Genomic DNA, 144,179 nt, shown 5'->3' on the forward strand with positions numbered 1-144,179 from the left:
ATTGCTTGGTCTGGTTTCTCAGATCCTGAAGACACGCTGCAGCTGTTGGGATTTGAAGAATCCTCACTTGTGCCCTAAGCCCTGGTGCTGTGGTCAGGCACAGGCAGCCTGGCCTCCCCCTCCTCTTCCTCCTCTTCCTGCAGCTCCCTGGGCACACTGACACTCTTCTGGATTGAGACCAGACCTGGTTTTTGGTGGAATGACCCTGCTGTAGACACAGCACGCAGTCAGTGTGTGCTTCCTCCTCCCAGCCCTCACCTCTTTGGGCAGCACCAGAGCAGGTGTGGGTGTTCCCATCCTGGAGACCAGATCTGGGCGCTCCCACCCTGGTTTTGAGATGCTCATTAAGGTGTTGGGGGATGCTGATGCCTCCAGCCCCATTTCAGTTCCTCACCCACACCTCTGGGGCTGCCTGCTGACCGTTCTCACCCATCCTTGCTTCTGACACCCAGGCACGGAGCAATTCCTGCAGCATCCCTCTTGCTGTGTAGGACACACCCAGGGGTCTGCACTGCTCTGACACCCCTGAGGGGTTTCAGCACCAAAACTGGAAGAAAGAATGAAGTTAATTAAATTTTCAGCCTGTTTGCCAAGTAAGACTGATTAGGACAGGGTGAGGGACAATGAAATAACCCAGGTCAGCTCTGTGCCTGGCTGGGGAGGTTACACTCTCTGGGATGAAGATGCCCTGATGTGAATTAGTCACAGCCCTACCCCAAAGCACGGATCAGTAAACACTGAAACAGAAACACACGGAGAAGGAGAGCAAAATTATGGGAGAAAAAAAAATAAATGACCCCCACAGTCAAATGACAATCTCATGGATGCATCCTGCATAGCTAATTCTGATAATTATCTCAGAGCAGCCAACACATTTGGGACTCTCCTGTAGCCCCTCTGCCATCAAAAGCTCGGGTTCCTACTGGCATCCAGCATCAGTTTTGAGGACTGCACCCCTGGGATGTGTCTGCCAGGGAGCACAGCAGGTCTCAAAGACAAAAAAGAGTATTAATGGGTGGATAATTGCCCACCTTGTAATAATTTACTGGGAACCTGATACTTTTATCATTTGTCACAAACAACTCCATGGTGTAATAGTATAGGAAGTATCATTGGTGCTATAAAAAAAGTGATGGTGCAAAATTACACTTCTCTTTCTGCTGAATGGTGCTAAATAGCAGGGAGTTCCCATTCTTCTATTGTCAGGATTTCGATAATTGTAGATGTGCATTTGCAGGGATCAATTGATAATTTGGATCACATGCCATCAATATTTCATTTTCTCTATATTTTTAAATGAAAGGAAGAAGCCCAATTTCACAGTGGTAAGATTAAAAAAAGAATCTCATTTTGTTTTCCTGTCTGCTGTTAAGGAAGAAAGCTCATTTCTTGCAGCATAAAGGGATATTAATGAATGCAAAGAGCATTTTCCATATTGCGGAATAAAATTTACTGTTCTAACCAAAGATATTTTATATAAATTAAGAGTTTGTTTAAAAAAAATCGAAAATGGGAACTCAATTCTAGACAACACTTAATTTAAACTAAGTGTTAAAATAAAAGCAATAACACTGAGAATAAATTAATGAACTACAATTAACTATATTTACAATGAGTGGTTTGGTTGGAAACACCTATTCCCTGCACTGATAAAATAAAACCTGCATCCTGCAAAAGCTGAAATAAGTTAAATGAAGATGCTTTTAACAAGGTTATTACTTAAGCAGTGACAGGTTTACAGATTTTAGCACCATTGGGTTTGGGAGCTGCAGCAAGTGCTAAAATAACACACACCTTCAGGTTCATTAAATTCACCACTGTGATGAAATAACTGATATTTTTCTATATTACCATAGTGCCTCAAAGAACTGACTATAAATAAGATACACTAATAACAACTGTTTGCAGTGCTAAAACAATAAAATAATTCTTCCAGGCTTATATGCAAAGGAAGAAATAAGTGTAAAGGCAGACTGTTAGCAGAGTTATATCTGGTGGCTTTAATTCTACTGGTGCCATGCCTTCAGCCATTTACTTATCATAGAAATGCCCTATAAAATGTTTTATCACTCATTGTGGCAGGAAGAAATTTGTTTAAAGGCTACATAAAGAGGGGGCTCCCGTCCCGAAATGCTCTCTAATCTGGTGTTTATTGGAGCATTTCTGGAGCCCAGCTTTGGCGAGGAACTGATTTTTTAAAAAGAGCATTTCAGATGGTGGTAAATCCCCACATTATGCCCTGTTTGGGAAAGAAGCAGTGCAGGGGGAAAAGAAGCAGATTTCTAATAAATCAATGGAGTGTGGCCTTTGGAGACCTGGGAGGCATATGGACAGTAATGGAGTATCCCAGGTTGTTCCGTGAGCGATTCCATCTGGATGAGCCTCCTTCTCCCCTAGAACACCTCCAGTCCCCCCCCAGCCCCTCTCTCAAATGTCAGACCACCTGGGATCTGCAGCTGTCGGGCTGAAAGTGGAGCTGTGACGCCTTGGGAAGGCTGGCCTGGAGCAGAGACTGGACAGGGATGGAGAATAAAGCAGGGATTTATTGAAAGGCCTTTAGGATACACCTTGGGTAAGACAGGACCTGGCCAGGGCTGCACCCAGGGTGGACCCAAAATGGTCACAAAATGGACAAATGGTCACAAAATGGCTGGCTGGTCACGAGGTCTCACACTTTTATAAATTTTGGTCCATTTGCACATTGGGGTTTAATTGTCCAATTCCAGCTCCAGGTTGTGAGGTCCCATCCCTCTTTTTCCTCCCTTCAGCCACCCCTGTTTGTGCTGTTGGGCTGAAAGTTGTCCTTGGTGTGCAGCAGGAAAAGGATTTGTTTTGTGTCCCTGCTCTGTGAAGAGACCTGACTGGCACCCGATATGAGGCTCAGAACTACACCTGAGCAGCACAGAGTCTGAAATACATGAAAGCTAAAGCTTAAGGCATCAGCTGCCATCACAGGGAAACCAGGGCACTTGGGGCTGGGGGCTTGCACTGGGTGTGGTATTGAACATTGTGCTCTGTTTTATCTGAAAAATACAGGTTTGATGTGTTTTATATAGAATGTCCTATTGCCAGTAGGACAAAGAGGAATGGTTTCAGGATGGAGGCCAGGTTTAGGTTAGAGATTAGGAAGAAATTTGTTGCTGGGAGGGTGGGGAGGCCCTGGCACAGGTTGCCCAGAGAAGCTGAGGCTGCCCCATCCCTGGAAGTGTTCCAGGCCAGATTGGACAGGGCTTGGAGAAACTTGGTCTGGTGGAAGTTGTCCCTGCCCATAGCAGAAAGTTGGAATTAGATGAGTTTTAATGTCCCTTCCACCCCAACCTGTTCTGTGATTCCATGATTCTGTATATCTGTGTGTGCATGTGTGTAAATATATAAATAAACACACGTGTTTAAACATACCTTTGCACACCTAAGCAGCTGGAATAACTGTTTCCAGCCCCTCGTTTTGGTCTCCATGTGGGTAATGTTCCCTCCATGCTGATGGAGAGGTAAAGCAGGACTCTGTTGCAGTCAGAGGGTCTAAAATGAGAAAATGGGGTTAATCAACCCCACAATGTCACAGGCTTGCTTCAGTTTTGCAATGCTGTATCTTTCCTCTGAGGGATTTGAAATTTTGTTCTCTGGTAGAATCACAGAATCACAGACTGGTTTGGGTTGGAAGGCACCTTAAACCCATCTCATTCCACTCCCTGCCATGGGCAGGGACACCTTCCACTATCCCAGGTTGCTCCAAGCCCTGTCCAGCCCAGCCTTGAGCACAAACTCTGTAATGTGACCGTAGGGGGACACGCTTTGGGGTGGGTTTGGCAGGGCTATGTTAGCACTTGGTGATTTTAGAGGGCTTTTCCAGCCCTGACCATCCTGTGATCTGTGAGCTGCTGTTTTACTCACCCTTAGGGAAGAGTGTGCAGCCCACCGTGCTCCAGAGGCACTGCTGAGTGAAGGAACTGTGGGATGAACATCCCAAGTAAGCAAGACATGGAGAGAACATTGCACCTGGGCAAAAACCTTTTTATTTCTCCACTTTCTTTATAACCTCCTTGTAGCATCTCTCTGAGAAGAGCAATAGGACCATTTTATTGGTGAATATGCAGAGGCACAGCAACATTAAATTATTCTGAGGCCTTCAACACAAAAGAGCTGTTACTGGCCCAAACATCAAAAAGATGTTCTTCATTACAAGTCCTTTATCTCAGGAGTTTCCCTCCCACCTGGAATTTACCCAGCTCCCACTCACTGATCTTTTGGAGTTATCAATCCATTTAGATTTTTAGTAAACTGTGTGAAACTTTGGGAGGGAGTCAGGTTTGAGTGCCTGGCATCATCAATAATTTATGCTTCGTGCGAAAAGAAAATTGATCCGAAGCGTCCTGGAGAGGCCAATCCATGCTGCCTCTGTGATCAGCTGAGACACAAATTAAATGTGAGGAGTGAATGGAAATATATTGTGGAGAAAAGCTGCACAGACCCAATCCAAGGCAGGAGGTGCAGAGCTGCTGAGGGCTGTCTAAGGGAAGAGCACGGCATCCTTTGAAGCCCGGTCATGGAGACAAGGATGTGGGAAAAGGTCCTGCAGCAAAAAGTGGTCAAAGGTTCTTCAGAGGAGGACGAGAGCAGCTCTGTTTCCTGAAGGCAGCACTCCAGATCAAGCAGCTCTTTGTGGAAATGTTCAAAAACAATCCAAACCACCTCATCCTGGGTTAAAGATGAGCTCCAGTACCTGGGGCTGGATGGGAGGTCAAAGGAGGAGCACTGGGGGGCATCAGTAGATGCTGGGGCTGTGCTGGAGCTGTGAGATAGACCTGTTGTGTCAAAGGTAAGAGTTTATATTTTCTCCTAAGAAAGAAAAATGTTCAGAAAATAGTCCCTCATGGAATTTTGAAGCATTTGCTGAGCTTTACTTTCATCCTGGATACACTGATACATCCTTTGTTTCTCTTTGCTGTTCTCGTGTTTAAAGTAACTTCTACTAGAAGTCACATGTATCTGACCCAGAAACACAAGAATTTCACAGCCTCTGAGGAAATGTGCTGAAGGGAGGTTTTCTGGAGCTGTCCAGCTGGGAATGAAGCCTCCTGCCCACTTGTTTGCCCCAGAGGGAGCCCAGGAGGACAAAGGGCTGGAGTGGAGAGGTCACTGCAGGCACCTGCTGTTTCTGGAAGTTTCTGTTTTGAAACTGCTGCCTTTGGACAGGTAAGCTACCATGGACTGGTAGAACTTTTTATCAGATATTTTTCCTATTTGTTTTAATTGCTACACCTGAATAAGCAGGTAAATGAATGCTGGAGGTACTTCTTGTCTTTGTAAGTGTGAACTGTACAGATAAATGCACCTACATATTTATGTGTCCTTATCAGTCTTGATACCTTACTTGTTAATGTGATAGTGTCATCTAATTTCTGTCATACTTGGTTCAGGACAGATTCATTAACTGTTCCTTCTGCCCTGGTAAATGAGCACCTACTTCAGTGAGGTAAATCCAGAATAAATCTCTTGATCAGGGGAATCAGGTTCTTTTGCCATTCATGCTTAAAAATGCTGGGAAATGTTTATGCTCAAAGAAAAATGAGGTCTCTGACACTGAAAAATGCAGCAAATTAATATAGTTGGGCAGAATAATTGAATTATATGTTTGTACAAACTATTTTCAGAGTTCTAAGATCCTGGAATCATAGAATGGTTTGGGTTCAAGGCACCTCAAAGATCTTCTTGTTCTATCACCTGCCATGAGCAAGGAAACCTCCCATCATCCCAGGGTGCTCCAAGCCCCATCCAACCTGGCCTTGGGCACTTCCAGGGATCCAGGGACAGCCACAGCTGCTCTGGGCACCCTGAGCCAGGGTCTCCCCACCCTCACAGGGAAGGATTTCTTCCTAATTTCTAATCTAACCGTGCTCTCCCTCAGTGATGTATTTCTCCTTCACAACAGCAGTGTACTCTCTGCTGGAGTTTTTAGGCACATCTAAATTGTGCATAATTGAATCCTTGAAAAACATGCAGAGATCTTCTCCATTTCCAGTTTTATTGTTTTCATGAAGGTTTATCATATCTCCATATATCCAGCGTTCAAATCTCCTTCAGGAAGTGAGTGCTGGACCCTGGGTGAGAGTCTGGAGGTCTCTGCAGTGGTTTTGAAATAGTTGTCTAGAAAAAGGACAAAATCTCCTGGTTGAGAATTTGTGGCATGAAGGTCTGAGCAAGAGGGACTGTACTTTCCATTGCATCACTGATGTTTCAGCCCAGAGCTTTCCCACATCTCATAAGCTGCTTTGAGCCCGTGCAGTTCGTGGAGTGGAAAAAAAAAAAAAGGAATTGAAGAAGCAAAAATAAATATTAAAGCACGCAAGAATTAAATATCACCTATTCAAATAGCAATTATGCCGTTGAAAACAAGATCACCACACCTGTACAAGAAAAGACAACCAAGCCTAAAACATCTGTTTGGATCCACCTGCCAAGCACCTGTTCCTCTGTTTCAATGCCATTTGATTGCTGGAGATGTAGAGGCTCTTGTGAGGTAATGAGTGATTTTACATTATGCATGATTGAAAACAGGTGTTCTAATGCTGTACAATTCTATGCATGAATAATTCAGTTTGTTTAGAGCAAGATCTTTAAAAGAAATATGGTCTTTATTTTTTTTTTATAAATATTAAGGTTATTCTCTGTAATGTATGGTGGCTGGTCTTTTCAGCAGGCTCACTGATGACCATTTTTATATAATTTTATGGGTAGGAAATAACACCGTGAAAGGTAAAAAAAATAATTATACCTAAAGCACATAAGCAATGAAAATTGAAAGCTTTCTTTAGCAAGGAGGGGGGAAAAAAACCTGTCAGTGTTCTAAGGGAGAAAGCCAGATGACTTTTGGCAAAGACTGCTTCTCACCACTAACAAAACAGCCCAAGAGCTTAATTATAGAGAGGGGTGAATGTGCCTCAGGGATAAGTAAGTAGCTAGTCCATCTCTTGGTCCGAATTCCAGCTGAGTCTGAATATGTTTAAGAATTTGGGTTGTTTTTTTCTCTCTCTCTCTTTTCCCTCATGATTATGAAAAGGTTTCTTGCACAGTTGTGTGCTTTGTGCTGGTGGAAGATGCTGCAGACTCAGGTCTTTATCCGCAGACCAGTTTTCGTGCTGGGGACTGCAGGATAAACCAGCCCATGCTCCTCATCATGGAGAGTTCAGCAGCTGCTTGGGATCATCTCCCAAAGATGCAGGAGATGTGGAAATCAAACTGAGAGGTTCAGCTAAGCCTGCAGCACCCTCTCTGCCTCTTCCCAAGGTAAGCAGTGCAGCTGGAATGGCTTCAGCCACGAGAGTGTTGAGCTGGGATGAGATGAACTGGAGCAGCCAAAGGTTTTCCTGCCACACTGTGTGTCTGCTCTCTCCTTGTTCCCTCAGCCAGGGGTGTAATTTAGTTCAGCAATTTCTGTTCAGCAATTTCAGTTCAGCAGCAAGGCTGGTGTCTGTTGTGGTGTTAGTTTTGATTGTGGGAGTCTTCTGTGGTGGGCAATGAGGAGTCTGGGTGAGGGTGAAGGGAGTGGAGAAACTGAGAGTGGACAGAGGATTTCAGACCTCCCAGACCTTCCTGCTGCTGATGTGACAATGAAGTGGGAAAAGAGTAAAAGAGAAGAATGAAAATGAGATTATTGATTGGAAAGAAGGAATGAAGGAGGGTCTCCCTCAGCTGGTGGATGCCTCATCCCTGGAAACATCCAAGGCCAGTTTGGACAAGGCTCTGAGCAACCTGATCAAGTGGAAAATGTCCTGTTGAATACAGGGGGTAGCCTTTGGGTGGCCTTTGAAGGTCCCTTCTAACCCAAACCATTCCATGATTCTAGGGAAGAGGCTGAAAGCCATAATTAAAGGCTGCTGTAGTTCCCTGTGTTAACTAAAAAATGCACCGTGGTGCAAGAACACCAATTTTTCTGGTTGCTCATGTGTAACCTGAACAGTGGTTTGCATCCAGTGGCTGTAGAGGTTTCTGTAACAAACTTCAACGTATTCTGTGAGCTCGGGAGATATAAGGAGAGAAATTCAAGAATCAAAAACTTCCAGGTGTGACCCAGGACCTCACTGGGGAAACAGGGGCAGCTCAAACTGCTCAAACTGTGGCCCCACTGCTCAGGGGACATCAGTTCAGGGTTCCTTCAGGCTCTAAAAGCAAAGGTTCTGTGGCCAAACCTGGCTAAGCTGCAGACATTTTGGGGTTTAGCTGAAGTGGATCTGTAATCTTTTGGTATTTTATATACAGTAAGTTACAGGAGACTGTAAATTAGGGTTTATAATACCCTATCCATTCAGCTACTGACAAAGTATCTAAGGTAATCTGACCTGCTTCACAGACCATGAGAAAAATCCTCATGTAAAGTGAAAAAGATGAATTACAGAGAGGTAGAGGAATTTGTCTCAACTCAGATATTGGGTTAATTCCCACATCAGGCAAAAGGATGTTTCACCAGGCTTTACTTGAATAAAGTTGGGGAGGTTTAATAGATGCAGCCCTAGAGGGCAGGGGATAAACTCTGCTCCCCTGGAGCCAGTGACCACGCCACCAAAAACAAGGGTGGGAATCAAAGTGAAGGGAATGAGGGAAGAAATCTCTGAGAGAAGAAAAACAGCAAGGACAAAATATTGTAGGGGGAAAAAGGGTGGGGTTTTTTTGTTTTTTGGTTTTTTGTGTGTGTTTTTTTGTTTGTTTGTTTGTTGGGTTTTTTAGTGTTTTTTTTTTTTCTGAAATGATAAGAAAGAGGAACACATCCTGGTGCTCTGAGTTCCTGCAATAGGGAAAGCTTTTTCTTTTCACTGGGAGTTGTTCTCCCCTTTAATAACAAGAAAATAACTTAAATTTAATCTTTGTAACATGTTGGATGAGGGAGGAAATGAGAAGGGGTGATGTTGCATCTGTTGGGGTTGCCTGGACTCCTGAGGGTTTATCTGTACTGGTGCAGATGATGGAAACTCACAGGTCCCACTGGGCAGCTGTGAGAAAGGCAGGACATTCCTGCTCCTTCCTGACTCCTTCCCACTAGAGTTTGCAATCATGAGAGATACTGAAGGCTTCCTTCAGCCTGCTGGAGGAATTTCCTGTGGATCTGCAGCTCTTTCTCTGCCCCGTCTCCCCTTTCCCAGTTTTATAGAACACCTTTTCTGATTGTTTTAAAATTATTGTTAGGGGGGGTTTGCTGTTTTCTGCTTTAAATGCAGCACACTTCTCTCCCAGAAACACATCCTTCTCTTACCCCTGCCACATCTTCTCTGTAGCAGTAAGAGAAGGCTCCAGTAGCTCCTCTACCACTTTCTTTTCTATTTCCGTTCCCTTTCTGGGTACTGAAGTGACCCACTTGTCCTTGCAGTCGAATCCTGAAAGGGCAAAGCGTGTCTTGGTCATGTTCTGTGGGCCAGGAAAGAAAGTTTGGCTTTCTGCCTTCATTCCTGTACTCCATGGTGTCAGAAGGAAACAGTTTTCCAGGAACACAACCCCAAGACAACCATCAGAGTTTCTCTCTTGCAAGGATACCTGTGGGATCGAGGGCTGTTAGGAGGTTTCCAGATGAGGCACTGAAAGATGAATGTGGAGCTCCCTGGAATCTGTGTTGGATATGGAAACATTTGGTTTCTGAAACCTTTTGGTGGACTCAGATGGAAGCTGTTCCATAAATCAAAAGTATGTATTTACCTTTTCTATATACACCTCCTGTGATTTGTTAGGTAGCTGTTTCTTGTCACCATTACTCTCCAAATTATTTGACTTTGGTTTCCTTTTGAGAATTAACCAGGCTGTGATGAATCATGGAACCACAGAATGGTTTGAGTTAGAGAGGACCTTAAAGCTCATCTTATCCCTGCCATGTCCTGCAGGGACACCTTCCACTGTCCCAGGTTACTCCAAGCCCCATCTAAACTGGTCTTGGACACTTCCAGGGACTCAGGGGCAGCCACAGCTTCTCTGGGCACCTGTGCCAGTGCCTCAACACCACCACTGGGAAGAATTTCTTCCTAATCTCTAACCTAGATCTTCCTTTCTTCAATTTAAAACCAGTTCCCCTGGTCTCATCACTACAGGCTCCTGTAAGAAGTCACTCTCCAACCTTTTGTGTGTTTCCTTTGTGTGTCGGAATGCTGCTGTGAATATACAGGAGCTTTTCCATTGCTTACCGTGAGATCTATTCCCCTGAAATCTCTGTTGCCACAGCAGAGGTGACAGAACAAGGTCCTTTCTCTAGGTACCAGGAGCCCCATTTCCTAAACCAGTAGTCCACTCCTCCTCACCCACAGTTAAAATCTTGTTGAAGCTGTCAAGAGCTGTTTCCACCTCTTTAATTCCGTTCTCAAACGAAACCCTTCACTCCTTTGTATGCAGAGGGTGCTGCGGCCTGGATCTCATCTTGTTTTCTAGTAACATCTTCCAGATTTGTTTTAAAGTGATTAGGCACTGCTGAAGAATCAGCTTCTCTCCCCCGGCCCGTGCAAAGCCAAGTGTTGACAGAGCTGGCTGGTGGCCACCGGCACCGCGGTGACGCAGCACCGCATCTTTTGACAGCCTCCATTTCATTGGGGGCACCCTGAGACACTCACACACCCTGGAGAATTAAAATAAAATAAATTACAGAGAGAAAGGGGACTGCAGTTAGAGAAAAAAAGAAGCATCGGCCTGACCAGAGAGCTGCTTTAATTAAAGGATTTATTCTATATACTGGAGCGAGGAGTCGGAAAGTTATTTCTGCTGTGCTAGTGTGGCTGCAATTCCCCTCTGAATTTCAGTTTTGAGAAACAGCTTATCCTTTTTATTGGGCTATGGAGAGAAATTATGGGGAATGAGCTGAGTGATTTTAAAATTTTCTCTGTAGGACTAGGAGAGGAGGGAAACACTTGTCCTTCCTTAACTAAATAGCTTCCAGTAGAGTTTAGAAACAGGGACACTAATTTCTGGGTCCCTTCTCAACACGGGGATGTATTTAAGTCACTGGGATCACATCTATTTCTACCATCTAGATCCTTCTCTGGATGGAAATCGTCCTGCCTTTGAGTATGAGGAGGAAATACAGAAGGTCACAGTAACAAATACTGTTTCTGGGATTCATTTTTCCCTAAAGGTTAATAAAGCTCATCAAGAAATACATTGAAATGAAGCAAAGTTATCTCTAGCATGAGAGTCTTCCCATCACAGTGTCCTAAGAGATGTCCTGTGGTTTGACACATAATTAATATGTTTATTTATCTTAGCTTGCCTTTTTAACATCCATCACCATAATAGCCAAATATAAACATTTTATCCTGCTTTGTGAAGAGCCTATGGTCCATTTTATTGCAACAGTCCCTTTCCCAGCTCCCACCAGTGACACGGAGGAGATGCCTGAAAAAAACCCCACCAAACCCCTGAAATTTTCTCACCACTTTTGCTGGAAGCTGCTATGTTTACAAACTTGTGGAAAATGTGCCTCTTTTGCCTCCTTGGAGTGTCATGGGAACACAAACTGAGGTCTGCTCCAGTAGCACTGCTCGGGGCTGCCTGGAGCTTCTCGGGGGTCTCATAATCCACCCACGAGGTTGGTCCAGAGTCCAGCTTAAAGTTACACTCTGTTTGCCAGCATCCAAGATCTCAAAAAATTTTACAGTTAACCTGGCTTGAGTATTAGAATCTGACAATTTTTTGGACAAAGAGAGCTAATATTTTTATTTTTTTCATCCTAAAGCACGGCAGTGTCCTCATTACTCTCATTTTAATTTATGGGATGCCCAAGGAATGTTTGTTAGAATTATTGGCTTTAGTTTATGCTGTTTGTAACTCACTTTTTATAGACTTGACTGGTCAGGTAATTGCCACAGTATTGTTTTTGGCTCCTTAACTAGGTCCCATCCAAATTTGCAAAGTGCTTCTATAGAGATAATGGAGCACATTCCAGCATCCTGTGACGTGTCAGCTGAAAATCCAGTGTGAGATGTGTGGGGGTAACCTGGGTAGAGTTACCAGATGCTGGAATTTCTTGCTTGGGAGTACCAAACACTCTGAAGTGACCAAGGCAATTCTGCCAACAGAAGGAAAGGAAATGTAAAGGAGAAAATAAGGAGAATGAGGAAGGAAAAGTCTCCAAACACTGCAGTTTGATGCTTAAAATGTGAGGTTTACCTCTATTTCCTTACAGGAAAATAAATGCAGCACTAATGTTGTATATCAAAGAATGGTAAGGTCGATGATGTGAGTAACAAACTCCCCTTGTGAAAATTATTAATTTTTTTTGAGGAAATCCATAATTCCAATATAAAGAAAAGAAAAAGAATACAAACGTAGCTCTTATTTGAGTCTAATCAGCTGAGAAAAGCACAATGATAAAAAAAGAAACACAAATTAAAATTGAAAATGGCAAATAACAGGTTCTGAAAAATAGTTTTATTATATAATATATTTATACTATGCATGGATACTTTTTAAAAAGGGACCCACTGGGATAAGCAGGTCTCAGAAGTGTTTGATTTGGGCTATATAACCTTCTTGGAGGTTGGACTAGAAGATCTCCACAGGTCCCTTCCAACCCTAACTATTCTCTTTTGAGGATATTTGAGAAAGTTATTCCTGAATGTTCAGAGATCTCCCTGCTTTTCATTATCTTTTTTTTAATTTTTTTTTTCTTTTTCCTAACGAGGGCCAGAACCGTGTGCATGATTTTCTGTGATAGATTCACACGGGAGGTATTCTGGAACTGGCCAAGGACACAGCGTTTACAAGAAAGTCCTGACAAGCATCCAAAAGTCTTTGTGAAGCTTCCATCTTAGATGACCCCACGGAATGTGAGAGAGCTTTCTTTTAGGGGAATGGCATCTTCTGGCCAGAGTCACATCCAGAAATTCTGCTGTGCTTAACCCGTTCTTGAAATGCCCAGCGCAGAGAATTTAAGGGTGGAGGTAAGAATAACACACTCGTGTTTTCTCAAGAAAGGTGCCAGGAGAGCCCTCAAGCTCTTATTCTGATTTTTTTTTTCTACTCACAGAACCACTTCTCTGGTAAATAGGGTTTCTGGGAAGATCAGTTGGATATTTGAGCCCTTCATCCTAGAAAAATCAGAAGAATTTGGGCTATCTTCCTTGCTGACATAAAAATAGTTCCAGTTAATGGCATTTGGAAAGCCTAGAGTTTTGAATACAGTCTTCCACTTGAGAAGGGGGCAAAGTTTATAATTTTGGGTGGAAATCATGTGAAAGTTAGCTGGTTCATCAGGCCTTTGTTTTGCCTTTTTTTGGATTTGCTCAAAATCAAAAGTCAAAGTGAAACTCGGGGGATGTGAACCCGCTTGAATCCAAACCAAGAGAGCGATGTGCCAGATCTCCCATGAACCAGAAACCACTGGGTTCTCACAGTCCTCGTCCAAACAGGAATGCACAAATATAAATCAAATATCCTCTTGTGCTCCTCACAGCTTTCACGGAAACAAGACAGAATATTAAAAAGATCTGCTCAGTTTTTGCAGCAGCAGCTACCAGAATATCCTGTGATCATTCGATAGCCGGCAGTTAATATCCTGATCTTTTCTCTTTCCTCGGTAATCCGGCCCTTTCCAGCTAACACTCGAGGCTGGCATGCACAGCAGAACCCCTCAGCATCTTCCTCTGCTGTACAATTTCACAGGGAAGACTCTGCACAATTCACAGTCCTTTACATCCCTGCTCGAGGAGCCGAGGAGGGAGACGGATTTGCAATTATATGAGAACCGCAAGCAGCCTGATCAGTACAAAGGCAGGGCGCTTAACCAGTCTGTGGCAAGCTGGAGTGCTGAGAAAACATTTAATGACATTTTTCCCTGTGGTTCACCTTGTTTGAGAACAAACCCCGGCTCCTAAATGAGAGAAGAAAAATAATAAATAATAAAAATCAATGTTTTTCAGTGCCGTCACTCATCGTGCACCGAGCAGTTTCTGGAGACATAAAAAAAAAAAAAAGAAAAGTGCTGGTCATGGAAGAACAGCAAAGGTTTCCTCTGTAACTAAGACACACTTGTTTGCAATAACATGTGTGCTTTTAAATGTTGCCAAGCTGCTGAGGCTGTCTCCCCTAAATGCAATCTTTAAATATGTAAGTGTTAAAAAAAACAAGGTAATGTTCAAGAAATGTTAAAGTAAAAAAAATAAAAAAGTTTGATCAGATGGTTAAAATCCAGTCAAACCAAAGACAACCTGTTTATGACCTTTCTATACTAAAAGCTAAAAATGTCATTTTTTTTCCCTACAAGATTAATTGCCATCACTTTGGGAGTAGTGAGCTGGACATTATTATATGATGTCAATTAATGATTAAAAAAAAGGTGGTTTTGCAAATGTAGCGCCACAGTCCCTGGTGCATTACATCACTTCTGAAAGATCTTAACACGTGATAAGCAAAGAACTCTTTAACCTAAAAGTCTGAATGTTACAACCTCATTTTTGTTGTAGCACCCTGTGCACAACCTTTTGGGCAGTTGCAATAAAACCAAGAAGTCAAAAGGAAAAGGAAAAATAACCTCTTAGGAGGAGAAGATACCCTCCTGTCCTGCTGCCTGAGTGTAAACGCCACGGAATGAGTCACCTTGGGAAATCTGGTGTTGATGTGAGGCTGTGCACTGCTCTGAGCAGGTTCTGTCATCCAGACCTGGTCGCAGGGTTGCTGTGATCCAGGTGTCATTCCCTGGATAATGCAGGTATCTCTGCCAGAGCCTTGGGAATGTCACCTACAGAACAAAATCTCTCCTGCCCAGGCTCTGCTGCCCCTCACGGGGTAACCACGAGCACTCATGGGCCTTATCCAATTCACGGGATTATTTCAGAGGGGTTTTACCTTTATTTCACGTCTCCTCCCATCACAACCTTTCCTTGCAGCAAGTTGGATTTCTGTCAGTGCCACACACAGCCCGACCCATTTTCCCAAGAACTCTTCTCCACTTTTAGCATCCTAAAGCTGCCGAGGCTCCTCTGCAAACGGACGGCACGCATTTAAAATACCTTTGTAATAATAAATACCACATGAACATATGTATCAAGCAAAGGATTTCAATTTTGATGACACTTGCTTCTCAAGAACAGACATTCTGGAAGGAAAAAAACGCTGCCAGCCCCAAATTGATTGACATTTGTTTACTTAACTCTCTCTTCTTGAAAGTCTGCACACCTATTTCAACCTTGAACAGTTTCCAACTGTGGTATACTGGAACATTTTTTCATTTATTAAGTTCAGTGTTGCCAACCCAAACAAAGAGTAATCAGTGATGATCCAAGCAGACCAAGCTGTCTAGCACCATACAATGTATCTGCATGCTAATTTTCAAATTCCCTCACATTTCCAGAGAACTAATGGGATCATTTTCATTCTGTTACAGCAACTCAACAGTTACTGAATCACCATCTGTGTTTTCGTTAACCTGAATCAGATATAAATTCTGTTATTGCAAGGTAGAGCAGCTTGTTTAATGATTCTTAATCTTTTCTTTAATTAAATCATGCAGCCAACCTGAAAAATCTATCTTAATGCAAATTAGGAGCTTTTTTGGCATTCGCTTACAGTAATGCACTAATAAGGTTAATTTATGAAGGTTCTCTTCCAGTCTGTACAGATGATATTTGTTCGCTGCATATTTTTAGCATATTGTCCCTTTTTGTAATATTTAAAAAAAATAATAATAAAAAAATGCTTATTTTCCCCCGCACAAAAGAGGGAGGCTGCGATCTACTTATTGTTTATTAGAAAGTTAGAGCACAGAAAATGAAAATCAGCCTCTCCCTTGTGCGAGTATCAGGCTATGAGGATGCAAAGGCACAATTCAGGAGCCGATTGAATTAAAGGGCTTTGGCCCAGCACTTTCCTGCCTTTGGCTGCTGGACATCAGGCCCCTGCTCTGATAATCATCTTGAAGATATCAGGGGGAAAAGTTTGTCTAAAACCTCTCTTTTTTTTTTTTTTTTTTTTTTTTTTTTTTTTTTTTTTTTAATTTTTTTTTTCTTGTAGGTGTGAATGAATAGTTTAAAGAGTAAATAGTTCTTGTGAAATAAGTCTGAATACATTTCTCAGTTGCACAATTGCTTCAGCTCTGGGCTCTGATGATCTCAGTCAAGAAAATCTCTGTCTTTGTGAGCATTCCTCCCAACTACAAAATGACTTGAAATCTGTTCAAGTTGCTGAGTAAAGAGCAAGCTTTTTTTTTTTAATACTTTTTTTTTTAGTTGGTTTTTTTTTCAACACCTCCTAGTAAATGGGGACAAAGACTGAATTTGGAAACACTGTCTTTGCTATTTAATTAAAATCACAAAGGCTGGCTGGACACTTTTCAGCAAAGACATTTTTTGCATTGTGAGGCTGCAAACTCCTGAAATCAAACATTCATTTCATAGAAATGTTCCTGTTTGGACTAGGAATGATTTATTTTCTTTTACTATATTTCTCAGTTCTAGGAAAGGACTCCTCACCTCAGCTGGAAGATGTAGAATTTCATTTCTCCTTGGCAAGAGGATTGATTGTCCAAGCTCAGCAGGGCAGGCTGGTGGGAAGGGGAGATCCATCTCAGCCCCTTCTTTTACCCCCACTCAGCCTTGTCCCACCTCCTTTTCCCTTTTTCCCTTTCCCTCTTCCCAGCTGGACTCACTCCATGCCTGACTCTTTGAACTCTTTACACAAAACCTGAGGGTTTTGCCCAAGGATGAAGGAATTTAGGGAAGATGTGAAACTCTGTGTTTAATCACAGCACCATGGAACAGCTTTGGGATGGATGATTGAGGGGAACCTTCCTACAGCTTCCCTGGAAAAAATGTGTCACGCTATCCATGGAATGATTCCTGGCTTTTTAAGGACTCTAGCATGCCTGTTCTGCTCTGAATTTAGGATTTTCTTTTGCTTTGCCCATGCTCACATGGGGTTTTTGCACCCATGGAATTTAAGAATGGGAGGTTTACATCTTTCTTTCCCCTCTTCACTTTGGAAAACTGTCTTCCAGACGTTGGTAGTTTTTCTCTGTAATATTAGCACAGCAAGAATGACAAGTAATTGTTTTCCTCCCCATTTAATTGTACCTATGTGTTCTTAAGTCTATTACATGCTTCGCTTCATGCTTCACCCACTTTTAAAACATGCACATAAATGAGTATCAGCAGAAGAGTGTTTTAATACAAGCCCAGGATCTTGTACAACATCTTCTGTAAAGGCTGCCTATATAAAAATTAAATTTTAAAACAGACAAAAACCCCAAAAGAACAAAAACATAAAAGAAAATTACTGATTCCAAATTCTGGACTATTTTATGGGGAAAAATATAGACAGGTCTTTTTTCTCTCTTTTTTCAGCAACACTTAAAACTATCTGCCACTTTTCTTGGTTCCTTTAACAGAGAGAGAAAATGAATATTTTGCAATTTCATCCTAAAATTGAATATTATTGATATTAGGTCAATCTACAGTGCCTTTTCTCATCTATTTTCTCTTAATTTTATTGTTTTCTCTGCATTTGAATCATTTTCCTGCACTTCTCAGAAAGGTGACCAATCTCAAGGGGACAGAAAAATGGTTGACAGTGACAAATCAAATTGCAGCATATTCTCAGGTATTAGAGAAACACTGCCCAAATAACTGAATTATTAAACTGCCTCCTAATGAAAGTTCTCCATAAGAAACCCCAAAAATCAGAAATTGAGCTATTGAATCATGAAGATTTTTGCTCTAACACTATCATGAGAAAAACAGGGATGAAGACTGCACTGGAGATTTGTCCACCACTAAGGGGGAGAGGGAAAGAACATGATCCTGTTTGACACTAAAAATCTTGGTGGGTTAATTACCACCTCCCCAAGGAGAGAAATTAAGGCGGGGAGGGCATTCTCGTGATGACAACCTCTACCCAACAGCAAGCTTTGCATTTTCCCAAGGCTGAGGACAATTTTGCCCTGACAAATCCAATCAGTGATGCTCAGGCGTACCCTCCAGAGCAGAGCTCAAATTTTTGAGGATGCACAGGGCAAAAAGATGGACTGCAGTAGGTCATTATCAAAAAAATTACAATATGTTTTGGCCAGTGCTGAAATGGCACAGTTGGCCTGAAGTCACATCAAGGTCTTCTGGCATTTGAGTCTTTCCCCAATGGCTTTGTGCAGTAAAGTGTTAATTCCCCCTGAGCATTTTATGTACTTAAGGCAGTAACTTTAAAATAAAAAATTGCAACCTTAGAGCAAAGCTGCTATTTTGAGAATTTTAAGTCATTATTGACTCCTGTCAGATCAGTTTCTAGACTTATTGACTCTAGAAGTAAATATAGACTGAGAGAAAGCGAGGTCAAGTCAATATTTATCTTGCAGATCAATACATTTTGATACTAACCAAAAATTAAGCTCAATACATGCATACTTTATATGCAACAAGGTTAGGAGAGATCCATTCAGAAAATTTGTCAATTTGAAATTTCCCCACGGAACCCAACCTTTCGTGTTCAATTTCCATTAGAAAGTCTGTCCCTTTAAGGGTGGTTAAGTGACAGGAATCACAACTCCACATCATCCCATCAGGTGAGTGACAGCAAAAGGAAAAAAGGGGAAAAAAACGAAGTGAAAAGATGAGAGTTTAGTTAAGGTGTTGGGAAGTTGGAATTGGTTAAGGCAGGTGAGTTATGGAGGCATATGGGGACTAAATATGGAACTTGATTTATGTAAATTGTACCTGCAAGGCCACTTTGGATGGGCCTTGGGACAGCCTGGGCTGGTGGAAGGTGTCCCAGCCCCTGGCAAAGCTGTGGAATGAGGTGATCATTGAGGTCCCTTCCAACCCAAACTGTTCCATGATCCTCTGTTTCTATATATGAAGAAAAAGATGAAAAAATGTGGAGGTGGACTTGCAGCAAGATGTGGCACCAGCTCCTAAAAGGAGAGGTCAGGAGTTCCTGGGCTGCAGCAGGGGGGATGCAGAGGTGGTGGAAGTTGGGGAGCTCTCTGTGAGGACTGAGCTGATGTTTCCTGGTGAAGGGAGAAGAATTTGTAAACTATGTAAAAATTTGAAAAGCCTAAAAAGCAGAAACCAATAATTTAGTGTTTAATGTTCCCACTTTACAATAAGACAAGAAAAAGGCAACTTTATAATTCACAGTCTGGCATAACATGGGTAGAAATTGTGTCTTCCCTTCCCTTCCCTTCCCTTCCCTTCCCTTCCCTTCCCTTCCCTTCCCTTCCCTTCCCTTCCCTTCCCTTCCCTTCCCTTCCCTTCCCTTCCCTTCCCTTCCCTTCCCTTCCCTTCCCTTCCCTTCCCTTCCCTTCCCTTCCCTTCCCTTCCCTTCCCTTCCCTTCCCTTCCCTTCCCTTCCCTTCCCTTCCCTTCCCTTCCCTTCCCTTCCCTTCCCTTCCCTTCCCTTCCCTTCCCTTCCCTTCCCTTCCCTTCCCTTCCCTTCCCTTCCCTTCCCTTCCCTTCCCTTCCCCTCCTTTCCCATTTTTTCATTCTTTTTTACACTGTTTTTCCCTTCTTTTATCCCCTCTCCCCCCTTATTTCTTTCCTTTTTATTTTTCCTCCTTCTTTTAATTTTTCTTCTTACTCTTTTTCCCCTCTTTTTTTTTGTTGTTTTGTTTTGGTTGATTTTTTCTTTATTCTTTTTTTTTTTCTCCCCCCTCAAAGCTTCTATCACAGCCCAGGATGCATTTTCACCCCAGATAAGGGCAGTGACCTCACATTTACACAGCACCTCTCACCCCAAAGGATCTCCAAACGCTCTGCAAATTTAACACAGGCTGCTCTCCACGCTTGGAAATCCCTTCACCTTCTGCTGGAGCCCAGGCAGCTCCTGCTGAGAGCAGCAGCACTCACAGCACTCCCCAAAAACTCAGGGGAGAGGGGGGATCCCTTCTCCAGATAAAATAAAATAAAATATAAAATAAAATAAAATAAAATAAAATAAAATAAAATAAAATAAAATAAAATAATAAAATAAAATAATAAAATAAAATAAAACAAAATAAAAAAATCCAGCAAGACTTTAGACAGGCTTAGAGTAATTCCACAAATCTGGAATCTGGCCAGAGCACTGCAGGTACAGTGGATACTTTCCCTGGAAAAGTTGGATGTGCACAACCAGGAGGAAAAGGCATAAAAGTGAGTGAATGTTCCTTGCCTTTTCAAACCACTGCTCTTTTCATCTGGAAAAAATATGTTATAAAAATAAAACCTGTGTGGCTGTACAAAACCCTTCCTTTGAGATAATTTCAAAGAGAGTGAAGATGGTAGAATTATATATTAATTGGTAAAACATGATTTCATTCAAAGTAAAGTGGTGAATCTCACCAAATTTAGTTCTGCAAATGCAGCAAAGAATATTCCTCATCCAGCATAAAAAGGTGGCATTTGTTTGATTTCGGTTTGATGAATTATTAATTTTATCACAGCTAAGATGACAGCTAATATTAGGACATTGAATTATTAATTTTCAAATGTGGCAATAAAAAAGCAGAACAAACACAAATTGAGACACATTTTAGGTGTGAGGTGACTTGCTTACATAATGTGTGTGAGAAAACAAAACTGCAGAGACAGAGATTTAAACCTTGCCAAGCAACTCTTTTGCCTTGAAACCTCAGGTAGGATTTTTAGCCTTCAGAAACAGAATTCCTTGACTACACTAATGTGCCCATTGAATATCACACTCCTCCTGTATTTTCCAGCCAAAAAAGGTCTCCAGGTAATTTTTCTGGCTGTGGATACAGTTTTGGGGGGCAAGGAATAATAACGGGATGTGTAACCTCTGTAGAATGTTCATTTTTCTTTTTTTTTTTTTTTTGAGGATGAGCGGGTTGAAAAGTACAAGAGAATATTATTTTAGTTTATTCTTTTGCTCCTCTTTCCTGCTGTTTTTTTCACCACTGCTTGTCATGTGGCACAGGGTAAATAAGCACTTCAGGGCTTGTTTCCTTAAAACTGTTTCTGTGAGGTTCCAGCCTTAAGAGCCAGCACAGGATTTATCTGGCTCCACTTCTGCCCTACAGGCTAATACTGATTTTCCTGTCAAATGTCTCCTTTGCAAATATTCTTCCTTCCCAACTCTCCAAATGAAGATGGGAGCTTTGAAGTCTTTCTTATTCCATGGCAAAATAGTCAACAAAACATTTCCAAATGTCATACCTTTTTTTTATTTTATTTTTTTTTTGAGAAGCAGACACTGGTGCAATGCTGCCCCTGAACGTAGGGTGAAACAAGGATCTGAAAATGAGCACAACTCGTGTCCATCAGGGATGCTGACATGTATAGGTGGGTTTTTGAGGGCAGCATTCCCAGGCCAAAGAAGAGAAACAGCTGTCTGTCCCCAAGCCTCACTGGGAATTAATCCAGCTCAAAGCTGGATTAACTTCTATTTAAAAAAAAAGGAAAATAAAAAGGCCACAAACTTGTATCCCACTGCCACATATGGCGATTATTTAGACTACAAATATTAGGCTGGGCTAGCTGGTTGGGTACTGAAGAGAGGCTGATTTAAATCACTTATTTTTATCCTGCTGACAAAACGGGGTGGGGGAGAAAAAGCATCTGTCACCCATCTGAGAGGGGAGAGAGGCCACGGTGGAAGGGGAGTGCAGGGGGTGGAGAGGACCCGGTGTGAGAGCCCAGGAGGGTCTGCCCAGCCCCTCTGCTCAGGCAGGAGCTCACCTGGCTGCTGGGACAGGGGTGGAAGGTGGGCAGAGGTGGGAAGGGAAGGGATGCTGAGCACTGGGGGAGCTGATTTGTCCTCTGATCTCTGTGCTGATCCCAGGGGATTGCTGCTGTGCTCAGAGCTGGAGCAAATTTAGGCTTTAAAGTGCAGCCTAAATTTGTGCTCATTCCCACTGAGTGAACCTGCTAATTGCTCAGATGAACTTTGGCTTGCTGTGTGCTCACCTGAGAATTTCAGCAGGGACAAAAGTGTTTGAAGTGTTCAGTTTTTCAGGTGTGACCACGACCTGCAGTGCAGGTGTGGTGGGAGCTGAAGGTAACATCTGCTGCAGGTGTGTGAACACTCACAGCAAAATCCCAAACACGGGCTGAAGCTTTAAATCCAGGCTTGGGTCAAGAGGAGAAGGAAGTTCTTGGTGCTGTCCCAAGGATTGGGGTTTATTTCCCAATGTCCCTCTTGTAGGGAGGTGGTAGAGATAAAGATCCCTCCTTAGATCCATTTTATCATGGACTTCTGCTTCATTCTGTTAACTTTGAAAAGAAACCTCATTTTTCTTCTTTTTTTTTTCATTATTTGAGTTTTGTTTGTTTGTTTTCCATTTCAGTGGGGCATTCCATGGTCACACATCTGCCATGGCAAGAGAAGTGATTCATGGGTGTGCTTCATTCATCCTGGGTTTACATGTTCATGCAGAACATAACCTTTTTTCCTCTCCTCATACAAAATCAGTAGAGTTTATAATAAGTACAAAACCCAGTTGGTCACATCAGAGTGAGTTTCAAGATCAGCCTGACTTTGCTCAACCAAAACCTGAGGTATCTCTGCTCTGGGTGGGCATGACATAACCCAAAATTCCAACATCTGCCACCAAGCAACTGTTTTCCTAGTGGATCCCAAAATCTTTTTGAAGGTTCTCCTCCCTCTGAGAGGAAGAGCCACAAAGAACTAAAGGATAACCCAGTCTCGCCACCTTTCAAAGGTGATTCTGAGTGTGTGGGTTTGAATTTCTCTGGTTTCACACATTGCTGGTTATGCTGCCTATTATAAAGGATTCAGTAAGACACACTTTCTCCCAGTGGTATTTTATTTTGACACATCTCAAATGAAAATACAGCTCATTATTTTATACAGGATTCAAATGTGTTGTCACCTGGTTTTCATGCATTAAAATGTGATTCATTTTTTGCTGTAGGTACATGAAAAAGCAGAATGAGTCTGTAAAGAGCCTGTTTAGTAATTTATTTATCTATTTATTGGTCATCCAAAAATGGGGCAAATGTCAGGCTTTTTCTTCTTTTAAAACGTGTCTGTGTTGAGAATGCCAGTGCTCTCTTGTCTGGCCCTGTTGCATTCTTATCTTCATGGTTTGGCTCTCAAGAGGCATATTTAAATTGTCATAAATGTAGTAAAACTTTTCAGGAGAAAACACTCAGAGACCTTGTTTATTTAAGTTTTAAAAATATTATTTATCATGCCCTGTAAAATATCATGTATCAATCCCCCAGGGACAGGGCAGCCTTTTCAAACCAGTGATAAGCTGAAACTTTGTAGAGGATGCAAATTAGGAGCTTGATTAAATGAAAACTGGTGTTAAGTCTGTGCCTGGTGAAGTTTCTGTAGGCACAGCAGCAATTAATGTGGGGCCAGCTAAGCAAATCTGTTGTGAACACGTTTCATTTTATGCAATATATATACACAGAAAGCAGGAAATTTTGGCCCAGGTGGATGTGCCAGTCTGTTGAGATTACCTGATCCAGGAGGTGTTTAAAATTATGGAAACCACAAGAGATCAATACTTCTCCAAACGTCTCTGGCACATGGAATAGGGATTTTTTTTTTTTTTTTCAAAAGAATGTATTTCTTCTGCAAGCTTCCAACAATACCCAATCCCCCTCTGAAAAAGGAGCCCATTTAAACTTGTGACAAACCAGAACCAGCACTGGGGAGGTGGCCTCTGATCCCCACGCTTGAATTTCAGTCTTGGAACAGGGTGCAGGGTCTGGATTTAGTCTGAATTTTGTTTCATTTGCAGTAGAACAGCGGAGCTGGCAAGCTCAGGCACTACCAGTGCTTTGTGGAAGCCGACATATGAATTTGTTCTACAAATGTGCCAGGGACACACTGATCCAACAGTCAGATCACTTCCAGAAGACACAGAGTTGGATCTCTGAGCTGACTTCAAATTCTTTATTATTACTATCCAGTAAAATTAAAAATTCTGCATCAAGAAACCAAGTGATGAATGCAGCACTCAGTGATATCCCCTGAAAACGTCCTCAAATGCATAAAATGAAATAAATAAATAAGCTAAAATATCCCAATCTTTCAAACAAAGAGGGTCACACATGGCCTTTGGGACTTGAAGTTGCAGACAGGTTTTGGGGGTTTGTGCTGGATTTTGGTGGGACAAAGTAACTGAAGTGAGTTTTGGTTGCAGGAAACAGAAGAAATGTGTGTGGGAAGGATGAAAAGGCCAACAGGAGGAAAGAGACAATAGGTAAGACAGAAAATCTCTTCAGCATTGTGGTGGGGTAAATCCTGCAGGTTTATTACATGGAAGAACATTTTTAGGTCTTTTTGTCTTTTTTAATATTTTTTAAAAAGTCTTAATCTTCCTGTATCATGACACAAAGTTCCTTTTCTGTGCTTCTATTAAAGGCCACTAACTTTAGGTTCTGATGTCTTAATTTTATATTTCTGAATCTAACCTGCTGATAGCTGAACATGTTGTTGGAAAAGGAGATCCTGAGGGAAAACCCCATAAAAACAAAATATATCAATAAGGAAATACAGTAACTGTGATGTGATATTATTTGTGCTTTATTTTTGAGTGGATCAGAGGAAGCTTGCCTGTCACTGCAAAAGGGAAAGGATATGAGAATGAACTCTGTCAGAAAATACTGCTTTAAAAAGCTCCTCCTTCTCTAGGATGAAAATACGTTCCTGCAAAAAAAATATAATAATTACGTGTTGATTTTTATTACTGTGTGAGAATGAAGAAAATATGAGCTGCAGGGACAAGGAGGAGTGGTCTGGTGTGTTCAGGCTGGGATGGTGTTTTACACACCAGCAGTCAGAGAGGAGAGTGCAGGGTAAAAAATGGGGAGCTGCTGGATCCTGAGTCACTAACGTTGGCCATGTGGTGAGCTTTTCCACAGTGCCACTCATTTACTGTCCTGAGAGGAAATGAATGATTTTTTTTTTCCTGGTAACTCTTCTCCAGTTCCTTTTCTATTTGAAGGTAATGGAAAAATAAGAGAAAACCCCCACTGACCTGCTGGATCCTAGCTCAAGGACTTCTAAATACATTTTAAAATTAAATAAACCCACAAAATTTTAGACACTTATTATTCATCCAAACTATGCATACAGTTCAAGGGAAGGCATTATTTCACTTATCATGGGTTTGTCCTCACAGTGACATTGAAAACTGTGAACATCCTTTTCCATAAGTGCCAATACTTAAAAGAAAATCTGAATTTTTTAGTTTTTATAGACTCACAGGATGGTTTGGGTTGGAAGAGAACTCAAAGCTCATCCTGTTCCACCCCTGCCATGGGCAGGGACATCTCCCACTGTCCCAGGCTGCTCCAAGCCCCATCAAACCTGGCCTTGGACATTCCAGGGATGCAGGGGCAGCCACAGCTGCTCTGGGCACCCTGTGCCAGGGCCTCCCCACTAAGATTTTCTTCCTAATGTACCATCTAACCCTGCCCTCTGCCAGTTTGACTCTATTCCCCCTCGTCCTGTCACTGCAGGGCCTTGTCCAAAGTCCTTCAAGCAGGCAGGGACAAGGAATGGCTGGAAGCTCCACTGCTGGGAGCTCAGGGATGAGATAACCATCTCTGCAGACAGCAAAAACCAACAGAAGTGGCAGAGATGCTGAACAATTTTTCCTTTCAGGTAATTTGTTTTCATGTAAATTTATAATTTATTCCCTTTTCTTCTTTTTTTTAATTTTTTTTTTAAATTTCCTTTTTTACTTTCTTTTGCAATTGCAAATGTTTTGAGAATCCATCATCCTCCCAGGTTGATGGTAAGGCCCTCGTGACCCAGCTGTGAGTCACCATTCCCAGCTGGGTGGCTCTGAAGAGAGAGAAGAAGCTCAGATGTGTCCCTGATTCCCCACCAGCACGGGCCAGGAACATCTGTCTGCTCCTTCCCTTCCCTCAGACGGTCCCAAGGAGGGGGCAGACAGGCAAGCAGGAATATGAAAGGGAAAGGATCAACTGGCCAGGTTATATTAGCCAACTTAAATAATTCCTCTTGGCTGTGGAAACTATCTTCCCATCCAAAACTGATTTTTCTTCTTTTTTTTTTTCCCTTTCCTTTATATTTTTTTCCCCAAACAGGAACAATTTATTTCCACTTTTGGGCAGGTTTCTTGGCCAAGGGCGAGCTCTCCCCGGTGCCCCCCAGGTGACCTCAGAAAGTGCCTCAGGGACCCAACTTTGGTGAATAGCAAAATCAAAATATGCAAATCGAGCTTGGATTATCACATATATAATCATGCAAACATTTTTTCCCTGCACTGCTGCGTGTGCCCAGCTTCCTGCCCTAGTGCTCTGAGTGCCTCAGCTCTGTCTATAGCTGTTGAGCTGAAGCACCCGGGGATGGCTCCTGAAGCAGGAAGAGAGTTCAATCTGCAGGATGGTTTTTCCACACACTTTCTTTCCCGCTCCCCACAAGACAGTTGCTGTTCCTCCGGATTTCGCTGCTGCAATTTGGATGCGTCTGCTTCAGAGAGGGGATGAATGCCTCGCTCAGCCTCTTCAGTCCACTCTAGTTCTATTTTAGTTTGAGGAGCCTGTGCTACTTGGAGAGGGGGAGAAATTCCTGCCAATAACTCGATCTTTCTCTAAAGTTCGGCATCTCACACTGGGAAAGAAAAAAACAAAAAAAAAAGTGAAAAGTAAAATTACAGCATGCAGGGCAGGGAGCTGAGTGCTGGAGTCGGGTTTAGGTGACAAAAAGGGAGAATCCTGAATCCCAGAATGGGTTGGAAGGGACCTTAAAGATCATCATGTCCCAACCCCTGCCATGGCAGGGACACCTTCCACCATTCCAGGCTGCTTCAAGCCCCATCCAGCCTGGCCTTGGGCACTGCCAGGGATGCAGGGGCAGCCACAGCTGCTCTGGGCACCCTGTGCCAGGGCCTGCCCACCCTCCCAGGGAAGAATTCCTTCAAGGTACAAGTGATGAAGTTCACCTGGGAATTTTATATCTATATTTGTAATGCTCTATGCAGTATTTTGAGTATTAACAAAGGCCCAAACTCTATTTATTAAAAAAAAATCCGTAAAAAATTTACATTTTAAATTAGTAAGGAAAAAAAACTAAATTTTTTTGCAAGTAATTAATTTTTACGATATTATTTGTATATTTTGCCTCAAATTTTTAATACAGTCTCAAGGAATGATTTATTTTCACAGCAAGCCTTCTGTCTAAGCCCATAGGGAAGCATTCCCTGTGCTACCCCAGGGTGTGAGATGGGAGCATCCTGTGGGCTGAGGGGCAAGAGGAGAGGAAGTGTCATCCACAATATCTGAACAATGAACAGAGCACCTTCCCACAAAGTCAATTATCCTTTCAAAACAACCACCACACACCAGGTGAATGTGGAGGAGGAGCCAGATGTTGGCATTGTGAAATTGTGATATTAATCTAAAGGGAGGGTGGAATTTATTTTATTTTTAAATGTTGCCTTTTTGAGGATTAAGTTGGATATTTTCAACATAGTTGATAGAAGAGAGTTATGTCCCCCAAAGCCTGAGTTTGTTTCAAACTCAGTAATTTTTTTTTCTGGACAAAGCATGAAATGAAGAACCCACTGTGAGTCTCAGAATACGTGATTTGAGGTAAAGTGCCACGTCAGCTGATGCTTTCTAAAAAATATACATGCATCAAAAATTACACATCCACCAGTGTGTACTAGGCTTGGAATAGCCTGGTTTAGTGGAAGGTTTATCTGCTCTAGGGATAGGAATCATGGAATGGGTTGAGTTGGAAGGGACCTTAAACCCCATCCCATCCCATCCCATCCCATCCCATCCCATCCCATCCCATCCCATCCCATCCCATCCCATCCCATCCCATCCCATCCCACCCCATCCCATCCCATCCCATCCCATCCCATCCCACTCCTGCCATGGGCAGGGACACCTCCCACTCTTCCAGGTTGCTCCAGACCCCATCCAGCCTGGCCTTGGACACTTCCAGGTGTTTTAACTTTATGTTTTATATCTCTCAGCCCCTGTGCTCATTCAGGGACCTTTCTTATTTATCCAGTTGGACAACCTAAATTACTTTTATTGTAACGCTGGAGAAATAATTGTCTTACCTCTCTTAGGACATGCTGGAGGGTTTGCTCTCCCCTTGCTATCTAGGTAGTTATCAATCCTTCTGCAATGAGAACAGAATAGACTTTATATGCCTAGAAATTTCTTATGATTTCCAAGCTATTATCCCCAAATCCTAATTAACCATTATTAAAAAGAATGTGTCCTTTTTAGAACGTGAGATACAGCAGCACGATAAGATACGCTGTGAAAATCCCAAATATCACATAGTATCATTTTGCTGCTTTACTTTCCTTCTTTTATTAGAGATTTCCAACATACTGCTGCATTTCCATTCCAAGTGGCAAGACTCAATAGTATATATTCTGCAAACTGCCAAAACAGAGCCATTGGATTTAGTTTTCTAATAATCAAACAACCGTATAACGTGCCTGTACATGTCAGGGACTGAAGAAAGCAAATTTATACACAACACCGTGTATTTTGTGGATAGCGATAACCCACCCAAATCTAATTTAATCAAATATTTAAAGAGGTAATAATTAATTTTTAAAGAATTGAAGTGAACCGTAACTGGGAAGAAATGTTATTGTTTATTTTTAATGCCAGAACAGTATTCCTGATGCATTTTTAATATTTCATTAAGGCAGTAACTTTCATACCGTATTTTTTCAAGTTTTTGTATCTCAGTGATACTTTTCTTCCTTGAACAAAGGTGAAATATTGCAGGCAAACTTAAGGCTTGAACTGATACATTCTTTGAGGATCTTTTGTCATAACTAATTAAACACAGCCAGAAGTATTTTTAAACAAGCTAAGACACAACACCTGGTCGGGAGCCAGGCGAGGGCTTGTTTTTTTTAGCTTGTGACTGTGTCCTTCCCACCAGATATAACTTTCTATCCTCTCTTTCGAGCTATTATTCATAATTCTTACTTTTTAGGAGGTATTTGCAAGCAGGGTTCTGAACCCCACCACTCCCAGTGCCCTCCAGAGCTCCAAACTGCTCCGTCCTGGCCTTTTGTTTTTTTGATGAAGTGTCTCTCACATTCGGAGCCTTTTATACTCCGAGCTGTGGAAGGCTGTTTATTGCACTCTGGCTCCAGCCCTAGTTAAAGGTGTGAACTACCAAAGTGGAAGGGGGCACACGCACATTAACACTGCTGTGGGAAACATCGCCTGACAGATGGGCGCATGTTAAATGGATGTTGGGAGGAAGGTGTTTGCAATAAAAAATCTTGAGTGTGGCATCAGAGGAGGACCACACACAATTTTCCAGCTTTGTGTCTGTGGTCTGTAAGGGTCAAGCTTGTTGAGGTCCTCATGTTTTTTTTGCTGTCACAGACTTTGCTCTGCTGCTCTCAACAGCTTTGACAAGAAGGTGAAGTATCGGGTCCAAATGCCACGTATAAGTTGTTCTGTTTGGATTCATATGTACACAGATGAGTTTCTATTTGATACTTCACAGCAGTACCTCCAAAGAGGGGCAGGGGAGCTGGGGAAGGCTCTGGAGCTCCAGAAGTGCCCGAGGAGAAGAAAAAGGGGCTCAGGGGGGACCTTCTGGCTCTGCACAACTCCTGACAGGAGGCTTTGTGCCTCTTCCTCCGAATCAAGCAATAGGACAAGAGGAATGACCCCAGGCTGCATCAAGGGAGGTTTGGATTGGGTATCAGGGACAGTTTCTTCATTGGAAGGGCTGTCCAGCCCTGGCACAGCTGCCCAGGGCAATGGTGCAGTCCCCATTCCCAGAGGAATTTAAAATATGTGTGGATGTGACAGCGAGGGACATGGTCTAATGGCAGGCCTGATGATCCTAAAGATCTTCGTGACCTAAGTGATTCAATGAAACATTAATAATTTTGCTTTTATTTTAAATGCATGGCTATTTCCAGGAGTCTACTCAGGAGCCAGAGGATCTGAGGAGCTGTGGTGTAAATTGTCAGTTCATTTAGTGAGAAGAAGCAAAATGGTCTAAGGGTAAGATGGGTTTCTCCAGTTTCACTTACCAGTTCTTGATCTGTGGAGGATGAAGGAGATGTTCTTAACATCACCCAAACACAGAACTGGGAATTTGACATGCAGCTCTTCCCTTGTTTGTGAAAATATGTCTCTGAAGAGCCCTGAGAGCTGAAGTGTTGAAATCCTGGCTGAGAATTTATATCCAGGATTAGGTACTGTGAACTTCAGTGGGAATAGTCATCTGGGATTTCTTAGACATTCCTCTGGTTGGAAACTTGGTTATAAAAATTCTTCCTTTTTTTGTCCCCAAAGTATTGTTGTCAGATGCTTTGTACCTGAAGATTTTTCTTTCCCATTATTGAACTTTTCCTAACCCAGTGTGCAAGGACCTTGACTGGGAGCATGGTGGGGAAGAGGAGCTCTAGGCAAGAAGATCTCTTCTTATCTGACATTAAGTTGATGGATCCCTTAGCTGTTCTCTGGACAGAAAATAAGACTTTCAAAGCAGAGAATTGTATTGTCTATATTTTTGCTCTTTTCCCAAAATATTTTTTGGCTAAACCGTCTCCTTCCTACACAAGGAAATTTTGCACCCTCTACCTTAGATGAACTGGTTTTTTCTTTACATATGGAGCTCTTTTTTAAACTGAGTTCATAACTCCTGTTTCTATTTGTTTCTTTACATTTTCAGATATCTAGTCCAAGAATCCTTTCACCTGAGATTACCAAGGGAAAAAAAAAAAAGTCAGTAACAGCCACGTACAGTTTACAACTTGTAGATTTGAATCTGTTCACATAAATTTGCAAATCTGGAAGGATCTGTGAGAGGACTGTGGGAACACAAGTCTCAGGTGAGCTCTGAGTTTGCTCAGCTTTCTGGAGACCTTATGAGGGGTCCTCGTGCTATGACAGTGGATGGTTCACAGGGTCTTAAAACATCCAGGTTTGATGGTAAAAAGGGCAAATTCCTCCTTCAAAGCTTTTGAACTGGAGAGGAGCATTTGAAGCCACACAAGTGGAATGTGAGCATTCACACCCACTGTACCAAGGGTTCAAAAATTCTGTCTCCTCCCTCAGACCCAGGTCCAGCAAACCCTTACACACGTGCCTAACTTTACATGTCAGTTAAATGGGATTATTCCCACGTGTGCATTGCACACACGTTAGTGTCTGCAGGATTGGGGTCTGTTTCCCTCACAGTGATTTGAAACCCTTGGTAGAAAATGCTGTGTGCAAGGTTGGCGTTGCTTAATGGCCAAACATCAAAACTGGATTTTTCTGCTGAAATGAGAGGGGCTGTGCCAGCTCGTCTTGTCCTTTTCTGTGTACAGTTTGAAGTCTCTAAATGCAACACATCTGTGACTATCACAGCACAAAAAGGGGATTGGAATTAGGAGCAAAAATATCAAGAGTGGAAATTCTCCATGTCTAGAGGTTGCTCTATTTGAAATCTCGATTTAAAATTTGAATTTCATTTAGAAAATGTTCAGATCTGTACGAAATGTCCTCTATAATGAAATAACCTGTAACTGTTTCAGCTCTGAAGAAAAGGTTTACCTTTCAAATGTTTAAATATTGAAGTCTATATACATGCAAATTTATAGGAGAAAAGTATCTCCAGGGAAAAATGTATACAAATCTGGATGCTCACATGCAGGCAAACTTGTGTTTAGAGGGTGAGCACTAAAAAAAATAAAATAAAATTTAAAAAAAAATCCAAACCCCAACTTTTTAAAAAATAACCAAACTTACCCTTTTCTCCGACTTAGGGAGTTTACTTTTAATTTGAAATTCTGCAGCCAAGATATTATTTAAAAATTTAAGGCAAGTAACCATCTGCCATAAATGATAGAAATGGAATATAAATAAAATAGTGCTTGTAGTATTCCAGTGAAAATCACATACCAATCGCTTCCACAGCCCAGGCAGCAGCAACACTTTCAGATGTCAGGAACAAAGGCAGAGAAAGGAGTTTCTTTGGCCAGGACATGTTTTGCTGTGCGTGGTGTATCTTCTTGGCTCTCCTGAAAGACAACATTATTAAGCAATTTGGGCTGGAGCACCATTATGCCCCATGAAGAATTTAAGGAAGATCTTGACTTGAGCGTGCTGCAAGAGGAGTCCTGCTGTGCCATGTGGTACAAAGGGATAATCAGTCTTATGCCACTGGCACACTGGAACACCTAATGGGACATGGCAGGCATCGATGTTCAAGGTTTTATATAAGGTAACAGCTGCCTTGGTCAGGCAGTTAATTAAATGTGTTAATTTTCCATACAAGCAGCAGTAGTGACAGCAGATCCGAGCGGGATTTTATGACATTTCGGGGTTCCCTCATGTGATCACAGCAATGGATTGCACCCACATCATCTTTCACATCCCTGCCATCCCCCTTTAGACACGGGGAAATTTGGAAATTCACTCTCTGACTCCATGAATATTAGAGCAATGGTAATGCTCTGGTACCACATATTGCCAGTTGTCCCAACTCCAGTCCTGAAAAGCTGTTTGGGCTTTTTCCCACACTGATATTGGTTTAGTCAGAGATGCAGCAATTCATTTACAAGGACAAAAGTGATTTTTATTTTCTCCCTCTATCTTACATTCCTTATTAGAAATGTTTAATGAGCAGATATGTAGCCTGGAAATAAAGCAGTGTGATGTTTTTGAATAGATAGTGTGCTCTTCAGACGCAGAATTACAGAAAATTATCTCCTTGTTCTTGATAGTTTGGCTTGTACATCGTTGCAGGATGACAAATTCAACCTTTTCTGTACATTATTACTTTCATAACATGGTAATAACTCAAATGCATCAAGAAAGAGAAGGTAAATGGGGACAATTCGTGAAAAGGACTAGGAGAACATATTTAGAAGTAATGGTCTGACAAATATGCAGACTGAATAATATAAATGAACTGAACATGTTTCCTCCCCACCAACTGGATAATACAGTGTGAAGGAAAGTGGAAGAAATGCAAAATGCCAAGTTAAGCATGTGAGGACTGACCAAAAATGAGTCACACTCCCACGCTTTTGGCTCACAACTCGAAATATTTGTTTTTAGTTGATTGGGTAGCCACTAAGAGTATGTGGCGAGCTTTGTTTGAATTTGAGCTGTCACTTTTTTTTTGATGGGTGACAATGATTTTGTGACATGTGTCACGCCGTGTCACATCACTCACAACGCATCAAGTCAGGCTCTGTCCCATCATTTCTGAAGGCAACGCCGCCACTCACGGCGACGCGACGCGACGGGACGTAACGCAGCTCGGCGCTGAGGAAACAACAGGAAACTTCTGGGGGTGTGACAGGGACCCCCAAAATCACACTGGGGAAGATCCCAGGAGCTGAGCTTGCAAATTGGGGCAGCTGAGTGACTTCTGTTAAGGTGAAGGTGGGCTCTGAGTTACTAATTACAGTGAGTAATCTCTCTGTTCGTGGTGGGAGTCTGTCGTTAGGCTCGGTGATAAAAGTGAGTTCTTCAAGAAGAAGCTTGCTGGAAAGATGAGCCTTATGCCTGAAGTGTGACAAGACTGGAACTGTCTCTGACCTGAAAGGCTGCATGTCTCTAAGTGTTTTAGAGCTTTCGAAATTTCTGAAACCTCAGGGGATGTCCTGAGCATAAACATTACTTTAAGCCAGGATTTATCTGGATGTGGTCTTCTAACATATTTCAAACAAAGATGGCTGCAATCTTTACGAGTTCTGCCCTAGCTTTCTAATAATCATCTCCTTTCCTGTGTTATCTCCTTTCAAGTGTTTGTATATGGTGTCTTATCTGTTCTTACTGACTGCAGCAAACTATGTCCATGTGCACACAAAAAGGACCTTCAGCTACATCAACAGCAGGATATTTACATGTAAATGCACCACTTAAGCACAAAATGTTAAGTTCCCTCAATTTTTGAAGATTGCACTGGAAGAGCCTGAATTCTTTATCTGACAGGATTGCACCAGAGATGTTTTTCAGGTAAGTGAAATTTCTTTAGTCATGTGCATAACCAAAGATCAGGTTCTTGCCAATCCAGAGCTACACATGGCTGTTTAGTCCTGTTACTCCTCAGGTTTCTTGCACTGTTTGGTGAGTGGAGCCTTTGAACTCAGTTTATCTGCATTCTGTGAAATCAGGGATGGAAGCCACATCCCTGGAAGTGCCCAAGGCCAGGTTGGACAGGGCTTGGAGCAACCTGAGATGGTAGAAGGTGTCCCAGCCCATGGAAGGGGGTTGGAATGAAATAGTCTCACTCTTGGGTTGGTGAGTACTGACAGGATGTCCAGAAGAGTGCTTGTGGCTCTGGAGACAAACAGAAACATGGACTTAGCTTTCTGAACTTCTCACCACCCTCTTTTTCTTGATTTTGTGTTAATGAGATTCTTGTATTTCCTTTACCGTTCTTCAGGTCTGATTTTCCCCATTAATTATCTTGGAAATCATCCTTGATATCTGGAGTTTTAATTATTCTCTAGGGCAGATGAGAACTGAGCTGAGTAACACCCACCCCCCTTCCCTTGGTGACATTTTCCCATCAGAAAAAAAGAAAAAAAAAGGAACAACTCCTGCAGCTCCTTTTCAAAACGCTGCTAAGTAATTTACAGACTGAATAACTTGAGATTGTTCCACCTTTCCTGCACACACCGACGAGGAACTCGTGTAAATTCTCACTTTATTACCACACCTGTTAGAAATCACTGCTGCAGCTTAGGTGTGAAAAAAACGTGGCTGTCCTGTACCTAGTCAGGAATCCATCCCAGGCTGGGCGTGAGCGCATCACCACTGCTATAAAACAGACACAACCACTTTGGTGACATTCCCTGTTACTGTACGTTGACAAGTTCCCATTTAATTTACTACATATGGTTCCACGTCTCCATAGCTACTCTCGTGAATTCATTATTCATTAAATAAGTGATGAATTTACTTAAATATTGCGGCCACATGGCCGACACAAATGCATTCTAATATTATTAACACGTTGCCAACTTGCAACTCTTCGAAGTCTGAGTAAATGTTTTGACAAGAAGAGGCAGCAAGAACAAATAAGTAGTAGCAGCCTAGATGAAGTTCAGCCATAGTTCTAACAGCTTTAAAGTCTTAACAGTGTTTTCACTGGGGCAGTACCAGATAAATTGCTCTTATGTGTGCATACAAGAGACTAAAATTCCTTTGAAAGTTTATAATTTCTCATGGGAAAACACAACATAAAAGTTACTTTTACTCATAGAAAAACAACACCATATTTTCCTGTCAACCTTTGCTGTTGGGAATTTCAAACTTTTTGCATTTTTTCCCTGTGATTCTTTGTCGACCCAAGGGACAGGCATTTACAACATAATTTACTTTCAGCGTGTCTCTGTAAATCATTGTAATACTATCTATGGCTAGTGGGAAAAAAAAAAAAAAAAAAAGCAGCACTCTCCAGTTGGACTGACAAACCACTTTTACAAGACTTCAACAGCAAAGCAAAACCCCCCATTTCAGCAGTGCAGCACTGACATGTGAAATACACAAAAGAAATGTATTTTATGAGGGCTTTCATATGAATTTTGGTATTTAGAGGCTGTTATATTTACTGGGAAATACCTATTGAACTGTGTTTTCTTGCAACAAAATATTCAGAATGTATGGAGTGTAAAACATATCTTGGTGGGAGAATTCTGGTGCAAAAAGAAAACTGCTAATATTTCTTTTTGGGAAATGTCTGTTTATTTTTTCCTACTGTTCTTAAGGCCTGTTATCACTGTTGTTGTACAGGCTTGACAGTGTTGTCAGAGGTGAGGTGCTTCAAGCACAGGCTGCCATAAAAAATCTGGAAACCTGTAGAGCCTTTCAGCCTCACTTTTTGAGACTGCTGCTAATATCAAGGCTCATTCAGTTTTACATTAGAACTTGATGACTTGCACATTGGTTGAACCTTCACCTTTTACAACCTTAATGGGGATTTATTAGCTATTTCACAGTGTGTAAATTTGAATCTAGGTCAGATGAGGAAGAAAAATAGGGCAAATCTGGGCCTTAAGTATAACCTGCATATAATATATCAGGATAAAAAAAAAGGTGCAAAATTAAACAGATGATTAAAAGTGTCTAGAGCAGGCAGAGTTTGAAAAAAGAGCTTGATAAATTAGGGGTGTATGCAGGATTTTTTTTTTTTTTTCGAGTTCAAACTCAGGTGACTGGTGAAAGTCTGGTTTGCACACAAATTCAGCAGATTAAGGAGTTAAAATAGCTTGTTAACCTGTTTCTGCTAACTGCTGGCAAGAGGAAATGTAACACAGGTGTGTTTGATATTCACAAGATTAAAGCTTTTGTCTACCATCAAATGCTCACCACATTAAAGTCGTTTTAATGAGGTATTGGGAGATAATGAATGTGAGCCTCTAACTCGGTGCAGCAGAGACAGCCTGCCCCTGCCCTGACCCCGCTGCAGCCAGGTACCCAAACCAACAGATTAGTCACACTTTTACACCAAAAGATGTGTGCAGGGTGGAGCAGCCACTACCTGCTGCTGTCCTGCCCTGCTGAAAATGCATCTGGTTCAGATGCCTGGAATTATCCAAAGCCTGACATCAGATATTCCCCATGTGATGGTACTCAACCCTCACCAGCTCCTTCAGGAAGATTGTCAGGAGGGAAAAAACGCAGCTGGTGTGAGGTGGAAGGATTTTAATAGTGTGTGTGCATGAGGCAGGCAAAAATGGGTACAAATAATTGCTATTTATGTCATTAATGTTATCATTCGTTCTGGTACTTAGTGATGTTCAGAAAGTCAATAGCTGGAGTGAGCAAAGGTTGGAAAGGTCTCTGTGGCTCATCCAGCTCTGTACTCACCGCTCCATGCATCCACCTCCCCCTGCTAAGCCAAGGTACGCTGCCTGTCTGCTCATTCTTAATAGAATAAGCTCCAAATAAAAATAAAATTAAGATCCTGAAAGGTTCTCCAAACCAGATTTATTTTGGCATGCATATGCAGGAAACTATGTACTGTAGCAAGTTTTAAATACTGTATTTGGACACTAATTCTCGACTGCCGTCATCAGTTTGCTGACAGCCATCTGCTTGGACCCTGCTCCTTCCTCCCGTTCAGCACCGTTAAAGTAAAATATTGACAGAAACAACTTCTGCAGCAAAAGTGGAAAAGTTAATAACACAACTGAAGTCACACAGGAATTTTTTTTTTTTCTTCTCTCTAATGTTCTGGAGTTCTCCTACAATTTCGTTTTACTCACGCCTTAATTTAGAAGTGTCCCACCCCGGCTTAAAAATAGCCTGTTGTGTAGCCAGCTATGTATAGATGGCACAGGTTCCTGAGGAGAGAGCTGTAGCTGCAAGTGCCTCCTGTGCAGTTCATGTGACTTCGTGTCATGAGTAATCCACATGCTCCTGCAGGAGCTGACACATGTTGTCAGTCAGGGCTGGCAAAAGAAGCCGTCACCGCAAGGTTGTCACCGTGGCTGCCAAAATCTGCCACAGCACGAGCAGCAGATTGATAGAATTCAGGTTTACCTGCAGAAACTCTTTGAGCAGTGATGTAGGGAACCTGTGGAATCCTTTAGATGGTTGCACACTGCTGGCTCAGAGCTCTTGGGGGTACCTGGACACTTCCAGAATGATCCTCAGACTCCTTGGGCTGAGATTTTGTTTTGTTCTGTGTTTGCCTTGGGATGATCCCCACGTTAATGAGTCTGAGATGCTCCAGTTCAGCACAGAGCAAGCTCTACCTTCAGCTCTTTGTGTGAAATGTCATTAAAGCTCTTGCACAGGTCAGAGGGCAATGCACAATAAAAGACTTTGCCACTAATTATTTCAAAAAGGAAAGTGAACGTGAGCTCATGTACACACACACACACAGATATACATTCACATAAATAATTTATTTGTCATACCTATTTATAATACATGAATCTTTTATGTTTTATGGTGATACCATTGCAGTTTGCAGATTTACATCTCTTATTAAATTCCCCACACAACAAAACACAGCACTATGGAAATATATAGCCCTACAAACTGATTCAAGATTTCTAATCCAAGTGGTCTCACTGTCTGCAATATTCCTTTCTAAATTGGGCCATTACATCCCACAAATCGACTTGCAATGAAAGGTAATTTCTTTTTATTCTCTTACAGCCTTGTGGGAGAAGGGAAGGAAGAATCTATCCCCTAAAGAACAGCACAACAGTTCCCAGGCTGAACTCCCCAGCATTCACAGCCTCCTCTGTGCTTCTGCAGACACAGACCCACCAGCCCTGTGAGAGGATGAGTGTGTTTACCATGTCAGAGAGATCAGCAGTAGATTTAGTGGAGAGAGTAAAGCTTTTGGGCAGATGAGAAAAATTCTAAAAAATCCAGTTTCCAAGCAGGAAATTTGACGAGTGACACAGAGATCGTGGCAGAAGCTGAAAACTGTGTGCAAAGATAATGCCTCAGCGTCAAACTCAATACACGAAAAGAGGAACAATAAACATTTTTGAGAAATGTTTTATATGTTTGACCTGGATTGTAGGGTTGTTTTTTTTTTTCTCTTTTCCCTGTAGAGAAAAATGAATCAATTTGTTCACCACCCTGAGAGAGTGCCCTGACTCCCACTTCTTGCCTGGTGCACGGCCCTCAGGTCAGTGTGTGGGTGAGGAAGGTGAGCCCCGAGCACTCTCCATGCTGGGCAGAGTGCTGAGAGGCTTCTTCTGCTCTCCTGTTCACCTCTGTCATCCCTCTTCATTTTCCTCCCTCCCTTTGGGATAACCTCCTCACAATCTGTTTCAAAGTCCTTTACCACAGTCCTCCAAGTGGTCACCAACTCCAAATCCCTTCACAGACCATGCAGCTCCCTCTGTCCCCACACCTCACTTGAAACAAACAGCCAGCAGTCCCCACCCTGCACTGCTTGAAGCCCCAAAGAAATTTTCTTCTTTAAGAAGTTCTCCAGGCTGAAAGGTGAGGGCTCACTGTGGAAATAGGCATTATTTTAAACAGCCTGTCAGACATGTGGTGAGGATGGCTCACCAGCCTCACCAGGCTACCTTGAAGCTTCTCTTTTATGGTCTGAAACTGCAGATGCTGATGCATCCTCAGAAAGCCACAGGCAGAAACCACACAAAGAGATAAAAGATGCGATAGGGAGAGGCAGGAGGAAATGCTCCTGCTCGTTTTGTTGTGTGTGTTCTTCTGAAGGTAAAGCCAGCAGGAGCTCCTGCACAGGTCCATGAGTTTCCACAACAACTTTTGGACATTTCTGTCTGGTTTTTTTCCAAAGAAAAAAACCACCAGCAAACCCAAAGCATGGAAAAACACTCAGCAGAATTAAGCACTACAGGAAAACTTCACAAAGACATTGCTGTTGCTTTACTCAACCCTTTTCTCCTGCTCTCCATCCACAGGGGAGAAGTAAAAGAGACCCAACACAGCTTTGCTACCTCTGTGCACAGTGGAGCAAGGCTGTAATATTTTCTCAATTAAAACCCCTGGAAGATGTGCTAACATTTAGCTCCACGTGTTGGAGAAGGTGCTTTCTACTCTGTTCTCACCAGCTCTGCCTGCTTCCATGCTGTGCAGCTCCTTGTGACTTTTTCCCAAGTTCAGCCATTTAGGACACTTAGACATTTTAGAGACATTTAGAACACTAAATATATATTTTAGAAGTCACAGCAATTTCTGAGATGTTTTGGATCGAAGATGGCATTTGTTGGTTTGAGTGGAACTATTTATTTTAATTTGCAAAGAAATGTAGAACCAGGACTCCAGTGATCAAAATCCATCCATGATGAGTGACATGTGGCAAATTATTTTGCTTTTGTAGCATCTTTAATGCAAATGACTGTAAGGTTCCTGAGTATTTGACATGAGGATGTATTTATTAAAGTGTTAATAGCACAAACGAGCATGGTTATAGCAGGCAGACACACTAATAAAGAGTTTATAGCAAACAAACAAGCTTTCAAAATTGGATTAGAAATCTGATTTAGCTGCAGGTAAACAAAACAATGAAGATATAAAATATCAAGTGAATATCAAATACAAGTGCTCAAGGCCAGGTTCGATGGGGCTTGGAGCAACCTGATCTAGCAGAAGGTGTTGGAACAAAAATGTTTTTTAAGGTCCATCTGAGACCAAACAATTCTCAGGTTTTATGATTTTATCATACATTCGGGATAATGAAAGGAAGAAAAAAAATCTTTGACATCTTATAAAAAAGTCAGAATATGAATAATCTTGTTGTCTGCTGTGATGTGGAGACATCAGAGAGATTTGGACTCTCCTGTGTCCATCAGAGCTGCTCCAGGGGGGCAGAAGGCATCAGTCAATGTCTACCTGTAGCCAAGGATTGCTGAGGGGATTCCTGGCTGTGGAACACTGGCCACGAGTGCGATCCAAAAGCTGCAAAAGAGGAGGAAAATCGCTGCAGGTCTTTTCTATATATACACCCCAGGCTAGAGGAGCACCGTAACACCAACTGCTGCCTGCTCTGGTGTCCCTGCTGCCAGCACTGGTGCCAGCTGAGCCTTCCAAGCTGGCAGCTGACGTCACCAGAGAACCTACGAGGTTCCCACCAGAAAAGAGGCACGGAAGAGAACATTTTCTCTTTAAATTTTAGTCTATTTTTCCAGCAAACCCGGTCCCTCTCCCTGACTGGCATATGTGAGAAATGTTCTGCGGAGACTCCTCTCATTGTGAGGTCACACCTCCCTCTAATGAGTTTCCTAAAAGTTTACAGCAAGTTCCCTTAGTGGTACAGGTAGGGTTTTATTGATCTCCAGCCAGGGCTGTCGTTATCAGAGGATGGGGTTTCAATTTCTGATTAATGAAAATTATAATTGTGTCCAGATAATGGGCAGGGAGAGGGAGAGAGTGATGTTTCCATGTTACTTTAAACAAAGAAGAGTTAAGGCCTTATCTTAACTATGCATTGGCACTGCAATGCGAAATGGTCATGCAAAATTAATTTTTAATGTGTTCAATTTATATTAAAAATTTCTGCAAGTGTGTGATTTTTTTTTTCTAAGGCTGGAGTGCTACTTCATTTACAATATTCCCTGAAGGTGTTTTTTTTTTTAAAGAGACTCTTAAACTGAAGCCATTTTAAGGGTTTTATGAGACATTATGTGAGCTTTCATATGCAAGTTAGTCGTTAAGTACCAGATATTATATTCTGTAATATGCTTAAGTGATATTAGAGGCTGTATATAGCCTGCAGTAATGGCTATTGCTGCTTTTTTAATTTATCAAGAAAATGTTGCTTAAATAAGGAGCAAATCAGTGCTTGGGTGTTAGAAAATATAAATGTAAAGGAAGTAACAATATTGTTGTGACATATTTTGTGCTCTCAGCTTCAATGGGGAACAAAACCAGGGGCTGCTGTCTCCTCCTCCTGCTGACACACATGGCAAGTCCCATATATAACATGCTGGACATGTACGAAAAAGAGAAATTTCACTAAACATTCATTGCTCCTCATGACTTCATGAGAATTTTTATCATGCTTCTGTTAACTGGATTTTTTTTTTTTAGTCATATGATTCCTGGCGTTCAAACAAAGTAGCAACTCACATTTGGACTTAAAGGAGTGAAGTCTTTGGATGTTCAGCCTACAAAGGGAAATGTTTTTCTTAAGCTGGATTCACTGGTCAAGCTATAAAAGACAGGATAAAAAAATTCACAACAAACCAACCCTCGCATGGTGAACAAACTCTCTATTTTTTTCTCCACCCTCCCTCCCTTAAGAGCCAGAGGAAGAAAAAAGAGAAAGCTTTAGGCTGACAAGTTCGTAGCAATGTAAAAGTCACTTGACTTTCCTTTCAAAAGTGCCTCTTGCTCCTTGTCCTGACACAAAATAAAGCCCGTGCTGCAGAGCAGGGGAATGCAGGAGTGTTTTATCCTGACAGCCCTTGGCAGTGACACCTCCTGTTGGCCACAGAGTCCCCCACCTGCTCCGACCCCTGAGTGGAGCCCAGCTGAGCTCGCCCTGCTCAAAATATTCCTCCTCTGACCACGGACCCCTCTGCCGTGCCCAGCTGCAAACTCCCTCTCTCAGGCGGACTTGTGATTGAAGAAATGTATTTCAAATGAAAAATAATCTTTTCCATTTTCTGCCCTTCTCCCAGCTGCTGATTCCCACCCTGATTCCTGTTCTGGAGCTGTGATTAATACTTTCTTTTTTTTTTTTTTTAAATCACATCATCCTTCTCTCCCTCTGCCTCTCCTCCCCCTCCTCTTCCCAGTCCTCCTCACAGCTGTGGATCCTCACTCCTCCTTCCAGTTGCCTCTGCTGTCGTCCCCGCTCTCCTCCCTCCCCTGGCTCCCTTAAATATTTCAGAGGAGAGTAATCCAGCTCCATCCAGGCTTTATGGCACTGCCTCTCCCCCTGTCTGCACTCATCCTCTCTTGCTGCCTTTGGAGGGAACGAGGCCCTGGGCACCCTCGGGTCCCTGGAATCGCCCTCCTTAACGAACCTGCCTGCAAACGAGCCTCAAGCTGGGCACCAAATCAGTAACATGGGCCCAGCCAGTCCTAGTCAAGGGATCTGAGGGCTCTCCATCAAGAGCAGTTTTCCAGGGAGCAATGGGGGTCTCCAAAGGGATGTAGTGAAAGCCTGGGATAAACATCTCCAGGCTCGCGCTGCCGCCTGCTCCGTGACCTCACGTGGAGCGCCTGAAATCCTGATAATGCCAAAAACTCAGCGGTCCAGAGGGATCCTCTTGGCAAGGAGGAGATGGCCAGGGAGCAGCAGGTCTGTGCTCCAGGGAGAGGAGGTCAGAGTGGGGTGAGCCTCTTTCCCTTGCAGGACAAGCCCTGCCTCGCACATTTTTTGGACAGTCGATGAATTCTCCTCATGGACTGAAAAAACTTGGCCCCAGCCTCTTAACTCTACAGTAACGGCCAGGAGAACCATATATTCACCAAAACACAGACACATCCCTGCTTTCACCACGAAATGCTCATTGCTGGCTCCCCAGCCCAAGCATGAGAAGTCCCCGAGGGCAGGGATTTTGGAGTCTCCAGCTCAGGCACGGAGATTCCCTGTGGTCAGAGGACAAGCTGATGTTGTGACCTGCCCATTATCCCTTCACTGAGGTGGCTTTCCCTGGGGATGTCCCTGCCATGTATTCCTGCCTTTTTCCCTGCCATACATCCCCACCTTTTCTGGCTGAGCAAGCCCCAGTGTTTTTGATGACAGAAAACTAAACAGATAAAGCAGTAACAAATATAATAAATCTCCCAACATCTCCTGTCCCTGTCCTGCACCGTGCTGCCTCCCCACGATGACCACCAGCATCACTCTCATCTCTGTTCCACAGCCACTCCTGAGCTCTGAGTTCAGGAGACAACTTTTAACCAGCTTTAAGCTCTTTCGTATGGCCCAAACAATTTTACCCTTTCCCCAAGGATGTCTCTGCATGGAGGTTTCCTGTTAGTGTCCGTGTGGTCAAAGGGCAATTAGGCTTTTCTCCTGCAATTTGGAGCTTGAACCGGCTTAATCTGTGTTAGACAACACAAGCATCTGCTTCTCTTCTCCCTCCCACCTCCTGCTCATGCACACACAAAGCCTCATTATATTAATAAAATATTTTCCCATTCTTCACCTGATTAGCTGCCTGCACGTGCCCGTGAGCCCATTTCCCATGAAAAATGTGTGTGTGCATTTACACCCATACGTGCCAATGCACCTTCCCCTGATTATATACAAACAGATGTTTATATATAGAATGCGTATTATAAATTTAAATTGATACGGGAACATAAATCTGAATAAATCACAGCTAAGCTGCAGCTTAAAATAAACATTCTGGAGAAAAAAAAATAAGCAAATAAACTTTTTTTTTTTTTTCATTTTGGCAGAATGTTTATTTATTTAACAACAGCGATGCAGTTGCTTACACTTTCTACAAATGTTTTATCTCTTCTTCCTCCGCACCTGTCCCTGAGTGAATAGAGCCACATCTGTCTCATCTTGGCATAACAAGTACACATCTACATCTGTGAAAGATGATTCCATTTTTGAAGGAAACACTGTCTACTTTTACACTCCTGCAGTCTGCTAGAAATTATTACACAATGGATTTTGTGTCTTGCAGGAAGGCTGCTAAATAGTGAATAGCGAGTTTGGAAATGGTACAACAAAAGTAATGCCCTACTTTAACAAATGCATGGCTAGATATAAGTATATATTTATTCTAAACTTTATGAGTAAGAGAGACCCACTGATTAATGCTACTTTCATTTTACTCTTTCTGGTGTAGTGGACTCAGTTAAAAAGCTCAGGAAATGGGAACTGTAGAGGGTAATAATAGGATGTAGATGCTTTCACCCATCAGCTGCCATGTCAGAGCCTACATGAAACTGATAATGACTGGAAAAATAGTTGTAAAAAGCCTTCTCTGGGAAGGTGATGAGGCCCTGGCACAGAGAAGGGCTGCCCCTGCATCCCTGGAAGTGCCCAAGGCCAGGCTGGACAGGGCTTGGAGCAGCCTGGGACAGTGGAATCAGCACTGACAGTGGGCTCTTGGTTGAGAGCAGCCACGTGTTGTCCAAGGTTATGTCATTAATGACATCCAGTAGCTCATTAAATAAATCAAGAGGTGAGCTTTGGCTGATAAGGGTTTAATGAGTTAAAACTGTGAAATAGCCAGAAGCCTCTCTAGAGATACTGAACTGATGAGCAGCAGTGGTTTTGGTGCTCATCTTTCCTTTATGGGCTTGACTATCAAAGCTGAAGTAAAAATAAAGGAAAGACAAAGTGTCCTGAACTTCCTCTGTTGTATTTTCCTCACCATTTTATTACCTCCACTGCACACGACAGCTTTTCTAGTGATGGACCCAAAAGATGTAAAAGCAGTGCAGAAGTGTCATCCATCCATTTATCCATATATCCATATACCCATATATCCATATACCCATATATCCATATACCCATATATCCATATACCCATATATCCATATACCCATATATCCATATACCCATATATCCATATATCCATATACCCATATATCCATATATCCATATATCCATATATCCATATACCCATATATCCATATACCCATATATCCATATATCCATATATCCATATATCCATATATCCATATATCCATATACCCATATATCCATCCATCCCTTCATCCATCCATCCATCCATCCATCCATCCATCCATCCATCCATCCATCCATCCACATCCATCCATCCATCCCTTCATCCCTTCATCCATCCATCCATCCATCCATCCATCCATCCATCCATCCATCCATCCACATCCATCCATCCCTCCATCCATCCACCCATCCCTTCATCCATCCATCCATCCATCCATCCATCCATCCATCCATCCATCCATCCATCCATCCATCCATCCATCCATCCACATCCATCCATCCATCCACATCCATCCATCCATCCATCCATCCATCCATCCATCCATCCATCCATCCATCCATCCATCCATCCATCCCTCCCTCCCTCCCTCCATCCCTCCCTCCCTCCCTCCCTCCCTCCATCCATCCATCCATCCATCCCTCCATCCATCCATCCATCCATCCATCCCTCCCTCCCTCCCTCCATCCATCCATCCATCCATCCCTCCATCCATCCATCCATCCATCCATCCCTGTCCATCCATCCATCCATCCATCCATCCATCCATCCATCCCTCCATCCATCCATCCATCCATCCATCCATCCCTGTCCATCCATCCATCCATCCATCCATCCATCCATCCCTCCATCCATCCATCTCCCCTCACTTCCCACCTGGAGGGATTACCCCAGAACATTCATCCAAGGTGTTGCAGGACCTCTTCACCTGACACAGGCTGTGCTTTGCCCTGTGCCAACTTGTCTGTGTCTGCTGACCAACAAGATAAACAGGGTGACAAAGAAATTTCACTGAAAAATGAGGCCTGGCCAGGAAATAGAAACTTTTTTCTATGAAAAAAAAAAAAATCTGCCTGTAGTAAAATTTTCATTCAGTATTTCCCATCTCTTCCTGACTATTTTTCATCTTCTGCCAGGCTGGAGTTCTTGTGCAAAGTGTGAGAAGCCTTCCTTGCTTTTAAGACTGAGAGTCTCCTAATTAAAAAAAAAAAAAAAAAGTAAATGCAGAAGTAACAACATTATTTTTGAAGACAGCTTTTCCTTCACTACGTTGCAGGACAGACACTGAAAACAACACATATTCACTATTTTAAAACAGTCTGAAATGTGCTCAGATCAAAAAGAAATCAATACCTCTATGAGTGATTTCAGAATTGAAATATTTTGGAGGAGAAGAATCCCAATTGGAACACATTATTAATTATAATTAATTTAATGGTTTAAATCATATATAAAGATTTAAGGAGACATTACCCTGGTAGTCGTATCATTCTAAGAAAAGGTCAATCCTTAATAGTTCAACAACCAGGACTGATTTTCTTTTAAGGCAAGTTTGGAAGGCAGAGCACAATTTGTCCTTCTGTGGAGTATTTTGAGGCATTGATATGCAGGTCTCAGATGCCATGATGCCAACCCTCTCCCTCTTCTTTTTTTTTTTTTTTTCAGTGTTTCATGTACTATCTTTAGGCTTTCTCAAAATCAACTGCTTGATTTACCCATCCTTCCTGGGAATTTATGATTCATATCTTCCCTTCTTTTCCCTCCCCTCTCTTCTGCCAGACCTTTCCAACTCCCAACTGCTGTTCTATCTTCTATATTAAGCACCCCAGGCTCTGATGTACTTGACAGTGCCCTGTACTTTAAACACACACAAAAGCACTCTGGTGATCTGAGATATCTTCTGCAGTGTGACACACATACACCAACCTCAGACTCCAGACCTCTCACAAACTTGATAAATACCTTATATTTAAATTTTTATCCTTTAAAATTTGCTTTATTCTATTATTTTTAAAAGGGATGGGAAAAAAAAAAAAGCAACAAAATCCATTGACAGTTATATAAAGTGCATTATTTACTTAATAGCTGTTCTGGTCTATTGGGTAAATATATAGCCAGGCAGATTTTAAAAACACGTATTACAGACCCAAGAGACCAGAGAGACTCTGAAGCAGCTGTTCCAGTCTATTGGGTAAATATGTATTTAGGCAATTTTTCAAAATATGTTAAAACTCCTTCGGTGCCATTCTGGTCAATTGGTTAAATATGTATTTAGGCTTGTTTTATAAATGCCTTTTATGTAGCCGATAGACTGAAGGAACTGCAAGTGCTGAATATGTTTTCATAATTTTTACCTGTGGGTATCACTGGAATTTTGTTCCCTGGATTCCAGCTCCGTGCCCTGCTGTCTCAGCACTGAGGATGAGCTGGGTGTCACAGCCATCATCACTGAGAGCAAACACAAATATTCCCATACCTGGAATGACATTTTTCCTTCTGATTGTCACCCCTGCTCACCGAGCTCTCCATCTATTTTTCCTCTCTGCCGCTGGACTGACACACTTTGCATTGTGCTGTGCTGGTTGGGCTGATGGATATTTTTAAACCAGCCACATTTTTTTTCAATATTCAGAGGCACAAAATGGCATTTTGAAGCCCTGCTGTCAATTCTGGGGTTGTTTATACGAGTGAAGTTTAGCACATGCTTAAATATGAGCCAGATCAGGGCTCAACCAGCAGGACTTAAATTGCTTTACGATTTAGAAAAAAAAAAAATCCTCCAAAATCTTTTTAGGTGTTCAAGGTGATAGGAAAATCAAATCTGATGGCTGAGCTGTAACACAAGTTTCTGAAAATCTTAACGTAAAGTGGCTGTGACAGATGTGAACATGCTGGGGTTTGTAGAACTTCTGCTGTATTTCAGCTGAAGATTTATATTTACATCCAGCTCCTTCAGAGTGAGCTCTGGTGAGAATTTTATACAGTGAGAGAAGGAGGGGCTGGGCTTAACTCAGTGGCTCAAGGAAGCTTTTCCAGGCTTGTTTCTCTTAAACCACAGCTTTCGAGACAATTATATTTACTCCATGGTTCCCTCCTTGCCTTCCCTCACTTTATGGAGCAGACATCTCCACTGAACTGCTGTTGTAAATTAACCCAAATTTTATTGTTGCAAAAACAGGATTAAACAAGTATCTCCTTTTATCCCCACTGCATGAAGTGACAGCATAAATTCTTTCTCAGTTTGTTCCTTAATGATAAATTATTAACTCTCCACATAGAATCGATCATGTTCAGCCTGCAATGGTCTGTTCATCCACAGAATGTCTTCATTTTCCTGTGCTGATAATTATTTCGGGAAGAAAATTTTCATTATTTCAGGAGTGTCCTCAGCTTTCCATGAAATCTGAGTTACAAGGTGGCTGCTCTTGACCTATGGTAGAGTCAGTTCTGGTGTTTTTATCCCACCTCTTGTTCCTTCAGGATGGGTTTGCATTCTCCCAGAAAAAATGTGTTACTCACCCATCCAGCTGCCAGAGAGATTGTTCTGTCTTGGGGTTTTTCTATTCTTCAGAATTTTTAAAATAGGTTATTACAAGTTATTATAATTTTCAGTTATTCTTTATATTTTTAATGCTTTTCTCAAACAACATTCTTCATAATAAAACTAAATTTAATGTAAATATTTCCCTCAAATGTGTTTAGAAAGCTGAACTTGATGAGTTTGGGGGTCTTTCCCAAACTTAACAATTCTATGATTCTCCTGTGGAAATGGAAAGGATAAATAGGCAGAAACTATGTGGGAAAATGAGGAATACAAGTGCATGCTCACACAGCTTCAAACAGCGGTATAAGTGCATGTGGAGATGGAAATGAATATTTGGTGTATAATAAAAAATATGTGTTTTAAACAGGCACTTGATAAACTGGAAATATCCTTGTTGAAGTCAGTGTGGACACTTTAACTCAGGCAAAGTGCAAACCTCTACAGACTGGAGCAAAATGATGTCACCATTTTAAATAAATCAACTGTTTTACATTAATACAAGTTTAATACAAGTCTAAATCAGAGGATTTCTAAAAGGAAAACAAATGTGGAAAAATATTGATAAGAATTCTGACAAGGAATATTAATAAATGAAAATGTTGATAAGAACTCTGGATACATTTGATGATTTATTGCCAAAATAAGTAAATTTATTATCCAAATTATTAGACCAGCTGTAATGCCAGGATAAAAATAACAGTGATGCTATGTCACTCACATAATTTCATAAACAATGATCAAATCCCATCAGAATAAGAAACATCTTGTCTGTCAAAGATTATGAGATGCTTTCCAGATCCACCAGTATATCCAGGCTTTTCCATTAATCAGTGCCACAGAGGTTTTTCTTTTTTTTCTTTTTTTTCTTTTGAAATCACTGAGCTGGATGCTGGGAGATGCTCTCAACAGGAACTGCTGCTGTGTAATAGACTCAAGCCTGAAATGTGATTCTATTTTCGTAATACAAGGATCCCTGCTGGCTTAGGGGATGCTGGTGGATCCTGGGCCCACTTCTGCATGTTGGGGTTATTCTGTGGAAAAGGTGAAATTGAATTTTTAATAATATTCCAGTTTGTTGGGGTTGGTGCAGGCCAAATGTGGTGAAGTGGTTTTTTTTGGAGAGGGTGGTTTTTTGGGGGGGGGATTTTTTTATTTTATTTTATTTTATTTTATTTTATTTTATTTTATTTTATTTTATTTTATTTTATTTTATTTTATTTTATTTTATTTTATTTTATTTTATTTTATTTTATTTTATTTTATTTTATTTTATTTTATTTTATTTTATTTTATTTTATTTTATATTCAGAAGCTTACCTTGTAAGTTGTTGGTGAGGTTTTCCTTTTCATAGGATGCTCACACCCGGCCAGGAGAAATGTGGGTGAGCCATAACTGGAGCTTCTGGAAAAGCTCTGCCAAACTGCTGCCCTTCTGCCCCTGTAACTGTGTTCATGGTGTTCTCCTAGATAAAAAATTGAATTACCCATTTCTGTGAAAAAAAAGCCCCAAAAACAAAAACCAAACCATTATTGAGCCAAAGTGTTTAAAAATTAAGAAATAAATTTAAAAAGGAAAAAAAAAGGAATAAAACCTATTAAAAGTAATATTTTTTTTTAAATACATAAATCATAAAAAGAAGGAGAAGCCCCTGTTGCTGCAGAGCAAGAAGGATTTGTGCTTACGTGTGGCAGCTCTCAGAGAGGTCAGGAGACTGGGTTAACCTACCATGGCCATAATTTGGTTTGGCAATTTCACTGATCATAAGAATATTCTTATTGTATCAAAACGTGTGACAGCTTTGTGATGGGCACAAATGGGGGATGAGATCAGACCCCGTTTCATTAGATTAAATGGAAATGTGATGTTTTTCAACAGTCAAAAAACACTGGAGACATCATCAAAGCTATCAGTGCCCATCTCTCCACAATCTCTGCTGTGATCATTTTGTTCCCTTACCATTGATCTACTACAAAACTGAAAATTAATTTAAAGGAGGAAAGATCTTCAAATATTTATATCTGAATATTTGTGTGGGCAAAATGCAGGCTGAGCTAAGAGTTTGTTACACTCACCCAGATGAAAACTAAACCCAGAGCACCGGCCAAAGCTCTTAAAGAGCAAAAATATGACTTTGCACTGACTGCAGTGAACATGAGGGTCAGCCCAGGTCTTGAATTCTCCTTCCAAATCCTTGCCCACGTATGTTCTTTTTCCCTACTCCAAAACTTCTTGCCTCTCCCGCCAGGAAAGTTTGCACATACAACCCTTTGATTTGTGAAGGTGTCACTTGGCCCAAGCAACCAAAGCCCAGATGAGAAAGAGAAAAATGATGGCTGAGGTGGAGGTGCAGGTAAATACACAGGGTACAGAGGAGACACAGCACGTTGGGCAGCTCATTTGTCAGCTGAGCAGCAGCCCAGCCTTTCCTAGCAGACATTTACTTTGTTACACATGATATTAAGTAAATGTGATATTATAAAACTGATAAAAGGTGTAGATCTATTGAAACTGGCTGGACTTGAGCCACTTCTGTACTCTGTCACCACCTGCAAGAGGAAAAAAAAAGTGCTACAAAATACCTGAGTCTACCACTCCTGCTGTACTGGCTTTCCACTCAAAAGCACACACCAGCACATCCAAGGTCTTCCTTGCCTTTGAAATATGAGTCTTTCTTTCCTTAATCTGCTCTGGACACCACTCACAAACTGAAATGGATATTCTCTGTTACCATTTGGAGTTTTACTGTGTTTCTCTGGCCTCTGCAATGCAGCAGTGGGAGCAGAGATTCCTCAAGATTTCTCTACCTGAGGAAAAATAAAAAAATCTTTCTCAGTAATGAATAATGTGCACACCCACCATCAGCATTGTCACTGCCTCAAGAGGACACCAGCACTGAAGAGTCCACTGGATGTGACACAATGCAGATCCACCACAGCCAGTGGCAGCAATCCAAAAGGGGATTGAGGAAGGAAAACCCTCCTAGTGCCAAAACCTGCTCTCCCACTCCTGTCTGTGGCACACATGGATGGGCTGAGCTCAGCACATCTGAGCACAAGGTTTCTGCCCCCAGGAGCTGGCGAGCCCCAGGCTGGGCTCACAACTCAGCACTTCTCTGTCGAGGAGCAGAGACTCTGCTCTGTGGGATGCTCTTATGCACGTCCAAAAGCATAGATGTGGTTCTGGCAGGACTTTTCTTTTTCTAATTTTAGTAAAATATTTACAAGAGAGAGGTACTTCCTCACAGTACATCAGGCATTACTCACTGATAAGAGTGAACATAAATCCTGGGCTTTAATCTTACATCCAATAACTCCAAAAACCACCTTAACATGCAATGATACCTTTTAATATTAAAGTTTAAAACCCCCTAACTTCTAGAACTGTTAGAGAGCATATGTTTAGGGGAAATGGAACATCAGACTCCTGATGTTGAGCTTAAAATTAGGTGACATTGTTTAAAATACTTTCAGAGTGCTTAATCTGATATTTTTTGTCTAGCCTAAGCACTTGAAAAGCCGATGATAGGCATACTTGTTTGATATATAAAACTTTAAGTATTTATCTCTCTAACAGGCAAGTTTCCTTGCTTTTGAGAATTTTTCTTACTGGGAAGGCTTCCAAATCCCCTCTCATGTAACTTCATGGAGTTTTCTCAGCTCTTGTGTTTGCTCCTTCTCCACACCTCTTCCCCAGTGCAGAGAGGCACATCTGTCTGTTTTCTGCCTTATCGAGCAGACATCTACATCTGTGAGGAAAACTCCACTTCCTCAGCTAAAAAAACCTGCATCTGATTGTGGTAATAAAGCACTACTTCCTCAGTTCAAAACATCCATCAGACAGGACCAATTACTGCCAATGACTCACAGCAACAGGCACAGCAACGCTCGCCTTCGCCGCGCCTTTGAACTTCCTCCGCTTCAAAGGTGTGCTAAACCGCGGTCGGGAGGCGATGGCCTAAAATTGCCAAATTACCACGTTCCAAGCTCTGACATTCGTTATTCCGAGCCATGAGACAAAGGAAAGAGCTTCGTTCACCCGCTGAGAAATGGAGCCAAACAAAAAGATGTTTCCTAGGTGGAGAGAGCTCTCAGCTCGCGGTGAATCCTTGAAAGCGAAACAGAAAAAACGCTCGCGCCTTCAATTAATCAAATAATATAATTAGATGATCAAACAATGCACGACAATAATGCAAAATGCAAACAATATGAGCCAAAGCTACTGAGGGAATTTAATGGGCTTTTAATCACATCCTGGAGGTCAGAGAGGCTCCAAGTGTTATTTGTGGGAATCAAAGATTTTCACCTTTAGGTCACCAATTCGAATGTGGCACAGGTTGGTTCTGACTGAGCATCATTTCCATCTGGTAATTGCTGGGGGACTTGTGGTCTCAGCAGCCCCACAGGAGAGGAATTTGCAGAATCCAGCACGAGAGTGTGCATCAGCTGCCGTGGCCAAGGGGTGTCCAGCAGAAGACAGGTGATCCAGAGAAGACACAAGAATGTGCAACTCAGTGTTTCTTTCAACAAACGTTTCAGTTCTTCCTACTACTTCCAAGTAGTATTAAATAAAGTTCTGAAGTTATTGTCTAAAATTGCCAAAATGATTATTTCTAATAAACCTGTTTCCTGTTTCCTTAAGCTGGGCATTGTCCCTGATGGTCACAGCTCTCTCTTGACACTCACCATGTCCAAAGAGATGCAGCAGTATAGTTGGACAGTAGTTATTTTGGGGTGGACTGGTCCAGTCTAACTGTCCTTATAATTAAATTAACTTAGAAAAATTAAGTGAAAGAAGAACCCTATACATCATACCCTATACATCATAAAGCATATTATTATTACCTAGTGACACAAAGTTATTAGGGTATTCATGCTGCAACAGTTATTTTGTCAGAAAACTTCCAATATTTAGAACAAGTTTAAATAAATATGGTTCTAATTCAGGAATGCATTATTTTTTGTTGCATTTTCGTATCAAAAATTTTAGTTCTATTTAATTCATATTAAATTTTAAATTTAGTTTAAACTCAGTTTCAGTTTTGCTATTTGGTTGAGTTTTTACCTGTTTTCTTAACACTGAAGGTGATCAAGTACATATTTGGAGGACACGTGACAAGTGACAAAGATTATTGGGGTTTGTTCCCAAGAGAGCTCCCCATCAAGATGGGACTGGCCAGAACAATCATGGCCAGTCAATTAAAAATTAATAATCTCATTCTCTATTTGGTGTAACTCTTCAAATCCATCTTTTCTTGCAAACACCCATATATAATCAAGAATATTAAGGTTCCATTAATGTTTGGCAGTATCTACATTAAAACTGCTGTTTCTCCACAAGTTTTGCCAGAAGTGCATTAATGCAACTATTCAAATAGAGAAATGCAGCAACAGAGAGGCAGAGAAAACACATCTCAAAATCCCAGTTGTCACAGTGGAGGTCTTTTCAGGGCTAGAAGTCACTTCTGGCTTTGGTAGGAAGCCTACAGGCACTTCATTTTATGAGTAAGCTACATCTGTTCAGGCACTGCACTTTCCTAACACCATACTTTTGTTTTTTAGACTGTGGAGCCTTCAAGTCTAGCAGCTCAGATGCTTGCATCCGTCTGTACCCTTTTGGGTAAATACCTGTCACTTTAGGCAGCCTTCTCTGGATCTCTCCTCCACGCTGAGACTCAGATTGTCCCACTGACACGCTGCTTGCTCTCCTCTGGCTCACAGGACAGTGCCACCAGCCCAAGACCTTCCGTGTCACTCCAGCTAAGGAAACACGATTTGTCCCTGACAGTTCCTGCCTTTCCTTGCTTATTAAACTCAAAGGATCTCTGAGAGTGTTTGATGGAGCAAAGAAATGTGGATTGTCTGGTCAGTCCCCCACTGATTTCTGTGCCTGTGTCTTTGCTGGGCAGATTTGGGAGTGTCTGTCAGCAGAAAGAGCCACACCTGGCTCTGTAACCCTCCCTGATGAATGTTGTGCACACAAGGCACATATTTTTTGTGTTTGTCACAATTCTTCCTATTGAACATAAATCCCCTCGCTCTGTTTTAAGGAGTTGAACAAGTACTTCTATGCAAAAGCAGAGTGTCAGAGTAGCCCTTGTCAACAAAAACACACTGATCTCTCCAGGAACATACATGTTAAAAAGCAGTTATTCCTAAGAAACCATTGGTCACTCATCTGGAAGGACCAAGAAAACTTAGTCAAGGTCTGTGTCAGAGGTTTTAAATTGTCACTGCAATCTAAGATTAACTCATTTTTCCTCTGCATCATTCTCTATGTCACCAGTCAACCTGTATTTTCCTATTGTCCCAGAGCACCACACATCCATATCCATAGAGAATTCATTGGTGACACCCTCACTACTCCAAAAAAACAGTTGTAAATCCACTTTCCCTTAAAAATAAGCTAACACCATTATCATTATTAAACGCTGGTTGTATCTCAGTTAAAGGGTCGCCAGCCTGGCAAAGATGAGAAGCTCATAAATAGCCCATAAACTCCCTTTCATCTCAGGACAGTGAATGAGGAGAACCAGAGTACAAACAACTTTGGAGGAGCTGTGTGTGTTCCCTACTCTGGTACAACTCAGGACGATGTTTGCTGTCATCCACCCAGGGGCTGGATTTACGATCCCGTCAGCGCCTGCGTTTCAACCGAGGATGCCCAGATGGGGAAACCCTCTCACCAGCACCATGAAACACCCATCTGCTGTGTGGTAATATTCCCCAGGGAATCATTGTTTCCTGCTGCCTGGCTCCTACGGGTGGTGTTGGGAGGCTGGGATGGAGGAGGACAAACCAGCTCTGGAGTGAGGATGAGGCCGAGCCGCTGTGGGATAGTGTTGGTTTAAGGATGCTCTTTGAAAGCTCTGAGGTGGTCCGCTCTCAGCAGAAAGAATATTGAAGAGCAGAATGTCCCCTATGCATCCATTTGATCAAATCATTCCTTTATGGCACTATTATTAGACCAAGAGAAACGCTTAACTGAGACATGACATGCAACTGTTAAAAATTACACACCCTCAGACATCAGCCAGGGACACCGAAAGGAGGAGCTGACGCTTATAAATAAAAAATGATGTAAAAATTAAACAAACAACCCATGGAGACTCTTTCAGGTTTTTTCTTTCCCCACCCCGTTTCTTATGTAAAACCACACAATAAATGGTCTTTGAGTTGCAGAGGTTTAATCTATGTGCAGAAAGGGAATTAGAGGCTGATTCAGGGTTTTTTTTTTTTTTTCCCTTTCCTTTCCTGGAGGCCTCTTTTTTTTATTTTCTTTCCAGGTATTGATTGTGAAAGTGATATCACACCAGAAGGTGCATTGATATGGTGTTGAGTAACAGAAAACTGCAAAGGCTCCTTACAGTATAATCAAAGCTTCTGTCCAAGCCCCCCACTCTGATGAAATCCAATCAATAGGGACGATTAAATGACACATACAGAGCCATCAATATTAAATACAATCCATTTCCTGTACAAGAGCAGTGCAATGTAAAGTGGACAAGATAAAACTTGAATAGGCAGGTTATTTACGATGCCTGTACAGTATTTAAGCAGTGATGAAAGTTGGGAGCACACATGATGTGCATATTAATCAAAAAAAGCAAGTAAGCTTTTTGATGCACATGAAACAGAGTTTGATGCCCTTGTAATGTTTCCAAACAATATATTTTTAAAGTTATTTTTGGAGGGGCAAATCAGAGAGGAGTCAACTCCAAACTGAAAAACTGTAGGTTCTACAACCTGTGATTTTAATGATCCATTGGGTTCTTACAGTGTTTTTTCAGTATTCCAAACCATTTCCCTGCTGCCTGTGCAGTGGAAGAAAAGGTTTGAGATAATTCACTGCAACTTTAGTGTTAATCATACCTCCAGAGGTGAGAAAGAGACCACCAGGAAATGTCACAATTTCCCACCATGAGGAAAAAGGCAACACTGGAAGGGCTCTTTAGGGATCATCTCGCTCCACCTCCTGCCATAGGCAGGAGAACCTTCTGTTGGACCAGGTTCCTCCAAACCCCATCCAACATGGCCTTGGACACATCCAGGGATGGGACAGCCATGGATTTTTGGATGTCCCAGTGGCTGTTAGGGTTTCCTTTGTGGAATTCCCTCACTACCCTCAGGGACACTCTGCAGTGCTGTCCGTGGGCTAGGGAGAGTCCACCAGCTGAGATAATATTTTTTTGTGAACTCCTCCCTGCTCTTCTCTGCTGTGCCAGTCAAAATGCTGCCACCAGTTCTTACAGAGTCCATGTGTTGCAAACACTGAAAACCACCTCTAATAAATCTGGTTTCCTCCTCACGTATTTCTTCATACCAAGGCTTCACAACATGCAGGTGGGAAAATTAGGGAACTACTCTCAAAAGAAACAAATTGATAAAAATACAGAAATAGATTAAAAATATGGATCTCCAGCAAATAGGCCTTGAATAGATTGTCTTTTGTTCTGGAAAAGGAAGAGCAAGGATGAATGAATTCACTTGAGAGGGAAAGAGACAAAAGGAGCAGCAGATTGGTAGAAAGGTATCACTGTGCTACCCCTGAGCACATTGTTCTTTGCTTTTCACACATGAATCCTCATCATATTGATTGATAAATACAAATTCTTTTCTCCCTTTTTAATGTCAATTCATTCTTTTTCAACATCAAACTTTCACCGTATCTTTGAAGTGAACAGATAAAATTCCTTATCATCAAAAGTTGTTCTGGTTTTAGCAGAAACCTAGAAGGACCGTTGACAAGTTTAAAGTTAATCATGTATTTATGTCCTTTGTTACACTGGGCCATAACTGGGTTTGGTGTCTTCAGAATGAAAACCCTTCATCTTAACACAATTTTTGAGGATTTTTTTAAAAAACCTCCTCAATAAAAGTTTTATAGAGAAAGTGAGCTTGAAAAATGTTCTTGGAGATGACACTACTCTCTGCCAGGACACTTTCACAAATACTGTGGGGACAGCAGGTTGTTTGCCAATGAAAAGCTACTTTCTCTTGACAAAATTGAAAATTGATGACAAAGTGATTGGGTATTTCTCAAAATGCTGTCAAATGTAATGACATTGGGTGTGTTCCAATTAGTTTTGTAGGCTTTCGAGATGCAGCTCTCTCTCCTTGCCTTCTGTGTAAAAAACTTTGTGGCGTGAGTCTGGTCTGCTGAAGGACAGCTAGAGCTGCTACAGCTCCCAGAATTTGCTGGGGAATAAGGCTGCACTGACACATCTAGTCTGGACTAAATAATCAACTTTCCCTTTGCAGAACTGGAGCTTTCTTGCCCAGTTTGGTGTGGGGTTATTCATGCCCAGCGCGGGTCTGGAGGTTGCACTGCTGCTGAGAGAGCAGGGGGAGTTTGCTGATAAAATAACAAAGTTCATTATGTTCGGCCAGTAATTAACCACAATCCTATAAAATCAGAGGTGCCACGAGGAGCCTGGGATGTGCTGAGCATCCCACCAGCAGGAGCAGAGGGGAGAGGGAAGCCAAAAGCTTCCAGAGACAGCAATGTGTGTCCCCGTTAGGCTGTGGGAGCTGGAAACCAGGATCTCCCTCTCTCCCTCCTATCTGAAGCACAAATAACATAAAGCTGGGATAGGATTGATACGGAATGCTACATAAAATGTTTGCTTATAATTATTTCTAGCACCCTTTTGAAGCTTAGGGATAAAACATTTCTAATTATTCATCAGGCCGTTGGAACTCCTAGGCCTCTGTAATAGGGATTTAGCAGAACAACAAATAACATACAGGGATCCAGATGAAAGGAGTGAATTTGAAGGGATTATTACCATAAAAAAAGCAAATGACTATTTGATGGAGTTACAACAATACAGAGAGTCAGACAGGAATAGAGAAATAATGCTAATTGATAAATACATAGCTGCTTAAGCTTTAATTTGAGCTGTGGAAGAGTTGTAAAACGAGTGATACCTGTAATTTCCTTTTTAAGAAAGATCCCTCTGTTTGAAATGCATACACAAGGAAAACCCCTCAAATGTAGCTTTTCTGCCCCCCTCCTCCCACTTTCACCACATTACAGTCACAAGAATCAATTCTTTAAAAGGCAGGACCATGAAATTTTGTATGGTTGTGGCTGGTTTACAGCTGCATAAAGATTTGCTCCCCAGTTTAGGGTGGGAGCCAGGATATCTTCTGCAGGGTCCTGTGATCTGCTCATGTAGGAACCCCATGGGCCACAGGGAGCAACAGGCACTCAAGGGATGAAGAGGGGATTTTGTGTCTCCATGTACCACAAAATCACCTCCTCATCTTAATCAAAGCAAAAAGCAAACCATAAAGAAAACAGAACCCCACAAAAAAGCCCCAAAGTCAGCAAAAGCAGGATTTGTGAGCCATCTGAGGTGCAGCTATCCCTGCTCTCTCATTTTTTCAACAAAACAGACAACCTTTAGGCGGTTTGTCTTAAATAAAGACAAGATAAAATGGATAAGGGGAACTTAAAACATGAAATAGGATAAATCCTCCATATTCAGTGCTTTTATAAGCAACATCACCACCACCACACCACTGGCTCTGGAGTGAGGATGAGGCCAAGCTGCAGTGGGAGCTTGTTTTCTTGAGGATACAGAAGCTGTCTTGCCTAAAGGAGGGATGGAAACAAATCTGACTTTGCACATACATTAGGAAAAAAAAAAAAAAAAAGCACACAAAAAACCCCAACCAAACAAAAAAACACTCCCAAACCTCCAAAAATCAAGGATATGAGACTTACCAGCTACTCTACAAGCTGTATGCTTCTTTATATCACAAACACTGGTTTAAAGGGCAAAGGTATGCAAAGCAGATGGATTGTGCTTATCTCTAAATCAGAATTTCAATGTAAGACATTCTCCAAAAGCTCAATAGAGTGGCTTAGAGGCTTTCTTCCCCTCCTTAATGAAGGTAAAATGTTAGCATTATAAATTGCAGCTTAGAGAAATTATATTCAGACTTTAAAAAAAAAAAAAAAAGAAAAGAAAAGAAAGAGAAAACCCGTATGCTCTAGATTAGCAGGGGTGGATCTTCTTGTTGAGACTTGTGCTGCCAAAGCCTATTAAAGTAATTCACATTTTATACACAGACATTACCATTTTCTCTGAACTATAACGTCCTTGGAGCATTACTCCACAGAGACATCCAAAATCCACTTTAGATGGGGCACAAAGGCACAGTTTGAGATTTACCTGTGTGACTTGTCTCGCAGGTGACAGGCATTAAGGAAGGAAATCTACACTTCTGTCAGATAAGCAGGAATTCCTGGTTTCTTAATTCACTTGAAAAGAAAGGATAATTACCTGAACTAAATTTCTGCGCCCATCTCAAATGGACTCTAGGGACAATCCTGCAGATTAATGCTCTAAGAACATGAGATTCAGAAAGAGAACGTAGGGATGTATGAAATAGGATCTCTTTTAACAACCTGGATCAAAAACTGTATCCTGAACGGAGGGGAGGGAGAAGCAGAGGAAGGGGCAAATCCAGTGCAGCATTAATGCATTCTGCTGCCTCAGCAGAGCCAGACTCTGACAATAACAATAATGATGATTTTTATAGGCTCACTTTCTCTTCTCTACGTTCTGATGGATTTGAGAGATTTCCACAACCTGAACGTTTCAGGCAAGATCCTCAGGTGATGTAAATTGGTATTGCTCCTCTGAAATACCGACAGATTCATCCCTTCACTTCCTCTACAGCTTCTCTGCTCATCTGCAGTATCATAATCATCTGGTAACATTAATTAATTTTCCCGGTGTTTTTATGCAATGCTGCCTCTGTCTCCTCCCCGCCTCAAATTGTTTTGATTTTGTTCTTTTTTTTTTTTCCTTTCTTTTTTTTTTATTGCTGTTGCTGCTCCACGTCTGCTAAGTAAATCTGCGGCGTGTTACTTTAAAAATGAAATAAAGCTTGTGTTCATAGTGACAGTCAATAACACTACAGCATTATAATCAATTGCTATTTGTAGCAGCAGGACTAGCAGTGGGGGCAGATCAGTGCAAATTACTGTCACTGTGTGCTGTGGTGTGGTGCAGCCAGCCTGGATCACGGAAGACAAACGATCCCATATCCAGTGGGAGCAGGGAGGACTCAGTCATACCTGCACAGCCACAGACACGAGGGGAAAGTGCCTATGAACCTGCAGGATGGAGAGGGAAGAGAAATAAATTAAATTAAATCAGCTGTGCTGCTGAGATCCCGGGCTAAACACTCCTGCTTTCGTGATGGGCTGGAGAATGGAGGATTACAAGTACCCAGGGATCTACAAAAAAGGTTGGATAGCTCTTTAGTGAACACCAGTGACGTCTCTGTTGTAGTTTAAACTGAGGGTTTGTACAGACTCCTGTAAGCCATGGGGGTCTAGTGTTCAAAACACCTGTTAGGATCAATAATAATGCCAAAAATGAAATATAATAGCTCCCCCCAATCTTTCTGTAGAACCAGGAGTGTTTGTTACAGCTACAGATCACAGCGATGCAATTTTTTGTGTGTGTTTCATTTGAGGAAAGGGATGCAGGCTCTGATCTCAGTGGGGGACAGAGCTGTTATCTCAGAGCTGGGCTCTGGGAGCAACAGGTCAAACAGGTAATTTTAAAGATAGAGCCACTCAGTTCTTCGTGTTTCTGCAGACTTTTTCCTCAGTGAATTTGGCAATTTATTTGGAACCCCTGCGACAAGGGAGAAATGCAAATGGTGTTCAGTGGGGAGAGAAGGAACCCGACGCAGATCAAGGTCACATCCTCTGGAAAACAAAGCCTTGGCTAGCAGGCAGTGTATGGTTATGAAATTACAGCTGATCACCTGGCTGAAGGGTGTTTTACTTATCTGGGAGGCTGCACTGCAAAGTCCAGCCCCCTTTTTTGCTTTGCAGCAGGGAGAGCAGGAAGAGGAAAGGAAAAACCCATCTCCAGGAACCCCCATCTCCTCACACACCCTCCTGGAGAGGGGGATGCAGCAGCAAGGCCAATGCAAACACTGAGCTCACTTCTGGGACTGCTGCAAAGGAGGACAATTTATTGCCCTTTTTAATGACAGAGTTTGTGATATGCACACTTGCCAACTGGGAACTGGAGTGAGATCAATGAGTTATTTTACATAGGTCCCTGTATCCTGGGCCAGAATGAAACTGTTGACCTAGAGGTGAAAGTCTCTAATTTTATTTCTAGTCCCTCTGAGTCATGTAGTCACCAGAAATAACACTGACAGCAATAAAACCAAGCAAACAAACAAAACTAAGCAAACATCAAATATTAAGGGAAAAGGGCTTTGCCAAAGAGGCTCAGCACACGTTTTGTGAGACGCCGTAATCTTTGACAGTGAAATCTGGACCATAAAAACCCTTCTCTCCTGGAGCCCAGTATTCTCCTCTGAAGACAAATGTTTTATAATAAATATTTCTGTGCCTGTGGAGCTTTGTGCAAAGTCGGACATGATATTTTTGGCAATATCTGCGTGTCAGTAGGAATCTGAGAAAGTGTCACACACCGTGCTCGAGCTGGCCGGTTGGTGAGAGCCATGGGTTTGAATTTCCATGTCACACACGTGATGGGCTGAGCAGGGCAGAGCCTGAGAAACAGGAACATTTCTTCTCTCCAGCCTTTTTATCTGCTTTAATCCGTGACCTGAATCACAGAATTCGTGTGAAGTTGTGGTATCTGACTTCACCTCCCTACTGCCAATTCGCTCCACCTTCCAAAAGCACGGAGCTGATGTCCTTGTGTATTTTTAGAGCTAACATTTTTCCTGTTTACCACAATCAGAATTGCTCCTTTTTATTATTATTTATTAATATTATGAATAATAATAATAATAACCATCATCATCATCATCATGGATTTTTCACTACCCCTTCAGAAGGCAGTTTCCAAAGGAAATTTCTGTGTCTATTCCTGGCTAACAGGCATAATGGTTTGGGAAAAATAATCTTCCACTCAAAGGCAGTTTAACTTCCAATAAGGACTTTTTTGGCTCACAGACTGTTAAGGAAAATTGCTTCATTTTGCAACTGTAATTCCTATATTTAAATGAATGGGATTTTCCTTCAGAGAGATTTGAACTATGGAATTTTCCTTTGTTGGACAAGAATCAATGGAGTGTTTGCTGCTAATTAAACCAAATAAGTTGGCTGAAAAGGAAAATGGGTTGATTTTGTGGGAACTTCTTATAACAATTGCAGTTTTGAGTAGAAGAGAATTTAATCTAATTTAATTTTTTTTCCTTAAATTTCAGGGTTTGTGTTTCTGTGTTATTTTGAACACTATCAGGGATCCCTCCCTGTTGACACAAATCACTCAGCTTTGTATGATCTGTGTTTAGGGTCTGATTCTATCACCAGTGGAGGCAACGGGGTTTGGATTAAACCTTTACAGTCAGTGTTTTTTAAGGTCTCAGACAGCAAAGATTCAGCTCTCGAACACCCTGAGATCAATCACTAAATTCAGAAAACTGGAACACATGCACCGAAATCACCACATTCTGTAGTGACAAAATATTTTGCAGAAACAGGGCTGTGATGCTGTTAGTGGCTTGGTTTGACCTGATTTTCCTCTACACAAACAGAAAATGTCAATGGGAGACGCCGACAGCAGATTTCATGGCTTTGGAATTTGATATTACTATGGATTTTAAAACATAAGGGGGAAAGGCATAACAGCAAATGAATGCACTGCCTTGTTTTTAACCTGTTCAGCAATGAAATGATTGTAATATCGAAATATTGCAGATCTCTGCAGAGCACAAACACTGAATTCCAAATGTTTCTGTACATTTTATACCTCTAAACTCACAGAAACTGATAATAATCTGAAGAGAAAAAAATACTTTGGTGAAATATTCTCACTGTTGTGAAAGTACTCTTTGAGAAAGACTTTTGGGTTTGCTTTTTTGATTTTCTGGTGTTTGGGGAGTTTTGCTGAGTGACTGGAGCTGCAAAGTTAATAAAAATCAATATACACTTTGCTGCAATGGGTAGTGTCTTTTTTTTAATCCATTTTGAGGAGTGTAACCACTGGGATAAACAGCTCAACAGTATCCTTAACATTATCAAAAAAAAAAAAAAAAAAAAAAGAAAATAAACTGTGTATTTTAATTAGCTTGAAAGGGTCAAATGGCAGAGAAAAAAAATCACCTGTGATACAAAAAGTCTGGCTATTCTAATGATACAGAGTGTAATTCAATATATCTGTTTAGATATTGACCTTCTGCATTATTAATGGCTCTGAAAAGGCTACTGCTGTCTTGCAACTCTTTAACAGGTGGAAGCCACTGGAACCCCACCATTTATTGGTTTCTATATGCCAGATTATTTTCCAACTAAAAGCCAGTGCAGAAACGTTTGCAGCCTGAATGTAAGAGGGAATCCTGATTTTTGTGGCTTGGCTCTTTCAGTATTTTTGTCTAAAGCTTCTCCTCTACTTCCTCCCCCTCCAAAAAAAGATCCTATTGTGAAAGAAGGATTAAATTTCCACTAAAAGAAGCATTTTTTGTATTGTAAAAGCAGTTCATTTGGATAGGAGACATTTGGAAATCCCTCTCTATCCTTCTGAGTAGCCTTCATCATCAGAAAAATCCTCATTTATTTGAGATACTTGGTAGCCCAAAGTCCCTATCAGATATCTTGGATTTTCTGATAGGCAGCATCCCTGATTACAGAGCAGTAATCACAGCAAAAATATTCTCTTTTCTCTATATTCACCTTCCAATGATATTTTTTATGTTAAATATCATGCCCACATGTGATCCCAAAGCAGAGCAAAGGGTTTCTCACACTAGAGGCACCAGAAATACTATAAATGTAAATTTTGGCATTAGTTTTATTTCCTTGTTTTGGTTTTTTTAATCCTTCCACCAAAAATTAAATTCTGTTCTGTCACTGCAAGAATAAATATTCAGACATCACAAGGTATACCTGGTGCAACAACTTCAGTATTTATCTATTTTTTATTTTCAGAATGATGCTTTGATTAATTTATATACAAAAAACATGAAATGTTTCTTGTCTTCTAGGATTTTCAGAAACATTTCTTGTTAGATGAGCTAAATTTGAAGATCTCATATTCCCCCTACCTTTATCAATTATATAATAGAGAAAATTAAAACTACCATAATGACATAGTATTTCTTTGCTGCTATGGAAAAATCAGCTAAATATGAACCAATATTTTACCAAATCTCTTGTGAATATTTCCCCTAAGGGCCAGATCCTGTGTGACTTTCAACATAGCAGAAGGAATTTATGTGCAAATCAACCATCAAGCATAAAACAACAATAGAGACGAGGGGAAAAAACCCCAAAGAAATAAATAAAAAAGGACAAATTTCAAATTATGTCAAAATTCTAAATATACTATAAGAAAGACTGCAAAAACCCTACTATTTTTATAGCTTTTCCTATGATCCTTTTACTGACATTTTTGAAAGGCAAATGTACAATTCTGTTAGGAGAAACCTTAAAAAAAATCCATGACCTCATTTGTAACATCACCTAATATGAGCATTTCCCTTCATTCTACTTGCCAGTCTAATTACATACATTATGCTATATTCAATGTACAGTGATGTTCAACAGATTTGGAAGTGCTGACCTCCAAGCAGGAAACAGAAAAAAGGAGATTTTAATTTCTTCTTAAACATTTGTTCTGATTTCAAAGGTTTGTTTGTAGTTGGTTTTGTTTCCTCGGGAAGAGAATTTATATGTTCTATGGGTTCTCCTGGCCCAGGGAAAATGAAAATGTACTGTGGCAATTTCCAACTGGAGTCAACTTGCAATAGGGTTGACTTCTTGCTGTGACAGAGGAAGGAAGACCTTTTGGAAGGAAGATCTTTTGGAAGAAAGATCTTTTTCCTTCTCAGGTTGGAGTCAGAGAAGGAAATCTGAGCTGGGATCTACAGGGGGCTTTCCTTCCCTTAGGTTTGCTCACAGGAAGTTCCTCCAGCCATTTGGGAAAAGAACCACAAATTCCTCTGCAAATATTCCCATCCTTCCCAACTGAGTTAAAACCAGCAGCTGAGCCGTAAAACACAGCCAGCCCCCTGAACTTCAGGTATTTTTAAGGTCCAGACAGACTGAGGTTCTGACATGTTTGTGCTTTGTTTTTTGCTTTGTTTCTGATGATTTCATGTTGTCAACCAAATCCAAGAATTCCAAGTCATAACATGTGTTCATCCATTCCACTCCTCTGAACTGCAGTGAACTGCTGACAATGTCTAAGGAAACCTGCTTGATGGGCTTCTGGATTCAGGGGCTCTAGGTAAGCTCACAGATTGTTTCTGCAAATTAAATCTGAATTCTGATTTTGTTTAAACTCTAGATAAGCTCATAGATTCCTGATTGTTTCTCCAAATTAAATCTGAATTCTGATTTTATTTAAGGCTTCACAATTACTTTTGATTTTTCCCCAGAAAAGGTAAATAATATCTCTGTACTTCCAGGTTGATTGAGATATGAGATCCACAGAATTGGCACCAACACAGCACTTGCTCACATTTCTAAGAGTCATGACCAAAAACATGAAACAGAATTTAACTCAGTAAAAATAGATGGAGTTAAAATGATGGTTCTCATTCTTTTGTAGTGCCAAAACAATGGCTAGGGATGACTTATTGCTGCTGAGAGAAGCATTTTCTGGTGACTCACCAAAGGCTCTGGCCTGGACTTCAACAGAGAAATTCCCTCATCAGATAAGGAACAACTTTGTGTTTCACTCAAAACGTGCTGACTGGGCTGCAACTCTTTGAACAATGCATGAAAATACACCCAGAGATAGATCCTGCATTATATCCCAAATGAACAGCTCGTTTGTGAAACTGAGATTTAACAACAAATCCTGGAGCTGCGGGTGGAGGCAGTGGGCCGGAGTCAGGAGGTCTGGGGTGATCTCAGCCCTGCCAGTCCTTGTGCCATGGTTGGCCAGAGCTCTCAGAGTTCCCAGAGCAAACTGACTTCTAGGAGTAAGGGAAAATTTACCTCCAAATATTATTGGCACCTTTAGTGTCATCTATAACACTGCACTGCTGTTTAAGAGAGGTTAGAACTATTGATGCTTGGCAGTACAAACCTGTTTAGTGGGTCCAGATAAAGGATAAGGAGAGTGGCTTCCCTCTGCCAGAGGACAGGGTTAGGTGGGATATTGGAAGGAATTCTTCCCTGTGAGGATGGGGAGGCCCTGGCACAGGGTGCCCAGAGAAGCTGTGGCTGCCCCTGGATCCCTGGAAGTGTCCAAGGCCGGGCTGGATGGGGCTTGGAGCAGCCTGGGATGGTGGGAGGTGTTCCTGCCCACAGCAGAGGGTGAGACAAGAAGATATTTCCAGTCCCTTCCAACCCAAACCATTCTGTGAATCTACAATTAATTTCTCTCGTCCCTAATACCCACATGTGCATGTTTGCAGTGCTTAAGGAGCTAAATTTTCACCTTTTTCTGCAATTTCAGCCAGAAATCAGAGTCATCAGCATCAAGAGGTGGGAAAGGAAGGCAGCACCACCAGCCAGCCATGGCTGCAGCCCCAGTTCTGTGAACCTACACGGATTTACCCGTTGAGGTTACGGCCTTGACACTAAGGATCAGACATGGTGGCTTCTATTCACAACAACAGATGATGAAGGCACAGCATTCTGCCTCCTGCCTGTACGAATCCTCGCAGTCAGGACGCCTTTCCTGCACTCAGAAGCTATCGGAGGTGGCAGAGAGGGGGAGGAGAGGCGTTTTACAGCGCACAGGATCATGGCTGGCAGGGGCAGGGGCAAGCAGCCCGTGTTTGTGTGTCCTAATGCCCTGAGACAGGGATAGGAGGGACGGGCAGAGGAACACTGTGCACACTTATAAAGAGGACTGATAACGACTGACACTGAAATCACTGCCCCCGGCCATGAGCCAACGAGGAAAGGCTCGGGGTCCCAATTCTGCCCGCAGTATCCAAGGGAGGTGGTGCTGAGCAGAAGTATCTCTTTCAGCATCTCTGTGTGCACTCCTAAGTGCCTTAGCCAGTGTCCCTGGAGGATATCTGAGCACCTCGGCACTTTGCAGAGCCTCCAGCGCTGCCCCTCTCCCCGCGGGGCCCCGAGAGACTGCTGCTGCAAAAGCCATAATTTAGCCTTTAATATTGTGATCCTTAATGTGACGGATTTCCCTTTTAGCACACGCTGATTTGATCTGATCGAGGCACGGAGCTGCGCAGGTTTTCCTGCGTTTCAGACGATTTTGGTATAAAACATGCAAATCCCACAGTGCGTTCCCCTGTTTCTGTGGCATTATGTCTGCGGAGCGGTGTCACGAACGATGACACCTCTTCACAGGAAAACAGAGAAATATCTTCTGCAGGATGTGAGATTTCTAACCAAAGCTTCCCTGTGACATGAGCTGTTGAACTGTCTCCACAGAGTTCTGATTTAATTTGAACTGTTCATGCCACTCTATCACAAACAGCACTGTCCAAAATGCTAGACAATAATTAGATTTCAAAGGGAAATATTAATTAGTAAGGGCACAAGTGAGCTGCCTCTTCATTTAAAAATATTTCCTTGCCATTTATGTTCAGTTCTTCTAAATAGCCCAGGAGCTGGAGAGATTAACAAATGATATTGAAGCCTCTCACTTTTGAGGTATTATCAGTGAAAGGACAATCATCCAGTTTTACAATTGTGTATTTTTAAAATGTTGTCTCCCACTCTCTTCCTATCATCTTCATTATTCTCTTATAACTAGATACCTCTCAAATGTGTTCATAAGGTGGTGTTATTCTGATGTATAAATCAAATTGCTTCTGTCTTAAACCTATCATTTGAACTTATTTATAAAAAAAAATGAAGGAAATAATAATCAGAGACAAAATGGATGAAGAGGTTTAAGTTTCAACATGAAGAAACATGCTAATGTGTTTTTAAAATCTCTGTGGTTTGGATTTATCCTGGACCTTCTTAAGGCAGGATAAATACATGATCTTCTTTTTCAAAATATATTTTGATATGGCTAAGTTATATTTGAGTTGTCCTCTGTCCTTCTCTCTTGCCCACAGAACATGGGCTATACACATGCATATTTATTCAAATTTCTTTTTCTTGTAGACATTCCCGCAGCTCTTTTGTTGGCCAACTGTAAACTGATCACTTACAATTGTACTTGAGTGTTTAGTGACCAGAAAATGTACAAATGCTGCTGCTGCCAGAGTAACTGAAAGTGCACAAGCAGATTGAGGGAAATACTACAGGCAAAAATTAGCCATCATTAGTTACCCCTGCTAATATTGCAGAAAATTGAAATGCTTGCCTCACTGAGAATTGAAGAGCATTTCTGAAGTTTATCCAGAACAAAATATCTGACTTTTAAACACAAATAAGATATAAAGTGTCTCCATGCATTGTTGGGCTGCACGGTAGCAGTTTGCAGGGAAATCTGCTAAAGCCCCTTCGTGGGAATCAATCCCAGGGAAATGCAGCCCTGTTAATTATAATTTTAACAGCTTCAGATGCCACGTTAGGAGCGGCAGGGAGAGGAGAGGAGCAAACTGGGTCTCTGCTCACAATGATAAACATAAGACCATAAATGTCAGACAAAGGCCAAGAACGATGCAGAGGACAGATTGCCGGAGTCCCAGCCTAAACGGAGACAATGTTTGTTGGGTTGTGTTTGGGGTTTTTTTTCCACCCTGAAAACACAGCAGTAAGTGCAAAATGCAAAGATAATCCTACAAAATACCTTTGCCCTCATAAAAGAGCCTAAGCTCCACCACTCTTTATGGTTAGGATATGGTCTGTATTTTATGTTTCTTCCGTGTTTTATGTTTTTAACTCTGTTATCTTGGAGGAAACAAATTTTCGTGCAAGAAGATGCAGAGCAGCAGCTCATTCTCTGCCCAATTTGTTCAATTCAAAGAGATGCCCTTCTGAAGGCGTCATAATCCCTTTTACCACTTCTCATGTTTCCCAGCTCTCCCTCATACCTCCTCACTAACTTCACCTCCAACCTTCCTCCCAAAGCTTTTTTTTTTAATTCCCCAGGGAAATAACACAGCACTTTTTTTTTTGGTGCCACAGCACCCTGCCAGCACAGAGGCAGCCTTGCACCGTCATTTTGGGTGTTTTCTGTGATTTTCCCCGATATTTTGGGTGCTTGCTGTCGCAGATGACCTTCCCGCCGATATCTCTGCCGCGCGCGTTCCGGCAGCACCTGTTAGAAGTGCTACGGGCTTCCATGCACATGTGGCACCATATTGGAATGCTGCAGTTCATTTGGCAGCACGCAGGAAGGTAGGGGACGTGTTGTCCAACATATTTCAGCAGCGTTGCAGTCGGATCAGGGGAGGCTTTCGAAATATTTCGCGCAACGTCGAGGTTTAGGCTCGATAAGGGATAAAATTGCAGGAGGTTCATTTTGGATCCTCATTACCCAAACCAACCAACCAAGGAGATAACATAGAAAAACATTCTATTCTCTTTTCTCTTTTCTTTTTCTTTTTTTTTTTTTTTCTTTAAGATAATGCCATTATACACAAGGAAAGGTTAATAATTAACCGTGGTGAAGACACCTTTTTAGCAGTCGTATGAAAAATAAAATGCTCAGCAATTGTGATGGTTCTGAAGCTGCTCTACTCCTTGTGAAAAATTAAAATGCAAAGGCCTCAGTACCTCCCCAAATGCCAAGGTTTGCAAACAATACAAGAAAACTGCTGAAATAATTTCCTGAACAAACAAAAAAGCTCAACCTGTGTATCAAAGCTCATACATCTTACATGTTCTCTTGTCTCTTCTTATTTATATTTGAATTTCAGCACCTGGCTGTACAACTGCTGCATTATTTTGTGTCTCTCTCACACTACAAAGATTTTTGTTATCTTTTTGTAATACTAGCAGATATGTCTGATTATTATTTCTATTAAACTTTGATTTGGAAGTGCAGGGAAAAGAAATATTAAATAACAAAAGCCACTTTAATCTTGCCTCCACAGGTAATTACTGATTTGGGAACCTTTTGTAAATACACAGCATCCACTTACACTGAGCCAAATGAACAGAAGATGTTGCACTAATCATATGGGGTTATTTATATGTAATCCTAAGGAATCCAAGGTAGATTGGATAGGTAAATTGGATTCAAAGAAAAATTAGGGAGCCACAACAAAACAAACAACCAACCAACCCACCTCATGCTAAAATAAAGAAGGCTCTCAGCAAATATAGTGCTGAGGTATTCTTTACCCCTACAAACTGTGTCTCTGTACACTATTACACCTACACAACTGCAACAATTCAGTTTCTAAGAGGAAGGAAACACTGTGCAATTATGTATTTAATATTTATACCTGAAAACACTGGGTAACGAGTATGATATTTTCAGAAAACACTATATAGAGAAAAACATTTAAATCATAATTTCATCCCAGGGTGCCTTTACAAAACTAGCAAGACAACGAGCAGAACTAATCCTGTATTGCTGCTGCTGCAGCCTCACCTCTCTGTCCACTCAGACTCTGCTTTACATCTTTAGGCTTAGTTTGTCTCTGACCTGGAATAACAAAGCTGTGAACTGTTAACCGGAGGGGGGAACCTCAGGCAGTCAACTTTTAATCTTCCAGCGTGGCAGTTCTTATTCTGTCAATAATAAACACATTTGTTAGCTATGCCTTGTGCAGCCTTGTGTGTGCATCTGTCCATCCCTGAGAGATGTATTGGCACTGGGCTATTAGCAACCAATAATGCCACGTGAGCACAGCGGCGTTATTTAAAGGGAAAAGGAAAACAAACAAACAAAAGGAACAAAAATAAGACCTCATCTATATAAAAATGAGAGTCAGAGATGCAAGTCCCCAGCTGATGGAGGAGAGAGTGGAGAAGAGCAGAGTGGGAGGAACTCTCTCTGCTGTGGTTACATTATTGTGGTATTAAATCGAGTCCTATCATCACTTTCTCACTCCCCAGGAGTGGCACAGATGGGAAAGCGTGGTGGGAGAGCACCAGGAATAATGTTGGCGTGCATTGCTGCTGCGAGGTGAGGACAGAGGGCTGAGCTCCTCGCAGGTGAGCACAAAACCACCAGAGGAATGCAAAGCTCCATCCCCAGCCTCCTCTTCCCAAGGATTTCCATGGCAGCCGTGTGGTTTCCCCTCTGATCCCACCCTGCCACTGAGCCTCCCCGTGGCCCCTCACTGAGGACATGCCCTGCAAGGTTAATTTTTTCACGCTTCCCCTGTCTATTTTTTAATCTCCACTGTGATTCCCCGGGGGTAGAGCACAAGAACGGATAATTTTTTTTTTTCTGCACACTTCTCTACACATTTGAATTCATCTCCCACATCCCAGAAATGAAGGGACCGAGCCTAAAAAACACTTCCTCAACCCATTCCTTCAGAAAAGGTTTTTGCTGTGATGACTTAGGAAACTTAAACTCATGATTTATAGAAAAAAATACAGGGAGAAAAATGGCCAAAGGCCCTTGAATGTATATTCTCAGACTTATTGAAGCCAACTGGCTGAGGGATGCCAAGTCAAATTGTGTTATTGTCCACAGAGCCTGCTTCAACCAGCTTTTTTTCAAGATACACTTTCCACTTTTCAGAACAAGCAACAATTAGACTAAATCAGCTTAATCTCACAGATCCACTCAATTTTGATCTAAACTACAGATAAAACTGAGCTGATGGGTGCTAAGGATGTTTTGTAATATTAATATGTGGCGCTGGACTACGCAGCTTCACAGTAAAGTTCCCGTAATTGGAATTTTTATCCCCTGGAAGTCAGAAAAAATTATTGACAGTTTCTGGGTCCTAAATGCATCACCGTTTCAAGTAAAATAACAAGCTTTGCCTCGGGCTGTAGTTCATGCTATGTGATCACTTGATACTTTGTCTGTGTGGCTTCCCATGGCAAGGGAGAAAGGGAGAGACAGAGAGGAGCCTCCGTCGGAGGAGGAGGGAGGCAACAGATCTCTTCACAAGCAATTATTATTTTTATTATATTATTTCAACATCGTGGTAATTAATGACTGAACTTCCCAACGTGTTTGTGTGAACCCGGCGTGCCGACAAGAACGGCTGCATTGGGGGTGATTTATATTTTTTTTCCCTGATTTTTCTTTTTTTTTTTTTTTCTTTTTTTGCCCGGGTGCTTCAGCAGCAGATTGCTGCTCTCTAACTGCATTACTGTGGGGTAACTGGAAATGTTTTACAGGCAACTTCTGCCATTTAGCATGCAACTGTAATATGGTTCTATTATCCATTTTCAATCAATATTTAACCTTTTCAATAAACAGCTTAAGTGTACTAAGCCAGAAGGAGGAAAGCTAATTGCCACATGATATATTTGGTTTCCAGGTAAACTCAGCTGGCTAAAGTAAAGTTAATTAGGTTATAGGTAGCACAGCAGCATTTAGAAAAATACATCTTCTGCCTCATAAACCTTTTGTTCAGTCAATAGCATCAGCAAGTACTTGCAGATGATGGCTGTAACATGAGGACCATCACTTGGAGACCTGGGCTGTGAGTTCTGCCCTTGCAAATGGCCTCTGTTACCAAAGGACATGATGGAAAAGGATGGCAGTGGTCACCACACATCTCCACTCCCAGCTTTGGTTTTCTGCTCAGAATTACATTTTTTCACCCAGCTGTAGGAAAGCCAACTCCTTGGTAATCTATAATGGGTAGCAGAGGTCTACTTTTTTATTTTCTTTTTTTTTTTCTTTTTTTTTTGTAGAAGATAAAACCCAAGAAATTAAAAGGCTTTATTGTTATACCATAAAAAAATCTCGTTGTTTATGGTAACTTAGCTGAAGTAGTACAAGCTTGAAAATACTGTTGTTCCTAATTAAAGGATGTTATTGTCCACTGTTCATATGTGATTGCAGTTCCACTGCACCCCTCAGAAATCTTTCTGCTTTGCTACTGCAATGCCCCAGACATCAAATTACTCAGAGTGCAGTCTCTCTTAGAAAGTCCTTCTTTCATTGGCAATCACAACAGTCTTCGAGGCAGGTGTAAGGAGGTGTTTTTAAAGGAGTAAAATAACACTTAGAATTCACAGTTTCAGTGTTAATGAAGAAAAAAGGTAATAAATTAAAAAAAAATTAAAAACAAAGGAAATTTGCCCTGGAAATTGTTCCCATAGAGCTATTCCATTAGCTTTTCACCCACTGTAGATGTATATTTTGCATTTGTTCATCTCATCTATTTCTCTGTTCTGTGACATGAATTTTCATTTTTTTTTAAAAAAACTACTGTTAATAAACCCCAGGAAAAAAACAACCTTATAAGGACCAGTTAGAAAATCCTGATGTGAACACTTATCTTGACTCAAGCAAGCAGTTCTGTTAAAAAAAAAAAAAAAAAAAAAAAAAAAAAAAAAAAAAAAAAAAAAAAAAAAAAAAAAGATTGCCACCCATTTAACTGATGGGAGCCTTTCCCTGGATCAAGCTCTAGATCCCTTGCTTGTTTGCCAGTGAAATCTGTATAATAGGGATTCCAGGGAAGTCAAATGGCAAGCCAGGCAGTGATTTCAATGAGCCCCAAAGTAGGCCCTGAATGATCAACACTGATCCTTATTATTTGAGGGTAATAATGCGCCCCTCTAGTTTACCCAAAGTGGCTGCTCTGAATATGCTATAGTTTCACCAGGAGTGAACGAATGCGTCTGTCTTCATGAATGGTGATTAAAAAAAAATGCAAATCTCCTTACATCTTTTCTTCCTGACATTAGGTCATTGCTTTATGGCCTTCCTTTCATTTGCACATCCATAGTAATTTCTATTTTGGGCCGCTATTGAAAATATGAGATTCACTGGGTCCAAATAGACATTCTTATAATAAGTAGATTGTACTGAGCTACAAAAGCTGCAGTATAATAAAACAAATTGTATGAATGTGAGAAGAATGTGTAAAGAAGTTTCATCATAAAAAAAAATGACCAATAACATTAAGATGTTTTGTGCGAGGAAAACACTCCAAGCACTGTTCTTTGTTACTGTATAAAAAGCCTTTTAGCAATTGCTGTTCCTTGACACAGGGTCTTTATATGGGGAATAATTTATTGCCATACCTGTAACTGAAATAATGACTAAATCATTTAAAAAAAAAAAAGTCTCATAGCTCCAACAGAGTAAATCTTCTACAACTTGCTGCAGTGCTAATCGTAAGCATGTTATACAGTAAGTTTGCCTGAAGCTAAGTTAAGCAGGCAGATTAGGACTGTAATATAGTATCAGGGCTCATAAATCAAGTGTGCTTGCAGATTTTCTTTCACTTACTGCTCCTTCTTACAGTTCAGACAAGTCATAATTACACATCAGTAGGCATTGTGAGCAGAGGAATGAGCTACAACATAACGCACAATAAACCCTGTCATATAAAAGCAAACTGGATAAAATAACAGAAGCAATACTCCATTTTACAACATCACACTAAAGAATTACACCATGCCATTGTGTAATATTCTGATCAATCACCAGCCCATCCACAATTGACAGTCCCAGGAGGCTAAAATTTACTATTCAAAGAAATTTTCAGTCCGTAATTATTATTATTATTACGATGATTATTATGATTATAATATATGGTGAATGAGAACTTTAAAAAGCCAGAGGTTCAAAATAAGAAGTGCTGGGAGCAAAATATAGTTAAAGATATTTTCCTAAAGCTTCGTTATGCAGGCAAGCTTTTGACAAATGATAATGGGGTAGAGGTAAATGATTTTTCATTCATATTTTGTGAGCATTATGACACTGAGCACAGGTACTGTGTGCTATCTGCTTTAGAGCAAAGCTGGGCTGACTGATGTCTCCTCGTTATTCCAGGGCTTAGAATGAGATCAAAGGTGCTCCGGCTTTAGCGTGTGACATCAGCGGAACACTGGAAATGGGATTTGGAGGAATGAGAAAATACAAAATACTGGGTATTTTAATTCTAATGAAACACTTCCCAAAGAGGCAGGGTGCAGCAGGTAAATAGCAACCCCTGCACACAGGCACGTGTGGGGCTCCTGCTCCCTCCCCTGGAAAATTACCCAACATTTTCACTTTTTGCTCAAAGAGAGCAGATAGCTGCCCCTGATTTCACCCACACAACTCCAAGGCTTTTTTGTTGCTGGATAATTTGTATTGTTGGCAGATAACTTGTATGGGAGCCCTGGGGTTTATTCCTTGCTGCATTCCACCTCCAGGTAACTTCTCCACACATGATCATAATCAAGTCATAGAAGATGTCATAGATGTGTGCATGGGGAGGTACACAGAGAAGACAATTCTGTTTCCAGAAAGGCAAGATCTTGGAAGATTGGCTAAGTATTCATCTTGGGTTGGTTCAGATAATTAAAATTCACCCCTGGTATGAGGTATTAATGAGGTATTAACAGAATTTAATTTTAAAATCTTTCAATTAAGATAATTTTTACTAAAGGTACATGTTAAGCTTTACTGCTGTTCTTTTCTCTTCATGTTGGGGTTTGTGATCCTAAATAATTTAACATGTTTTAAAAATGTCTGGCAGTGTGGCAGCTGGAAAAAAGGAATTCTGTGGTATTTCTCTGGTGTACTGTGGATTATGTCCTACCTTCTTCAGGGAAAAAAAAAATAAAAAGAAAAGGAAGGGAAGGGAAAAAAACAACCAAAAATCCCTATCAAAAACCCCACGAAATTGAAACCTGAAGATACATCACATCTGCCATCTCAGTCAGATAGAACTTCCCTTTTCCAGCTTGCCCTGATCTTTGCTGCTTTCCCCTCTGAACCAGTTGTCCTTCCTCAAGACTCAACTGGGAAAACTTTTTATATTTTTGATAAGAAGAAAAGTAAAGATTTTCAACAAAATTTGAAAAGTAAAGTGAGGAAATACCAGCTTCACCAAGGAACTCCTTATGCGTATTAATTTTCCTTTACAAAATGCAGAAGGGTGCTTAGATAATTTACAGAAAGTAAATTGAGTGTTCTGTGCTGATTGAATTGATACTTTTTGTAAAGTGCATGAAGATTTGAAAAGTCTAAAAGACAGAAACCAAGGAATACAGTGTTTAATGCTTCTGCTTTACAGTAAGAGAAGAAGAGGGCAATTTTGCCATCTGCAGTAGGGGCATAAATTCTATGTGAGAGGCTGGTTTGGTCAAGCATCATTGCTCCATCTCTGGAGGTGTCCAAGGCCAGGCTGGATGGGGACTGGAGCAGCCTGGGATGGTGGGAGGTGTCCCTGCCCATGGCAGGGGGTGGGATGAGATGATCTTTCAGGTCCCTTCCAACCCAACCCAGCCTGGGATTCTCTGGTTCTCTGATTATGATCTTATCTCTCCCTGCCTCAGTGTAATTTTTGAGGGCAGATGTTGCCGTGTGATGAAGTACAATGTGTTTTATCCAGGGTGGGGAGGTCACCCAAGCAGCTCTTTATGTGCCTTTGCCAACAGAGAGGGTCTGCTCAAGTTTTACGATAAAGACAAACATATTAGCAAGCCCATGAATCAATATTGTTTAAATAGTGTACCAGAAGGTTCACTGTCAATCACTAGTTTCTGAAAGTTGTTCATCCCAACTGTTAGGTGAATACTGAATATATTCACAGAAGTTTGGATCTGTTCATGAATAATTCATGATAAAAAAAAAAATCCAAACTGATCAATTTGCAATTAATAATGATTCAGCTTCTCCCACCCATATTCACACAACACAACGCTCTTACAGGGCTTGCCCCTCTCCTGAATCCTGAATCCATACCCCTCCCCTAGATCCTGATGGAAGCAGACTCTGCTCCTATCTCCACAATAAATAATTAATCATCTTCTTTCCTAACAATGCTCTGTGGAAGTTTCAAAGCTTTAGCTGAGGCATGCAAAAAAAATCCCTAACACACCCAAAAAGCCCCAACCTATTGAAATGACTCCATGAGGTACTGATAACTCATTTCTCTTCCCACAGCTCCTGGAAATCAGAGAGTTCCCTTATATGTATCACAAAATTCTTCAAATCCCTGTTGTCCTCTCTTTCTCCTTCTACAGCACAAATAATTCCAACCACAGCAACATTCTACCAACATTTTCTCTCAAAATTCAAAGAAATTAAACATCTAATTTCATCAGATGTTTTTGCTCAGGTTCTAAGCTCACATTTTCCTTTTTAGCTTTTCTAAAGTAAATTTTTAAGCCACTTGTAACTTTAAAACAGTAATATTATATAGTAATCCCACTGGGAAAGAGAAAATAATTAATTGCATGGACTTGGACATTCTGCTAGTTTAGTCACCCTTGAAGGAAGAGGACTGGTGAAATTAAATCAAACTAAATTTGTGAATTTAAGAATTTAGAGAAAAAAATCCGCTAAACTGCAGCTACAGTCACCAGTGAGGGTAAGTTTTTAGCCAGGGTGAAAGAAGAAATAAGTTGTTAAAAATCTTATTCTGTCACTGTGTAAGATAACAGCAGAACCCACCAGTTCTATGAGTCCTTTTCAAAGAAAATAGCAATGTCAAATTTAAGTCTGCATGTAAAGATTACCATTCCAAAGCCACTTTATGTTCCAAATTCCTATTTCATAAGCTAAAATGGTAATTTTTTGTTTTTCATGCGTTCATCATCATTGAGTTTCAAGAGAAAGCACATTTTCTTAGGTAAAAATAATAAGCAAGAGAAGCCAGATGATCTTTAACTTCAGTGCTTTTAAAGAATGCATAATGAGGTGTATTGTTTAGTGCCAGACACCTCATTCATTTGGGCTCTTTTTATTTTATTTTAGGCTTTTCTCTTCCACCTTGCCCAGAGAACAAAACTGATAGATGATATCTTTTCATTTTGTGAAACAAAATCATTGCCCTGTAGCTGGCAGATACAAACCTACTCCCCAACCTGTCAAGAACTAACCCAAAATGAGGTAAATTTAATCCAGAAATGACAACACAGAATGGAGAATTTTTCCACCTCTGCAGGTTTTTACTGCACAAACCCGCAAAGCAACACAGCAACCATTTCCATCTCCTTTTTGGATTCCCAGCACCAATACAAATCCATTTTCCTCTTCAAGAGATGAGTTCAGACCCCCGTGTGTGACTGGGCTGGAGTGAACACCCACTTGCTGCTGAGATTAATGGCAGGGGTCTCTTCCTCCCCTCATTCTCCCAGATGACGTCTCTATGAAATATTGTCACCTGCAAGGATGCAGTGCACTGCTCTGTGCTGAGAAACCTCCTGTCCTGAGCACAGATCCATCACACACTGCTGCAGAGAGGGAAATTTGGCCTTTTCAGTGTTTTCCAGCAGGCCACATCAACCCAACAGTGCCGAATTCCACTGCTACACCAATATCTCTTTTGCATTACGATATTCCAAATATCCTATCCACCATCAGAGCAGAAGGGCACGTACTGCCACAACAGGTGGTTCTCCAGGGTGATGTTTACTCAAGCTGCAGCAGAAATCATTAGCAGGCTGAACCCAGGCTCTCAGAAGTGAGGAACAATGCAAAGTTTCAGTAATGAAGTGCACTAACACAGGATCTCCTCATTCATCTGCAGCCAGGAGCCTGTAAAGTGTTTTTCTGCGTGCCTATTTTTCATCAAACACCATACAATCTTTACTTGACTATACTGTATATCTTTCCTGCCTAGTGGGAACCCTAATTTGCTTTAAATTGCCAAAGTGCTCATTATGGAATGCTTAGTAGCTAGAGTTTGTACATAATATTTGAAAATCAGCCTTAATTTTTCTGCCTGAGATGAACACTTGGATTTCAGAGTAAACATAATCAGAGATTTACACAAACTCGCTGAACCCTGTTTATTATATTTGCCTGGAATAGCTACAAAAGAGGTCAGAGGTCCAATGTCTTCCTGCAGAGACAGATCATGTTCTAGCTGGTAGTGAGGAGGAAAAAAACAGTAGGTGATGCTTTAATGAATGGCTTATCATGTGGAACACACCATGTGATAATAGCAGTGCTGGTAAGGAAAGAAGGAAGTAAAAAATATAAAGGCTTTTTGCTAGGTTTACATTGCTTGAAAGCTCCCATTTCCACAGGAGCAGATGAAGAGGGTTTATTAAGAATATGCAGTAAAATCTGCAGCAAGTTGAAAGGAGCTTTGAACTTTTTGTTTAAACATTATTTTGGGAATTGAGATGGCATTGCCCTGACTACACAGAAACACGTATCGGAATAATTTTTGATTTTGTGTGTCAATTTTTGGTATCATTTTTACTGAAGTGACCTTCCCTAAGAACTCAGTTCAGAAAAAAAAAAAAAAAAAAGAAATGACTGTCACAAATGGATTGCTCCAAACACTAAAGGAATAGTCAATGCACTAAGTTACAACCTGAATTTTGTTTACAAATGGTTCTCAATTAGGAGCTGTGAAAATGCTTGTTCCTTGAGATTAAAAATTATGGGGATAGAATGGTTTTTTTTTTCAAAAAAAAAAAGCATTTCTACTGCATGACATGGGCCAGATCCACATCTTAAAGCAGCTGATTAGGCAGCTTTATACAGCTTATTATTTTAAAAATCTTCCTTCTGAATTACTCTTGTCCTCTGAAAGAAAGGGGTTCAACATTGGTACAAAAATGTGCCTATCTCCAGTTGTGGCTTTCCATTTATTATTTTAAGCAACTGTTCTGAGCTTCCTTTTTTTTTGAAGCAGGAGTCACAAAATGTTCTTTCCACCATTTATCCAGAAAACAGTGCCTTGAAAAATAGCTTGCCAGCACAAAAAATGCCAAGATGTGGTGTTTCTAATTACTAATAATTTTGATGAGCCTGGCCCAGGCATCTCTCTGTAAATAAAACATAAAATTATAGAATCATTAAGGTTGGTAAAGACCTCCAGGATCATCAAGTCCAACTTTCAACAGGAGAAAGCCACAGCAGCTAGAAGGATGTTCAAAAAATATTTAGGAACCATGGATTTCTATCTCCCCCTTGAAACCAGAGGAAATAAGGTGTTTAAGTGAATATAGGCTTCTATTTATCAGAGGGGAAAAGAAAAACAAATTTAGTGTTCATTTTGAGAGGTCACCCCTTGGGAAAACAGAACATTCAAATCCAAATTTTCCATGGCCACCTGAACCCTGGTTCAGGCTGAAGTGTCCCTCCTTATGCTCCTGCCTTGCAGCATCTTGAGTAATGAGAACTAAATGCCTGGGTTAATAGAGTAATTAATTCTGATTTACGTAGGATAACCCTCCTGCAGTGAAAACCCCTGGCTGAAATCTGAACGGTGTGGGAGGAAATTCTCCGGGATGAGCAGGGGAAGGCAGGGATGGGCAGCAGAGCCCTGAGCTGCACTGCCCCTCCCTGCTCTCCTAAAGGGGGATCACATCCCTGGCCACACCTTGCTGGGCTCACAGTAACAGGCAGCATCAAATCCTCTCCCTGGGGGTGTGGAGGCTGATGAGGAAGTGTCCTCTTTCTCTAATTTTTTGCAAAATGCTGGGAAGAGGCACCACCTTCCCTTATATGATTTTATGCTGTTCATCCCTTCCCAGCCCCTGCAGAGGCCGGGGAGCCTGCAGGAGGCACTATCCTGGTTTAGCCCCTGGCTGCTCCTAAAAAGATGCATTTTTGGTCCTGACCCACCCCTGAGAACGCAAACCAAACCCTGAGGGAGCACCAAGGAGCAGACACAACCTGATCCAGAGGCACAGTGAAGCTTGGGTTCAGTACAGCCTTTCAAAGTCAGATGAAAACACAGCACGGAAAGGTAAACTCACATCACCATTAAACTGGGGTTTAATCTGACATATTCTTGGTGGCTTTGATTTCTCAGATTTACATCCATACGTTCTATGAGTTCTTTCATCAATAAGCTCAGCAATAAGTTCTGCATGAAAATTGGGTGTTCCATGCTGCTTTAGAAAGTCATCTACAGGAGAAAATATGGAAGCAGTGCCTGCTGATGCCTCTGGAAGCTGATCCCTGCTGGCTGCTGCTCAGGATGCACAGGGAGCTCTCACAGGGAGGCAACCTCAGCTCCCTTTGCAGAGGGGCCTGTCCCTCCCTGAAACACAGCAAGCCTTGGGGGTCGTTGCCCTAAAAGCAAAGATTTAATGATCCCTGTTAATGCAAGGTGTAACTCCAGCAAAAAGGAAGGAGAGGAATAAATCTGGCCTTTTCTTGGCAGAACTCAGGAACAGAAACCATGCTGCCATCAAACTCCTCTTACAGGTGTGTCTCCTACAAGTTAACCTCATTAACGAGTGTAATTAAGATAACTATTTAAAATTCGAGTCTCACCACGGTATCAATAAGGCAACAGAGATTTGCATTTGGATATCACTGATCAGATTAGAGCTCTTACAATGCAATGTTCAGGTGTGCACAGGGTGTGGGAGGTGTGCACATGGCTCTGGCTGTGCCAACCAGGTCAGCATTTGCCCATGCACACAGGAGCCACAGAGCAGATTCCTCCTCCACTGGCCAGGTCTCACTCTGAGGTAATTTTATCTTTTTATTTTGTAGTGGATGGATTTTTGAAAGCCAGCTATATTTTTTCCTCAAGGAACAAGACATGCCTTCAGTCATGCAGGAATTTCACTGCTGAGGGTGGGGCACATGCAGACAAACCTTGATGTTCACAGGCTCAGGGCTCGTGGCCACTGTACCTGCTGCTGGCCCACTCACTGGATTTGGCACTCAGGGTTGACAGAAATGCACTGAGCTTTGAAAATGTCTCTTCAGAAAGTTTGAAAAAACCCAAAACAATCAGGAAATAATCCCAGCATGTACAAGTTAGAGGATCACAGAATCCTGGACTGGTTTGGGTTGGAAAGGACCTTAAAGTTCATCGTATTCCAACCCCTGCCATGGGCAGGGACAGCTTCCACTAGACCAGGTTGCTCCAATCCCTATCCAGTCTGAGTCCTTAACTTGTAACATGCCTCTTATCAGATGGAACAACTTTTTTCAGCCCCCCCTTGGAGAGATTCTGTGTCTGAGAATGTCACATCCAGCCCCAGAGGTACCAAAGGGACATTTGCAAAGGCAAAAACAGAAACAATGCCATTTTCTATCCAACCCCTTGTACTACACATGCATTCACACTGATGCCAATAATAATAAAAAAACCCCACAGCTTACAAAGATGCTAAATATTCCCGAATCTTCTCTCTGGTGTCTCAAATGGTCTTGGAATCACAGGGAATCATTTAGGTTGGAAAGGACCTCTAAAATCATCAAGTCCAGCCATTTTCCCAGCACTGCCAAGCCCTTGCCTGTGTCTATCCACCATCCTGCTGCAATATTTTCTGGGAATTCCTTTCTGAGCACAGCACTTTTCTGTTTGGCCCATCAACACCCAATTTATATCTCTTGTCTTCTATTTCAGGATGAGAGTTTTGGGACAGAGACCATCTTTTTATGAGCGTGCCCAGGGCAGGGAGGTCCAGGTTTGCAAATAGGCTTCTGACAGCTTGTTCATATAAAAAATAACTGCAACCACAACAATATATCACACAACTGCTCTGACATGGACTTTCGCCACATCTCAGCCAAGTATTTCTTGGAAATTTGAAGCAGTATAGAGGAGACAAAGTGCTGAAAAGCAAAAAAACTTAGTGTTGGTAACACCACCTTCAACCCACTCAACTTTTCAGTGAGTTTCCTATGATATCAGACAAGGTTTGGACTTTTTTTATTTCAGCAGATGATCAAGGCCCTGCCTGCAACAAATAAATAAAATTCCTCCTGTTATTTCCAATGGAAGCTTCTCATTTGCTTATTACTTTGCTTATCTATTCATTGAGATAATTATCTGACACCTGCCAACGGCAGATTGTTCTGACAGATTTTTATTGGCTGAGATCAATTTGTTACTTACCATCTGTCCAGCTAAAGGTGGTTTACAGGTCAACAAGCTGGTGAGCTTTGGAAAATCTTAAAATGATCTTGAGCAGTATCCTTCCTGAACTAATTTCATTTTAATCTCCTGTAAAGCACATGAAAGGATGGGCGTGAAAATTAGCTTTCAGACAGAGAAGAGAAAATAATTTGCCTTTCTTTGCTGTGATCTTGCATGATCTGTTTCCTATGAGGTTTTCTAAAATACCAGGTGAACCCATGAGCTGGTAAGTTGTTGTATGACACTAAAGGTGCCTGGGAAGACAAAGAAAAAGGCCAGATATGGTCCAACCACCATGGATGAAGGAAGAAAGAAATAAATTTCTCCCAACAACAATACAATAGTTTGATCCATTAGCAGTTCAGGAACTACTTTTTGTGGTGTCCTTACTTCTTTGCTGGTGGGTAAGGACTCTTCCCTCCCACTGAATTTTGGTATCTTGAATGTCTCAGAACAATTCCTATGCTGCCCCATGGAACTGATGGGTTTGGTTTGGGTTGAAATGAACTTTAAACCTCATCCAGTTCCAACCCCTTTCCAAGGGCAGGGAAACCTTCCACTAGACTGTTGTTCCAAGCCCCATCCAACTTCATGCTCCAGCTCGCTGTGTCACACCATCCAGTCCAACCTTTTAGGGAGCTGGGCAGAGGCATTCCCTAGAATCCTTCATCCCCTTTCTTCTTCCCCTGCAGAATTTCCAGCACAGCTCTCAAATCCACCTGTGGCTGCAGTAAGGATTTCTGCCATGCACAGCTCTGATGGATTTCTCTGTGGTATTTGTACTTTGTTGGCCACGTCTCTGGAAATGCTGGTAGGTCTCTGATGGCTGCTGGGAAATTCCAGGCCCCTGGATTGCTCTTTTACCCTAAATGCCAACACTCAAACACCTCTGCTCTTGGTGCTCTTCTGGATCAAATTTTCTTTGTGCTTCTGTATCCAATGAAGTTTTGACAGAATAAGATGAAAAATATTTTAAATGCTCATAACAGAAAAGTATCATTCAGATTTTTACTCTAATTTTACTTCTGAGCTGTCAGCTGTAAAACATAAACATCCCGTCACTCAGCTAATACTTTTTAGAATTGCAAGAACCATTTTGATGGCTTTTCAAACCGTTCTGAAAAAGGGGAGGGAGCTGACAGCCCCTACTGCAGGACACATCAAATGAAGCCGTTCGAACTTAAAAACTTCTCAGGGCTCCAGAAGTGAAAGCCAGCTTTAAAACGACAGCACTGGCTTACACAGGAGACTTCTTTTCCTCCAAGAAACTCATCCCAGTAGTGCCAGGAGAGCTTCCTAATGATTATGGATCATTTAAAGATAATGGCACTGAAGGTCCCCAGGACAGCATTTTGTGTCAGCACATCCTTCTCCAGAACCTTTCCGACTGTCGCGCAAATGCTCGAGCTGGTCCCGCCGTGCTCAGATCGCTCCTCAGCGGGTGCTGGGTCTGTCGTGATAATGCAGTGGGACACCCAGCCAAGGTTTCAGGAACATCCAAAGATCCTGGAAACTAAGCCCCTGACGATAATTTTTTTGTTGGAGGGATGGGGGCCGTGAAGGCTGTAAACGGCAGTCAGTTTTCTGTGTTGAATATTGCAGCCATTTTAAGCTAAACATAAAATTGCCTCCAGAGCACAGCTCTGCAAGTCAGTCACAGAGAAATGGCTCTGCATTCCAGTGCACGATTTAATCTGCAGTATATGTATGTTTATAAATGTATATTATGCATGGGATTTTTCTTTCCCCCTAAAATTTTCAAATCATATGGGGTGTCAGGCTGAGATATTAGGTGTTACAGTTGTAAGCTAGAAATAAACCAAAATCAGGTTTTAATGAAAAGATACGAAACGGAGGACAAGCTGCTGCCTACATTTGTGGTCGTAAAAGGTGCAAATATAAAACACCTTTCCAAAACTTGCTCTTCGATTATTTCTGAATGAATATACCGTGACCTTCTTCAAATAATCATAAACTCATCAGTGAATTTTACAGAGCTGGTCCTCCAAAAGTCAAGAATTTTCTGAGAATTTCCAAAAGCCTGTTGTTACTCATTATCAGTCTGAGGAATTGATCCCACTGGAAATAGAACTATGGTCTCTCAAAAATGCCCAGTGTATCTGCTGCTCGGCCAAGATCACGGAAAACATCTTGATGACACCTTGTGCTGAGATGGATTGCAAGAGGAAACGAAGAGATCTGAACCTAATGGTTGGAAATCTCTGCCTGTAATTTGACATCTGAATGTGCAACTGGAGCCAGTGACATCTGTGTGTCCCCAGCATCTGTGGAAACCAGCCTTCCTTCACCATTAAGGACCCAGAGCCAAACCCCGCTATTGATTTTTTGGGCTAGGATTTCAATCTCCACAACTGTGCTTTGAGCCTGGTGGTTTCTTGGCCCAAGGAACTAAGTTAAAAACTCTTCCAGGAGTCTCCTCTGCTCATTTATCACAACCTACCCCACCTCCTGCATACCAGCTTAATTTCATTTCAGTTTCCAGTTTGATGTGCACGGCGGGGATCTCTTTCCCAGGCAAAAGGCAATATGAGGTGAGAAGAAGAGCATGCTGCCAGCACAGGTATAGGCCTGCATAATGGAGCTGTGACACTCTCAAAGAGGCTTTTCCTTTTAACAACTCTCCGAGTTGGGAGCGAAAAGACATAATGCAGATGGCATAATTGAAGTGGGAGAATGAAACATTAAGCATGCACAGAAGGGATTAGAGAGGAAGACTTTTGGGGTTATTTAATTTTGGCTCGCTTGTTATCTAACAGTTTTTGTCAGGAAAAAATGTTAAGGCTCCTTGCAGGTCCAGGAAAAAAAAAAAAAACAACTAAGGAAGATTATTACCTGCCTAGGAGTATGTAAAACCTTGTAAAACTATCAGACTTGAGAAAATTTATTCTTTATTATGCGATATCGTGTTCTACAAAATATCTCTCCTTGCACAGCTCTCTCAGGTCTCCTTTCTTCATTTTTATAGACTTGTCAATTCTGGGAATGATCTAATCATGATGAGGATTTAAGGTATGTACATGAATTGTGCTGAATGCTAACAATTCATGAGCTCTTGGTTTCAAAGATCTTCTCTGTGAAGCTGTGCAGTTCAAAAAGGAGTGCCTAACATAAAAAGGATGCTAAGCCTCAAATTTAACACCTAATGAAATCATTAAAGAGCGATCGGGCGTGATTGCAAATGTTAATTTATCAGATCTCACACCTGCCACAAGTACGGAGAACAAAGGAGGGGATATTTAAACACTTTTAAGGCCTCACTAATTGAGGTAGAAAATAAAGCATTAAAGAGATTTCAAAGGCTGGCCATGCTCCACCAAGACAAAGGGATCAATTTTGCACACACCTTACCGAAGGAAAGTCCTAAAATCACGGGGAGTTTTGCCGGAGAAAAGGCTGCAGGATCTAGTGAAAGATCAGGCACACTCAGAGCTTTTCTTCTGTCTGAGGAGCCCTGGTGTGTGTTAACGACACGACCAAAGGCACGGCGGCTCCTGCTCCACGCCTGTGGTATCGGTTACCTACAGAACTCCAGCAAGAATACATATGAGGATAAGGAATAGTCACTCTTTATTCCTGTCAGTGGGCTCTGCCTTTGACTCTGCTGATCAATATCAGCCGTGCATTGGTTACTATGGGAATGAGCCTTTCCTGCACTCAATAAACCCCAAGTTCTTTTTTTTTACAAAGGTGAGCAAAATACTTTTAAAAGAAGGTTTTATCTGCTTTGTGCCTTGGGGGACTCTGCAGCCATCACTTTAAAGGTACTTGGGCACTTTGAAATGCAGAATATTATGATCTAGCTTTGGGCAAGTAAAGACTTAAAACCATTTGTTTACCCCAGAAATCAATGTCAAATACATGGAGAAATCTGTGTGTGCCTACTCTCTGTGTCGCTGTGCTGGGGCGTGTGTGCACCACTGTGCTCGTGCCTATGTGTGCTGTACACATATATAAACCTTAATTTGGATTACCTTTAAGGCTTGAAAACAAGATGCTGAGATAAAAAATTATCTAGCAATACCTTGGACTCAGCGCCTCGGCTCAGCTAATTAATCCACCCTTACAACACTCCTGATTATAATACGGGGATAAGAAATAACCTACTTTCCCCTTTTATTTATGATAATACATTGTTTGATTATAAAATATTTAGCAATGCATTAATACGTGTTTCTGGTGGCGCAGAGTGCCAAGAATATGTGAAATAATTTGTAGGGTATTCCTAGAATGAAATCCTTTTAAACAGAAACGATGATGGACGTGATCTTGGACTGTTGCAGTGTCAGCTCAGCGATGTAACCTCTTTAAAGACTTTCCAGGTGAAGCAGAAGAGTGGTAGCAAACTGCCACAGAAAATGCTGCCAATTATAGCCAATCTGTCAGATGTCTGTTCTTCAGATCTATTGCTAATTGGCTTGAAGAATGTTAAGAAATAGTGAATTAATCCTTTTGTACCCTTTTTGTTCATTTATGTGTAACATGATTTTTCTTCTCGCGTTAGAAATAAAAATATTGAAAGTAAAGATGAGGATTTTCTCAACCTGAAAGGAACTAGACAGGACAGAAAGTTACAGTAGAAAACTCTCTGGGTACCTTTGAGACCACTCATGGCCCAGAGAGATTTGCAGAGTACATAAATCAGTGAAGAGTGTCTAGCCAAAACAGAGTCTGGGAATGAGTTCCCTCATGGGCAAGGGAAACATTTGCACGATCCCTCATCTCTGTAATGTCTCCCCCAACTCCACGTATCTGCTTTCAGATTACAAACAGGCTCTGCATTCCCTGGGTTTCTTCAGGGTTCCTAAATGATCACAGAACCTTTTAGGCTGGAAAAACCTCCAATGACACAGCTGTAGTGAGCTCCTCCTCTACCAACACCCAAAACCCACCAGAGCCTCGAGGCTTGTCACAGTATCTCCAACTCCACACACAGTCTAAAGGGACAAGAAACCACTGTCTGTTTTTAATTATTGTTGGGAGAAAAAAAAAAAACCAAGATTAAAAATGCATTTGTGGGACTTACAATAAAAAACCTACACAGGTTCTGTGGAGTTTCCCCTGGATCTTTCCTGATAGTTACACACCAATGGCCAGGACCAAATTCACACCAAAGAAGCACAAGGGAAAAAGCCTTTTTTCCCCTGACAAACGGCAGAAAAATTCCAGAACTGTCTATAACCATAATATTCATCTACTCCAGAAATAATTCCAGAAACTAATCCTTTAATTTAAAATCTGGCAATTGAACCTCAGACACACAAACTCATGAGAAAGAGATACGTATATTTGCTCTCCTGTGCAGTTTTGAGGCACAAAACAAGATTGTTAAGTGTCACTGGTTCATACCATAAATCCTTATGTGAGTTTTAGATTATGGAGTCTTCGAAAGACAAAGAAATGTTTTTCTTGAGGAAGAAAGGAAGGAAAAAAGTAAAAACCAAAATGACAGGGATGTTCTAAAGAAGCTCAGAAGTAAAGTTGTAAAAGAGTTTATGCAAAATCAACTTGGAAAGGACGCTCGCTTCTGTTTCACAGTTTGCCAAACTAATGGGACCAAAGTGAGTGCTTAATCAAAGTCAATATTGGCCTGCTGACTCTCAGGAAACGATCTAAAAGTGCTTTGGGGGCTCTTTCTATGTTCATTATCTCTTCCTGTGTCACTTGGTGTCTCTAATGATAGACGAAGAAGCACTTAAAATGTCTCGACTCAATTCTCTTCACTACGGAAATCTCAAATTAAATACTTATCCAGACCAAAAAAAAAAAAAAAAAAAAAAAAAAAAAAAAAATCATATTCAGAATGAGATTGTGACACGAGGATCTTCTGAAAAACAGCCTAGGATAATTCAGCAGCCCCACTGGATCTTGCATTTAGAGGAGTCTGAAGTATTCAAGTGACTCAGCAACTCAGTGGTGGGTAATTTACAGCTCGCTCCTCCTTGAGAGCAGAATTGCAAACTCACCAACTAAAGTGCTCCTGCACCAACCTTTGCTGAATGCAAATGCACGAGCAGCCCATGTCAGAACCAGAAGTTAAAAATAAGGGCAAAACCTCCAATTACTGCTCTTTTTTCTGACTGAAGGTAATTCCGTTTAGCTGGTTGGAATGGTCCAAGATTGAAGTTGCTCAAAGCAGGCAGAGACTTTATTTACAGATGTAGAAGATGAGGAACGTAAAGGGAAAAGCATTGTGGTTTTCTAAGCTTTTTACCAGGAAAGTATCAGATTAAAAACAATCCTGTCTCTATACAAAACACAAATTTGTATCTTAAATTATATATATATATATGTACATTTAAGCTAAAAGATATTCCCAGAATAAAGCTGCAAAATATAATATTAACCAGTAGCCATTTAAATATTTGAATATCCACCAGGAAGAACCAAGAAGCACAAACTCTGATTTTCTCATGACAAAATAACCAAAGAGCATTTTAGTGCTGGATCTGATTTTAAGGACCTTACTCAAGTAATTGAATACTTCCTTGAGCATGAGAATTTTGCCCCATATCTAAAATGCAAAAGAATTAATCTAGAAATGCATACTGCTTTTTCAGTCTTATCTTAACAAAACATCTCATTTTAAAAATAGGTGGATTAAATTCTTTCTTCAATGAATGCCCAAGAAGAATTATTTCTATGAGGAAAAATAAAGGTTAGATTTTATCCTAAGAAGACAGGTTTATCCTAATTTAAGGTAGGTTGATGCCATGCACAGCTCAACAGGGGACTTATCAGACTAAAAACTTATGGATTTCAACCTAAAATATTGTCTCATATTTGGTTTTGAAGCAAAATGTTCCTGTAATTACTTTTAAATTGATTATAATTCTTCCTTTTTAAAGTAAAACACTAAACCTCAGTTGCACTAGGAAGGCATGCAGCATAAAAACCTGCCCACATACGTACTTAATATAGAGGGTATAAAAATACTAATTAAGATAAAACATTATACCAGAGTACCTACAATAAACACAAATTAATAAACCAATCAGAAATGCGAGCACCTTCAGGAAAATTGTAGCATGCATCATATAATCCCACAGACACAAGCAAAGAATGCCTAATGTGAATTTTTTTTTAATGGACCAGATAATTTGGGGCATAACTGGGAAAAGCCTCCATAAAGACCACAGCCTGCAAAAATGAATATATAATTTGTAAGAAATGGTATTTTCCCATTCAGGGAGGGTATCAGCAGCTTTTGGGCTCCAAGCCCTTCCAGAAAGGTCTATGTTTTTTTGGCACCAGCTCAAGAGAAGAATTCCTACCCATCTCTAGAGAGACAGTAGGAAGGAATATTTAGAATTTAATTAAGATAACCTTTCTCCACGTAAAAATATTTAAACAGAGTAACCTGTCTCACACAGATACTCTTTGTTGAGCATAAAGGACATTTTCACAGGAAATTTTGGGGTGTTTCACACCACAGTGACCAACCAAGGCTGTGCAAGTCACCACTCATCAGGAACGACTGGAGTAAATGCAAAGTTGCACATTCTGGCTTTAACCACCAGGAGAGTCTGAAGCAGCTGATGCAGTAAACACATGTCCAAAACTGATTTATGTTTACCTTAGTGTGTTTATGTGCTCTAAATGAACACTGACTTTACCTATAAAGGCTGAAATTCAGATGATTCCAGTTTTAACGCCTATTAGGATATGCTTAAAGGGACTTCAAAGTAAATTTATCACAAGTAGAGAAGCTTATAGAAATTCAGAACTTACACTGCTTTCCTCAATAAGATGCCTCATCCTCATAACCTGAGGGGTTTTTTTCAGCTCTTGCTTTGGTGGTGGAGGTTATTCTTTCTCTCTTTTAAAAAGATTATTTAACTGAATGTCCTTCCCTGGTGGGAAGACCATCAGACCATGGATGAGACCCTAACTCAGGGAAACTGAAAAAGAGAGACTGTTCTTCTAATGTGTTCTAGATTTCTGAAAAAAAAAAAAAAATATATATATATATATAAAGGAAAAAACAAAACCAAGCAGAAGGATAAAGGACATTTTCTAAGATTATTTTCACTGTTTGTTCTTAAGACTTTCAGTCACTTATCTTGTCCAGTAGGATAAAAGTTCAAACAGGAATTATAACAATTTTACCCTCAAACTGTTTGTGAGACTTATCCTGAGAGTGAACATATGCTAAAAAAAAAAAAAAAAATTGCAAACAGCTACTAAAGAGATTCTTGCAAGTTTTCAGCCTTGTTCATCAGGAAAAGCCACAGGAACTAAGAAAGCTGTCAAACTTCTTCAGAACCCATCTTGGCCAACAGAGAAGAAGAAGAGAGAAATCCAGAAAGAGAGGCAGCAAATGCAGAAAGACATTAAAAAATGTCTGTTAGAAGCTATTTTTGGGACATTCTTTATGCTTCTCAAAGGAATTCACTTACACACAGCCCAGTTGCAGCTGCGTAAATGCCCGGTGGCTGGAGGTTCACGTGGTCGATTAGAAAACATGATATTATGAGACAAAATGATCACTGCTGGCAGCACGGCAGCTGAGGACAGGCACGTTCTGCCTCATAACGCCCTGCTGTGCCTTCCCCAGATGCCGTGTGCATGGTGATGCTGATGCCTTGGGAAGGCTGACCTGGAACAGAGACTGGACAGAGCTGGAGAATAAAGCAGGGATTTATCAAAAGGCCTTTAGGATACACCTTGGGCAGGACAAGAGCCTGGCCAGGGCTACACCCAGGGTGGACTTAGAATGGTCACAAAATGGCTGACCGGTCACTAGATCTTACATTTTTATAAGTTTTGCTCCATTTGTATTTTGGGGTTTAATTGTCCAATTACAGCTCCAGGTTGTGAAGTCCCATCCTTCTTGTTCCTCCCTTCAGCCACCCTTGTTTGTGCTGTTGGGCCTGAAGGTTGTGCTTGGTGTGCAGCAGGAAAAGGATTTGTTTGTGTCCCTGCTGTGTGCAGAGAGCTGACTGGCACCCGATATGAGGCTCAGAACTGCACACCTAAGAAACACAGGATCTGAGAAACATGAAAACTAAAACTTAAGGCATCAGTGCTATCCCGTGGCATGGAGTGACCCATGAGGACACAGAGCAGCTCTCCCTCGGCTCAGGATGGCAACCAGGACCCTCCAAACTCTCCGTGCCCACTCACTTCCAACATGATTCATGTTAATGTTGTTTCCAAGGTTTCCATGGTGAATGTGTGTCTACATATTTCAGGTTTTGGGGTTTTTTTTAATAACGACTTGGATCTTCCATCTGAGAGCTCTCCTCGATCTGCGCGTTTCCATTTAAATTAAACTTCTAGTTGTTTCTTTTTAAGGAAAATAAAAGGAGAAAAGATTGACATGAAAGTGAGTCTGGTCAGCTGTTCTTGGTGGGGTTATTTTTACAGTGACTCAGAGGAGCACTGGACGAAATGTCTCATCGGCGTTCCAGCGACTCTCTGATGGACATTGGGTGTATTTGGAGTTTGTAGGTGCTAACATTTGTTTGCAAAAGGAATTTAAACAAAACAAAACTAGTTTTCCCCAATATGCCATCCAAAAACCACTAATGAGTGTCACTGAGGCCTTCAGACATTCCTTCCATGCGTGATTGCTTCAGATGATAAAGTCTCTCCAGAACGAGCAGGGATTCAAAAGGCAGACTCACTGGGAAGGCTTACTGTTTATTTAGGATATATGAGGACATGTTCCAAGAGTTCCTTGGTTATCACACACACAAATTACACTGAAAACTGGCTTTGCTTCTGTGGCCCTGCTGCTGCTTCCAGAGAATTTCCAGGACTGGAGTTGTTTTGCTCCATGACACACCAAGCTATTAGACAGGGACCAGAATTAGAACTGAGCTCCTGGAGGTGCCTAGAACATGTGTTGCACAACTGGTACTCACTGGAATCCCCCTCACTCCCCACCACTAGAAATGGAAAGTCTCCCACTGAACCAAAGGGGTTTAGGGCAGAGCCTTGAAAAAACGGGAAGCGACTGTGGTTAATAAACCCAAGGTCATTGTCTGTTCCACAGCACCACAGAGCTCCAGCTGTCAAAGGGAGCTGCTGCCACCCCTGTGGGGCATCCCAGGGGCTGCCACCCCACGCACACATCTGCAGCACATGCCATGGGGTGGAGGCTGCCCCCTTCCCATGATGTAGAAACAAACTGGGATGTGGGGAGCGCACACACTCCAATGTTTTGTCGCTTTCCTGGGCTCGAGCAGCTGCAGTTGAACACACCATTCTTCCCCTCGTCTGAGAAACATTTACTGCTTGTTACAAAAGGTTTGGGGATGGCCTACTGTGTAATAGCTTGGATGACTGAAAACAAATTTAAATATAAGAAATGTGCTGGCTTATTTTTTGCATGTTGTAAATACTCTCAGGAACAGCATGGGGCCTTATTAAGTTTGAATTTCAGGTCTTTCAACTTCCTCGAGGAAAGAGAACAAATGGTAAAAGCATGAGGAAATAAGTAACCTCTGTGATTTCCCTCTTCAGTTCAAGCCCAGAGATTTTTGTCAGTGGTTATTACAGTCACATTTCTTTAACACCTTTAAAAAAGAAACAGCAAGAAAAAGGTGTCAAAGAGAGAGGTTGCGCCAGCTGCGGAAAGTTCTGGTTTCTCCAAACACATGGAAACCCACTGGGCAAGGAAGACCTGGGCTTCCTGCAGATCCTATTGCCAGTTCTCCACAACAGACAACTTTTGATTATTCTCCAAATTTGTATTGAAATCAACAGGGTTAGTCACTTTAAAAAGAGACCCCTCTGTGCTGCTCTGTAACCCTTCAGTCTTTGGTTGGGTTTGGGCTTCTGTGCACTCTTATTGCAAGATACTGAATTGTATAAATATCTACCCAAATATTAGCAGAAAATCTGTAGTAGGACAACAGAGAGGCAAATATTGGTATTTATTTATGCATTTACCACTGTTCCAGCATGATGATGTCATTGAAACAAGTGTTTCCCAGGTTTGAAAGGGGAAATTGATAAATACCTTAAGAACCTAAAAAACATTTATGCTTGGAAACTATGCCCAGAGGGTTATTTCCATGGGGTTTTTCTTTAGGTAAGGGTTTGATATGATTATTTTTCACATAATCTTTTGTTTTAGTTATTTATCAAATTATGCTTCTTTTACTTGATATTTTACTTCAGACAAATATATTTAAAACACAAACCTGACTGCTATCAGCATGAACCATTTGGAGTCTACCACACTGTATTTTGCAATGAATAATGACCCACTCTGTTGTTTCCATAGGTTTGAGCACATCTACAGCTGTAAATCCAACAAAAGCATAGAGAGTAAGGAACCTGTACCCTCCAAAAAACTCAGTAACACAGCTGAATTTCAAAAATACCAAGTTATTTGTCATTTGTTCTGCCAAATGTGTGTAAATCCCTTGGTGGCCCCATGTTCTTGGGGGACTTTGGGTTGACAGGTTTGATGTTGCCCATCTTGAGTTTCTGCTGGGGAGTGAGGATTTGCAGAATTCTTGAAATAATGTTGGGGCTCACTGCTATAATTAAAATAGTGAACAGATAAATGTGTACATCTCAATTCAATTACATCAATCTGTTGGTTTTAGCCATGCTTATTTTACATAAGGCGAAAGTTTTTATGTTTCACACAAAGTGGAAGGTTTTTTGTTTGTTCCTGAGGAAGAGCAGGGAGCAAAGGAGCTTTGGGGATGGTCAAACACTGAGAAATAGGGCTGGGAACGTGTTCAGCCATGAATAACCAACTGATAAGATGATTCACTGCTATGCACAGGTGCCTAACATTTGCTATGTGGGAACACAGGGTGGTGACTGGGTTGTTCATCATGCCACTGTGTCTTAATATGGAAAACTTTCCTGGCTTAATGTTGAGACTGTGTTATCCCCTAATTTTTCATGATGTGCCGTCTCATTTTGGAAACTATCTGTTATCCAATAAATGAGTAAGCAAAACCAACTGCCTATGAGCAATAACGTGCCCTTAAGGAAGATCAGCCAATCCCAAAAAATGCTGATCAGGGAACTAAATATTGTTTTTCTAGGGAATACTCCCAGGTCATGTACAGAGGTAGCTTTTTGGTTCAAAAGGAGAGGAAAAAGAAAAGGGAAGCTCAATGTTCCTCCATAAAATGCCAGATGATGGGGGGTTCCCACCAAAAACCACAGCAGCAAATATTATACTGGATAAGGGTTAGGGCATGGCCACAAATGCTTAAAATAGAGCAGGGAAAGGGGTTCTGGCAGCCTGGGAATGTCGCAACCCTCACCACCACATTAAAGGATGGCAGCTCCCACTGCTCCCTGCATCACCTGGGATTTCAAGTGCTGCAAACACCGGATGCACTCCTTAAAACTGACTTTGTCCCAGTGTCAAATGGTCCCACTTCTCCCTGCCCAAGCAAGTTTGGTGTGTCCCTCACACAGCACAGCCTGCTGCTTCCTCCTCTGAGCACACAGCCAGCTCCTCCGTGCAGAGCTCTCTCCGGCTTTGTGCCTCCAGCTCTGCCTCTCTGCTCATGTGTCCACTCTCCCAGACTGACAGCCTTGGAGACAGAGCTCATTTATAGCTCAAAACCAGGTAGGCAGCTTAAAAAAAAATAAAATAAAGATGTCATTTGCCACTCACAGACGCAGATGAAAATTGATGATGGGTTGACAATAGTTTAAGGGTGTAAAGGCCAAATTCTGGCCTCAGTTACGCTGTTTAGGTTTGGGAATAAATCAGCTGAATCCAGCGTGACTCAGAGCAGAATTTGGCTCTAAATATTTCTACTGCAGCATGGGTTTGCTGTCTACATGAATGAATCGCCCTGAGAAAATCAGTGCCTCCTCTTGTCTTTGCCAGTGGGGCCGCAGTGATCCTTGTGCTTATTTAAGGAACACGGCGTTCATGCCTCACCTCCTGCGTCTGTACACGGAGCCACTCACCTTCCCTTTGCTCTCGCCTGCTTTGCATACAGGAGCACTTAACTCCTTTAACAATTACTGCCAGCACTCAAACCTCGTGCTTTGTTTCCCTGGATCTCCCAATCTCTGAGGGGCTAATTATAAACGTTCTCCAAGAGCTCCACATCAGATGCCGGGGAGTCTACGCGGACACGGGAGGCACGAAGCAGCGCAACTCCATCAGGCACTCTAACCACGGCTGGTGACAGCTTAACAGCAACAACCAGACCTGTGTGTCCTTCACAAAGACCTTTCCCCAGCTGCCTCGGGCCCACAGGTTTATCTCTGGGCCTGCCCTGTCAGGAAACAGGTGCTTTCCTATTAATAGGCAGGAGGCAGCCAGGCAAGACGAAGGTGCGGCGCTGTATGGAAACAGGTGGTCTCCAGTCGAACAGTTTATAAACAATAACTAATCACTCAAGACCTGTAGCAGCTCCTAATGAGGACTATAATTACGAGCCAGGTGGCTGTAGTTAGAGGAATACATTGTTTTTAAACAGGTTACTTGACTCAACAGCAGTTTTGCGGGAGGCAGGATTGTCTCCAACATATGTTCCCTCATCCTCCTGCTTTCCTTTTTTTTCCTCTCTCCCTGTGTGTGTACGTAGGGATGCCTGATGCCTTCCAGTACAAAACCCTGGGTTCTGTCACTTACGGTTCCAGAGGCCTGTGATTGCTCTGGCTGAATCCCCACTGCTTATGTCAGGGATAATTTTTGCAAAAAAAAACCCAGCATAAACAACTCAGCCATTTTTCAGATTGATGGCAAGGAAAAAGGTTTAGTATATTTATATTTATTATTTCATGTGTTATTTTTCATGTTAAAACACCACAGTAGTGATAGGCCTGCTGCGGTGTCATGTGTACAACAGAAACAGACGTTGAAAATTGTTGAAGGACTACATTCTCAAAGATTGTTTCTTTATATTAATTTTGCTTGGTGAAAAAATTCCTTTTCCTGAAACATTTATTAACACCAAAAAAACAGTTTAAATTACTTTTTAAAAGCCCCATTTTGCCCAGATTTTGACTCAAGATGCTGGATGCTACAAGGACAAAAATTCTCAATACCAAGACAAGTTTACCATTCCGTTAAAATTTCACACAAATATTTCCAAGCCACCAGCCTTACAGGGAAGAATCTCTTCCTAATATCTAATCCATACCTGCTCCCTGTTTAAAACCTTTACACCTTGTCCTACCATTCATGAATTCAGCCCTTCCACAGCTCTAAAATTTCCAGTTCTGCCAAAACCTGTGGCCAGTTCAGAGCAGTACCACATGAAATCACCTCAGAAATCATCCTCACCCCCTGTTTATTTTGTAATAATACAGGAAATCATACAAAGGAGACTACATTAAGACTCCAGGCTAATTCACTTATGTCATTACAGCATCAAGGTTGATCTTGAAGCTTGATTTGAAATGACAGGCTGAACTTAAGCACTTTCTTAAGTGATTTGCTGGATCAGAGCATACGTGTTATGATATGGCAAATCATTACAAGATCACATGTTAATTTCCACAGGGCTTTCAGGTCTATGTAATTAACACAGTTTCTATCTGTAGAGCTCATTCCTCCCATGTTGCTGTGTCCCTGACATTGATCATTTTGAGATTTGTAAAAAAAATCCCAGCTACGCTGAAAATTGTCTTGATTTGGGCACTAAATGTATAGCAGCATTTCAAACCTAATTTTTCTATACTTCAGCATTGTTGGTCAATAAAACAAGATGATTAATCACAAAGATATTGCACAGCAGCTTCATAATTTTGTGGATGCAACAGTGACACACTGAATAATTTTATAGTCAATAATAGGTTTGGATAGTGCCACATAGTAAAGGATTGTTGTGAAAGAAGACACTTGAGAGGACTAAATTATTCTCGATACACCCAATTTAGAGTCTACTCAAGCATATTTTTGTGTGATATCGATATCTTGTTCCTACAATGATTACTGGTTTCTAAAGATAAGCAGAGAGACAGGTAATGATCACTTGATAGCAACACCATAGGAAAATATTTTCAGTCTGGAAATATAATGGTGAGAAGTTGTTTGGAGTTTCATGTTTTATTTTTAAAAAGCCTATTTCTAATCCTTATCCTCTTGCTCACCCTCTGGGAAATTCACAGTTTTGGTTTGGGCTTGTTATAAAAAGCAGGAGATAAATGTGGCCCTCAACAATTTTTGGTTGATGTTGGAAGACACAGCATCAATTTGTAAGGCTGCTCTCAGGGTTGCAATGAGCTGCACGATTTCTGGGTTTGGAGAGATTTTGTGTTTTCTTCTGAGTGCACACAAAGGTCAAAGCCCAGGTTAAGGAATGGATCTTGTAATTTAATTTTAACCCATTTTGGCACCTTCTTGCTACTGCTTTACCTTTCCTCAGGACAATGGCATCGCTTAGTGGAGAATAGTACTAAATACCACCATGTCTCTAAAAGGCCTTATTGCTTTATTTCCTGACATTCAAGGAGATTTGCATGGGGAGGTTTTTCCACACTCAGACAAGCAAAGTGTGAAGCTGAACTAGACAATCTCCAAAGGTCCAATCTCCCAACTTCTCTACAATGTGTGTGAAGCCTGGCAATCAGGAGTTCTCATAATGACACAAAGAAAGGAGCCTCTCCACCCACACCTGAATCACAGAATCATTAGGGCTGGAAAAGACCTCCAAGACCCCCAAATCCAACCATCAGCCCAACACCACCACCATGTTCACCAGCACACCGTGTCCTCAAGTGCCACAGCCACACATTTTTGAGTCATTCAGAGGGATTCTGAGATGCTGTCCCAGTCATTGTTATTTTTCCCCTCATGCTGACACAGAGTGAGAGATGAGTGGCTCCTAAATGTTCATCTGTGCTCCCTTTCCTGCAATGTGTGCACCCAGTCAGGGGGTGCTGGATAACGCTCTGCCTCTATGAATTGTAAATTCAGGAAGGGCAAATTTGCTGTCTCTGGATTTTTGGATGGGGGTTGAGATGGATTAATTATATGTCAAGAGGGACTTGAGCAATAATAAGTGACTTTATGACTGTCTTTACCACTTGGTAGAAAGGTTACATTTAAAAATTGGCTTTACTGCACTGGATTTTAGGTTAAGTTCAAAATGCAGCTTCCGCTGTTAGAACTGAAGGGTCATATAAAATTCATTGCAATAGAATATTTATAAGTATCTGGGATATTTGTAGGAAACACAATAATGGTAGAATCAGAGCTCACAGATAGAAGGGGGAATTGTTAAATGGCAAATAAAAGCTCCATTTTTCCAGCACTTAACCCTACATATAATAATAATTATTACGAATCCGAGCAATGATTAAATTTCATTCTGAACCCCGGCTGAACGTATGTGAATGGAGAATGATTTTTGTGCTAATAACCGGCGTGCTGCGAGCACTCTGAGCAGGATTGATGTGCATGCACGTCACACATCTCCAAGAGCCTTCCACACTCCAGCCAGGCCCAGGTATCCCTGGAGGAGCTTTGGGACTGGCATGCCTCAATTCCCGTGCCTGGGGAGGGGAAAAGTCCTGTTTGTGTACAGCTTCTTCCTCCTAATCACGTAATTACAGCACTGGAGGAGAGATCTGACAAGAAACCCTCATGAAAGTGAGCAAGGTGAGGGCGCAGCAGCTTTTGTGGCTGCTGTTATCTCATCGCCCTCTCCTCCTGCGAGGTGCTGGGGGTGTGTTTGTGCAGGGATATCATTTACCTCTCCAGCGTGTGCCACCGCAATTATCCCCCCTGAAACACAAAACTGAAGCGGCAGAAGCAGAGGCCCTAATTAGCGTTAAGTACCTGTAATCCTCAGAGATTTTACCCAGCGATAAAAGCCAGGGAAAGTCCCTCAGGTAGGAGCAAAACAGAGCCCAGCCAGGTTGGCGGTGGATCAGGTGTTGTGTGTCAGCTCTGCTGAATGCAGCCTATTGATCCAGAAGTTGCCCGTATTTTCTGCCACAAATTGAATTTAAATTGCTTACATGAAGAAGACATCTGGCAGGTTAAGGTTTACCTGCTTCATGTCTCGAATTAATTTTCTTCACCAGCAAATAGGTAGGGAAGAGCTCTTTTGGAAATAAACCAAGCAAAGCTTTTTAAGAGATCCAGATATGGTTGTTTGAATGCCTGAGCTTGAAGCAGAGAGTTGTCAGATGAGAAATATATTTCAGATTATTAAAATAAAAAAGCAAGAGAGTTTTTACAGATTGAGTACCTGCACTGTACCTTCATTCCTGATGAATAAAATATCTCCTCACCTTACAATATAATATAAAAAAATATAACCCTCATTGAAAGACTTTATTTTATGTGGTGGAGAGGTGCTTGTTGGGGGGGGGGGTTGGAATTTTTTTGTTGTTGTTGCTCATTTGTTTGTCCAAATCAAAAAAATTTACTACTCTATAAGCACATGATCACAATTTTTTTTGTTCTTGTTGTTATTTTATAAAAGACAATAATTTCAGGATCTCTGCCAATGGCAGGGGAGTTGGGGTGAGATAATCCTTAAGGTTTCCTCCAACCCAAACCATTCTGTGATTCTACGAAATGCTTACTGGAGGTTGTTGTGTAGAACAAAACTATTTTCTGAACATTTTTGGAGGGGTTTGTCCACCTATGAAGTGGTCATTTGACTACAGGAGGTGGTCACCCAGGCCCCTTTCTCCAGTCATGAGGGCTCTGCATCACCTTAATCTCTCTTCCAACCAAAGATGTTGTCAGTTTAAATTCCTTTTTCTGATTCCAGAGAATTACACCAACAGTATCCCATGCATTGGGGTCTTCAGTGCTTAGGGAAGAGTGGAAACTCACCAAGACAACCTGGGATCTCCAGCCTCTGAATCAGGGCTCTGAACTGAACAAGTGTATTCTACACTGACAAATTAATATAACACTAATATTAGTAAGAGCTCTGTGTGTGCACTCAAACAATAAAGCCAGTTTAGATGCTGGAAAAAAAAGAAGAGGAGGGGGAAAAAACACCTTCAGAATAACAAGAGGCATGGGAGAAGCCTTTAAAAAATGTTATTGCGTGTTTACAAACTTTTCTTAAAACTGTTTTTACTCATTTAGCCTGGTAAATCCTGGCCACAGCTCTTACATCAGCCTGTTTGTCTCCCTCACAAGGCACCTAAGCTGCTGTTTGGACAACTTCCATTTGATAATGAAGCAAGATGCAGGCTAGACAGCTGCTTTTTTCTCACTCATTTCACTCTGTTATTGGTTAACTTAGTGGAAAAATGTAAATTTTCCAGGGACTTTAGGTCGGAGGTATCCCAGCCAAGGTAGATATGTGCTTGACTTGAGGTCTAATTTAACTCCTGTGTTGAATCGACCTGCCTGGCCCACCAGGGAGCCTCAGAGCCCTCTTTTGGCAAAGGTAGACAATGGAATGAAAGTAAAGTGTAATAAATGCCCCTGTCCAGTCCCATGTCGATATCCAGCTGCTTTCCCCCCCCTCCTTTTTTGCTGTTTTGAGTGCATCAGTATTTCACGTTTACTGTAGTGTGATGAAACACCTTTCAGAATGGCCAGAGGGACACTCAGCAGTAGGCATTTAGGCAGTACAAATTGGAGTGAACAGGAGGACAGTTAGCAGGGAATATTTCTGAGGTCAAAGCGAGCTGGATTGCAGCTGAATCAGCTAAAAAAGCAGAGCTGAGAGCTACAGTACCTACTGCAAAGTAAATATAGATTACATTCCTTTAGACAAATTGATCCACTGGAGGACGATAGGTCTCCCAGAAAAAGAGGCTGCTACAAAAGAATTAAGTATTTTACACTGATGTACACACAAAGAACTCTTTAAACAGCAGCCAGAGGTGTGTCACCTGGAGATCCCATCCCAGATCCTCACAGGAATCACCTGCAGTGCACTGCAAGATTTAAGGCTACAGAATCTGGCACACCCCTGGGGATGCTGGCTTGTGCTTTGTTAACAAAACCTTAAGATTTAGCTGCTCATCTGAGAAACAGATCTCATTTAGGCAAGTGGAAAAATCATACAATCTCAGGGAAATTCAGTGGGAAGGAGCTCCAGGGCATCCCTGGTGTGACCCTCTGCCCAGCAGGGGCAGCTCTGGGATCTGACCTGATCCACTCAGGTCCTGGAAGCCTCCAAGGATGAGGGTGGTGCAATCAGGAAAGCTGAAAGAGCATCCAACTCAACAAGTCTGTCCTCAATACTGTTAACTCCAGAAAAATAAAAGAAAACAAACATGCAGAACCTCAGATATGAAACCACAGCAGTTTGTCACAAACAGCTTTCAGATTTCCTAAAGAAGGTACTAAATTCTTGGAAAAGGCGATGGAATAAATGACTCTAAGAGCTCTGCTTTCTCTCCACTGACCCTACAAGTGATGATGATCTTTTTTTCCCCTGAAAAAACGTAACCATCGTGTGTGTGCATAACTGCTTTTGATCAGTAAATTATTCATCAAGGAACAGAGAATTGCAACTACCAGTAAAGGTGCCATTGTCTAACAGTTGAAACAAATCATTTAAAATCAGGTTATTCCACAAGATTAATGTGAATAAATACACATAGGTCCAAACAAACACCCAAAGAAAAATAGTTAAAAATATTTAAATTGTTAGGCTTAAATTTGGAATATCATGAACATATTTGTAAAAATCCCATTAAACTATTTGTAAAAACATCCTGAAAATATTTGTAAATATTTTAGCTTTCTTCCCAGAGATTATTCTAGGCCAAGTGAACACTGAGGGCACAAAGGAGACAACTTGAGCTCGGGGCTCTTCTCAAAGCTAAAGAGCTCAATGCCCTTCTGCTGGGTGTCCCTGCAAGCAGAGACCTCTCCCTGCCCACTGAGCACAGCTTTCCCCAGCCACCACCCTGATCCACGTCTGGAACGTACCACAGAGTTTGACTAAACTAAAACAAGCCACATTTACAGGTGAATTCTTCCCAGAACACCTTTTCCGTCCCTAAATCTTATAAATAAGATCAATCATTTACTACAAGGATGTGCTAGGCTATAAGAGTGGTGGCACCAGCGCCGTGGATGAGTTTTTTTCCAAGGAGGATGCCCAGGACAGAGCATCACAGGGGCTGGGATTTCAGCAGCACACAGGCAAGGCTAATGGATTTGCACGCTCAGCACTCCTCTGCCAACAAGCTGACTTTTAATATGGGAAATAAACCCCAGCTCAGGATGGAGCAGTCCTGGGCAACATCAGGGGTCCAGGCATCACTGTAATTTTTATTTTGTCAAACAGGAGGTGTTTTGGAGACATGTCCACAATGGAGTGTAACGTTATAGAGGGCTGGATTTAGCTGGAACTCAAACCTATTTATTGCAGCTTAAACCTACTCACACACAGCCTTTTGACAGTCACTGGCAAAACTGGCCTTGATTGTCTGCAAGTGGGAGAAAAATCACCAGAAGAGGAGATCAGCTTTATATACAGTCCGTTTGTTGGTTGTTTTCTATGAGAACCTCCTTTAGATGTCTCCATTTCGTCCTCGGTACGCTGGGTTTTGAAGGGTAGGTAACTTTGTGATTGCAATACATTTTCCCATCTAAAGGCCATCAGTAAAGTGAATGGGGCTGCTCTCCAAAGTGCTTAATGCCTGATGGAAGAGCTGCACGATGCAGTCCAGAAGTAGCACAGTTACCTCAATTACTGCGGTCCCACCAGGCAGTTCACAGCGGTGCTTAGGAAGTGCTGTAGGCTCAGGCTCCGGTATTATAAACTCCTCAGGGCAGCGTGACTACACACAGATCTCATCAGGAGTCAACAAACAAGTCCTGGATTAGACACTAGCCTTTTTTATTTTTGTGCCAGGTTCTTATTTATTTATTTATTTGCACCCAGGAAGGAGCCCGGTGTTGTTAAAGCAGCAGTCTCAGCGCAGCGCTCTCCTGAAGAAGCATAGCACAGCGAGATGCCCTGTGTACTTTTTGTGCCTTTTTTGTTTTTACATTGTTATCAGGGAAAAATATGTCTTGCCATTTCCCAGGGGGTTCCCCGGGACAGTGTCTCAGTGTGAAAGGGCACCATGGGGCTGCCTCGGACAGTTTTCTTTCAATAAGGGTTTTTTTTTTTTGTTTTGTTTTGTTCTGGTTTTTGTTTCTATTGTAACCACTCTGCTCTGCTGCTTCACTGATTTCCCAGCTGTTCCTCTGCGGTGTCTGAAGTCGAACGCCGAGGATCTGTAACCGAACAGCTCAGAAACAAGCAGCCCATCATGGCAAGCATGAGAAAACCACGAATACATCTTTCTCTCTCGACATAACTCTCCGACTCTCCGCTGTCTGCTCCGGCGCAACGCACAGGCAGAAATCTCTCTGCGAGGTACCAGCTGGGGCATAACCAGACCTCGAGCAGCCCACTTCAGAGCTGCAAAAAGGGCAACATTCCCAGCACAAAAACTTGCTTTATTTCATTCTCAGTTATGCCCTCGTGCAGAGCTGTGAGGGTTGGCCAGGTGTGGTTTAAGCTGGACCTTGGTGGAAGGAGCAAATTGTCCCTGGAGCATCGAGCTCTCCCTGACAGTGCACGGCTCTCACTCTGCTACACCAGGGAATGACAAGATTGAAGGCCCTTCCAATTGTTTGTCTTTTTTTCCTGTGGAATGCCCCAGAAGGCATTATTTCTTGTATGACTTCACATGGGGAAAAACCAAGCAAAACGAAGAAAAAACGTCTTTCCAATGACAGTTGACAATTCATCTGCAGTGTGTTGCGCTCGGTTAAAAAGTCACTTTTTAAAATGTGTTGTAAAAATACATTTTTCTGATAAAATAATTCTGGAGGAACGTGGAATGTGTTTTGAATGTTACGGTAGCATCATAAATAAAAGGGATTTAAAGTATTTAGAAAAGTCATTTTTCCCAAGGTGAAGGACTTTCTGCTCTCCCTCAAAAGACTCCAGCTCATCCTAGGTAATTTTCTTTCAGACTATCCCAGTAAACCCACAGAAATCAGTAAAAATTTTTGCTAATCTATAGTTTATCGATTTCATTTTGTAACAGGAGGAGGAGTAGCAAAAGGAACATTTGAAAAAACAGAAGCATGATATATGACTACTTTCATAATCAACCCTTTTGATTTCTTCATTTGAAATATTGGAAAACTAAAATGCCATTCAAATGCAATTGTAAAAATAACATTATAAAAACATTAACGTTGGAAATATGTGGTGAAAACTTCTTCAATGTGAAATAGAGTTTTATTTCATGAAAATGTTTTCAGAATAATTCGTATTTACTTGGTTCAAACACTTCTTTTTTATAAGACTAAAAGATGGAACAGCTTTTCAGCTGAGCAATTTATTTTAATTTTATTTAATTAAGTGAATGCAGTAAATTATTTGTGCTTCACCCTGTCTGAAAACAGTGTCAGATACAATACAATTCTTGAAGAGATGCGTGAAGTTATTATTTCACTTACATGTAGTCATGTTTTGGAGTATGTGATCCATCAAATCCCTGCCCAGATTGATTTTATTGACCTTAAGATTATTTTTTATATTTGCTTTATATTACCTGGATTTTCTTTATGTGTTTGGAACATTATAATTTCCAGGTGCTCTTGACATTATCCAAACACGTTTCCTCCAGGCAAGAAAAATCTATATCCTGTTTTATCACCCCTTTTGGTGACAGGTATTGCCTACTCATCTCCTGAGAGGAACTTTTTGTGCCATCTGGTTCAAACCTGCTTTGGTTCAGAGACACCAGAGAGTTTCCCAGACGGGTCCTGCTGCAGCTCAGAGTGTGACTGCTCCTGCCCACCCTACAGAACAACAAAGTGAGGCTCAAAAATCCTCCACAACACCCCTGAAGGTTCCACAACGAAGGAGCCAAGCAGCACAGCCCTTCCCTTCCAGCATCCAGCTCCAGCAAGCAGGTTGCTCTTATTACTTTACAACCACCCAAACCCACTGCTGACAGAAAAAAAACAGTGAAAACAAGGCCCCACCACTTTTTGGGAAGATTAGAACCACAGTTTCAGTGTTTCCCAGCAGGTACCTAAGCACAACCATTGCTTCAGTCTCCATTTTTATTGCTCTAGGCAATGGAAACTGTAGTTTCTATATTTAATGTATTGAAACTGCCTGGTCTCCAAGGTAGCAGGGGTATCTCATATACACTGGTAGAATGCATTTCAGGCTCAATCACTTTGAAAGCCTGGATAATAGAGGAGCACTTGTACTTTGGATAACAAAGTTATTTCCTTTAACATCAACAAGCTGCTCAGCTAGTAACTGCACCCGGCATTGATTTTGTGAGCCTGTTTGTGAGCACTGGGGGGGCCTTTTTCACCGATAAAACTAAAAAATTTGCAGATCATTCTTCACGTGCATCATTTCCCAGGGCAGAGCTGACAGCAGAAGCTGTATTCACTTCAGCATGGCTGTTTGGAATGTCAGTGGAACATAAGCAGGACCAGCCCTGGCTCTGTCGGCTTCACCCTCCCTGTTTCAAGATAGATTGAAGCCTGAACTTACATCTCCAGCCAAATTTTGTACCTGGTTCCTATTGGGGCTATAAAAGTGCAATCACTTCCCAGACTTGCTGCTTAGATCCCAGACTAATGGGTTGAACATGCAACTGGATTCAGATGTGGGCTCCTTCCTGCTAGACTCAGGCTCATGTATTTCAGCAGGCCAAATATCTGCCTGTTTACTCATTTGTCATTACAAAGTGCTAAATTAAAAGTATCAGGAGCTACCAGTCATACATTCCTTGGCCATATTTTACTTTTTCTTGTAAGAAATCCTCCATCTACATTTTTTTCCTTGCATCACGTGCTTCCTCTGAACAGCAGCAGTGGCCAGCACATTCCCCCTCCCAGCCCTCACCATCCAGCTCCTATTATCAGTAATGGGAACTAGGCATGTCCATGGAAATGAAAGCAGATCCCTTGCTGGAAACTTTTTTGACAGGAGTGTTGCAACAACTTTAAAAAAAAAAAAAAAAAGAACCCATGTCTCGTTTATTTTCCCCTTTCTTCCTCCCAGCTTTCTGTCAGTCATCAATCGAACAGGAGACAACTCATTTCATTTCTGTGACACACAATGATGGACTTGTGTTACAACCCTGACTTATTTTGAGAACTTCAATTTCTCAAGCTGAAAGCCTGAATGTCCCATGCTTGGAAGGGCTATTGATCTGATGTGGATGGACAGCTCAAGAGGAACTGATACATTCCTTACAGCGATTTTTTTCTGACCACTACATAATGTAGACTTTCTGCTTGTTTGTTGACATCTAAAAAACTTTGATCCTGTGATTTAACTGATACTCTTCTGCCGCTCCTACTCAATATTTCCCTGTGCTGTTTGATGTAGGAGTTATTTGTTATCCACTACCTGGAATGGAAATCTGGTTCACTGTGATAAAATGTGCGAATTCACGGGGCGGCAGGAACCTCTAAATGCACATCACAATGGTACAGCTGCAAATGTGGGACACTTCCCCATCCTGATCCCCCCCAGTGCCTTTCAGCAGATGTAAAGTCACCATGGAACAGCTCTGGATCCTCACTCCCAGCCTGGACAGGAGGGACCAGCCCTCACAAGCACTACTGACCACTGTGTGTCCAGCCCAGCTGGGAAAAAACTCAGCATCTACAATTTAATTACAACTTAATCAAAGCTAATTTTGCTTCAAAGCAGGATAAATACCACAGATCCACATCTCTTCCCTTATTTCTTTCCCTTTCCTCAGCTTTGCCTCAGCTTCCCTGCACCTCTCCTGCGTGGACAGCAGGGCCCTGTCACCAGGGTGGCAGAGCCCCAGCACCACACTCCTGGCTGTCTGCAGGTCACAGGAAACAACTCATCCCACTCCTAATGATTTATGTAATTTCTTTGGACTCTCTCCTGGCTTAGGAGGTTTTCTGCTTTTTTTATTACATCTTAGAGAAGCAAACCAGAGTCTTTCAGGGGCAGCTCCTCAGCCAAGGTAGCTGTTTGTGACAGAATTAGTCTGCGTTAATACCAGCACAGAATCAGCCCCAGAATTTCATTATTATTGCCTTTAAAGGAGGGTCTCCTCCTCCTCCTCCAGGATTAATTTAGAGCAATGAAAATTAAACAGCATCTCATCTAATAGTCAAAAAGATCTGCAGAAACTGTCCTCGTTTAAATACCAATTCAACCCTTTTCTGTCACAGCAGGGTAGTGCATCTATGTTTTTTTGTTCTAAAAGCCAAATACTATTCAAACAAAAGAATCACTTCCAAGTTAATTACACAAAAGAAAAGAAAAAAAACCTGTGGAAAAAAAAGAAAGAAAAAAGCCACGCAAGAAAAACTAAAAAAGAAAATTAAAGGATCTTTTGAAAACTTAGATTTTGCAACTAAAGCACGATGTGGTCTTAGACCTTTACTTTGTGTGCAAGAGTTGGACTTTATTCTTTGATTTTGTGCACAGGATCACTGCTTATTATAACTATAATGGTTGTGAATTTGTTGACATTTCAACAAAATAAGGAAGGAAGGAAGAAGAGAGGTAAATGAGGTTGCTGCAGAAAAAGCATCTGTGATTCAGCTGATGGGAAGAGAATGTCAGCATGGGAAAGTGCTTAAAAAACCCTGAATGACTTGTCCCATCCCAAAATCTCTCTGTGTTGCCATTGGGCTCTTCATTTGAGTTAAATTCATAGTAAATTAGAAAGAAAGATTTTTGGGCTCTTGGGGTGTTAAGGACAATCAATCATCTTTGCAATAGCTGAAGACTGGTGGGGTCAGGTTCTTTTCTGGTTTAACCCCCAGATGCAGCAGATCCCATTCCTCCCCTCCGCCTGGCCCTGATCTCTGTGCAAGGTGGGACATCCCAAAATAGTCACCCACTTAGTGCTCCTTCCAACCTGGGCTGAGAACATTTATCATCAAAAACCAACCCAGAGAATTAAGAAAGGCTTTGGGAAACTGATTCAGCTCCATCTTCTTAAACCTTTTTCACAGTGTGACCCACATTTAAATCACTCTCTCTTCTCCTCCCATCACCAAACCACCACCTCATGCACAAAATCCCACACAGGATCTGTCACTGGCACCTCAGAGGAGTAAAATATTTGCAGGGTGCTCAGTATTTTCCTATTAATAACTCCTTCCCCCTCCTGCTGGAAGATACCAGGGGCTTGGGTCAAGGCAGATTTCTGATTCCCATCTTGGGAATCCAGGAACATCCCGTATGTGCTGTGAGCAGCCACTTCTCAGCATGGAAAATCCTTTTTCCCTGGGGAGAGGCAGCAACACTCCCAGCTTTTCCCCTTGGAAGCCCTTTTCCCTTCTCCTTCCCACCCATCACTTGCTATCCTGGACCTCCAAGGTGGCACGGGGACAAAGGGAACCTTGGCAAGGCTCCACTTCTGACAGCCTCTGCGAATCCATCCCTCCACAATATGGAAAACTAATAATAGTGAAAAAAAATTTAAAAAATAAAAAAAAAGGAAATAAAAAGGTGGAAATTCCTGGTTAAAGCCTGTACAAAAAAGCATGACAGCTTGTATGAACTGCAGCACGATGACTACTGCTGTTAATGCTTCCAATGACATCAATGTTTTCCAAATTACAGAGTGCAAGAGGCTGGTTAGGGAAACTGAAGAGAAGAAGCTGAAGGTAGTGAACATTTTAAAGGTTGTGAGAAGCAAAAGACGTTTCTTTAGATGGTCTTCCTTATTTGACTAATTCTTTTATTTTCTCAGTTTGGGGGAGTTTTGGAAACATCACTGCATCAATAACCAGAAAATTAATTTCTCAAATGACACCAGACTCATCTCAGATCCCTGAGTAACTTTGCTGTCACCATCCCTGCTCACACACCCCCTGCACTGCTACTTTTGTGTGCCCAGTCAATCTCCCAGCTTTCAACCAAAGTGGTTTTTGAAGTAAATATTGAGCAATGAGGCACAGAATGCTTTCCTAAAATACAGATACATTGCAGCTATTGCATTTTCATTCTGCCCCTACAGAAATACAAGGAGCTTTTGTCAAGATTTCTGTTTCAGAAATCCAGGCTGCTCAATGCCTGGGCACTCAAAGGGTTTTTTCTCCCCTTTAGGCTGGAGGAAGACTCTCAAGCTGCTTTTTCCAGGTGCTGGAATAGTGCAGAGCACTTGAACCATGCTCGTGGATGGTGGCCATCTAACTCACATGGCCAAGAGTGCGTTTTCCTTTTTGGCAGTGCTTTTGTTCCAGGTGGAATAGTCTTTCATCCACATGAAGGAAACTTGCTTGTCTCACTTTCAGGTAATGGTCTATAACCATCCAGCTGGAGTGAAACACAGAACCTATATATATATATATATATTTGTATGTACGTGCTTGATCTTTTTCATGCATTGCTCACACCCATGCTGCATTCTAAGTTAATTGAATTAAAAATAAAAAAATAAGGGCATTTTTTTTCCTGTCCTCTTGATGCCAGAAAGCCCTGGAGTAGCTGCACTTTTACAGCGCAGACGCTCCAGACCAGGTTCCAGCTGTCGGAATTTTATGTCCTTGAGATACTTCTGGAATAACAAAGTGTCATGCACGTCCCTGCCAGTACACGAGATCAGCACATGAGATCAGACCTGCAGATGTTGCCTCCACATCCACCCACTGGCATCTCATTATCAGTTTAGTTGGGATCCTCCACCCATTCCCAGCCAAGCAGGAAGTCAGGAGCTGTAATTTGTGAGAATGAGCTGTATAGCAACCATTTATCTGCAAAACAAACCTCTGCTGGCAAAAACTTGGGAGGCAAATGAGAATCTTATGAAGGTTCTGTGTCTTGGCACAGGCAGGTAATGAGTGGGGAGTGCTGTGATTACACAGTTCCATGAGCAGTGGGACTTGCAGGTGGAGGAAAGGACAGGGATTAGCACTGGACACACAAAAAACTTCTTTAATTGACTGAAAAAGGCATTGGTCAAGGGTTGGATTTGATGATCTTGGAGATCTGTCCCAGCCTTAACGATTCCATGGTTCTCTGATTGCTTTGGGGAAGGAACATCACAGACCAGTGCACCTGACTTTCTCCACCTTATTTCTGGTTAAGAAGGGAATATTTTCCTGCCAGGAAAAAGAGCTGTGCCACAGTGGGAGGGAGGCAGAGGATGGTCCAGCTCTGCCTCCATCCTGAGGAACAGCAGTGCCAGACACCCAGGGCCTTCACGAGGAGCTGATGAGCACTAATGACAAAGAGATCCCTTGATATCCCAGGGCACCAAAGGATTCCCAGCAGCAATTTTATCTCTACTCGTTCAGGGTGGCAATCTTAGCACCATGCACAGCACGCAGAGCTACACAGAGAACGAGCCTGGGAGGAAGCACTGAGGCAGGATCCGTGCTCCATGGCTAATTACTCAGATAATAAACCCAGGAAGAAGGTGTGCTTGCATTCCTTGTCACTCAGGCTGCTGCTCTGGCGGCTGGGGAGGGACATCTGCTCAGCACGGCCCGCGCTGTCGGTGTGGATGATCACACCTTTCTAATGAGCATCCTGGAGCCCTTCCTGAGCTGAGCCACCAGCCTGGCTGCCCTCTTGAACAGCTCAGAACCTTTGCCCTTGCTGGCTGCTCTGCCTCTCCCAGAGCATAGCAAGGTGCCCAGGACTGCCTCTGCAGGGGAGTTTGGCCCGGGTAGCTCCATGTAGGAGGTGATATAAATAGATAAAAAACCTCATTCATGGAACATAAACTTATTGCTACATATACCTTCCTCACTGGCACGTCATGTAATGCAAGCTATGTGGCTCTTTCTTGCCAGAGAGGCCCACTCACAAGTTTTGTGTTGAGCACAGCTATTAATGTCACACTTTTGCTCCCAGGGGAAAAAAAAAATTTAAAAAAGTGCCACTACAGAGAAAACTGCTCAAGTTTCTATTGTACAAATTTCCCATTCCAGTGAACACTGTGCTCTCCTAATCGAGTTCTCCAGTGCAATTAAGGAAACCACAGAGGGTTAAACGTGCATTTTCTCTCACCTGCCTCCCCCCTGGCAGGAGCAGAGTTCCCAGAACTTTCTAATGATGGAGCCTGCTCTTGCCTGAAGTTCAAAATCCATTCACCTGATGGTAATGAAGGAGGCCAATTTAGCTTAAATCCCCCTCTAAAAGGTGGTGAAGGGGTCAGGAATCAGTTTGCACAGAGGAGCACAGAGCAATCCCGGGCAGTTCTACTTCAAAAGGTTTTGAAGTGCATCAGTGATGCAAAGCTGAATTCAGAAAAACGCAGCCTGGGACTGCTGTGCTGTGTGCAGCTCTTTCCAGAATTCCAGGTCAGATGTGGACAACTGAAGTTTCAATTAATAATAATAGCAAGCTTCCATTTTAACCTCAGAATCTATTTTTTTTATTATTTCTCAGTAAGCCCTGAGAATGTGACACCTTGGAGGGTAAATCCTGGAGCATATGAAGTGCAAAGGTTCTGGGTGTTCACAGCCCATCAGGAACAGCCAGGTTTTAGCACCTAAGCTGGTACTGGATTTTGCAGGGCAGTGGCAGCACTCAAATAAACACAGAGCTATTGTCTGATCGAGCCAAAGTGCTCAGAGTGTCCAACCAGCCTCTCACTCGTGGCCGTGGACTCTTTCTGACTTCAGATGGCAGCATCTGATCCATAAATACTGATGGGTTCCTATGGCTAAATTTAACCTATGGAAGTGTGGATTGTTAATATTCACGGGCTGTGTCGTGCCAGCTGAAGCCAGAAGGATTCCATGGTTATAACCTAAGTCATTGCTTCATAAATTTCCCTTAAAATACACAGGCCACATATAAACTGACTTTCTGTTAAAAAAAGGCATCGTTTACCACCCCTTTTCTCATTTTAGAAAATAACTAGACACGTTTGGGGACTGATAGACTTGGCTCAGCTACACACATCTCTCATGGAGCATCGAGGCTCAAGTGTGACTTTTAATGAAGAAAAAAAAAATAAAGCCACATGCCTAAAGAAATTCAACTTAATTACTGTCTTATGGTGAAGTCTACAGCAGCAGGGAGAGAGGGATGCCACCTTTCATTCAATGCACTTCAGCCTCACAGATGCAGCTCTGAGACATCAGAGCTTTTTTGAACACCTTTCTAATGGGCAAATTGTGCCAAAGCCAGAACCAGAATCTCTCTTACCTTGGTCCCTTGGCAGACCAGGCAGTCCCAGGATCAACTCCCTCATGCATACACAGTTTTCACCTCAAAAATCAAGCCAGTGCTATTCTTCTTCCCTTTTATCATCATTAAATTCATCCCCAGTTAGGAGAAAATGCAGTTCAATCCTCTGACTTCCCATGAAATTATGAAGCTCTGCCTCTGAGCTCAAAAAAAAAAAAAAAAGGGGGAGGAACTCATTTATTTTGAATCTGAGGCCATTGATAATCACCTGTGTGTTAGGATTTGTACAGTGCACTGAAAATTGGCAAAGTTCATCCTAAAGTGCCAGCACAGACTTCCATTAATCTGCAGCTCAGTCCCTTAAAGGAGGAAGTAAGAACTCTGTAATGATAAGGCTCGTGGCAGCAGCCAGAGTGCTTGAAGGTCTGTTCTTGTAAAGAAAATTTTTCAATTAGTTAAAGAAGCCAGGAGCATCAGCTTTCAAAAAAAAGAGCTTCCTTATGAATCTTTGATCTCCCTCACTGTACCATGTTTCTCATGAAACACAGTCGTAGTGGCACTGTTTAAATAACATCTACAAAACAGTTCAATTTGCAAATCAGTAGGATTACAGTTTCCTTTGTAATCTTTATTTAAATGGAGTAGGGAAAATGAGCTGTTAAATTAAGGGCTTGGCTATGAGAGTTGTGTCCAACTAGAAGTGGCCAACCCTTGAGAATAAGGGGAGGAAAAAGCAAATATGATTCGTGCAAACTAAAAGCAGGAAAGAAAGGCCAATTTAAAATGCTTGATCTCAGTTCTGGTCCTAGAGTCCCAAAACCAAGGAGACTTGTTCAGGCAGGTTACCCACCCTCTTAACTACCTGTGATTCGTGCTTTTATCTTAGTTTGGTGTTGTTAATTAAATTTTAACAAAAATAAGAAATTTCTGAGCACACCAGAAGCTGGGCATGGCTGCTGGGGAAGGGACAAGCCTGGAGAAATCCTGCACATCACCTGGCAGTGAGCTACCAACCCCTTCTGGTGGATGTGGTGCTGCAGGTCTGCAGCTCGGGCTGTGGGCTCCACACTCCCCACATTCCCAAACTCCATTCCAACAGGAGCTGTGTGTGGGGTGTCTCTTTGAGAGGCAAGAGACAATCACAGAATCCTAGAATGGTTTGGGTGGGAAGGAACATTAAAGTTCCACTCCAAGGGCAGGGACACTTTCCACTGTCCCAGGTTGCTCCAAGCCCTGTCCAGCCTGGCCTTGGACACTCCCATGGATTGGGAAGACAAAAGTTCACTTGCCTTGCCGTCAGTCCCCCCTTTGGCTGGGTGATCTCCCCAAAATCCCCAGTGCTTCTTCACCAGGGCTTGTAAGGAGAAATTCTGGTGCTGTCTTGTAGTCCAGCCAAAACCTGTTCCCTTCCTCCAGCTCTTAAAATCCCAGACAACCACGGATCCACCCTCCCTCCCACTGCAGCTCATCCCATCACAGATTTATTACTGCTACTGCAAAGTGTGATGGCAGAGGTTACGTTCCAAAAATGTAAATGTCACCAAATTACGTAATCATCACTTCAGCTTTATAATCTATATATATGGGATTCAAATTCCCAACATGCTCCCTGGGATTATCCATGTTTTCCAGTGCTCCTGTGGTTGGTAAAGTGAGCACAAAGACGTCCTGAGCACCCTGCAAGAGGCAGAAATGCCTGGTGGTGTTACAGGAGCACGAAATCCTCATTTAACATCTAAGAATTCGGGATTATTTTCTTTATGGAAAATGCCAACTAAGAGTAGAAGTAGGATTTTTCAATGTTTATGATAAAAATATATCAGAACACAACCACATATTTCATAATTAAAAAAAAAAAATTGCATCTTGAAAGCATTTTTGACAGGCTTCCACTTTACAAGTTAATGGCAACATCAGAGGTACAGGAGTCCTGGAATAAATGGAAAATTGGCTCCAAATATTAAAGACAGAGAGCAAGAAACCAAGAAAAGCATAGTCATAGATGGATGATACTGCCTTGGCAGGCAAGGTAAACAGTGAGGAAACTCACTGCCAGATGCAAAAAGGCTTAGATCATTAAAAGGGAGAAGAGATGAAAAAACCATTCAACGCAAATAAATTAGAACAGTATCACCAATATTGTCTGTCAGCATTTCTGCCATAAATCCTGGTCCGCAGGAGTCTATTCCACATCTGAAAAAAATATCCCCGGGTGGAACTCGGCCTGCCAGATTTCTGGCCTGTGTTAGAGTGTCTTTTGTCTTCACTGAGTTTGGGAGGCATGAATGGAAATTTAATTTGGATTCGCCACCCTCAGCTCGTGCACCCCAGGCTCCCTCACAAGTTCGGGCTACCTGAAGTTTGAAGAAGCCTTCAAGGATTATTTTCCCCCATAGAAATAGTAATAGGGAATTAGGATTTAATCTTTCCTAACTATCAAATATTCCTTCAGTAAAAAGTGTTAAGATGGGGTAAGAAGGAGCTTATGGTGCCTGTTTTGCAAATAATTTAACTTTAAAAAGAATGTCTGACCGTGTAATACTCAAACTATCAATAATACAACATCTCGGTAAAACTTGAGAAGTACAGACTGATCTAAAGTCCAGCCTACAACAGATGAGTCTAAGAAGTAGCAAATTTTCATTGTTTGGTAAGAAAAACTAGTACTTAAAAAAAAAAACCCTTTAAAAAAGTTATTAATAATCATAAACCATTTTAGTTTTTAATCTGACCATCAATAGACTAGCATTTGCAATTTTTTACTGCAGGAATTCTGGAGGATAAAGCATTATCTTCTAGTAGAAGCTAAAACATTTTTTTTGGCTGATAGTATAGATTTTTTTTATTATTATTATTATTTTTTTTTTTTTTTGGCAGCTTGTTTTGATATATTCGATACGAAGGATTTCAAGAGATTTGTCAGTGTAAAACTGAATTAAGTATAAATTGTTTAAATGATTGCATGCGTACCATAAAGCGCCTTTGAAAAATAAGGCTGCAGCTCTGGGTGTGCTGGTAAAAATGAGAAATTCCAAGCTGGGGATAGGTCGTGCCCTATGATCCGTGGTGCGCATCACTGCTGCCTTTGGAAACGCAGCTCCCTCACCTGTCCCCCGATGGGATGGAGACAGAGGAGGAAGATAAATTGCTCTTCATAGCACAGATTAGGCCAGAGCAACAGAAGAAAAAGCAGGAAGAAACCAGCCCTGCTGGAAGTGAGAGGATGGATTTACTGCTGGCCATAGCTGGGCTTTGCCGGTCCTCCCAAGGTTTGTTTTGTCTTCTGGGGGACTTTTGTGTCTCTAAACTCTCACCTCTTGTATAAATTCTTCTAGAAAGGGGCTGTGTTCCTGTGCCTGTGAGTCAGCCTGGTGTGGGTCTGGGGTTTTCCTCACCCTGACACTGTAACCCACATTTCTTAACGAGGCTCTGTCGGGGGATTGACTCACAGGCTAAACCTGGACACATCTCTGTTTGAGATATTATTTATTTCTATAACTTACTGATCTGCCTGGAAGAAAACACGTCAGGCTTTCACACACTGAAATAAATTAAAAAAAAAATTAAAAAAGCAGGCTGCACCCTGGATCTTCCAATTTTCCAAATGAACTGTGAGTGACACGAAACATGAGGAACCCCCATGGCACGGGGCACCAGGCAGGCCATCCCAATTCCTGGCACATGGAATGTGACAGCAGGTCCCACTGGGACACACCACGAAGAAGTGGAAGCACAGAACACATTTTGTGTTTTTCCAAAGGATATGTTATTTTTCCCCCCCTCCCCGGCCCGTGTTGTGTCCTGCAGAATGAGTTACAAGCGAGCTGCAGCTCCCAGGGAGGCTCTGTCCCCTCCCGGGGTGCTGGTAGCACACCTTGGAAAAATATCAGCGCTGGGAGATCCCTCAGAAAGCACGTGGAAAAATAAGCACTGGAAGCAGTAAGTACTGGGGAGACAAAACACTGTTTTCTGAGTGGAGACAATGCATTGGAGGAGAGAGGAAAGACAAAAGCAGCAGCTCAGAACTCTGAAAACAAGAAAAACAAACAGAAAAGGGATCTTTTTGCTTTTCAGATCTTCATTTCCACATAAGCCCTGCTTTCCAACTTCCGCTGTCTTGTTCAAGTGTTTTAGCCCTCCAGATCTTTTCATGGGCTCCACACACATCCAGCAGCTCTGTACAAATCAGAAAATCTGCTGCACATTCAGATCCTCACTTTATGCTGGGAAATGTGACATCCAGCTGGGAGCAAACCTGAGGCTGGAACATTTCCCCACAAGGTAAGAAAAGCCCCCTGAACAAGCTGAATTCATCAGGCCAGCAATTCCCACCAGGCTCCAGCTGCTCAGGGATCTGTCATAGCCCAGTGGGCCTGGAGAATGGATGGTTGAGCTATGTGAGATGGCCCTAAAATCACAAAATAAAGAGTTTTCCAATCCATAGAGGCTTTGGCACCTTGTTTGTTCCTTCCCTCAGTGCTTTCTACTTTCAGCATTTTCTTTCTGTGTTTTTTGTTGGTTTTTTATTTTTTTTTTTTAATACCTGTGTTGTCTTACAGCATTTTCTTAATTCAGCTTTAATGGGCATGAAAAGGGAATTAGATTCGTGCCTTGGAAGAATTACTGGGAGAATTCACGTATGGTGAAGGTACTGACAGCTATACCTTAAAATTACAATATCACAGAATCCATAGATTCCTAGAATAATTGGAATCAGAGATTTGTGCTGAATTGGCAGGGTAATGCTCACTGCTGGACACTAATTTTTCTATGCATACTACTCATATATCTCAGAGACTTAAATAAGTTTTCTGCCTACTTTTAATTCTTTATTGGTAGCCATTTATCCTGGGAGAAATTTCCTCCCCCCCATTTTAAAACCTCTCATCCACAAACTGTTTTCTGTTGCTGTTACATTATTTCATGTCCATGTAACACAAATTACAATTTTTTAAAAAAAATCCCTCTTTGAAATTCTCTTTAACTCATATTTGCTATATCTCCAAAATGAGTAATTTTTTTTTTTTAATAAATATTTTCCTTTAATCCACGATAACTGAACAGACGTTTGGTAAATGAAGCCAACAGACATGAGAAGATTCGTTAAGTATCTGAGTTTTCTGACACTGCAGATTGGAAGGGAGCAGTAAGGGACTTTGCCAAAGACAGGACTTTGAATTTTATTTCTCCTCATACCAACGAGTGATGGAATTGAGGAGCTGGAGCAACTGTACATCTCGCACCAGGTTATCACAGAATTAAACTGTGCCCTCTCCCACCACACACAGCACCCTCAGAAGCAGATAATGTAGGTCACAGCTTAAAAATGCAAGTAGCATCTTTAAATATTAAAAATCATACACAGCGCTAACTTTGAATTGATAACCTTTCTTTCAACAACTCCCCAACAATAACAACTGGAAAACTATGGCAACAGATTCATCCCAGCTTCTTAAAACCTTAAGCTTCTGAAATCAGAGTCTCCACATTAGCATTGAATACAGCAGCATTCTGATTTCAATTATTGACAGCCTGAACTAAATTAGTTAGCGTCTCATCTAGTTTCAACAGTCTGCTCTCCATTGAGTCGTTCAGATGTTGGATGGATTCCATCAACATCTCCTGAACACACTTTTTTTTTTTTTTCTTTTTTTTCTTTTTTTTTTAAGCCAATCTGCTGCTCTCTGGTTCCTTTCTGACACTTCCATCCCTTTCTAATATGATGTTCCCTGAGCTATCACCCCTGATTCCCATACTCATTTTCTCTGTCATCTCCACTTCCTATTCTTACTTTGCCTTTTGCTCTCCTCTCCTTATTATTTATTTTTGTTTTGAATCAGCCCTGTGCCACCTAGCTCACCAAAATACTGATGTTTATTTTGCTTTGGCACTTTTTGTTTCCTCAGGATCATGATTGGAAAGGATGCACTGCCACTGTCTCCAAAATTGTGTTTCAACACTACAGCGGCTTTGCACGGAATACACGAGAAGAAAAAGAACAAAAAGATGCCAGATGTAGTGAAAATCTTAAAGCCACACAGCTTTTCAGGTAGGTACAGGAATGTTCTCCTCGTTCCCTACAGAAATCAAGGACATCCTCCCTGTGTTTTGTGTCTCCTGGTGCACCCTCACAGCCTCCCCCGCCTGCTGTGGTACCCACGAGGTCACTGCTGCCCTGCCAGGGTGTCACAGGGTGGCAGGAGTGGCTGAGTGGGGGTGACAGGCAGTGTGGAAGCTGCAGAGTGGGACACAGGAGGAACACGACCCTCAAGGGCACACTGAGGAACGTGGGAAGCCTTCCGAGCACCAGGAAAGAAATCCCCTTTGGAAAAATGCCTTTCCAAAAGGTGTAAGGATGTGTTTGTGCTTGGGTTGGTGTGCAAGAATAGCAGAACATCATGTTTTTTGCATTTTTATCTTTGTGAATCAGCGTTAAAAATTATAACCCTTCCCCTGCCCTAATTTCAGAATTGCTGGTCTCCAGCTCCCTGTGTATCCTGCTAAGTGACATCATTTCAGCTCCCACGTCCACCAGAGCAGCTTCTCCTCTGCATGCACCCACAGCTGCTGCTCTCAGTGTAGGAGCAGAGGCTCAGATAAACTCCAGGCCATGGGAGCCTCAAGTGCATCACTGAGGGCCATGGATCTGCTTTTCATTCCCAAATCACTTCTCTTTATTCTGATTGCAGGTATAAATCAAGTGCCAGCTTTAGGCTAGCACAGAAGCTGGGAGAGCCAGTCTGCAAACCAGGCTGGAGATGAGGAGGGAAGAGGAGGAACCACCAAGACTGGTAAATTGTTATATTCCATCTATCAAAGAGGGGAAAAAAGAATTCAGATCTTCACATGGTGCATCTGGCCAAACAGTACGGAACATCAGGTTTCATTGAGTTGCTCATCTATTGCAATCCTGTCCAATTTTAAGTTTTTCTGATGTAAAAAGCCACACCGCTGGCTGGTGAGGGACAGAGGAGGTGATTCTACCCCTCTTCCCTGCTCTGGTGCACACTGCATCCAGATCTGGGCACCCCAGCACAGGAAGGGAAAGGAAACAACCTCTGGAGAGAGTCCAGAGGGACCAGGATGAGCAGAGGGATGGAGCAGCTCTGCTGGGAGGAAAGGCTGGGAGAGCTGGGATGGCTCCCAAAGGAGAAAGCTTTGAAGTGACTGAACTTCCCCCTTCCAGGACCTGAAGGGAGCCAACAGGAAAGGTGGGGAGAGACAATTTACAAGGGCTTGGAGTGACAGGGCAAGAGGGAATGGCTTCAAAGTCAGACAGGGCAGGTTTAGATTGGATATTAGGAAAAATTTCTTCCCTGTGAGGTTGGGGAGGCACAGGGTGCCCACAGAAGCTGTGGCTGCCCCTGGATCCCTGGAAGTGCCCAAGGCCAGGTTGGATGGGGCTTGGAGCAACCTGGGATGGTGGATGAGTCCCTGCCCAGGGCAGGAGATTGGGACAAGATGAACTTTCAATCCAAGCCATTCCTCTATGGAAACTTGACCTGTGGACCCTGCTTAGGTTGTGCCTTCCATGGCTCTAGACTGGAGAGCTAAAACATTCGAACAAGACACAATGGAAATGTTTTCCTTGATTCAGGGTCCCTCAGAACCTTAGAGCAAATCTTGCTCCAAAGCTGCCTGTGGTTCAGAGCTGGACCCATATCAAGACCTTCCAAAATAGATAACATTCATATTTTCAGTGCATTTGTGGATGGCTGCACGAAGGTGTTAATCCCCTATGTACAGCCATTAACAAGGAATTCATTATTCTGCCCAGTGAGTTATCCCTCTATTAAACGTTAGGAAGAATTAGCCTAATATTTACTGTCAGCTATTTGTTATGTTAAAGAGGTCTTTGCCAAATCTCCAGCACCTCCACCACATGCACAAAATCATACTTTAAATGAAGTAATTCCGAATTAAACAAGTGTGCTAGTACTACTAGTGGGATTTATAGTAACCAATAACAGTCTAAGAATGTATTTCACAGATTGCTTCTTTATATTGCAAAATTAATAGAGTTTTATATCTGAAGAAACAAATCTGCACATTAAAAATCAATGTTGCTCATGATACACACTTGGTATTATTTCTGGGAATGCTACAGCTGGCATGCACAGCCTAGTTAAAATATTATAATTTACTTGACTGCATGCATAGTCGATTTGCAGTCAAAACTGCCACTTACTACATGGGAGGAAAAACAATGACTTCCATGCTACTGCAAACATCAAAGGTAGTTTTTGCACTACTCCCCCTCAAAACCTCCTGGGAAAAGCCCTGACTCATAAGCTTTCCACTGGTTACTAGAGTGCTTCTTAGGTTTGAGGGAAAAAAAAAAATAAAATCATATTTTGCTACAGTACCTCCACTGAAAAATCCTCAACAAGCAGAATGGATTGAAAAATTCAAGCATGACTAAAAAGTACATTCCCCACTAGTCAGTGAATTTTGCTCCCTATTTGTCACTGCCACCTTGGAGAGCGGTGAGCATTAATAATGCATGGGTGCTAGGAATGTATTAGCAACTAACCTTGCGAAGAAAATCAACTGGGGACCCAGAAGAGCTGTTAAAAAAATAAAAAAAAAAAAAAAAAGAAAAAGAAAGAAAAAGAAAAAAAAAAAAAGAAACCAAGTCAGAGCTCTCCAGTATCCTCTTATTTATTGAAGAGATTTTGGGAGCAGTGTCAGGGATGGCAGGCACTATGTATCACTGCAAACTCAGGCTGGAAGTCTCTGGAATGGGGCAGTAATTGAGTTCATTGATCACACTCAGGAGCAGACCCACCCCCAGCCACCAAGCTCCCCAGCACTGGCCACTCTCCAGCACAAGAAATACCCCAGAGGAACAAGGATGTTTATGCAAAGTGGTGGTTGGAGCAGAAATATCTTTATTCAACGTGTTTTTATGGAAAGCCTTCATTCTGCTGTTATTGGCTTTGCAGCTACTTTGCATATGTTGATTGTGATCAAGTTTTCCTGGGAACTGATCAGCACACCAGTTTTGCCAACCAATATTTTCTGGGATAGGGCCAGGAAGGGGATGGAAAAGCCTTTACCTTCTCCTGCTTCTACAACTGCACCATGCTGGCCATGAGGTTACCACCACAGCCATTCAAACGTGGCCATTTCCAACTTTTATTTCATGGTGACACAATAACATACAGATTTTATTCTCATTTTGAAACCCTTCAGTCCTCTCAAATCCAAGCTATCCAGTGCCCAATGAAAATATTCTGCTTTCTGGAATAAAACAGCCTTATACTTCTCAAGTTTGAAACAATTTGTGCAGGAAGCTGCTCTATCCTGCTGTTACACTTGGCAGTAATGGTTTCAGTTATATATTTATGTCCTGCCATCTCCTTTTAATATATATTGTTCATATTCCCAGGCCTTTTTTCTGGTCTAACAATCATTACAAGTTTTACATGGAATACAGTTGCTTTTTGTGCTATTAGCCAAAACAAATATTGTGCTTAAATCCACCTCATTGATTCACATTCTCAATGAATGTATCCAGCTTCCCATTGGAATGGGGAGATAGAGAGGAACAGTCCTAAGCTCTGCAAAAGAAGGGAAAATAACATGGTTTTCCTCCCCCCTTCTGCTGGAAAAATGGGCAAAAAAAAATTGTCCCTTACTCTCCTCATCAAGGAAAAAATACCCCAGAATTTTCTGTGCAGGTCCATCCTCCTCCTCCTGAAATAATCAGAATAACCTGATCCTACAAGCTAAATTATTTGCTTTGTAACTCCTCAATTATATTTTCAGTTGCCCACTGCAGACCTTCATGCAATTAATTCATTAAGCTCATTATGACTTAATGTCGCATCCCAAATTCAAAGTTCTCTATACACAATTTAATCTTTGGTCATTTTTTATTAAGATGTGCTTTGAAGGAGCAGTTTCCCCCCAACAAGGGTTGGGCCAAGTCCCTAATTAAATGCTGCAGCCTGTGGATAAGCTGGAAGCCTCACTGTGACACAGTCCTCCTGCCTTTCACCTGCTTTCCTCACACTCTTCAGCTAATTCATGCCATTCTTCTCATCTTTATTTGATGCTGACGACAAAATAAAGTTAAAAGACACCTGCTGGTAGATAGATTTTCCACTGAACATGCTTATACAGGCCTTTAGGAAAACTAGATTCTGGCATCCTAAGAGGATCACATGATTAAGATCTGAAGATTGAGAAGAGAATTGGTTCAGTACCAGTTTCTCATTCTCATTACAATTGTTCTCGGGAGAAATGAGCAATTTTTCACCATTGTTTTCTTGACACAACGGTCTTTGTTGAATTTTAGTGTTGTTTTTTTTCCCCCCATCTTTCTTTCTTTATCCCCTTCTCCTTTTCTTCTTCCTTCCAAACCTGCCTGTGTATGTCACAGTTGTTTAATTTTTGTTATGGAAATGATTAAAGTTTCATTTTGTTTTGGTTTGTTTCATTTATCTCCCTGGAGTTTTTTAGGGTGATAGTCACTCCGTAAATGAATGTAAAAACGCTTTTGTCAGATTAGCTTGCATATTAACTGGTAAAATGCTTGTTATTTTACTCTGATGTTACATTCACAACAGGATAACAGTTTTGATCCTGTTATGCAAAAATCTGCATTATAAATTAGAAGACATATTTCACACTTTTTTATCTTGGGCAGATTCCTAATGCAGTCATTTGGTGTTAGGATGAAAAAATGGAGATAAGGCAACTTCCCTTAGCTCAGCTCATGTTGGATTCAGCAGGCACGAGCTCAGGCCATCCGTGGTGACACCTTACTCGTATGATCTGGATTTGGGTGATGTCTAACAACTCAGGAAATGTTGAGCTCACAAACCCTGTGCACAAAACCTGCCAGTGGAATGCAAAGTATCTTGGGCTGAAAACATTAATCTAAGTTTTTTTGGGGTTTTTTTTAATTATTTAGCTGAATAAATTTACAATTATTAGTCACGGTAAGATCCTATTTGTTAGGTCCTGGAAATCTCAGAAACATCTTTCAACTGCAGCCTAATGTTTCATAGTTAAAGACAGTTTTTCAAGAAGTTAATGTCTTTTTCTTCTTTATTTATTGAGTTTCTAAGCAAACCTCAAATTAGTCAGACAAACTGTTGATAGAATTCCATTTTCATTATTTCTAACAATATTAGCAGTGCAAAGCTTCTTTAATTTTGCAGGTTTGTAGAACATTATTATAAATAGTGCTAAGCTCATTAAATCAGGTGCTGCTAAAGGTGCTTAAGATCACTGAATATCACAGCTGACTGAATCACTCAACTTTCAGAAAATCTCTGAGCGAGTACCACATTAAGAAGATATCCAACCTGCTTTCAGAAGAATATTCCATATCAACATAGCCAGTACAATCTGATAGGACACAACAGGAATCATCCATCAACATGACAAGTTCAAAAGGGATGCTCCTATAAACTACACACACAGAGGAAGGGAGGTGTCTCCAGTGAGACAAGAGCAAGTTTTGGGAGGCTGCGTTCAAAATGTTCACCCTTCATCCTCCTTTTCTGAAAAAATAAATAAATAAATATATAAAAAGGAATTGCAACTCTTGAATTATTTTTGTTCTGTGTTTTATCACAATGAGCAGTAGATTCCCATATTCACTTTCCATCTTTTTACCTCTCTGTCTCTACCAAACTTCAGTCTGTTGCTCTGTACAGGACATTTTCAGCTCAGTATTTGCACAGGGCCTCAAAGTCTCAGGTCCTGCTGTGGGACTCAAACTCTGCATTGATTCGCATATATATAAAAACTATATTTTGAATTGATTCACATATATATAAAAACTGTATTTTGAATTCCTGTGGTCTGAAGCAATGCAAAGAGAACTCTCCTCAGTGTTCATGGGGATGTTTGTAAGAGCCATGGAGACCTGTTTGTCATAGAAACTGCAACAGTTTGGGTTGGAAGGGACCTTGAGTTCATCTAATCCCACCCCTGCCATGGCAGGGACACCTTCCACTGTCCCAGGGTGCTCCAAGCCCTGTCCAACCTGGCCTTGGGCACTTCCAGGGATGCAGGGGCAGCCACAGCTGCTCTGGGCACCCTGTGCCAGGGCCTGCCCACCCTCCCAGGGGAGAATTTCTTCCATGTACCCAACCTAAACCCACTCTCTGTCAGCTCAAACCCATTTCACATTGCCCTATCACTCCATGCCCACATTTTCTAGAAAAAAAAATGTGTGAGTGAATGAGAATGGTTTGGGAGGGGGGGACTTGGAGAAGAGAACAGACAACCTGCAAGACTGTGGTGTAGGGGTGTGAATGAGGGTCAGGAGTCATAAAAGCAGCTTTTATGGTGCTTTTGCCTGCTCACAGCAATACAGACAGAATTGTTCCTACAAGAACAGAAATCCCCAGCTCTGGTTCCTGGTGCTGGAGTGGCCACTGCTGCCCTGGCCAGGCACAGCTCCTCAACAGGGGCGTGTTCACCTTCGAGCCCAACCTTCCTACCCTCACCCAGTGGAAAGAGCCCAAATTACTCTGCTGGGATTTAAATCAGGGCTTTTACACCCTGCCTGCAGTGTCCCAGCTACCCACACACAAATTAGTCAATTAGAAGGGGGGGAAAAAATCCCCAAATTCCAAACATTTCAAACATGAACCCATTCACAAATATGCACTGTCTGTCCTGAGACAGAGTCAAAACACTCAGCACTCTCTTTTCTCTTGACCTTGCAAAATCTTGCCATAGCCATTACAAGCTCCAGCCAATTTTTTTTTTGTAGAAATGGAATTTACAGATTACAAAAATGGTTTGTTCGAGTCATCACCATCCCTTTGAACTCCGAGGCCATTTGAATCTGATCCTGACCAGGCTGACCATAAACCATTCTGTTTGCATAATAGAGGAAATGGAACAGTTTGTCTTGAGTAACCTTGTAATAAACTGCAGCTCAGTAGTTATGAATTAAAACTGAAATAGCTAAAAACTAAATTATCATATATATCCGTGTGTGCTTTACATATATGTGCATACACTCACATAAATCCACACTCAACTTGATGCCACCAGAAGTGAATGAGTGAAAAGCATTGGCAATGTTAAGATTATTTTTTATCTTAACAAACTTCATCTACTTGTTCATTATATTTTAATTGTATTAATAAAATATTGCTCATTTTGATGAGATTGATAAATAAAACCCTTTAAATTTTCTGTTCATAATTCACTATAATTTATATACAAAGCTCAGTGCAGTAGTCACAAATAATAAAGCCCCAAAATATATTTTATTTGGATTTTAAAGTTTTTCAAAGTACTTTTTCATAAAATCATTGAAAAGTGCATCTTTCATCCCAAACAAGACACATGGAGTCAGGACTATTAAGGCACTCAAAAATCTGAGTTTTGGGAGGATTTAGATGCCTAAACTCTGGTCCTTGAATGGAGAGGGGGCTGCTCAACATGGCTTTAGCAATGTGAAGTTGTGAATTTAGAGGCTGAGAACTTGAAAAATTGGATATTCCACGGTTTAAGGGCTCAGGACTGTGCACTGAATGCCTGAAGGATGAGTAGAACTGGGGTAGAACCCTTTCAGTCAGTATTTCCCATCTTTTCTACCTGCAGACAGATCATTTTTCAGCAGAATGATGATTTCAGCCTTTTGGAGACTGTGATTTTTTTTAATGTGCACATACCGCACCAGGAGCTGGGCAGAGACTGTGGCCCCTTGGTGGCCACATCCCTAAATTCAGTGATATTTCACCCAGCCATGGCTGACAGGAAAAATTTCAACCTTTCAGCCCAGTTAGAGTTGTCCCCCACTGGTTAAAAGGAATCGTGAGGAGAGGAGCTGGGAGAGACCAGGTGGAGCCAAGCAAAGTTAAACCCTTCTGATCCTGCAAGGCTAATTATGAAAAATGCCGCGTGGCATCATCTGCCAGAGAGAGATTTTGAGCCTTTCCAGTCCTCCAACTTGCAGCTCATCAGAGGAAATTAAAAGCAAATAAAAAACAGCCACCAAAACTGTGTGTGTGTGTCCCAAAGCAGAGACCCAGGGTCCACCAAAAATAGCGATCCATCAAAGGAGATGACTGTGAGCCAAAGACACAGCCAGAGGCTCCTGGGGAGCTCGCAGCCCACTGCTGTTTCCCAGATTTCCCAGTGACCACAGAGTTCCTGGAGCTTGGGTACAGCACACAGGAATACCCACAACACGTTGTAAAACATCTTGTTTTAGTCCCTGCTTGTAGGTGATGATGAGAGTAGAAGAACTGAGTCACCAAAGCCTAGAGAGAAGAGCTGGAACAACTGAAAACTTGTGTGATTTGGGGCTTCTTTTCTTCTTTCTGTAAGAAATAACCTGGTTTTTCTTTGCTGTCATTCATGTCTTGCATACATGTGAGCATCAGTTTTATGAATGAAAAAATATCTGGATTTAAAAGATTGCACAAAATTAACAGATGATCGATGTCTGAAAATTTGTGCAGGGTGTGCATTATTCATTAATTGCCTTTTCATTTGATTATTCACCAAGAACTATTAATTATTTCCCTCTTTAAAAAAGCCTCAATGATCTAATCAAGAGGAGAGGGGGGTAAATATCATATGTCTTATGGGACCACTAAGAACCAAGAATGAATTGGAAACAGCCAAAATGGAAAACAAGTGAACACCTACAGCTACTGCTTGTGAAGTATCTAAAAATATCTGGGCAGTCACAGAAATCAGGAATGGTTCCCAAATATAAAAATTGTTTACCAGAAAATCGTGCATAATGAGCAATTTAACAAGCTATTCAGCAGTGATCCAAGGAATTCTCTGATTTAGAAAATGGCAATTTGAGCTAAGAGGTATTTGAAGACTGAGCAAGACTATTTGGATAAGGAGTATAAGGAAAGAAGCGGAATTTAGTGTAAACTTATCTAAGAATTTTAGAAATCTCAGCTGTCCTGAGTCCCCAGTGTCTGAGAATAAAAGGGAGAGATTTGGTTCTGAGAGAGGGAAAAGGTGGTTTCAGAGGCATGCAGAAGCTGAGTCTAATCCCCTCTTTAATTAAAGAGGAGCAAGTTCTTCACACTGCATCTGCTTGGCTTCCCTGGCACCACCAGCTGCTCCTCTTTCCCACTTCCATCAGCACAAGGATCCTCCCAGTGCCAAGAGGGGACCAAGGGGGAGGGCAGGAGGCAGGGAGAGGGCTGTTTTCATTCCACACTGAAACTTTTTATAAACTTCAAATATTGCAACTTTTCCTTCAGCTTCCTAAGAAGCAATCTTATTCCAAGTGTCTGCACACAACCATAATTCACATCATTCCATAAAACCTCATTTCCAGGGTTGGCTTTTTATTATTTTTTAAGTTAACAGGACTAAGCTTAATGTGTCCAATAATAAAAGAGCTAATGAAAAACCAAGAGTGTTGCAACACAGCGTTTGCATTTTCTTGCAGACAGTACTTATCAGGTAGATAATAACATTTTATGCTGGGAAATAATGACAATGCTTTCCTGAAGTAAAACAAAACAAAACAAAACAACTATAATCTTCTATAATTCGGTACAGAAGACACTGTACCAAGGAAATTCTCCTTGGCAAAATAAGCTATGATTAAAGGTAGACACTGGTACTTGTGATCATTTCCTAACCTTGGGACTGAACTGTCCTCCAAGCTGAGCTTTTTGGTAACCTAGTAGTTTATGGTTAGGACAAACCTTGAGAGAAATCCAAAGTCTTCCTGAAACACACAAGTGGCTCAATTTCCCTAGCAGAAAATTGAATTCAGATACAAGTTTTCTGTCAGATCTCTACAAAAGTAAAAGGCATCATGAAAATCTACACCCAGGACTAAGACGATCATCATACATACACAAAATAGCGAAGAGGTTGCTCCATAAAGAACATTTTCTCCCCAAAATGTGGTGCATTTAATATTAAAAGGTTGGCAAAGGACCATAATATTCCAGCATTTCCAGAATCAAGCTCCTATACTCTTCCAACATTTATAACTTCTTCTAAATCGGCCAGAAAGTCTTTTAGTTTCATTGACAAACACTGTAACTCTTCCCTGCAAAACTATCATGACAAGATACCAGCACAGGCACAGGAACCCTCTCTGTTCCTAACCACAGTGACAACTATTCATGGAAAAATGGAATTATTTTACTCGCCTGTCCATTCCCCTGCCCAAAGCCATCCCAAACCAGCAGCTACATCAATGGCAGCTAGATCAATAGGATTTCCTTATCACTGATAAAATCCATCTTTCCACAGGATGGGGCTGATATTAAGATATGAGATTTCCCATGGAATTCTGATCCCTCCTTAGTGAACAACCAGGGACTGCACATGTTCAGTGTCTCCCTGGGCCAGGGTGAGGAGTGTTAGAGGCTGTGTCTGCTCAGATCTGCTGTCGGATGGATTTCCAAAAGGAAAAAATGGAAAAAATGGGAAAAATTGCCATCTGAGCTGCTGGTGGAGGACCTAAAGCAGCTGAGCTGACAAAGTAAAACGCCCAACACAACGCTGAGATAAAAACTTAATTTAAGATTGCTTTAAAATTTCCATTTAATTAATAAATTATTCCAACACCGATTTTGTCACTGTTTCCTATTTGCACTCAAACTCCTCCTTTTCCTCCCCTGTTTTCTCTTTACATAAGCCACATCTCCAAGCAGGGCTGGGAGCATCACGTGGAGCTGCCGAAGTCAGGCCAGGTGAAATGCAGAGACTGCACATTGCATCCCACTAATTCACCTTCAATTTCCCAGAGCACAGTAAAGAAAGGCAGAGTCAGAGCAGGGCCCTCGGTGCCCTCCCAGCAGAGGCTCTTCCCTGCAGAGGGGTAATTGCCATCATTCTCTCCCTGCTTACTCTCATATTAAAGGAAATAAATGTGCCAGAGCTACTTCCCTCACTGTGCCAAGGACAGGAGAAAAAGCTAAGAGGACATAAAGGTCTTATTTAGCATCACGGTGATGTTTGTGTTTTCCTGCCCAGATGATGGAGGGGAACACCTTTTTTTTTTATTTTTTTTTTCCCCTACAGGGTAGGAGATGTGATAAGTTGTTTCTTTTTTGTGGGAGTGAACTGAGTTTGAGTTTGCACAAGTAGCCTACAAGCAAAAAAATAGTGTCTTAATGTTTAGCCAAAAACCCCAAACAACCCTCACTGAAAAATACACCCCAAAAAAAGCCAAACACCCACCCCCCAAGTGAAAAAAAATACAGAAAAAAAATTCCATCACACAGAAAGAAACTTGCTTGAAAAGCCCCTTTGCTCAGGAGTAATGTCCAGCCTCAGAGGAAAGAGGTGTCTTTGGAAAACCTGGTGAATAAATCCCTGTGTGGTTCAAGATCCAAGCAGAGACATCAGGAGAGACACTGGCCTCACACCTAAGGGACACAAATGTAATAAAAAACAGGGTGAGTGAGTTTTTGCTAAGGCAGATTGTGATAGCTCAGAGTGGGGATGATTTTAAACTAAAAGAGAAGAGATTTGGCTTCGACATTAGGAAGAAGTTCCTCACTCAGAGGGTTCCAAAGGCCTGGCACGGGTTGTCCAGAGAAGTTGTTGCTTGGAAGTGTTCAGGTCCAGGCTGGATGGACCTTGCAGGGGACAGTGGAAGGTGTCCCTGCCCATGGCTGGGACACAAACAAGGGGGGCTTTTTGGTCCCTTCCCAGCCAAACTACTCTGGGATTCCATAATTTTAGGAGATACATTTTTTTTGGGAATGACTCGCTTGACCATCCACTGGTGCTCTTTTCTTTTCATTGCAAACTCAGAGGAGCTGAACTCTTAAAAAATGTTGCATATTCTGCCTAGAAAAATTTATATGCAGCTACAGTGTGTGCTGAAAATGAAGGACAAAGTTGGCAGGACAGGGTCTGAGGTGGCACCCAAGGTCTCAGGCTGGAATGTGCTGGCCAGGCTGCAGCTGAACCTCCCAGGCTCACTTTGCTTTGTCTGAATCCTGGGATGTTGGAGTTTTGCCCTTGCCACTTGAGGAGCACCTCAGCCTTTTCTGCGTCACGGCTTTTGGCTCATTCCCAGCTGGTGCTGCTGTGAATATTCCACACTCCACGAATGGCAGATGCAAACTGTTTTACATCCACTCTGCCTCGTGATAAATGCAATTCCTGGTCCCTATGGAAGCAGGAGCAACTGCCTACACAGTGAAAACTGCCATGAATCAAGACCTTGGTTACAAACAGCCCTCACCTCACCTGGAGCACTCTCAGCCCAGATATCAGATGTCGATATAAAGCACCAGCACAAAAATCTCTGCGGCAAAAGAAACGTCCCACACAGCACCTCTCTTTGTGGGCCAAAATCCCCCCGTACTCCCCTGCCCAGGAGAGCACCGTGCCTCAAGCATCAGCCCCCAGTTTCTGGCTGCCCAGAATTCCCCCTCAGCAGCACGGATCAAACCTCTCCAGAGCAGCCCCTGTCAGTGCATGGCTCTGTATCCAATGCCTCTCCAACCCTTTCATGTCTGTAGAATAATGAACCCACAGAAGATGCCGAGTTTTCCCTTTGGTTTAACAACCCCTAGCCCTGCCTGTTGCTGCTGTGCTCCCGTTAGCCGGAGAAATAATGATAATTTACACCCAACTCACACACGTTTTTTCGGCGTTTCTGCCAGCGATCCAGAGGCGACAGGAACAAATTGATGGAGACAGGAATGGGAGAATCCCACCCTGTCAGAAGATGAATGAGCTGAGCTTGCATGATGTGAACCATGGCTGACAGAAGCGAGGGGGAATCAAAGAGTGAGCAACTTTTGACAACACACGCTTCACAGCCCTGACCACTGAGGATCTACATGATTATCTCCAGACAAAATAACTGTGAGTAAAAGGCTTACATACACTTAAATTAAACACAGCAGGGTTTTAGTAATCTCTGTTTGCATTTTACTTTCTGTTAAGAAGGAAATTGCTTGGACTGGGAACATTTCATTTAACGGCATTTTTAGTTACCTTTTGTACTTCTAATGCCATAGTCTAAATTCACCCTAAATTACCCAGGAAGGCAAAAGAAACTTTTGTCCTTTATTTTTAATTGCTGTAGCTTCCTTTCCAATTTTACTAAATTAAATGTGTTTTAAAACATCACCGTATTTGAAACCTAATTATCCCAATCTCTGAATGAAGAATAGCTAACAATACAAACCCCATTTATGTAATTTATTTTGCAAAAGGAAAATAAATGGAATGCAGTTGCAGTAATGATATACATGTTTGCAATTCCACTCTGCTTTTTTCTCTTCCCCACAACAACTTAGGAAAGCTGCTTTTTTTAAATTTTTTTTTTCTTTAACAGATGCTATAAAAACATCTCTGCTGTGGCATTTGTTGTATCTGTGCTGCTCTCAGAATGAGGGAAACTCTGCATAATGTCATGTTCTCTCTAAGTACCATGAAGGGCTTTTGTTTTGTGTGGTGGGTTGGTTTTTTGTTGTTTCCTTTTTTTTTTTCCCCTCTTCTAGCTGGTCATGAATGAGGATTATGGCCTGTCGCCCACAATAAATCATGAATGAAGATCATGGCTGGTAATTGTGATGTGTAAAATAAAAAGAGTGGGAGATGCAGGGCTGAGATGCTCTGGGTGTTCAATCATTATTCAGCACACCCCAGCCAAGTGGAGTTTAATCTTTTTCAGACCACCTAGTCCTGAGAACTTAAATTTGGGTTTTGTTGGATAAGCCACCATTTACTCACTGCATTTATCAATTACTTGCTGACTTCCCAGTACTTCCAGCTGTATTCAGCTCTGTCCCAGGGAAGAAAATTTCTCCCAGCTGATGATCCCACTGGTTAAAAGCAGGAATACAACCAATCCTCACCCAAACAAACAAATAAAACATGAAGAAAACATTATTAGAAGGGTTCACTACTAGAGCAAGCAAAGAAAACTACCGGCGTTTTTCACAGCAAAGTTTCTCATCAGTCAACTGAATTTTGCTTAAATTTTCTATTAGGCTTATAAAAAAAAACAAAACCAAAAAACCGAAAAACCTCAGGATTTAAAAATAAAAATAAATAAAAAATAAAGGGCTATTTACTAAAAAAAAAAAAAAAAAATTAAAATATAACATAGATACCATGAGTTCAGCTCATATTTCAACTGCTCTGCTCAGGAAGATGCCTTCAAGCTCAGTAGCCTGCTCGCTGTGAGTAAACACTGGGACATATGTGGCCAAACAATCCAAGGTACTTGCTGAAGATTACTTTTACAAACAAGCCTGGGAAATTTGCTTTGCTGTTTTCTGTTGGGTCCTGTTATTTGCTCTCAGCGAGTGTTCAGATGGGCCCTGACTGGTTCATTCAGACAAATATTTGCAAGACCTTTTAAGTTTGGCCTAAATGTTTATTTGTTCAAAAAAATTCATATGAGGAAGGACTTTGTTATTCTTCATTCACTTGCCAGCCTTGTTATTCCTCATTTTTTAAGCAGTCAAAAGCCCAGTAAGAGAGTGGAGACAATGCCCATGTGATTCTGATGACAAATTGTGTATTATAAACAATGACTGGTAAAAATGATCAGTGCTTGAATAAGGCCAACACTCGTTTGCATAAACCATCCAGTAAATATTTAGAAATAACAAATACTTTCCTAGAAATCGGAATTGCTGTGCGAGCAAATCGCCAGCAAGAAGGAACACAAAACTTGGGTAATATTTCATTTGCCATGAAAAAAATTGTACCGCTTGTGCCTGAATATTTCAGAAATAAACAGAAAAAATTAAATTCAAGCATTTCTTTATATCCCTTCTAACACAACTGGCTATTAGCAGCTCTTCTAACTGAGGACATTCCTTGGGATTCTTTAAAAGATATTTCTTAAATGAGGTAAATCACACAGCTATTGAGAATTGCTCTTGGAAAGCTCAAAATTCATTTTTCTGTTGTGCTTTTGTTTTTTCTCTTATCTTTTCCAAATATGTTTCCTTCCTTGTGCACAAGTGCTGCTCTGTTAACCTTGGTTCCTGCTACCTTCTCACATTCCTTCATCAATTTTATCCTAGAAAAATCTTTTAACATCATTTTTTAAATTTAATTTTATTATTTCTAGAGGAAAGAAATAGCATTAAAATATTTAACACATGTGGCCAGTGGACAGAAGGAAAACAAACACATCAACTGAGGTCTTGGTGTCCCTTTATAGTCTTTAAAAGGGCAGAAATATCAACATCTACTTCATGAGACATAATAATGGTGACCAAAGTATAACTTTAAAATGAGTTTGCCTATTAGCTGGCAAACATTTATTTATGCAGTGCTGAGAAAAGCTGGAGATGAAAATATCCTTTCAGAGACATTAAAAGCACATTATTAGGAGCTGTGGCTCACCAGCACACAGGTATCACCCAATTTCATTGCTACCTGGTTAATTAACCTGCTTAAAGTGTGAAAGTTGGCACCTTGTCATTAGAACCCATGGGAATAACTAATGAGAAGCCATGAAATCATTTATTTCTCAATTAAAAAACCCCGAAATATGAGGTCTTGTCTCATTATTCCTCTTTCTTGTTATCGCCTGTGCGAAGCCAAGAAGATTTTGTAAAACTTAAATGTCTAAAACAAAAAAAAAAAGAAATGCTCTATGTAACATCTTAGGAAACACTTCACAGATCTTTAATAAAATGTGGTGTTATCCAACACCAACAAGCAAGCCAAGGACTTTTCAGGGAAAACGCATTCAGTAGACAGCAGGAATGTGAATATGAGTCCTTTAATTTAATAGGATTTATTTGCCATTCTCTTTTAGCGTATTTAGAGGTCAAGGAGACAAAAAAGACACTCTTGAGTTATCAATCGAGAATAAATTCTAGGACAAATAGGAACCTTGTTTTCTATTAACAAATTGCTTGCAAATAAATAATATTTTTTATGAGTGTAGTGATTTAGGATTACCATTTTATGGAAAAATGAACCTCAGTTTCAGAAAAAAAAGTTGTTATGAGAATGGGTTATTAACTTTCATTAATATTTTCCTCTTTAAGGAATGCTCACCTTAATTTACAGATAAAGCAGCAGGTTCAGGAAAGATTTAAACACCTAAACATCATTTGAGGTGTTTGAAGTTTGGGTTCTTAAGATGACTTCCCAAAAAATTCAAGTATAAACCAGCAAAAGAGTCACTGGGCTACTCTGAATGCAGTGTAGGAAAGTTGAAATTATATATATTTTTTTTTTCTTCCATATATATTTCCATATATATATTTATGGAAATAAATCTATTTATGGAAAATGAGATACCTGGGGCATTGTGGATTCTAAGCAGCAGGTCACACACCTGGGGGATTGGGATCTGACTTTTCTAGAGATGTCCAAGGCACTGACAGCAGGATGGGTGAGGGTGTTCCCCTGAACAGCAGATGGGCATTAATGAGGGAAATTGGGAGAGCAGTTCTCAAGATTAAACTTGTGGCATTAGGAGGAAATGAGAAAAAAAGTTCTAAATCTGAGCTGGTTTTCTTTTTTTTTTAATAAAAGATGTGGAAGGAATGAGTATCCTGAAGAAGAGGAAAAGATGATGATTATGGACATCAGAGGGGAAAAATTAAAGCTGTAATTGAAAGTATGAGATATAGGTTCAGGAAAGAAAGTTGTCCCAACCTGAGATATATTGAAAAATAACAGAAAATTATCCTGGGAATGACCTGGTTTTGTGGCAAAGGAAAAAAAAAAGAAAAGATGATGCTTCCATAATGGATTTACATGTCTTGTGGGTGTAAATAAGCTTAATTTTTTGAGAAGAAATTTGGGAAGGGGCTGAGTGTAACACATTGCTGAGACAAGATCTCTCCTTTCTCCCTCCCTGGAGACTCAGATGCTACCCCATGACAGCTCCAGGCTGAAATGAGGAGCTCCCAACCCTGGCATCCCAAGGGAATCGTCCCTGCCTGGCTCCAGCCCTCGCTGTAACCCCAAAGTGAAAACCAAAAGCAAAAAGCAGAGGCAGAGCACTTTCCTGGTATTTCTTCCCCCTGCAGAAAAAGCAGATGCTCTCCCGTGATTGGAAACCAAGGAAAAAAATAAAGAAAACCAAAGGAGAAGAGGAAATGAGGTAACTGAAAATTTGCTGACCTCTTCAGATTTTTTGTTGCTGCTTTGGTTGTAGTGTCACCAGTGGTGACAGGTGACACATGACTTCCCCAAAAGGCTTAAAAAAAAATTCCTGTTTGTCTTTGTTTCGATTGCTGTCATGATTTATGGCAGGGATATCACAGATCCCCCCTGTCCCACAGGCCTTTGGTCTAAATTTAAAGTCCAATTTGACACTGGGCTGCTTAAACATCTTCATATAGTCTGAGTTTAGGTCGGGAATTAAGGAGATGTCACTTACAAACTGTGGCAGAGCTGGTTAAAAATGCTTTGTCTGGGTTCTTTGTTCCCCTTCATAACAGAACTACTCTGTGGCAATAGGTTTGTTTTTCCTTGAAAGCCTCTTGTTTCACTGAAAATCAACACATATGAAAAATAAAGTATTTCCCCTTTTTTTGTCTTTCCTGACACAGAAAAAAAACTTCCCCAAAGGGCAGAGACAAGGAGCACAGGCAGCGCCTTCCTTCACCTGCCTGCAGACAGACACTCCCAGCCACCTAAAATGAAATATTTTAACTGCTTTCCTCAGTTAAAGAGGAAAGGATTGCAAAGAGGATTGTTTTGTCTCCAGAAAGCAGAAACCCACTGAAGGGTTTTGGCTTTGCAAGGCAAGAAAAGAAATACAGATCGTGTGTTGGAAGGGAACATAAAAATCATCCAGTTCCAACTCCACTTCTATGGGAAGAAGGGTTTCTTTACTCATTCCTGCTGGATTCATGATCCAAATAGAGAATGAGACCCAAAAAAGGTACAGAAAAAAGCAATAAATGCTTTTCACCTCTGCTCATGTGTGTGTGCACTAATGCACACACACACACATCCATAATGGATGAACTTTGAAGTTTTTTGCTCCTGAAAACCAGCTTTAGATGATCTTATTTATTTATTAGTGCTACTGTTCAATTTATATTTTGGCTTGCTATTTATTATGCAAAATAACACGCTCATATTTTATTCAGCAGAGCATTTGATTAGTGTAAAGCTTTATTTGCTGGCCTCCAGAACAGCGTTTTGTCTCGTCTGCAGGCAGTGCAGATACCCCGGATCGTTCATAATTCTGACTCCAAAAGAGAAAACTGCTAAAAGGCTGAAACTCTTTCTCAGCACGTAGATGGCAGAAGGGCCTTTGCCTGTACCAAGCTACAAGATAATTTTGTCTTTGATGGAATGACTTGCTACTTCTAAAATAAAATAAACTTCTTTTTTTTTTTTTTTTCTCACAGGAGATTGTCAATTGCTGAAGGTATCTCAGGGTCCTTGAACAAAATACTCTTTTTTTACTGTACAGCCTCTGAAGTCTCCTGGCTAGAACTTCCATATTCAGAGTCTGTTTCTGGTTTGTAGAGTGATCTGCAAACTTTTTATAAGACCTTTTAATCAAAAATCTATTACATTTTATTAGTTTTCAGGTATTTCATAGATGCTCTTTTTTATTAAGATGAATATAAAACATTTTAATATTTGTCTACATTAACAGTAGACAAACAATTACACTAAATAAATATTTTTGGTGTGCTGGAACTCAGATAACCAAGGAAAACCAGATGACTTCAAAAGCTGCCTTTAGTTATCTGTATAAAGATAATTCAAATAATTTTCATTTCAAATATGTTATTAAAAAAAATTTCTACATTACTGGGTACAGAAGAGTTGATAACCAATAAAATGGGAAAACAACCTAGGAAGGAGAGTCCAGGAAGCCACAAGTGTATAAATTCAATGTATTCACTTTAAATAACAAATTATGAGCCTGATTCACAAGGATATTATTGACCCCAGCACATGTAGGGAGGAAAAATAGTTTGAATAGTTTAAGGGGGAAAGCCCAGGATGATTTCACCTGATAAAGGACCCTGAATGAGGAAAACTTTTTGTCTTCCATGCCACAACCAAGATCCTCTTTAGGGCAATATTGTGTGTAATCCCCCAGTGGGGTGGGGAGAGCTCCCAAAAAGAGAGGAAATTTGCTTTTTCTCCCAAAAGAGACTTTTTCTGGGAAGAAACACAGCATACAAGGACCCCATAGGCAACCTGAGAGAAATACACCTCTACATAAAAATACTTTTTAAATGAAAGAAAAAAAAAAAGAGGGGAAAAAAACCCCAAAACCCACCAACCAACCACCAAATATGAATAAAAAAATCATCTTCTCAGGGCAAGGGAAAGCTGTCTCAGCAGCATCACTTTTAAAATGGATAAAAGCCCTTCTCAGAGCTGAAGATAAATCAGTGGCACCAGCTTTAACAAAGAGAGAAACCTTACTTAGGGCTAAGAGACAGCAGGAGTGGTAGGAGTACCAGCTGGAACAGAGATGCACATCAAAGAAATTAAAGCCCTTTGGCTGAAGAAATTACATGGATACTATAAACTAATAACTTTAAATATTAAAAAACCCTTTTCAGGCTACAGCAAAGACACACGTTGCAAGCAGCCAGCCCAAGGTTAGCAAGCACTGAGTGAGCACAGCCCCTCAGAACCTGAGACCTTCACCTTGATGCCTCCCAGGTAACAAAGTGAATATTTTAATCCCTACTGGTTAAAGACACAGCTTGCTACACGTTTATTTATTTTTTTTTCCACTCTCCCCATGCTTTTTAGTCTCTGTTAAAATACGTTTGTTAATCATAGAGCAAAGTTGCACAAAACGTTTTGTCTCAGAACAAGGAGCTCCACACAGCCTGTGCTGAAGGAACAGCTTGCTTTTCAGCATGACTCTGCCTTTTCCCTTGCCCTAGACGTTAGGCTTTAGAGAGTTAAATTTAAGGTCTAATTTTCTTTACCAGCAGAATGTATCTCATTTGCTATCAGTGCATGCAGTAGACTTTTTGTCAACATGGTAATTCAAGGAGGAAGTCAGGCTCTCTTTGTTACCAGATTTACAATGGTTTCTTGAAAAGACAGCTTGTGTATACCTCCTGCCTCACTAGAATACTTGCTTGCTTGGTTCCTAACAATGGCTCATTAAATTCAGTCAAACTAGTATGAAACTTACCTTCAAGCAGTTTCACTTGCTGAACCCCACTCTCAAAGGATTTTCTAATCTGCAATTTCTATTTTAGACTTTGAGCAGGAAATTGGAGGGAAAAGAGCACGGAGCACTTTCTGCAGAAACACCCAAACAAAACAAGACTTGATGATGCCGTTTCAGAGGCAGAATAGATTTGTGTCACTCCTGTTTGGAAGGCAATCACACTCACAACATTTATTCGTCAAGCAGCAGCATTCCCTGATTGCTTTGGCTGTAATTAATCTCATATTGGAAGAGAAACTAAGGCTTGTAGCAAACTTTATTTTTTTTCTCCCCTGAAATCTGTTCCTTGGCCAGTCTGCACAAGAAGGTCCAAACCATGCAGAGCTCATTACTGGCTAAACTTTTCATTTACACTTCTCACCACAAAGCTGAGATTTAGCTGGACAACCAGCAGCACAAGGACAGAATCTTCCCCTTCCTGCTACAAGTGAGAATAATTCAGATTGGTAAAGCTTCATAGGAATTTCTTGATACACCATTTTCTCACTCCTATTGTTATAGAGTATCTTCAGAGTTGAGGCTGTGGCCAAACTTCATCTATTTCAGATGAACAGTTAAAAAGAGGAAAGGTCACAAATTAAATCCCCAAAAAAGATCAGAGAATCATAGAATTTGCTGAGCTGGATGGGATCCACATGGATCATTGAGACCAACTCCTGGCCCTGCACAAGACACCCCAAGAATTCCACCCTCTGCCTGAGAGCTCTGCTGTAACACTTCTTGAATTCTGACAGATTTGGTGAAGGTGTTGGGGGTTGGTGTCTTAAATAATTATATATGGGAAATTATATGAGTTTGAACATAATATATTGGGGTTTGGGAGGGGCTGTTCCATGAATCCATGGACTTTTATTGCCTGACACAGTGACGAGGAATCTGTAGAAGATCAGATATTCCAACTGAGGCACTGAGGACTTTGTCTTTCCCATTCCCTTTGGTTTACTCCCCACCCTGGATTTCACATGCAAAGCTGAGCATGGAAATGTCCCTGCACATAACCCCACTTTCTAAAAGATCTTTTAAATTAAAATCTATTGCATTTTATTGGTTTTCAGGTATTTGATAGACATTCTTTTTTTTATTAAGAGAAATTTAAAACATTTTAAGATTTGTCTATATTAACGGTAGACAAAAAAATACATTAAGCAAATGTTTTTGATGTGCTCCAACACAAATATCCAAGGAAGACCAAGGAAATATAACCAAGGAAATAGATGAGGTTTGGCCACAACCTCAACTCCACAACAAAAGGAGTGAGAAAAAGGTGTATCAAGAAATTCCTGTAGAGTGTTACCAATCTGAATTATCCTCACTTGTAGCAGGAAGGGGAAATTCTGTCCTTGTGCTGTCCAGCTAATTCTCAGCTTGGTGGCCTGTCCTTGTCCTGCCACCAAGGAGGGTCTGCCATGGATTCCCAGTCCCCACGGCTGCTCTGATCCGGGCTCTGCATCCCGTGGGCAGCTCAGACCACACGTGCAGCACAGCAAAAGTGCCATCTGGAAGTAATTCCCTGTTATTACTTCTTATCAGGACTGCTGAGGGGTTTTTATTTATCAAGTATAAATGAATCACAGGGCAAACTGATGTCTGCTCATTAAACTATGAAAACTTATTAGGCTATCCTTTTACTGCTCAAAATAGAAGCCTAATCGAGGTAGGCTCGATCACGCTAACCTACAGCATGAATGTGACATGCAAAGGAAGAAATGGAGTGAAATCTGTCTCAGTTATGCCAGGAAATTACATATTCTTCTTAAAGTAAAATAAACACTTGACAAAGCTGTTAATCATCCCTAGTGGAAAGGATTTACAGATTCAATATTAAGATGATGAGCTTCCCACTGGTCTTAGGAGCACTATAGTCAAATGAATCAATTTTCCTCTGAAATCATTTAGATAAAAATTACATTCACATTGAAGAATATGAATGGTTTGAATGCTAAGATGTCACTTTAAAAATGTGTCGTCCCTCCAGTGAGCTCCTATTAGTTCTCAGTTAATATTTAGTATATTCTGAATGACAAAATCAAAGCTGGTATCTTATATATAAATTGTATATCTGTGAAGTACCATATAAGCTCACATACTTTTTTTCCTTACAGAAACAGTGTTGCATAAACATACATAGTCTGCAGAACCTGAATTTAAAAAAATATACATTCAAGATCGATTTTTAAATATCACTCATACCCAGACATTTCACATCAAACCACACTGAAGATCCACTTCAAAAAAAAAATTTGCACATTAAACAGCATAACAATAAAGGATACATATTTATCTTGATTAAGATGATTCCATAAAAGCTCTCAACAATTAAGGGGTTTGGGGTTTTTTTCAGTAATGTGAAACAATGCTTTGTGGAGAACATATTTGAAAATTTACCTGCAGTTAAAGAGTATCTGGGGACTCCACTCAAAAAAAAAAAAAGGCAAACAATTTTTAGAAGTTACCCATTCAAAGAGAGAGGGAGAGAGAGAGGAAAAGAAAGAACGAGGCAGGGAGATTATAGAATTTAATGATTAAGAATGTGTGCAGTGCAGTATAAGTACATTTGTTTCCTTGGAAACAAACTAGTACTGTTGCACTGAAGAAATTTGTAAGCATTAAAAAATTCTGTAATCAGGCCCCAGGAGAACATATTAAATTTTTTAAAAGGGATAAATATTTGACATTCCTGGTTGTTTCCTGACTGTACTTGTTGGTGGGGCCTGCTGTCAATGGGTGTTCCTGACGTGGGGAAATGCATCCGTGAACCTGCACAGCCAAAGCCACCCCTTTAACTGGTCAGTCCATCCAGCAGGATCAACAGCTCTGCAATCCTCAGGCAGATTAAGATCTTTTAAATAATGGCTAGAAGGCAAATACAGATAAATACAGACTAAGGTAGACTACCAAACCTGCAAGAAAGGTTCAAGGGGTGAATTATTAAGGAGAGTCTAAAACCTCTGTCTAAGTCACCCTTGCTTGCAGAAAGCAGAAGGATGGCTCCCAGGGAGAAGACAGGACAATAATGATCCCATTTATGCCAGGTACAAGTTTTACATACTGGACTTCTGGACTTCAATTGATTCAAATGAAACAACAGGCTCAAAACTCTTGAACCTTCCCTCGTTTCACAACCAAGCTCAACGCAGTTTTTTTCCAGCTGCACAGGAAGGCTTTTTTACTTCAGTTTTGCTAACAATAAATAGAACCAGAGGAGCAAAGAACTCAAAAGAAATTCAGCTTACAAGGTGGAGAAAAAATACCCAGAACACCACAAGAAACAGTACCCAAAGAGGCTCCAGAAGAGCTGGAAAGGGACTTTGGGCAAGGGCATGGAATGACAGAACAAGGGGGAATGGCTTCACGCTGGTGGAGGGCAGGGATGGATGGGATATTGGGAAGGAATTGTTCCCTGTGAGGGTGGAGAGACCCTGGAATGGATTTCCCAGAGAAGCTGTGGCTGCCCCTGAATCCCTGGAAGTGTCCAAGGCCAGGCTGGAGCAGCCTGGGATAGTGGAAGGTGTCCCTGCAATGGCAGGGGTGAAATGAGATGAGCTTTAAAGTCCCTTCCAACCCAAACCATTCCATGACTCCCTGATTTTATGAGCTATTATTTTGATGCAATGTCCATTTACAGATGGAAATGGCACCAATAAGTCAGAAGAACACACCAGTTCTGGTTGGATGACTCTAAATATCTCTTTTTTCTGCTCACTTGCTGTATGGTGACCTCCCCCAGGTTGTAGCTCTGTGGCAGTAATGTCATTCACCCTTGAACTCCATACAGACTTATCTGCCAACAGGTTTCAAAACAAATATTCTGTCTCATAATGTACACTGGGAAAGGTGAAACAGTTTGGTCATTATAACGTAAATTTGCTACGTATCAACAGAGAAAAAGGCATATATGCAAATTAGGACTAAAATTATTAATGCAATGAGCTTATTTCAGTTTATCCCTGCTACACATGAGGTGTAAGATGTGCTGGATGAGGTTTTATAGTTACGAGAAAATAATAATTGCCAAAATGATCCCTCAGTTTTCCTGTATGGAAAATCAAGATGTGGGAAGTTACAGGGAAAGAAAGAGGTAAAAAAAAATTCTAGGGACAGGTTTTTGGTGTAAGTATTAACCTTGAAATTAGTTTCCAGAAGCAATCTTAAATGTGGAAGTGGAAGCTCACACTTTTATAAAGAATTAGAGGAATATAAAAAGAAAGGTCCCTTTATCCTTCATTTCATCAAAAAAAAAGTCTGAGCTACTTCTTTAACCTCATCACTTAAAGCCAAGGGATTAAGACTCCATCTTTCACAAAATTAGAAAAGAGATTCTTTCTGCCTGCTTGGATACTGAACCCAGGGCAGTGAATTTGGTGATGCTTGAAACTGGTCTGAAGAAAAAGACACAGAGCTCCAAAGAAAGAAGTGTGTTCCATTGAAGGAAATGCAGAATTCCAAATGGGAGGAGCTGGATGCTGTGGGGAGGCACTGGCAGTGCTGGAATTCCCAAACTTCCAGACTGCAGGTTATGGGAGGTACTGGGATCCTCCTTGATTCTGGTGATATTTTCATTATTTCAATATATTGCATCGATTTCTTTTGACTCGCTGGTTCTCTGCTGTTCTTCAATATTTCAGAGTGTTTCTAAAGAGCCCAAGCAGAAAGCAAAGTGCTCTGATACTTAAATATTTTGCTTTATAGAATATTTTATACTAAAATGCTTCTCCCAATAGAATTTTAAATTGTTAAACCTGTCTCTTACCAAAACCAGATGAGGAATATTTGTGTCTCATACATCGAAAATATCAAGTTGCTGGGGAAAATTAATTTGAGGCCTGCTTTCCTTCCAGATACATACTTGAAGTCAATAAATGCTATGGGAAACCAAGACAAACGTCACCTGTGTATGTCTGGGTTTGGCCTGGTTCATTTTGTCAGAGAATCTCAGGGTCATTTATCTTGGTGGCACATCTAGACCCAACACCCACCCAAAAAAAGACCAATCTCAAAGCTACAGAAT

Source organism: Prinia subflava, chromosome 6 (assembly GCF_021018805.1).
Source record: "Prinia subflava isolate CZ2003 ecotype Zambia chromosome 6, Cam_Psub_1.2, whole genome shotgun sequence".
NCBI lineage: Eukaryota > Metazoa > Chordata > Aves > Passeriformes > Cisticolidae > Prinia > Prinia subflava.